Consider the following 144,179-nt stretch of genomic DNA (forward strand, 5'->3'; position numbering starts at 1 on the left):
CTTATTTCCATTGGGGTCCTTTTACCTTATTATTATAATATAAAGGTTATAATATTTTCTTATTATTCTACAATGAAGATAACATCTTATTATCACTGGACCTGGAGTTTACCTGGAGAGAGTTTTGGGGGTCAACGCCCCCACGGCCCGGTCTGTGACCAGGCCTCCTGGTGGATCAGCGCCTGATCAACCAGGCTGTTGCTGCTGGCTGCACGCAAACCAACGTACGAGCCACAGCCCGGCTGATCAGGAACTGACTTTAGGTGCTTGTCCAGTGCCAGCTTGAAGACTGCCAGGGGTCTGTTGGTAATCCCCCTTATGTGTGCTGGGAGGCAGTTGAACAGTCTCGGGCCCCTGACACTTATTGTATGGTCTCTTAACGTGCTAGTGACACCCCTGCTTTTCATTGGGGGGATGGTGCATCGTCTGCCAAGTCTTTTGCTTTTGTAGTGAGTGATTTTCGTGTGCAAGTTCGGTACTAGTCCCTCTAGGATTTTCCAGGTGTATATAATCATGTATCTCTCCCTCCTGCGTTCCAGGGAATACAGGTTTAGAAACCTCAAGCGCTCCCAGTAATTGAGGTGTTTTATCTCCGTTATGCACGCCGTGAAAGTTCTCTGTACATTTTCTAGGTCGGCAATTTCACCTGCCTTGAAAGGTGCTGTTAGTGTGCAGCAATATTCCAGCCTAGATAGAACAAGTGACCTGAAGAGTGTCATCATGGGCTTGGCCTCCCTAGTTTTGAAGGTTCTCATTATCCATCCTGTCATTTTTCTAGCAGATGCGATTGATACAATGTTATGGTCCTTGAAGGTGAGATCCTCCGACATAATCACTCCCAGGTCTTTGACGTTGGTGTTTCGCTCTATTTCGTGGCCAGAATTTGTTTTGTACTCTGATGAAGATTTAATTTCCTCATGTTTACCATATCTGAGTAATTGAAATTTCTCATCGTTGAACTTCATATTGTTTTCTGCAGCCCACTGAAAGATTTGGTTGATGTCCGCCTGGAGCCTTGCAGTGTCTGCAATGGAAGACACTGTCATGCAGATTCGGGTGTCATCTGCAAAGGAAGACACGGTGCTGTGGCTGACATCCTTGTCTATGTCGGACATGAGGATGAGGAACAAGATGGGAGCTAGTACTGTGCCTTGTGGAACAGAGCTTTTCACCGTAGCTGCCTCGGACTTTACTCTGTTGACGACTACTCTCTGTGTTCTGTTAGTGAGGAAATTATAGATCCATCGACCGACTTTTCCTGTTATTCCTTTAGCGCGCATTTTGTGCGCTATTACGCCATGGTCACACTTGTCGAAGGCTTTTGCAAAGTCTGTATATATTACATCTGCATTCTTTTTGTCTTCTAGTGCATTTAGGACCTTGTCGTAGTGATCCAGTAGCTGAGACAGACAGGAGCGACCTGTTCTAAACCCATGTTGCCCTGGGTTGTGTAACTGATGGGTTTCTAGATGGGTGGTGATCTTGCTTCTTAGGACCCTTTCAAAGATTTTTATGATATGGGATGTTAGTGCTATTGGTCTGTAGTTCTTTGCTGTTGCTTTACTGCCCCCTTTGTGACTATCTACTACACCAAGGTCATTAAGACTATCTACTACACAAGGGTCATTAAGACTATCTACAATACGAGGATCATTAAGACTATCTACTACACGAGGGTCATTAAGACTATCTACAATACGAGGATCATTAAGACTATCTACAATACGAGGGTCATTAAGACTATCTACTACACGAGGGTCATTAAGACTATCTACAATACGAGGGTCATTAAGACTATCTAAAATACGAGGATCATTAAGACTATCTACAATACGAGGATCATTAAGACTATCTACAATACGAGGGTCATTAAGACTATCTACTACACGAGGGTCATTAAGACTATCTACAATACGAGGGTCATTACTAGGAATAAGGTAAAATTTACACGTATGTTAGCTAAAAAATAGAAAATCATTCCCCTCCCTTTCTGTAGCTACATTCATCAGACACCTTTTGGCAGTCTTCTTGAACTGGTTCATGCTATGACTGGCTTTGACGTGTGCGGGCAGTCTGTTCCATTCCTTTATTGCCGTACAATAAAAGGTGTTTGAAGCCTGGCCAATGACTGTGGCTACTACAAAGTTGTGCTCTCTCCCCCTAGTACTATGATTGCTGCGGTTCCCAACCTTGACAAAATTGACAGCAAGATATTCTGGACACTGTTCGTGAGCAATTTTATAAACATGATTTAGCTTCAGTTGTTTTACTCTGTCTTCAACATTCAGCATATCCAACTGCTGTAATTCATCCTGGCCTACATGTTCTCTTGGTCCCAGCCCCAGGATGAATCTTACGATTTTGTTCTGGGTGATTTGCAGTCTATCTTTCAGTTTTTTTGTCAAGGCAGAGTACCAAGAAGAGCATCCGTAAGACATATGGCATTGTATAAGGGCTAGACATAGGGTCCTGCGAGCCTCAGTAGGTAGACACTGTGCTTGTCTATACAGGAACTTCAGCCTGGCATTCGCTTTCTTTACTACACTGTTCCCTATCAATTCTCCTGACATGCATGGGTCAAAGGGGATTCCCAGATATTTTACTGATGAAACCAAAGTGATGGGCTCCCCATTACATTGAACATTAAAATTATTTACCCTTCTCAGTTTATGTTTCGTTCCAAAGAGAATGGCTTCAGTTTTCCCTAGGTGTAATGATAGTTTGTTGTCTACTAACCATTTGCTGCAGGACTCCAGTTCCAGTGTTAAAACATTAGCAATATCTTGTGGGTCTTTACCTGACACTAACAGAGCACTGTCATCTGCATACAGTAGGAGTTTGCACTTGACACTGATAGGCATATCATTGACATAACATAAGAATAATAAGGGACCCAGAATACTACCTTGGGGAACTCCACATGTTATCGGCAGGGGTTCTGATTCTGTTTTGTTGATTTTGACTATTTGTCTCCTGTTGCTAAGGTAGGACTTAAACCAGTCTACAGAACCTATACCGATAGCTTGAAGTTTATTACATAATATATTGTGGTTGACAGTATCGAAGGCCTTTTGCAGGTCTAAGGTTACCATACCTATGAGGTTCCCCTTTGACATTTCAGTTCTCAGGTAATCCATCAGATTAATAAGGGAGGTGTCGGTTGAGTAGGATCTTCTAAAGCCCGATTGATAGCTATGGAGAATGTTGTTGTCATTAAGGTACTTAACTACTTGAGAATACACCGCCCTCTCTAGAATTTTAGATATTATACTGAGTATACTAACAGGCCTATAGTTGCTTACATCAGACCTATTTTTCTTGAAGATAGGAGTAACTCTGGCCTCCTTGAACCCCTCTGGTACGGTATTAGTGGTGATTGATAGATTTATTATGTGAGCAATGGGGATTGACAGTTCAGAAGCACCATCTTTTAGGAACTTAGACGGGATGTTATCAGGGCCTGTGCTCTTAGTTGGGTTTAACCTGCTTAGTTCTTTTTGAATAAAGTCATGAGATACACTTACTAGTTGACAACTGTTTGGGGTTACCCCTTTATTGGTATAGTATGTTTGAAACTTATCAGAGTCTGTGTTAAAGGTATTTGATGCAGCTGGTAGTTTACTTACTAGTGTTGATGCAACAGATGTGTAATATGAATTAAAGCAATTTGCCACCTTAGATGTTTCGTGGCATACCTCATTATCGATAGTGAGTACTATGTTAGACCTATCTACTGGCTTATGGCTATACCCCAACTGTTTTAGTTGTTGCCAGAGCTTTCTGGGGTTATAGTAATGGCATAGGATAATGGAGGGTCTTAGCTGCGATGCCTGCCGTGTCTCGTTTTTTGAGATGTTGTAGTGTGCATGTGAAGAGTGCCGAAAATGCGACCTTGGTGGTCGTGAAGTGGTCCAGTTGCAGTTACTTGAAAGAATGTAACCCGTTGGAGCAGTTTTCCACACCATAGAAGCCTAGAGAGGTTTGGCCCAATGGTTAACGTGCAAGGGTGACTAGCATTGGCTAGTGCATTTCTAGTAGAAGTAGGGAAGGCACTGGAGCCCGATATTTAGGTTTAAGGAGAAATGACGGGTAAGGAGGCTTTGCACCAGAGAGCAACTGTTATGCTGGCCAACTGCCAGGTGTACTGATTACGCTGCCTTGTGGTAGATGAGTATTATTATTATTATAATCAAAAAGAAGCGCTAAGCCACAAGGGCTATACAGCGCTGCGGTAGATGAGTAGGTTGAGGGAAATATATGTAGTTGAATAATTTTGTATTATGTTATGTATAATTTTGTCTTTGTACTGTAATAGATTTAAGGGGTTAGGATTAAAATAGTCTAATAACTTAGGACAAATTGTCCTAGTTCTCAGATATTTTAAATTGGGGGAGAAAGGGGGATGTGATGTAGTTCAGCTGGGCTTGTGAGGTCTCTGGGGAGACCTAATTTAACCAATTACATGGTCACACCTTGCCTTGGCAAACGTCTGTCAGCCACGCCCACATCTGAGGTCTTTTGTTCTTGACGGCGTCAGGTCATACACGTGGTTGTGGGGGGGGTGCTCTCGGGACAATATAAGCCCAAGGAACAGCTGAGCAGAGGAGATTCTGGCAGATTATTATTATTATTATTACAATCAAGGGGGAAGCGCTAAACCCGGAGGATTATACAGCGCCTGGGGGGGTATGTGGAAGGCATTCAGGCTTAATTTGGGGAACTGGAGCACAGATCCAATTCCCTAAATCAAGAGCCCCTCACCAACATCAAGGAACCTTCCTTGAGGGGAGATTCTGGCAGAGCTCTGGCCTGGGAGCAGAGCTGAGCTGGAGAGTCTCGGGAGGAGAGACTGTTGGAGACATTGGGCAGAGTACTGGCTTGGAGCAGTACTCGTGCTGTGTAGGTCTTGGGACCTGTGGCTTAGTTCCTGTAGTGAACTGTCCTCTGTACTATATTGTAAGTTATATTCATTTTCGTCAAGTTGATTGTGTTCCCTGTCTCACTGCTTATGTGTACCACCCCATTTATCTAAACCCCAATGATGTACTCCTGTTCCCAAATATATTATTGCACAAGGACTTAGTAATAAACTGTGTTTGAGTAGAATAGTAATATTCACTGTCCCCATTATTTGCTATTTTATTCATTATTTTATTTCATGTAGTGAGAGGGTGAGTAGTGTGGTGAGTAATGAGAGGTGAAGGTGTAGTCACCAGTGACCTCACATTACCTACCAACCTCCACACTCGTCCCTCCTACTGCCTCGCCTGTCCCCTACCTACTGACTCCCTCCTCTTACCCTCTTATTCCCCTAATCATTACCCCCTACATGACAAGAATGCCATGAAGCTTTTAATAAAGCCAAACTGCTACTTTGTATTGCACCCATTCTTCTGTCCCCGGATTTTTCAAAACCCTTTCTTTATATTACAGGTTGATGGACGAGTCTGGGGTTACCTGAAGGTTATTCCGGGGATCAATGCCCCCGCGGCCCGGTCCATGACCAGGCCTCCCTAGTTGATCAGGGCCTGATCAACTAGGCAGTTACTGCTGGCTGCACGCAGTCCAACGTATGAGCCACAGCCCGGCTGATCCGGCACTGACTTTAGGTATCTCTCCAGCTCTCTCTTGAAGGCAGCCAGGGGTTTATTGGCAATTCCCTAATGCTTGATGGGAGGCTGTTGAACAGTTTTGGGCCCTGGACACTTATGGTGTTTTCCCTTAGTGTACGAATGGTGCCCCTACTTTTTTGGGGGGCATTTTGCATCGCCTGCCCAGTCTTTTACTTTCGTAGGGAGTGATTTCTGTGTGCAGATTTGGGACCATTCCTTCCAGGATTTTCCAAGCGTAGATTACGAGATATCTATCCCTCCTGCGTTCCAATGAGTACAAGTCAAGTGTTTCCAAGCGTTCCCAGTAGTTAAGGTGCTTGACAGAACTTATATGTGCAGTAAAGGATCTCTGTACACTCTCTAGATCTGCGATTTCACCTGCTTTGAATGGAGATGTTAATGTACAGCAGTATTCCAGCCTAGAGAGAACAAGTGATTTGAAAAGGATCATCATTGGCTTGGCATCTCTCGTTTTGAGAGTTCTCATTATCCATCCTATCATTTTCTTTGCACGTGTGATCGTGGCACTGTTGTGATCCTTGAAAGTGAGATCCTCAGACATTACTACTCCCAGGTCCCTTACATTATTTTTCCGCTCTATTGTATGGCCGGAGTCAGTACTATACTCTGTTCTAGTTATCTCCTCCAGTTTTCCATAACGGAGTAGTTGGAATTTGTCTGGGGAAGAGTGCTTGCAGCCTGTGGCTTACTTCTCCGCCAAGTATCTAACTCACCAAAGGGCTTATGCCACCATTGAGAAAGAAACCCTCACTCTGATACAACAATCACAATCCACAGGTCTACCTCAACACCATGAATTACCACAAGTCTGATGAGATGGAGTCTCAGGCTGCAACCTTCCATTAACCCGTAAACGGTCCAAACGTATATATACGTTTTTTCAACATTTGAAAGTATGTAAAATAAGTAGATTTTTTTTTTTTTTACATTTGAAAATGTGTAAAAAAAACTTTGATCTGCTTTTTTTTTGTTATATTTGAAAATATGTAAAAAAAAAAAGGTAGATCTACTTTTGGAGCAGTACACATGAACGTAGATCTGCCTGGACCGTGCAGTACACATGAACGTAGATCTGCCTGGACCGTTTACAGGTTAAAACTGTACATATTGCCGGCAAGGAAAATAAGCCAATTCCCTCCCCGTGTTTAATTTACTTTACGATGTATTAAGGACCATATGGGTAGCTTAGCTTTTTTTTTTTCTTTTATAAATTTTTTTTTTTTTTTTTTTTTTTTTTTTTTTTAGTGAGCGGACATTCTGCTGGTGTCCGCAGGTGTCTTGAACCAATGTTAGCCCTACTGTCTGCTGCCTTACTATAGGATAGAGTGAGGCAGCAGACAGTTGAGCCCTATCTAATGAGTTGAATGGTTGAAAGGAAAGATGGTTCCTTTATTCAGTGCCATGGCAGCACACTGCCCATGGCACTGAATAAAGGACTAGGCTCTAATAGCCAAGACTAGGCTCTAATAGCCTAGTCCTGGCTATTAGAGGCCTTTTGGGGTGAGGGTGTGGCATGCAAAGAATATGTTGCAATTTATTCGGCGTAAGTACACACTCCCATGTAGGCTGCCTCCCAACCAGTAAACTGGGTGTTAAGGGTTTAATGATTATTAGGGTACCCATCATTAAATCAGTACCTTGGTTCATGTCCAATCACAGGCGAGCCCGCCAATTGCTGAGACAATGTGGTTCACTTGCAGTCAGCATTTGCCAGACTTGCCTACCAGCTAGTTGAATACAGTGCTCTCTGGTTTTTTCTTTTGCCATTCTGTTGCCGTGTGGTACACTGACTACTCCAATCTTTGTACACAGTGTACGTAAGTGTACATATTTGCATGTATCTTATGAAGGAAACACAAGTTATAGTTATCTGGTCACAAGCCATTCTTACCTGTGTTCATAGTACCTGGTGTAGTAGTACCTAGTGGTACATGGTGGAGTACCTGGTGTGGTATCTGGTGTAGTACCTGGTGTAGTACATGTAGTTCCTGGTGTAGTACCTGGTGTGGTATCTGGTGTAGTACCTGGTGTAGTACATGTAGTTCCTGGTGTAGTACCTGGTGCGGTATCTGGTGTAGTACCTGTTACTACACTATCCTCTCTTATATACACTGTCCTCTCCTATATACATTGTGGTTGTTTTAAGGAGAATAAAATATCAATGATATATATATATATTTTATTGATGGATCAAGTACTAGTGTAGTTGTCAGCCAGTGTGGCCACTATGTTGTACGGCCCACACACTGTATGGCCAATACACTGTATGGCCAAGACCCAGTGCAAATGTGACAATGAAACCTTAGCGATGGTGACAGTGCACCATCTTGTAGCCACAGTGGTGGTGCGATCTTCAACCACCAGTGCCACCATGGTAGTCACACTGCACTGGGTGCCATGCCACTACTCGCACCACTGTGCCAGTGGTGCTTCACGAGTACTTCCACCACCGTGGCAGTGGCACTGCACCACTATTTGTGCCACTGTGATAGTGGTGCCACACCACTAGCATCACTGTGGTAGTGGCACTGCACCACTACTCACATCACTGTGGTAATGGCACTGCACCACTACTTGCATCACAATGGAAGTGGTGCCACACCACTACTTGCATTACTGAGGTAGCAATGCCACACCACTAACACCATTGTGGTAGTGGTGCCATGCCACTACTAGTGCCACTGGATGCCAGTGAAGAAGGCATGGTCCTTGATCTCCTGTACACCACTAGCACCATTGTGGTAGCGGTGCCATGCCACTAGCGCCACTGGATGCCGGTGAAGAAGGCGTGATCCTTGATCTCCTGTGCACTGGCGGCGCCACCGCCCAGACGCTCCACCGGGTGTGCACACAACAACTGTAACAATGCAGACAAAGATGACAGCAGTTAGTACATAGAGTACTCTAAGTACACTTATAAAGTTTCTCTATATGTAGAGAGCTTCATAAGAGCACTGACTGTATATAGTGGACCACTATAAAGTGACCATGTGTGTAGTGTACTACATGGTGACCATGTGTGTAGTGTACTACATGGTGACCATGTGTGTAGTGTACTACATGGTGACCATGTGTGTAGTGTACTACATGGTGACCATGTGTGTAGTGTACTACATGGTGACCATGTGTGTAGTGTGCTACATGGTGACCATGTGTGTAGTGTACTACATGGTGACCATGTGTGTAGTGTACTACATGGTGACCATGTGTGTAGTGTGCTACATGGTGACCATGTGTGTAGTGTACTACATGGTGACCATGTGTGTAGTGTACTACATGGTGACCATGTGTGTAGTGTGCTACATGGTGACCATGTGTGTAGTGTGCTACATGGTGACCATGTGTGTAGTGTGCTACATGGTGACCATGTGTGTAGTGTGCTACATGGTGACCATGTGTGTAGTGTGCTACATGGTGACCATGTGTGTAGTGTGCTACATGGTGACCATGTGTGTAGTGTGCTACATGGTGACCATGTGTGTAGTGTGCTACATGGTGACCATGTGTGTAGTGTGCTACATGGTGACCATGTGTGTAGTGTGCTACATGGTGACCATGTGTGTAGTGTGCTACATGGTGACCATGTGTGTAGTGTGCTACATGGTGACCATGTGTGTAGTGTGCTACATGGTGACCATGTGTGTAGTGTGCTACATGGTGACCATGTGTGTAGTGTGCTACAAGGTGACCATGTGTGTAGTGTGCTACATGGTGACCATGTGTGTAGTGTGCTTCATGGTGACCATGTGTGTAGTGTGCTACATGGTGACCATGTGTGTAGTGTGCTACATGGTGACCATGTGTGTAGTGTGCTACATGGTGACCATGTGTGTAGTGTGCTACAAGGTGACCATGTGTGTAGTGTGCTACATGGTGACCATGTGTGTAGTGTGCTTCATGGTGACCATGTGTGTAGTGTGCTACATGGTGACCATGTGTGTAGTGTGCTACATGGTGACCATGTGTGTAGTGTGCTACATGGTGACCATGTGTGTAGTGTGCTACATGGTGACCATGTGTGTAGTGTACTACATGGTGACCATGTGTGTAGTGTACTACATGGTGACCATGTGTGTAGTGTGCTACATGGTGACCATGTGTGTAGTGTACTACATGGTGACCATGTGTGTAGTGTGCTACATGGTGACCATGTGTGTAGTGTGCTACATGGTGACCATGTGTGTAGTGTGCTTCATGGTGACCATGTGTGTAGTGTGCTACATGGTGACCATGTGTGTAGTGTACTACATGGTGACCATGTGTGTAGTGTGCTACATGGTGACCATGTGTGTAGTGTGCTACATGGTGACCATGTGTGTAGTGTGCTACATGGTGACCATGTGTGTAGTGTGCTACATGGTGACCATGTGTGTAGTGTACTACATGGTGACCATGTGTGTAGTGTGCTACATGGTGACCATGTGTGTAGTGTGCTACATGGTGACCATGTGTGTAGTGTGCTACATGGTGACCATGTGTGTAGTGTGCTACATGGTGACCATGTGTGTAGTGTGCTACATGGTGACCATGTGTGTAGTGTGCTACATGGTGACCATGTGTGTAGTGTGCTACATGGTGACCATGTGTGTAGTGTGCTACATGGTGACCATGTGTGTAGTGTGCTACATGGTGACCATGTGTGTAGTGTGCTACATGGTGACCATGTGTGTAGTGTGCTACATGGTGACCATGTGTGTAGTGTGCTTCATGGTGACCATGTGTGTAGTGTGCTTCATGGTGACCATGTGTGTAGTGTGCTACATGGTGACCATGTGTGTAGTGTACTACATGGTGACCATGTGTGTAGTGTGCTTCATGGTGACCATGTGTGTAGTGTGCTACATGGTGACCATGTGTGTAGTGTACTACATGGTGACCATGTGTGTAGTGTACTACATGGTGACCATGTGTGTAGTGTGCTACATGGTGACCATGTGTGTAGTGTACTACATGGTGACCATGTGTGTAGTGTGCTACATGGTGACCATGTGTGTAGTGTGCTACATGGTGACCATGTGTGTAGTGTGCTTCATGGTGACCATGTGTGTAGTGTGCTACATGGTGACCATGTGTGTAGTGTACTACATGGTGACCATGTGTGTAGTGTGCTACATGGTGACCATGTGTGTAGTGTGCTACATGGTGACCATGTGTGTAGTGTGCTACATGGTGACCATGTGTGTAGTGTGCTACATGGTGACCATGTGTGTAGTGTACTACATGGTGACCATGTGTGTAGTGTGCTACATGGTGACCATGTGTGTAGTGTGCTACATGGTGACCATGTGTGTAGTGTGCTACATGGTGACCATGTGTGTAGTGTGCTACATGGTGACCATGTGTGTAGTGTGCTACATGGTGACCATGTGTGTAGTGTGCTACATGGTGACCATGTGTGTAGTGTGCTACATGGTGACCATGTGTGTAGTGTGCTACATGGTGACCATGTGTGTAGTGTGCTACATGGTGACCATGTGTGTAGTGTGCTACATGGTGACCATGTGTGTAGTGTGCTACATGGTGACCATGTGTGTAGTGTGCTACAAGGTGACCATGTGTGTAGTGTGCTACATGGTGACCATGTGTGTAGTGTGCTACATGGTGACCATGTGTGTAGTGTGCTACAAGGTGACCATGTGTGTAGTGTGCTACATGGTGACCATGTGTGTAGTGTGCTACAAGGTGACCATGTGTGTAGTGTGCTACATGGTGACCATGTGTGTAGTGTGCTACATGGTGACCATGTGTGTAGTGTACTACATGGTGACCATGTGTGTAGTGTGCTACATGGTGACCATGTGTGTAGTGTACTACATGGTGACCATGTGTGTAGTGTGCTACATGGTGACCATGTGTGTAGTGTGCTACATGGTGACCATGTGTGTAGTGTGCTACAAGGTGACCATGTGTGTAGTGTGCTACATGGTGACCATGTGTGTAGTGTGCTACAAGGTGACCATGTGTGTAGTGTGCTACATGGTGACCATGTGTGTAGTGTGCTACATGGTGACCATGTGTGTAGTGTGCTACATGGTGACCATGTGTGTAGTGTGCTACATGGTGACCATGTGTGTAGTGTGCTACATGGTGACCATGTGTGTAGTGTGCTACAAGGTGACCATGTGTGTAGTGTGCTACATGGTGACCATGTGTGTAGTGTGCTACATGGTGACCATGTGTGTAGTGTGCTACAAGGTGACCATGTGTGTAGTGTGCTACATGGTGACCATGTGTGTAGTGTGCTACAAGGTGACCATGTGTGTAGTGTGCTACATGGTGACCATGTGTGTAGTGTGCTACATGGTGACCATGTGTGTAGTGTACTACATGGTGACCATGTGTGTAGTGTGCTACATGGTGACCATGTGTGTAGTGTACTACATGGTGACCATGTGTGTAGTGTGCTACATGGTGACCATGTGTGTAGTGTGCTACATGGTGACCATGTGTGTAGTGTGCTACAAGGTGACCATGTGTGTAGTGTGCTACATGGTGACCATGTGTGTAGTGTGCTACAAGGTGACCATGTGTGTAGTGTGCTACATGGTGACCATGTGTGTAGTGTGCTACATGGTGACCATGTGTGTAGTGTGCTACATGGTGACCATGTGTGTAGTGTGCTACATGGTGACCATGTGTGTAGTGTGCTACATGGTGACCATGTGTGTAGTGTGCTACATGGTGACCATGTGTGTAGTGTGCTACAAGGTGACCATGTGTGTAGTGTACTACATGGTGACCATGTGTGTAGTGTACTACATGGTGACCATGTGTGTAGTGTGCTACATGGTGACCATGTGTGTAGTGTGCTACAAGGTGACCATGTGTGTAGTGTGCTACATGGTGACCATGTGTGTAGTGTGCTACATGGTGACCATGTGTGTAGTGTACTACATGGTGACCATGTGTGTAGTGTGCTACATGGTGACCATGTGTGTAGTGTACTACATGGTGACCATGTGTGTAGTGTACTACATGGTGACCATGTGTGTAGTGTGCTACATGGTGACCATGTGTGTAGTGTGCTACATGGTGACCATGTGTGTAGTGTGCTACAAGGTGACCATGTGTGTAGTGTGCTACATGGTGACCATGTGTGTAGTGTGCTACATGGTGACCATGTGTGTAGTGTACTACATGGTGACCATGTGTGTAGTGTGCTACATGGTGACCATGTGTGTAGTGTGCTACATGGTGACCATGTGTGTAGTGTGCTACAAGGTGACCATGTGTGTAGTGTGCTACATGGTGACCATGTGTGTAGTGTGCTACATGGTGACCATGTGTGTAGTGTGCTACAAGGTGACCATGTGTGTAGTGTGCTACATGGTGACCATGTGTGTAGTGTGCTACATGGTGACCATGTGTGTAGTGTGCTACATGGTGACCATGTGTGTAGTGTGCTACAAGGTGACCATGTGTGTAGTGTACTACATGGTGACCATGTGTGTAGTGTGCTACATGGTGACCATGTGTGTAGTGTGCTACATGGTGACCATGTGTGTAGTGTACTACATGGTGACCATGTGTGTAGTGTACTACATGGTGACCATGTGTGTAGTGTACTACATGGTGACCATGTGTGTAGTGTGCTACAAGGTGACCATGTGTGTAGTGTACTACATGGTGACCATGTGTGTAGTGTACTACATGGTGACCATGTGTGTAGTGTACTACATGGTGACCATGTGTGTAGTGTACTACATGGTGACCATGTGTGTAGTGTGCTACATGGTGACCATGTGTGTAGTGTGCTACATGGTGACCATGTGTGTAGTGTGCTACATGGTGACCATGTGTGTAGTGTGCTACATGGTGACCATGTGTGTAGTGTGCTACAAGGTGACCATGTGTGTAGTGTGCTACATGGTGACCATGTGTGTATTGTGCTACAAGGTGACCATGTGTGTAGTGTGCTATGGTTTACCTGAGACAGGAGGGAAGCAGCTTCGGGTGACAGGTGTGATGGTAATAACAGTTCTGTGTGGGACGTGATGCCAGATGTATGTGCCGTACGTACACTCTGTAATGAACAACAAGAGCTATCATTATGAATGTTGTTTTGGTTTTATATATGCCGCAACGGGTTTTAGAAATACCAGTTGCCATCTTTTGAGTGGAATCATGGAACGAAGGGGGATCTAAATGGCATTCACCTGTCCGGTCAACATGTGGTAAATTAAGGCGCCAACGGACCACCAATCCGCCGCCTCCGTTGGCTGTGCCAGTGGTGAACGGAGCTCTGGCGCCAAGTAGCCAGCCTTGTGACACCCATCCGCCATACACCAGCCTCCCAGATGCTGCCAGCACTTTCCACTCCGCACATTCTGCTCAGCGGATGACCAACGACTCTCGTACGTCACCAGGATGCTTCCACCATCATCCAGCAGGACATTGTCACAGTTAAAGTCCCTGCAAAATGGGAATCCTCTGCACAAGTGAACAACAGCACCAAACCTGTATGGGTCAGCACCTGGTTAATAGATTCACCATCAATCCAAGGGATGGAATGCTCCAATCCCTCAGATCCAGAGCCAATATGCCAGTAATATTTAATTTCTATTTCCACCCTATGGTTGATACCAGGTCCTTACCTTGTAAGCCAAATTGATCAATTTAACAGACAAGCCAGTAGAACAATTTAACAGACAAGCCAGTAGAACAATTTAACAGACAAGCCAGTAGAACAATTTAACAAACAAGCCAGTAGAACAATTTAACAGACAAGCCAGTAGAACAATTTAACAGACAAGCCAGTAGAACAATTTAACAAACAAGCCAGTAGAACAATTTAACAGACAAGCCAGTAGAACAATTGATCTACCACAAGGTTGATGGAACAATCAACTTACCACAAAGTTGACTTACCCCCAAACAATACCAAGTTGATGTAGCGCCGCAATGGCAGTGACGACTTGTGACGACCACACCTTAACAATGCCTTCAGGTAGTCTCGGCTGAGAGTCTTGGCCACGATTGGCCGAGTACTTCTCCAGCAGGGCGGCCAATGAGCTTTCCATTGGGGCGCCATTGTCTGCTGAGCTCAACTGGCCATTTGTGCGATTTGTACGGAGCTCATGGGATGCATTGATGTCTTCATTCTGGTCAGCAGAGTGGTCATCATCGTCGCTACCAGACTGGCCAGAATGGAGGGTCATGTTTGAAATGGACAAGTCAGGAGAAGGGCGGATCGCACGAGTTGAACGACGCTCTTGTGACTTGACAGACAACTTGCGAGGACGGTGATTTTCAGCGGACAAAACAATGGAATGACTCTGGTTCTTTGGACTACCATCTTTTCGCTTCAGATTGATGACACTCACCTCTGACTGGCAGCCAGAGGGAGTCGAGTCTGGTGTTGGCAAAATCAGATAGGCCTGGCTCTCCTTTAGGTTTTTTCCACTTTCTATCATAAGCTGTTTTGCTTCCTCCTTGCCTACATGATTTAGGCCTAGTGTGTTATAATTTAGGCCTACAGTATCAGACTTCAGGCCTACAGTGTCAGAATTAAGGCCTACAGTGTCAGAAGAAAGGCCTACAATGTCAGAATTAAGGCCTACAGTGTCAGAATTAAGACCTACACTGCCATAATTAAGATCTACAGTGCCAGAATTAAGGCCTACAGTATCACTGTCATAAGGTAGTTGAGAATGTTGCAGTGAGGTGCTGTCATCAGTGTGCAATGTGGTCATTGCCTGTCCTTTACTCTGTTGCAAAGTGTGGTCAACATTCTGCAACAGTCGTTTAGAGTTTCTAATGAGGTCATTGACATCCAGCGATGCCAGCTCTGAGGCATCGCGTCTGCTCCACGAAAATGATGGCAGAGTCACGCTAGCGAAGGAGGTGTCCGTCATGCTGGCGTCGTCCATCCAGTCATTCCTGGTGTCATCCTTGTCATTCCTGGCACTGTCCCTCCAGTCATTCCTGGCATCGTCCATGGGTAAACAAGTGTCCCTTGTTCGCAAGAATAGCGCGTCTCTCACAGCATCATTCAGACTTGTCTCTTCATCGTTCATGGTGGGAGACTTCAGCGACTTGTTGTTGTCACACTTCAGTGACTCTCTGTTATCCTCACAAATTAGAAAATGTGATTTTTTATACAATGCCTCAAGTTCAGATCTGTTACTCACACTAACCAGAGGCTCACAAACACCAGTGTCATCTTCGTGTGCTCGAAAATGAGTTTCGTCAAGTTCAGATCTATTTCTCACACTAACCAGAGGCTCACAAACACCAGTGTCATCTCCATGTGCTCGAAAATGAGATTCGTCAAGTTCAGATCTATTTCTCACACTAACCAGAGGTTCACGAAAACCAGCATCATCTTCGTGAACTTGAAAATGAGGTCCATCATATTCAGATCTATTTCTCACACTACTCTGAGCTTCACAGACTCCAGTGTCATCTTCGTGAACTTGAAAATGAGACTCAACACTCCTCTGATCTACACAAATTCCTGTGTGAGGTTCATCAATACTTGTGAAGTGTGTGAAAGGTGGCGGGTCTGGCAGGAGGTTTGGCACGCACAGCGCCACAGAACAACTAAAATCATCGCTGACGCCTGAGAGTGTGTCGCTGCCAACGCTCACCTTGTCATCGTCGCTCAGTAAACTACCATTGGGCAGGACGCCAGTGTAGCGAACGTCATTATCAGTCAGTAAACTACTGCCATTGGACAGGATGCCAGTGCGGCGAATGTTGTCATCATCTTTACCTGATAGTGTTGCATTTTGGAGAACGCCGTGAATGTTGTCATTAGCAGAGAACACCGCATTTAGAGCGACTGAGTTAACATCCAGATGCCCGGCTGTGACGACCAGGGTTCCGGCGCTCAGGGACTTTGGCACAGAGGGTGTCACCACGCCGGCAGCGTCCAATGGAGGGATGGCAGCCATGGAGGCCGAGGACGGCAGACTGTGAGCGTAGTCGGAGTACACCCGGAGATATCCCTCGGAGGAGCATGGTGATGGTGCCTCCAAACACCCAGAGCGGCGGCCCGGGACCACCAGAAAGCCTCCAGTGGAGGATGGAGGTGGGGGAGACACTAGGGATGGCGCCTCGCATGGTGACAAGGCTTCCGAAGTTTCTTCAAGCAGACGGCGACCGGCATACGTGTTGCCAAAGGTGTCGTATGCCACGGCGCCACTGTTGCCACCCTCCAACACGTACTTACTGATATGGTTCCACAACTTTCCACCGCTGATGAGAGGATAAAAATAAATATTCAACTCACTTAAAACAAAGCAAATTATTATTATTGTTATTATTACATTATTATTATTATATTACAGTAACAAACTTCAAGATATATATAATTCTTTCTTATTCTTCAAGTATAATATTACTATTATACATCTAGGTAATATTAGCTTGTATTAAAGATGTTAATAATAGGTAACACAGTGGACCCCCAGTTTTCTTGAGCCTCGTCCTTTGTGAATCTCGACTTTCCGCAACTTTTTACGTCAAAATATAGCCTCGCGTTTTGTGTTTGGCCTCATGATTTGGCAACCATCTGGTACGTGTGTGAGCGGCATCCCAGTGTCAGCGTGCACACAAAGCCAGTCTCCTACACCATTCAGCATCAGTGTGTCATTGTTTATCGGCGAGTGATCATCATCGCACGCATTCATACGATACATTTTGTAATATTCCATTCTTTTTTGTGCTTGCAACTGTTAAATAAGCCACCATGGGCCCAAAGAAAGCTAGTGCCAGCCCTTTGGTAAAGAAAGTGAGAAACACGATCGCATTCAAGAAAGAAATCATTGAAAAATACGAAAGTGGAGTGCATGTGGCCGAGCTTGCCAGGTTGTATAACAAACCCCTTTCAACCATCACCTCTATCGTGTCTAAGAAAAAGGAAATCAAGGAAGCTGTTGTTGCAAAAGGGGTAGACATGCTCACAAAAAAGAGAGTGCAAATACTCGAAGAAGTGGAGAGGTTATTGTTGGTGTGGATTAGCCAAAAACAGTTAGCAGGAGATATTGTTTTGTAGTCGATAATTTGTGAAGAGACAAGACAGTTGCATGATGATCTCATGAATAAAATGCCTAGAACAAGTACTGCTGTTGGTGATCTTAGGGCCAGCAAAGGCTGATTTGAGAGATTTAAGAAGTGCAGTGGCATACACAGTGTGGTAAGGCATGGTGAGCCTGCCAGTTTTGACAAATATGTGGCTGAAAAATGTGTGTGTGAATTCAAGGACTATGAAGAGGCTGAAAAATTCCACCACCAACAAGTGTTCAACTGTGAAAAAACAGGCCTCTTTTGGAAGAAAATGCCAAAGAAGACCTACATCACACAGGAGGAAAAGGTAATGCCAGGACACAAGCCTATGAAAGACAGGCTAACTCTCATGTTTTGTTGTAATGCTAGTGGGGAGTGCAAAGTGAAGCCTTTACTGGTGTATCACTCTGAAAATCCCAGAGTGTTCAAGAAAAACAGTGTTGCCAAGAGTAACTTGTGTGTGATGTGGAAGACTAACAGTAAGGCATGAGTCACAAGGGAAATTTCCTTGATTGGTTTAATGAAGTGTTTGGCCCCAGTGTGAAGAAATACCTCCTGGAAAATAAACTGGAACTCAAGTGCCTCCTGGTAATGGACAATGCACCTGCTCATCCTCCAGACCTGGAAGACCAATTGTTGGAGGAGTTTAGTTTCATCACAGTAAAGTTCTTGTCCCCTAATACCACTCCTCTCCTCCAGCCCATGGACCAGCAGGTCATTTCAAACTTCAAAAAAAACTACACCAAAGCCATGTTTCAAAGGTGCTTTGATGTGACCTCAGACACTCACTTGACCCTAAGAGAGTTTTGGAAAGATCACTTTAGTATCCTCCACTGCATAAACCTTATAGGTAAGGCTTGGGAGGGAGTGACTACCAGGACTTTGAACTCTGCTTGGAGAAAATAATGGCAAGATTGTGTCCAAAAGAGGGATTTTGAAGGGTTTGGGGCTAACCCTGAGGACCCTATGCCAGTTGTGGAATCTACTGTGGCATTAAGGAATTCCATGGGGTTGGATGTGAGTAGCGAGGATGTGGAAGAGTTGGTGGAGGACCACAGGGAAGAGCTGCAAGACTTTCATCAGCAACAGCAACAGACAGCAGCTCAGGAAAATGCTTCGGAGGAGGAGGAAGAGAGAGGGAAGAAGTTCCTTCTTCAAAGATTAACCCTTTCAGGGTTTCCGACGTACTAGTATGGCTTATGCACCAGGGTTATTGATGTACTAGTATGCCTAAATTCTAGCGCCTTTAAATCTAGCAAGAGAAAGCTGGTAGGCCTACATATGAAGGAATGGGTCTATGTGGTCAGTGTGCACAGTATAAAAAAAAATCCTGCAGCACACAGTGCGTAATGAGAAAAAAAAAACTTTGATCGTGTTTTTGGTTTAAAACAACAACTTTGCACTGTATTTTCATATGGTATTTATGGCTGTATTCTAGTTTTCCTGATCTCATTTTATAGAATGGAAGACATATTACAGAGATTGAGATGATTTTGATTGGTTTCACAATGAAAAGTACCTTAAAATTGAGCTCAAAGTAGCAGAAATGTTCGATTTTTGCCAAAGTTCAAAAGTAAACAAATCATGCCACACGTCAACTGGTCAGCCTAATATTCTTTCACAAGTGCGCTGATATTATTTATACAATTTCGACACTAATGCAGTAGTCTACATAACAGTAAATCTTCTGTTTTTTGTGAGAATAAAAATTCAAAGTGGAAAGCAAAAGAATGTAAGAGGGGCCTGGGGAGGATGTGACTAATGAACAGAGGAAATGTTATTTTAGTGCCAGGAATGTCTTTCTTGTTTATTCTGAACCCTATTTGGAAATTGGCATCTTTAGAAATTTGTGTGAAATTGGCAAAATTGCTAATTTCTGACCACTTTATTGAATAGTTGAAATTGGTAAATGGGTGGTTTCTTGTACTCATTCAATAGAAAAAATAGAGTTCTAGCAAAATAGCTATGATTTTTGTCCACTAGTACATTGGAACTGGCCAAAAATAGGGCTCAAAGTGGACGAAATCGCTGATGCGTAAACACTGTCAAGACCGCTAACTTCACGCGAGCATAATTCCGTAAGTTTTTCATCAAATTTCATACTTTTGGGGTGTCTATCTTTCCATAAGAAAAAATAATTTTTTTTCCAAAAAATTTTCAACCCTAAGAACAAGTTTAGGAGAAGGCCTCTCGACCCTGAAAGGGTTAAGAAAATCTGTGCAATGTGGAGTAGGGTGCAAACATTTATGGAAGAACATCACCAGTATCTGCAACATGTTCAATGACAATCTCATGTCCCATTTTAGGGAAATTTTAAAGAGACGCCAGAAACAATTCTCTGGACGGATATTTAGTGCCACAGGTGTGCACTGACTCTCAAGCTGGTCCTAGTGGCTTTAAAAAAAAAAAGAAGGGAAGTAACCCCAGAAAAGGACTTGGTACCTGAAGTCTTTATGGAAGGGGATTCCCCTTCCAAACAATAGTGTAACTTCCTCCTCTCCCGTCCTCCAGGCTTCCAGACACCACAAACTCTTCAATAAAGGTAAGTGTAATGTTATTATTGTTTTAAACATATATGTACTTGATTTCTCATTGTTTTCTGTATGTAAATCTTTATTAATGTTAAGAAAATATATTTTTTTTAATACAGTGGTCCCTCGCTTTTCGTAGTTCTCGGCAATCGTAAATTTCGCAAATCATAGGGGTATTTTCATATAAACATGGACTCGCTTTTCATAGGTTGACTCGCGAATAGTAGTTCGTCCAGGACGCGTACGCACGGTGTGAGCCGGGGCGGCCTCCCTACCCAGCCAGTCTGGCATTGTTTACCAGTGAGTGAAGGTCCCCACAAGTGCTCCTACGAAATATTTCATAATATTTCACTCATTTTAGCGCTTCCAATTACTAAATAAGCTACCATGGCTCCAAAGAAATGTCCTAGTGCCAAGCCTGTGGTAAAGAAGGTGAGAAATATGTACAGTGACAAAGTCTTGGGCCATTTTCGGGAAGTGTTAAAGAGACGCCAGAAACAGAGCTCTCTCCACAGTTCCTTTGCGAGACAGGACTAGAGTGACTCTCAAGGTGGTCCTAGTGGCATTAAGAAACAGAGAAGAGAAGCAACCCCAGAGAAGCAATTGGTACCTGAGGTGTTGCTGGAAGGGGATTCCCCTTCCAAACTGTAAACAATCCAATCTCTCTCCTCCTCCAGTCTCCCATACACTAAGAAGAATCTCCAATAAAGGTAAGTGTTATGCTGTTAATGTTTCATTCATCATTTCCCATTGTATTGTTTATGTACTATATGTATATTTCATGGAAAATTATTTTTTTTTGTTTTAATACTTCTGGGTGTCAGGAACGGATTAATTGTATTTACATTATTTCTTATGGGGAAAATTGATTCGCAAATCGTAAATTTTGTTTATAGTAACGGCTCCAGGAACGGATTAATTACGAAAAACGAGGGACCACTGTACATGCATTTTTGGGTGTCTGGAACGGATTAATTAGATTTACATTATTTCTAATGGGGAAAATGGTTTTGCCATTCATGAATTTTGACTTTCAGCAGACTGTCTGGAACAGATTACTCACGAAACTCAGGGGTCCACTGTATTAGCTTCTACTAAAGATGTTAATATTAGGAAATATTAGCTTGTATTTAAGATGTTAATATTAGGTAATATTAACTTGTATTAGATGTTAATATTAGGTAATATTTTGAGGGAGTATGGGGGAGGTGAATGTATTCAGATATGTAGGAGTGGACATGTCAACAGATGGGTCTATGAAAGATGAGGTGAATCATAGAACTGATGAGGGGAAAAGGGTGAGTGGTGCACTTAGGAGTCTGTGGAGACAAAGAACTTTGTCCTTGGAGGCAAAGAGGGGAATGTATGAGAGTATAGTTTTACCAACGCTCTTATATGGGTGTGAAGCGTGGGTGATGAATGTTGCAGCGAGGAGAAGGCTGGAGGCAGTGGAGATGTCATGTCTGAGGGAAATGTGTGGTGTGAATATAATGCAGAGAATTCGTAGTTTGGAAATTAGGAGGAGGGCCATCCTGCCATGGTGGGAAACAGCTGATGTGTTAATAAAATAATAAATACTAATATTAGTTTGTATTAGAAGTTAATATTAGGTAAGATTTGTTTGTATTAGAGAGATTAGATAAAAATGATAGTAGGTATCACAAGTAAGCTCACTTCTGAACTTGAACACTAGCACAGTCTTCTTGGACACTGGTGGTGGCAACAAGGTCTTAGGAGCTAGAGCTCACAGCCAACCACGTGTCTTCAAAATACCCACCTGGAAATGGAGAGGCTTCATATAACTGTGGATACTGTCTCTTCCCAGGCCACCTTAGTATGATACTGAGGGAAATGAGGAGAATTTGAGCTAACCTGTAATCTAACTCCAACAGACGTTAGGTTAGGTGAGGTTCGTCAGGTAACAGGACAATTGTGCCCCGATGTGGGGCTTAGATAATCCGCCACTGGAGCTTTTGGTCATCCAACCGAGGTCTTCCACTGGCTTACCATTCTACCCCTTTAAGGGGGGCCATGAAGAGCCATATTAGCCCAGGGAAATGACTGAAAGGGATAGGCTTTTTGGAGAGAGAGTTGGAGCCCAGGAGCTGGAGCTTTTGACTGCTGTGTGTGTGTGTGTGTGTGTGTGTGTGTGTGTGTGTGTGTGTGTGCGCGCGCGCGTGTGTGTGTGTGTGTGTAGGGCAAAACATAGAGCGGAGCCCAGATTTATGCCCGAGGTGCCGGTGCCAGGGGAGGTATACAGTGAGGTACAGGGTATGCGAGACCTTGGCATTGCCAAGCTAGCGCCAGGAGAGGTACAGGGTACACAAGACTCTGGCATCATCATGCTGGTGCCAGGGGAGGTACAGGGTACACAATACTCTGGCATCACCATGCTGGTGCCAGGGGAGGTACAGGGTACACAAGACTCTGGCATCACCATGCTGGTGCCAGAGGAGGTACAGGGTACACAAGACTCTGGCATACCTGATAAACTTTAGCACCAGGTAGATGGCGGTGGATGTCTCATGGTAGCGGATGATTGGCACCATGAATGCCACTGATGCTGGAACTACAGTCTTGCTGCTGCCACCACCGCTGCCACCACTGCCGCCGCTGCCACCACCGCTCTTAACCACCACCTGACAACCACATCCACTGTTACTGGTAGTTTGTATTAGACAATACTTAATCTAAGTTAACCTGAACTTAAACCTAACTTATTCTGAACTTAACCTTTAACCTGAACTTAACCTAACTTAATCTAACTTAACCTAACTTAACCTGCTCTACATATTTACTATTATCATTATTATTACAGTAGGGCCTCACTTTACAGTGTTCTGCTAATGCGGACATTTCAGATTATGACCAAAACTTGTTATACAGCTTCCCCCTACCTGACTCTAATACAGCCACCGCACCCCAGTGTTGTTTACATTCTTTGTGAGCTCCGCATCTCTCCATCATGTCTGGAAACTTTCCAAAATTTCAAGTGTTTTAACCCTTTGACTGTTTTGGTCATATAAATATGTCTTACGTGCCACTGTTTCAGACATATTTATACGCGTAAATTCTAGCGGCTTCAAATCAAGCAGGAGAAAGCTGGTAAGCCCACATGTGAGAGAATGGGTCTGTGTGGTGAGTGTGCACCACATAAAAAAATCCTGCAGCACGCAATGCATAATGAGAAAAAAACTGACCATTTTTTTGGATTAAAACGCCGACTTTGAGGTGTATTTTTGTAAAGTATTTATCACTGTATTCTCGTTTTCATGGTCACATGATAAAATGGAAAACACATTACAGAAATAGAGATGATTTTGATTAGTTTCACGATGAAAACGACCTTGAAATTGAGCTCAAAGCAGCGGAAATGTTCGATTTTTACAAATGTTCAGGAGTAAGCAAATCACACCACACGTCCAATACACTTCAACTGGGAAGTCTAATATTCTTTCACTAGTGCACTGATATTATTTATACCATTTTTACAATAATGCAGTAGTCTGCATAACAGTAAATTTTGTATTTTTTGTATGAATAAAAAATCAAAATAGAAAGCAATAGTAATATAAGAGGGGCCTAGAGATGTGACTAATAAACAGAGGATATGTTATTTTAGTGCCAAGAATATCTACATTGTTTATTCTGGACCCTATTTTGAAATTGGCATCTTTTTAATTTGCGTGAAATTGGCCAAATTGCCAATTTCTGACCACTTTATTAGGTAGTTCAAATTGGTAAATGGGCAGTTTCTTGTACTCAACTGATAGAAAAAAATGGAGTTCTAAAGAAATAGCTATGAGTTTGGTCAACTGGAACAATGGAATTGGCCAAAAACAGGGCTCAAAGTCAGCGAAATCGCCAATGCGTATATGTCGCCAAGACCGCTAGCTTTGCGGGAGCGTAATTCCGTGAGTTTTTGACCAAATTTCGTACTTTTGGTGTCATTACCATCAGGAAAAGATTCTCTATCATTTCATAAGTAAAAAATAATTTTTTTTTTCCAAAAATTTTGTGACAGAATGACAGTTTCAGAAAGGGGCTTGCGACAGTCAAAGGGTTAAAGTTACTGCATATTTCATATGTACTCTGATAATTATACGTAAGTGTACCTGTACCTAAATAAACTTACACACTGTCTTATTAATCTTGATGCCATAGTCATAATAATAACACTAATATGTAATAATAATCACTATTGGGCACATTAACCCTCTGAGGTTCCGTCCCATAGTTCTATGGCTTTGAAGCCAGGGTCCAAGCCGTAGTACTACGCCATGAGCTCAGCTCACTCAGATAAGCTGTGAGCGGTAAATTTGGGCCTAGATATGAGAGAATGCATCTAGGTGGTAAGTGTGCACCATATAAAACAAATCCTGCAGCACATAGTGCATAATGAAGAAAAAAAACTGCAACCATATTTTTTAGATTGAAATAGTGACTTCACAGTGTTTTTTTCATATGTTTTTTTACAGCTGTATCCACGGTTTCTTGGTCTCATTTGATAGAATGGAAGATATATTACAGAATTAGAGATGATTTTGACTGATTTTAGTACTGAAAATAGCTTGAAACTGAGCTCAAAGTAGCAGAAATGTTCGATTTTTGCCAACGTTCAATAGTAAACAAATGACATCACGTGTACAATACATGTCAGCTGGTGGGTCTAATGTGCAGTCACGAATGCGCTTATATTATTTATACAATTATTACAATATTGCATAACAGTAAATCTTCTATTTTTTGGTTGGCACAAACCTACTATTATTATATTATGCTCCTCACTTAGCAATGAATTCGTTAACCAACAAGGTCTTAGGAACGGAACTCCATCGTTAAGTGAGAAGAGGCTGTATTACAAATGGTACATTTAGTAATGGGATTGGATTTGTCTTGGCATGATACACTGTTGGAAGAGTATCTTAGGCAAACTTAGGACTAACTTAAGATTTAATAGGCAAAAGCTATATTAGGAATTTTATGTATACAGTCATTTGGGTGAGTGTAAGTGCAAATTAGGGGAAATTACAGATAACCTGGGATAACCCAAAAACGTCAAAGTGACTTATTTCCATTGGCGTCCTTTTATGGGGTTTTTTATGTTGTCTGTGAAATTCATTGCATTCCTATCATTATTAATGCCGCTAAGTTAAGATATAAATGAATAACTTCTGTGATAATCAACGAAAAAGAGTGTATATCATAGTCAGCCCTGTACTACACTGGGTTTTCTCTTAACCCTTTCAGGGTCGAGAGGTTCTCTCCTAAACTAGTTCTCAGGGTCGAAAATTTTTAGGAAAAAAAAAAAATTTCTTATGAAAAGAAAGAGAATCTTTTCCCGATCATTATGACACCAAACATATGAAATTTTATAGAAAATTTATGGAATTATGCTCTCACAGAGTTAGCGGTCTCAACGATGTTTACGCATCGGCGATTTCGCCCACTTTGAACCCTATTTTCGGCCAATTCCAATGTACTAGTTGACAAAAATCATAACTATTCTGCTAGAAATCCATTTTTTTCTATTGAATGAGTACAAGAAACCACCCATTTACCAATTTCAACTATCCAATAAAGTGGTCAGAATTTAGCAATTTTGCCAATTTCACACAAATTTCTAAAGATGCCAATTTCCAAATAGGGTTCAGAATAAACAAGAAAGACATTCCTGGCACTAAAATAACATTTCCTCTGTTCATTAGTCACATCCTCCTCAGGCCCCTCTTACATTCTTTTGCTTTCCACTTTGAATTTTTGTTCTCACAAAAAACAGATTTACTGTTATGCAGACTACTGTATTAGTGTAGAAATGGTATAAATAATACCAGCGCACTTGTGAAAGAATATTAGACTCACCAGTTGACATGTATTGGATGCATGGCATAATTTGTTTACTTTTGAACTTTGGCAAAAATCGAACATTTCTGCTATTTTGAGCTCAATTTTAAGGTACTTTCATTGTGAAACCAATCAAAATCATCTCAATCTCTGTAATATGTCTTCCATTCTATAAAATGAGACCAGGAAAACTAGTATACAACCATAAATGCCATACGAAAATACAGTGCAAAGTTGCTGTTTTAAACCAAAAACATGGTCAAAGTTTTTTTTTTTTCTCATTACGCACTGTGTGCTGCAGGATTTTTTTTATACTGTGCACACTGACCACATAGACCCATTCCTTCATATGTAGGCCTACCAGCTTTCTCTTGCCAGATTTAAAGGCACTAGAATTTAGGCGTACTAGTACATCAATAACCCTGGTGCGTAAGCCATACTAGTACGTCGGAAACCCTGATACGGTGAATATAAGTCCCCAAGACAGGGATAGAAGGATGGTACTTTTATCCCATATCCTCTGTTATTATTATTACTATTATTCATTCTAGAGTATTAATATTTATATTGTTTATTATGTCATATTAGATCAATTATGATAGGTAAATAAGCTGTAGTGTTGATATTAGCATAATAATAAAGCATATTCCCCCACATCACGAGACTCAGGAGCGCGTGGCAACTGACAGTGGCTTCAAAGTCACCTTATATTTTATGGACAATATACTGCGTCGGTGCTTTACGCAATGAGAAGCATTTCTTTTATCCACTGGAACCATGGCGAGGGCTAAAAGTGAGCAGGTTATAACAATAAGTGGAGAAAAACAAACTGAAATGACTTATGCAGTAAGTAGCGCTACCAAACAGTAGCAGCAGGTTGGTGTGGCGACACTGGAAATTTGAAACTATGTTAGCCGAGATTACTGATGGAATCGCGTAACTGATTACCAGATTAGTGATGGCCGATCTGTATTTTGAAATCTGTGTTAAATTGGCCAAATTACCAATTTCCGATCATTTTGTTAGGTAGATGAAACAGTTGACTGGGCGATTTCTTGTGCCCAATCGATAAAATACAAGTAATATTAGTGAAAAAGCTAAGAATTTGGTTGACTGGAATAATGTAACTGGCCTAAAATGGAAGTCGAAGTCAGCAAAATCACTGATGCATAAATATCACTGACGCAGCAAAATTCACAATAGTGTAATTTCATTAATTTTCCATCAAATTTCATACTTTTGTTTTATTACTGTCAGAAAAAGATTCTCTACCATTTCATAAGAAAAAATAGCAAAAATTTTTTAAAATTCTTGGGCCCTGCAGACAAGTTGTAGATCTACAGCTTGGACACCTCAAAGGGTTAAATGTCTTATTTTACGTCAATATATTCATTTTTATTAATTCATCTACTGTAATTTCTTCAAAATTATATAAGAAATATATTACATAGCTTATAAACATGATACATACACCCACAGGACAATAAATTTCACATATGAGGTGAGGTAGCCGAGCGGAGGAAAAACATTACGTTCTCTCTGGTCCAGGACTAGAGAAAATGTGCATCAATGCTTGTTTAATGCATTCAGGTTTGTTTACAATTGTCAGCATGATTTCTCATCACTTCTCTGCCAGATATGATGCATATAAGGGTAGTTGTTAGAAATTATTAAACTCAGTGAACAAGGTACAGTGGTACCATGACTTGTGAGTGCCCCAACTTATGAGTTTTCCGAGTTACGAGCCATCGCTCAGTCGATTTTTTGCTTTGAGTTGTGAGCCAAAATCTGAGTCAGAAGCAAGCTTCAGATATGCTGCCACTAGTTGGCTGTATTTCTGATGTCAAATACAACTCTGTACCCAGAGGAATGTCAGGTACTTCGTCCATCCCACATGCTCTTCCAAGACATAACTGGAAGGATAATACTCCCACACGAATCCCAGATTGCAGTGAGGCACCTCACTCATATAAATACAGGGAAGGGGTGACCTATATTTCAACCACCAGAGTTTTTTCCAGAAACATTAAAGAAGGTCTCCGTGATATTTACCTGCCTCACAGAGGTTCCTTCGTTGTGTGAAGTAGTGATGGTGGTGGGTGGAGTAGTGATGGTGGTGGGTGGAGTAGTGATGGTGGTGGGTGGAGTAGTGATGGTGGTGGGTGGAGTAGTGATGGTGGTGGGTGGAGTAGTGATGATGGTGGGTGGAGTAGTGATGATGGTGGGTGGAGTAGTGATGATGGTGGGTGGAATAGTGATGCTGGTGGGTGGAGCAGTGATGGTGGTAGGTGGAGTAGTGATGGTGGTGGGTGGGGTAGTGATGGTGGTGGGTTGAGTAGTGATGGTGGTGGGTGAAGTAGTGATGGTGGTGGGTGGAGTAGTGGTGGTGGGTGGGGCAGTGATGGTGGTGGGTGGAGTAGTGATGGTGGTGGGTGGAGTAGTGATGGTGGTGGGTGGAGTAGTGATGGTGGTGGGTGGAGTAGTGATGGTGGTGGGTGGAGCAGTGATGGTGGTAGGTGGAGTAGTGATGGTGGTGGGTGGGGTAGTGATGGTGGTGGGTTGAGTAGTGATGGTGGTGGGTGAAGTAGTGATGGTGGTGGGTGGAGTAGTGATGGTGGTGGGTAGAGTAGTGATGGTGGTGGGTGGAGTAGTGATGGTGGTGGGTGGAGTAGTGATGATGGTGGGTGGAGTAGTGATGGTGGTGGGTGGAGTAGTGATGGTGGTGGGTGAAGTAGTGATGGTGGTGGGTAGTGACGGTGGTGGGAGGAGTAGTGATGGTGGTGGGTGGAGTAGTGATGGTGGTGGGTGGAGTAGTGATGGTGGTGGGTGGAGTAGTGATGGTGGTGGGTGGAGAAGTGACAGTGGTGGGTGGAGTAGTGATGGTGGTGGGTGGAGTAGTGATGGTGGTGGGTGGAGTAGTGACAGTGGTGGGTGGAGTAGTGATGGTGGTGAGTAGTGACAGTGGTGGGTGGAGTAGTGATGGTGGTGGGTGGAGTAGTGATAGTGGTGGGTGGAGTAGTGATGGTGATGGGTGGAGTAGTGATGGTGGTGGGTGGAGTAGTGATGGTGGTGGGTGGAGTAGTGATGGTGGTGGGTGGAGTAGTGATGGTGGTGGGTGGAGTAGTGATGGTGGTGGGTGGAGCAGTGATGGTGGTGGGTGTAGTAGTGATGGTCGTGTGTGGGGTAGTGATGGTGGTGGGTGGAGTAGTGATGGTGGTGGGTGGAGTAGTAATGGTGGGTGGAGTAGTGATGATGGTGGGTGGAGTAGTGATGATGGTGGGTGGAGTGGTGATGGTGGTGGGTGGAGTGGTGATGGTGGTGGGTGGAGTAGTGATGGTGGTGCATGGAGTAGTGATGGTGGGTGGAGTAGTGATGGTGGTGGGTGGAGTAGTGATGGTGGTGGGTGGAGTAGTGATGGTGGTGGGTGGAGCAGTGATGGTGGTGGGTGGAGCAGTGATGGCGGTGGGTAGAGCAGTGATGGTGGTGGGTGGAGTAGTGATGGTGGTGGGTGGAGTAGTTATGGTGGTGGGTGGAGTAGTGATGGTGTGATGTAGTTCAGCTGGGCTTGTGAGGTCTCTGGGGAGACCTAATTTAACCAATTATATGGTCACACCTTGCCTTGGCAAACGTCTGTCAGCCACGCCCACGTCTGAGGTCTTTTGTTCTTGACGGCGTCAGACCTAGGCATCAGGTCACACACGTGGTTGTGGGGGGTGTTCTCGGGACAATATAAGCCCAAGGAACAGCTGAGCAGAGGAGATTCGAGCGGAGCTCTGGCCTGGGAGCAGAGCTGAGCTGGAGAGTCTCGGGAGGAGAGACTGTTGGAGACATTGGGCAGAGTACTGGCTTGGTGCAGTACTCGTGCTGTGTAGGTCTTGGGACCTGTGGCTTAGTTCCTGTAGTGAACTGTCCTCTGTACTATATTGTAAGTTATACTCATTTTCGTCAAGCTTATTGTGTTCCCTGTCTCACTGCTTATGTGTACCACCCCATCTGTCTAAACCACAATAATGTTCTCCTGTTCCCAAATATATTATTGCACAAGGACTTAATAATAAACTGTTTGAGTAGAATAGTAATATTCACTGTCCCCATTATTTATTCTTATTTCCATTTATTTATGTTTAGTTAAAGTAGTGAGAGGGTGAGTAGTGTTGTGGGTAGAGTAATGAGAGGTGAAGGTGTAGTCACCAGTGACCTCACATTACCTACCAACCTCCACACTCGTCCCTCCTACTGCCTCACCTGTCACCTACCTACTGACTCCCTCCGCTTACCCCCATATTCCCCAATTATTCTTACGTTCCAATACCCCCCCTACATGACATGGTGGCAGCGGTGGGATTCTTATTATTTTTATAATAGGAATCAGTCCCATGTGCCTTTTTGACTGCTCGGTTATACTTATGTTATGCTACCATTTTTTTCCCTTGTGTGTGTAAAGCTGAAGTAAATATCTGTATGATATTATAATCCTAGTGACCTTAACTGACCTTTTTTTTACAAGGTGGGTCTGAGTAATTGTGTGGTTGTATTATTATATTTGGTGGAGTTGGTTGTTGGTTTGAGATAAATGGTGGAGAATATCAGAGTTTGGGTGAGACTTTTGGGGGAAGCAATTACTGGCCGAAATTGAATATTTACAGAGGAATGAGAAGTCACCCAGCCCGCCTTGGAAGACTCACCCACAACTGTCACCCATTGAAGAGTTGCCTATGATTGTTATCCACCTGATGTGCCCAGTCACCCAGCTGATGTGCCCCAGTAGATGTATTGCTGCCCTGGTCTGTCATCCAGTGTAGTGGGTGTCTGTCTGCGTCACCCAGCCTCTGTGACCATCACCTGCGGACCGCCAGTTACCTGCAGTTGCAAGGGATGGGTGACCGCACCTGCTGTTGATGATCTGAAGTGACCTCACCTCACCTCGAGCAACTGACCATAGCCTGCCACTGCTGATGTTGGCTGCTGTGATGCTGCTGAGATGCTGTAGCCGTGCTGCGATGCTGTGGCTGTGCTGAGATGCTGTAGCCGTGCTGCGATGCTGTGGTCATGCTGAGATGCTGTAGCCATGCTGCGATGCTGTGGCCGTGCTGAGATGCTGTAGCCATGCTGCGATGCTGTGGCCGTGCTGTGTGCTGCTGTGATATGGCCGTGCTGTGATGTTGAGATGCTGCGGCCGTGCTGTGATGTTGAGATACTGCAGCCGTGCTGTGATGCTGAGATGCTGGGACCGTGCTGTGATGCTGTAGCCATGCTGCGATGCTGTGGCCGGGCTGTGTGCTGCTGTGATACGGCTGTGCTGTGATGATGAATATGCTGTGGCCGTGCTGTGATGCTGCGATGCTACCTAGCTCAAGAGAAGGAGATGGCGGTGATATTGCAGTGGTGTGTGAGGGATTCTGGCTGGTGTGCCAAGGACAGGAGAATCTACTATGAAGGAGTTGCCATCCTCGGAGATGTGGAAGGACGTGAGCTGCGGAGATGGACTCCAGCTGCTGGGACCAGCCTGCTTTCAAGGGCGGTATGGAGGTGTATCCTGCCTTGCTGGTCGACCTGTACAACCAGTATGCGGGGATGTCCTGCCAGCCATGAGAGACAATTGAGAGTGTGAGATGTCCCCAGCCTACTTTGACTTGCCAGAAGTGTTAGTGTTACCTGTGTGAAATAAGGTGACCTTGAATACGGTCCAGTGATTATGGCCGCCTTGTTTTATGAGGCCAGTGAAACCTAGTAATGGCATAGGATAATAGAGGGTCTTAGCTGCGATGCCTGCCCTGTTTCGATTTTCAGATGTTGTAGTGTGCATGTGAAGTGTGCTGAAAATGCGACCTTGGTGGTCATGAAGTGGTCCAGTTGCAGTTACTTGAAAGAATGCAACCCGTTGGAGCAGTTTTCCATGCCAAAGAAGCCTAGAGAGGTTTGGCCCAATGGTTAACGTGCGAGGGTGACTAGCATTGGCTAGTGCATTTCTAGTAGAAGTAGGGAAGGCACTGGAGCCCGATATTTAGTTTTAAGGAGAAATGACGGGTAAGGAGGCTTTGCACCAGAGAGCAACTATTATGCTGGTCAACTGCCAGGTGTACTGATTACGCTGCCTTGTGGTAGATGAGAAGGTTGAGGGAAATATATGTAGTTGAATAATTTTGTATTATGTTATGTATAATTTTGTCTTTGTATTGTAATAGAATTAAGGGGTTAGGATTAAAATAGTCTAATAACTTAGGACAAATTGTCCTAGTTCTCAGATATTTTAAATTGAGGGAGAAAGGGGGATGTGATGTAGTTCAGCTGGGCTTGTGAGGTCTCTGAGGAGACCTAATTTAACCAATTATATGGTCACACCTTGCCTTGGCAAACGTCTGTCAGCCACACCCACGTCTGAGGTCTTTTGTTCTTGACGGCGTCAGACCTAGGCGTCAGGTCATACACGTGGTTGTGGGGGGTGCTCTCGGGACAATATAAGCCCAAGGAACAGCTGAGCAGAGGAGATTCGAGCGAAGCTCTGGCCTGTGAGCAGAGCTGAGCTGGAGAGTCTCGGGATGAGAGACTGTTGGAGACATTGGGCAGAGTACTGGCTTGGAGCAGTACTCGTGCTGTGTAGGTCTTGGGACCTGTGGCTTAGTTCCTGTAGTGAATTGTCCTCTGTACTATATTGTAAGTTACATTCATTTTCGTCAAGTTGATTGTGTTCCCTGTCTCACTGCTTATATGTACCCCCCGATTTGTCTAAACCACAATAATGTTCTCCTGTTCCCAAATATATTATTGTACAAAGACTTAATAATAAACTGTGTTTGAGTAGAATAGTAATATTCACTGTCCCCGTTATTTGCTATTTTATTCATTATTTTATTTCATGTAGTGAGAGGGTGAGTAGTGTGGTGAGTAATGAGAGGTGAAGGTGTAGTCACCAGTGACCTCACATTACCTACCAACCTCCACACTCGTCCCTCCTACTGCCTCGCCTGTCGCCTACCTACTGACTCCCTCTGCTTACCCCCATATTCCCCAATTATTCTTACGTTCCAATACCCCCCCCTACATGACAATGGTGGTGGGTGGAGCAGTGATGGTGGTGGGTGGAGTAGTGATGGTGTGTGGGGTAGTGATGGTGGTGGGTGGAGTAGTGATGGTGGTGGGTGGATTAGTAATGGTGGGTGGAGTAGTGATGGTGGGTGGAGTAGTGATGATGGTGGGTGTAGTAGTGATGGTGGTGGGTGGAGTAGTGATGGTGGTGGGTGGAGTAGTGATGGTGGTGGGTGGAGTAGTGATGGTGGTGGGTGGGGTAGTGATGGTGGTGGGTGGGGTAGTGATGGTGGTGGGTGGGGTAGTGATGGTGGTGGGTGGAGTAGTGATGGTGGTGGGTGGAGTAGTGATGGTGGTGGGTGGAGTAGTGATGGTGGTGGGTGGAGTAGTGATGGTGGTGGGTGGAGTAGTGATGGTGGTGGGTGGAGTAGTGATGGTGGTGGGTGTAGTGATGGTGGTGGGTGGAGTAGTGATGGTGGTGCTTGAAGTAGTGATGGTGGTGGGTGGAGTAGTGATGGTGGTGGGTGGCCTGCCGGTTTCCCTGAATCCCTTCATAAATGTTACCTTGCTCATACTCCAACAGCACGTCAAGTCCTAAAAACCACTTGTCTCCATTTCCTCCTGTCTAACGCGCTCATGCATGCTTGCTGGAAGTCCAAGTCCCTCGCACACAAAACCTCCTTTACCCCCTCCCTCCAGTCTTTCCTAGGCCGACCCCTGCTCTGCCTTCCCTCCACTACAGATTTATACACTCTTGAAGTCATTCTAACTCCTTCCACCCTCTCTACATGTCCAAAGCACCTCAACAACCTCAGTCCTCTGGATAATAGTTTTGGTAATCCCACACTTCCTCCTAATTTCCAAACTACAAAGTCTCTGCATTATATTCGCGCAACACATTGCCCTCAGACATGACATCTCCACTGCCTCCAGCCTTCTCCTTGTTGCAACATCCATCACCCATGCTTCACACCCATACAAAAGCCTTGGTATAACTATACTCTCAAACATTTCCCTCTCTGCTTCAATGGACAAAGTTCTCCACAGACTCCTCAGTGCACCGCTCACCCTTTTCCCCTCATCAATTCTATGACTCACTTCATCCTTCATAGACCCATCCGCTGACACATCCACTCCTAAATATCTAAATACATTCACCTCCTCCATACTCTCTCCCTCCAATCTGATATCCAATATTTTGTCACCTAATTTTTTTGTTTTCCTCATCACCTTACTCTTTCCTATATTTACTTTTAATTTTCTTCTTTACATACCTTACCAACCTCTGAAAGTTTGCTTCAGATTCTCCCAAGAGCACAGTGTCATCAGCAAAGAGCAACTGTGACAACTCCCACTTTGTGTTAGATTCTTTATTTTTTAACCCCACAACTCTTGCCAACACCCGAGCATTCACTTCTCTTACTACCCCATCAATAAATATATTGAATAACCACGGTGACATCACACATCCTTGTCTAAGGTCTACTTTTACTGGGAAATAATCTCCCTCTCTCCTACATACTCTAACCCGAGTCTCACTATCCTCATAAAAATTCTTCAATATTTTCAGTAACCTACCTCCTATTCCATACATTTGCAACATCTGCCACATTGCCCCCCTATCCACCCTGTCATACACCTTTTCCAAATCCATAAATGCCACAAAAACCTCTTTACCCTTATCTAAATACTGTTCACCTATATGTTTCACTGTAAACACCTGGTCCACACACCCCCTACCTTTCCTAAAGCCTCCTTGTTCATCTGCTATCCTATTCTCCGTCTTACTCTTAATTCTTTCAATTATAACTCTACCATACACTTTACCAGGTATACTCAACAGACTTATCCCCTATAATTTTTGCACTCTCTTTTATCCCCTTTGCCTTTATACAAAGGAACTATGCATGCTCTCTGCCAATCCCTAGGTACCTTACCCTCTTCCATACATTTATTAAATAATAGCCCAACCACTCCAAAACTATATCCCTACCTGCTTTTAACATTTCTATCTTTATCTCATCAATCCCAGCTGCCTTACCCCCTTTCATTCTACCCACTACCTCACGAACTTCCCCCACACTCACACTGCCTCACGAACTTCCCCCACACTCACAACTGGCTCTTCCTCACTCCTACAAGATGTTATTCCTCCTTGACTTATACGCGAAATCACAGCTTCCGTATTATTACTATTATTATTATTACTATTACTATTATTATTACTATGATTATCATTATTATTATTATTATTATTATTATTACTATTATTATTACTATTATTATTATTACTATTAATATTATTATTATTATTACTATTATTATTATTACAGTGTCATTGTTGACGACAACAACAGTGTGGCTGATGCACCTTGATGGCGACAGTGTCGCCATTGATGGTGTCAGTGGCGATGATGACGGACCCAGCAACGCCAGCGACACGATACCTGGACAGTTCTGCTGCTCCAGCCTTCAGGCTGCTGCCGCTGGGCTCCGGTTCAGGGTCCATCTTCACCTGGCGACAGAGAAATACACATTTGTCAGGGCTAGGGGCCCTTATTTCAGCATGATAGTGTACTCTGGAGTACAACAGTGGGTGTTCAGCATGATAGTGTACTCTGGAGTACAACACTGGGTGTTCAGCATGATAGTGTACTCTGGAGTACAACACTGCGTGTTCAGCATGATAGTGTACTCTGGAGTACAACAGTGCATGTTCAGTATGACACAATGTACTCTAGAGTACATTGGGTGTTCGTGCTGTAAGTCATGATGAAGATCATGTCCAGTAAACTTAAGATCAACTTAAGATCAATAAGACAATAACAGTGTAAGTAATTACGTGTATATATATATGGGCACATAGGTAAGTGGAATTTTGATGTGTAAATTTAGAAGTGTAATTTACAAGTTTACATTGAGTATAAGCATACTGAGTATTCTATTAGTTCATGCTATGTGGCTTTAACCCTGAAACTGTCCAAATGTAGATGTACGTTCATGTGTGCAATGCTCTGAACGTAGATCTACGTCCTTCTTATATTTGAAAGCATGTAAAATAATACGTACATCTATGTTCAGAGCGCTATGCACGTCAACGTACATCTACGTTTGGAGCGCTATGCACGTAAACGTACATCTACGTTTGGAGCGCTATGCATGCGAACGTACATCTACGTTTGGAGCGCTACGCATGCGAACGTACATCTACGTTTGGACAGTTTAAGGGTTAATAAGTTAGATAAATTACATATGTATTTATGATGGGCTGGGACAGGTTAAGGAGATAACATGTTTTTTAACTGTACAGCAGACCCCCGCCTTACGATATTAATCTGTTCCTGAGAGCTCATCGTAAGGCAAAATTATCATTAGCCAAATTAATTTTCCCCATAAGAAATAATGGAAATCAAATTAATCCGTTCCTGAAACCCCAAAGTATGAAAAAAAATTTTTTTACCACATGAAATATTAATTTTAATACACACAAACTGAAGAAGACATACACAATTACTACTCTACTAAGAATAGAATACATGACACTTACCTTTATTGAAGATCTGGTGATGAATGATGGGATGGGAGGAGGGGAGAGTGTGGAAGTTATTGTTTAGAAGGGGAATCCCCTTCCATTAGGACTTGAGGTAGCAAGTCCTTTTCCGGGGTTACTTCCCTTCTTCTTTTAATCCCACTAGGACCAGCTTGAGTCACTGGACCTCTGTCGCACAACACATCTGTCCATAGAGCTCTGTACCTCCCATTCCTGTAAGACTTTCCTAAAATAGGCTGTAACATTGTCATTGTACAGGTTGCCAACATGGCTTGCAGTAGCTGTGTCAGGGTGATTTTCATCCATAAAGGTTTGCAGTTCAACCCACTTTGCACAAAATTTCCTTAATCTCTTTTTTCAATTCCATACTAATTCTCGCCCTTTTTACCACAGGGATGGCACTAGAAGCTTTCTTGGGGTCCATGGTGACTTATTTTGCAGTTACAAGCACTAAAAACACAGGGATAATGTGAAATGTACCGAATGTATGAGTAGATGCGACCGCACTGGCTGGCTTGTAAACACTGGCGCTGAGGCCACACATGGGACGCGTCCCGGACGAATCACGTAAGGCAAGTTTTTTATCGTGAGGTGAGGCAAAATTTTTGAGTTCAAATGCTTCGTATGGCGGATTTAATGTAACGCAAAGCGTTCGTAAAGCGGGGGTCCACCGTAGTTTTAAAAATGCTGAGTCAGTGGTTCTAGAGATTTCTGGCAGACAGCTCCAGATTTTGGGCCCTTTTATGTACATTCAGATTTTGAACAGATTTAGTCTGACACGGGGAATATCATAGAGGTTTTTGTGCATAGTATTATGTCTAATGATGCCAGGGACCCTCACATAGATATGAGGGACCCTCATATACATCTACACTGATGCCAGGGACCCTCACATAGATATGAGGGACCCTCATATACATCTATACTGATGCCAGGGACCCTCACACAGATATGAGGGGACCCTCATATACATCTATACTGATGCCAGGGACCCTCACACAGATATGAGGGGACCCTCATATACATCTATACTGATGCCAGGGACCTTCACACAGATATGAGGGGACCCTCATATACATCTATACTGATGCCAGGGACCTTCACACAGATATGAGGGACCCTCATATACATCTATACTGATGCCAGGGACCTTCACATAGATATAAGGGACCCTCATATACATCTATACTGATGCCAGGGACCTTCACATAGATATGAGGGACCCTCATATACATCTTTACTAATGCCAAGGTCCTTCTATTTTAGTGTGAATAAATCTAGTGAGAAAGCTGGTAGGCCTACATATGAAAGAATGGGTCTATGTGGTCAGTGTGCGCAGTATAAAAAAAAATCCTGTAGCACACATTGCGTAATGAGAAAAAAAAAAACTTTGACCGTGTTTTTGGAATAAAACAGTGATTTTGTGCTGTATTTTCGTATGTTATTTATTGTTGTATTCTAGTTTTCTTGGTCTCATTTTATAGAATGGAAGACATATTACAGAAATTGAGATGATTTTGATTGATTTTACAAAGAAAAGTACCTTGAAATTGAGCGCAAAGTAGCAGAAATGTTCAATTTTTATCAAAGTTCAATAGTAAACAAATCATGCCAAGCGTCCAATACACGTCAACTGGTGAGTCTAATATTCTTTCACAAGTGCGCTGATATTATTTATACCATTTCTACACTAATGCAGTAGTCTGCATAACAGTAAATCTTCTATTTTTTGTAAGAATAAAAATTCAAAGTGGGAAGCCAAAGAAATATAAGAGGGACCTGGGAATGTGACTAACGAACAGAGAACTTGTTATTTTAGTTCCAGGAATGTCTTTTTTGTTTATTCTGGATCCTATTCGGAAATTGGCATCTTTTGAAATCTGTGTGAAATTGGCAAAATTGCTAAATTCTGACCACTTTATTAGATAGTTGAAATTGGTAAATGGGTGGTTTCTTGTAATCATTCGATAGAAAAAATGGAGTTCTAGCGAAATAGTTATGATTTTTGTCGACTAGTACATTAGAATTGGCCGAAAATAGGGCTCAAAGTGGGCAAAACCACCGATGTGTAAACATCGTCGAGATCGCTAACTTCGCAAGAGCATACTTCCATAAGTTTTCCATCAAATTTCATACTTCTGGTGTCATTATGATCAGGAAAAGATTCTCTATTTTTTCATAAGAAAAAATAATTTTTTTTTTTGAAATTTGACCGACCCTGAGAACGAGTCTCGGAGAGAGCCTGTCGACCCTCAAAGGGTTAAGGAGGCCTGGGGAGGCCTGAGGACATGACTAATGAACAGAGGAAATGCTATTTTAGTACCAATAATGTCTACACTCTTTACTATAGACCTTTCTTAAAATTTTGCCGATTTCTTGTACTCAATCAACAAAACGGAAGAAGCAACAATATAGTACTAAAATAGACCTCAAAGAGGGCAAAATCACTAACTTGTCCAAAATTTACCAAACTCCGACCACTTTATTGGATAGCTGATAACTGAGAAGGCGATTTCTTGTGCTCAATCCATAGAGCGGAAGCATTACCAGGGAAATAGCCAAGAATCCGGCAGAATTGAGTACCAGAATTGGCCTAAAATAGGCCTCGAAGTGGGCAAAATCGCTGGTTCCCAAGCCACGCTCCCAGATCACTAACTTTACACCAGTGTAATACTGCAAGTTTACAGTGACAGATAACAGTGAATGCTAACAGTGAATGCTAACAGCGATGGCTAACAGTGAAGGATACCAGTGAATGCTAACAGTGAAGGTTAACAGTGAATGCTAACAGTGAAGGTTAACAGTAAAAGTTAACAGTGAAGATTAACAGTGACAATAACAGAAATACTAACCTGCGGTGAAGACTTGCCCTTACGGGTCAACCTGGCGACCAGTTGCTCTGCTCGGTGAAGATACTGCGCTGTTTTGCGCTTCACTGCTTCCCTGCGACTCTTGTCACTGTCACCTGCAGTGAACAACCTCAATGTTACACAGTTGCTGATATTGTTACAAGACACTGTTACACTGCTGTTACAGTTACACTACTGCTACACTGCTGTTACTGTTACACTGTTGTTACTGTTACACTGCTGTTACTGTTACACTGCTGTTACTGTTACACTGCTGTCACTGTTACACTGCTGTTACTATTACACTGCTGCTACTGTTACACTGTTTCTACTGTTACACTGCTGCTACTGTTACACTGCTGCTACTGTTACACTGCTGCTACTATTACACTGTTGGTACAGTTACAATGTTGCTACTGTTATGCTGCTGCTGCTGTTACTCTCCTGCTGTTACACTGTTCCTACTGTTACACTGCTGCTACTATTACACTGCTGCTACTGTTACACTGTTGCTACTGTTACACTGTTGCTACTGTTATGCTGCTGCTACTGTTACACTGTTGTTACTGTTGCTACTGTTATGCTGCTGCTACTGTTACTCTGCTGCTACTGTTACACTGCTGCTGTTACACTGTTGCTATTGTTACACTGTTGCTGTTACACTGTTGCTACTATTGTTACTGTTACACTACTGCTACTGCTACACTGCTGTTACTGTTACAATGTTGTTACTGTTACACTTCTGTTACCATTACACTGTTGCTACTATTACACTGCTGCTACTGTTACACTGTTTCTACTGTTACTCTCCTGCTACTGTTACACTGTTGCTGTTACACTGTTCCTACTGTTACACTACTGCTACTGTTACACTGCTGCTGTTACACTGCTGCTACTGTTACACTGCTGCTAGTTACACTATTGCTACTGTTATGCTGCTGCTACTGTTACACTATTACTGTTGCTACTGTTACACTGCTGCTACTGCTACACTGTTGCTACTGTTATGCTGCTGCTACTGTTACACTGTTGTTACTGTTGCTACTGTTACACTGTTGCTACTGTTACACTGTTGCTACTGTTATGCTGCTGCTACTGTTACACTGTTGCTACTGTTACACTGTTGCTACTGTTACACAGCTGCTACTGCTACACTGTTGCTACTGTTATGCTGCTGCTACTGTTGCTCTGCTGCTACTGTTACACTGTTGCTATTGTTACACTGTTGCTGTTACACTGTTGCTACTATTACACTACTGTTACCATTACACTACTGCTACTGCTACACTGTTGTTACTGTTACACTGTTGTTACTGTTACACTTCTGTTACTATTACACTGTTGCTACTATTACACTGCTGCTGTTACACTGTTTCTACTGTTACTCTCCTGCTACTGTTACACTGTTGCTGTTACACTGTTCCTACTGTTACACTACTGCTACTGTTTCACTGCTGCTACTGTTACACTGTTGCTACTGTTACACTGTTGCTGTTACACTGCTGCTGTAGTTACACTGTTGCTACTGTTACACTGTTGCTATGGTTACACTGCTGCTACTGTTACACTGTTGCTACTGTTACACTACTGCTACTGTTATGCTGCTGCTACTCTTACACTGTTGCTACTGTTACACTGTTGGTACAGTTACAATGTTGCTACAGTGATAGTTAACACTGGCCAGTGTTAGTTAGCACTAGCTAGTGGTAGTTAACATCAGCTAGTGGCAGTTAACACTGGCCAGTGGCAGTTAACACTGGCCAGTGTTAGTTAACACTGGTGTTAGGTTAATTACCTTGTTTCAGCTGATCCTCTCGGCCATTGGCAGCTTAGTAACAAAGAAAATAGGCTGTGAAATTGTTAAAATAGGCTGAGGAATTAACAATAGGTACTGGAGGGTTGCTCCTGTTCCTTGGATCAAGAGGTCTTATGAATTATCATTATTATTAGTAGTAGTAGTAGTAGTATCCTAGGATAGGCCTAGCCTGCTCCTAGGCATACCTGTCAGTGGTCCCTGACAGCCTACCAGTGTCAGCATAGTTGCTGATCCACTGTGTATGTATATGTTATCTGAGTATCATAGTTAGTACCATCCATATGTTTTACATAGTTGACCCCTTTGCTAGGCTCAGTGGCTAGCATGTGTGACGTCACGTGATGCTGCATGTGAGCGTGAGATGCGCTGTCCCTTTCTCACTTCACGCGTAGACCTACAGGCAACAGGACAGGCTAGGCTGGGCTCCCCTCCTCACACTCTAATATAAGTTTTACCAACCAGCAAGTGTGCTTAACTCCAACCATCATATCTCCATGAACCCTCTCAACACCAGCTACACTGGCTGTTGTCCATGCAGGGGGTAGGCCTAACTTATTCCTTGATTAGTGAAGGCAGATCTGCCTTCACTAATCAATTTTTGGCCTTTCCATTGCCATATCTTGCATCTGTGTGGCAACCATGGCAACCACGATGCACGCGACTGATGCCACCAGTGGCAAGAGAAACTTAAAGCGATCGATTCGTGGCGTTATAGAGAAAATTGAGGCTTTGGACGAGCTGGAAAGTGGCGGCGCCAGACCTTAAAGAAGTGCCAGTTTTTCCCTTAAAAAGAATGAGGGAAATATACATTTCTGTGCAATGAACAACCCAGGTGTTCATTGTGATCTGACAAGAACAACACATGGATAACAACAGCCTGATCAAACTGTGCAATTATTGATTTGAACAAACCAGAATAGTGAACCATTTACTTGTACAGTGGACCCCCGCATAGCGATATTAATCCGTGCAAGAGAGCTCATTGTTATGCGAAATTATCGTTATGCGAATGAATTTTCCCCATAAGAAATAATGGAAATCAAATTAATCCGTGCAAGACACCCCAAAGTATGAAAAAAAAAAATTTTTACCACATGAAATATTAATTTTAATACACACAAACTGAAAAAGGCATGCACACTTACATGACACTTACTTTTATTGAAGATCTGGTGATGATTGATGGGATGGGAGGAGGAGTGTTAGTGTTTAGAAGGGGAATCCCCTTCCATTAAGACTTGAGGTGTCAAGTCCTTTTCTGGGGTTACTTCCCTTCTTCTTTTAATGCCACTAGGATCAGCTTCAGAGTCACTGGAGTTTTGTCGCACAACATATCTGTCCATAGTGGCCTGTACCTCTCGTTCCTTTATGACTTCCCTAAAGTGTTTCACAACATTGTCAGTGTACAGGTTGCCAACACGGCTTGCAATAGCTGTGTGAGGGTGATTTTCATCCATGAAGGTTTGCACTTCAAGCCACTTTGCACAGATTTCCTTAATCTTTGTAGTAGGCAATTTCTTCAATTTCTCTCTCCCCTCCTTCGAACCAGTTTCCTCAGGTCTGGCCTCTTGCTGTTGAAGCTGATCTATCAGCTCATCAGTGGTTAGTTCTTCATTGTCCTCCTCCAACAACTCTTCCACATCATCCCCACTAACCTCCAACCCCAAGGACTTTCCCAATGCCATAATGGATTCCTCAACTGGCATAGGATTCTCAGGGTTAGCCTGAAACCCTTCAAAATCCCTTTTGTCTACACATTCTGGCCACAGTTTCTTCCAAGCAGAGTTCAAGGTCCTCTTAGTCACTCCCTCCCAAGCCTTACCTATAAGGTTTACACAATTGAGGATATTAAAGTGATCTCTCCAAAACTCTCTTGGAGTCAGTTGAGTTTCTGAGGTCACTACAAAGCACCTTTCAAACAGAGCTTTTGTGTACAGTTTTTTTGAAGTTTGCAATAACCTGCTGGTCCATGGGCTGCAGGAGAGGAGTGGTATTAGGAGGCAAAAACTTCACCTTAATGAATTTCATGTCCCCATAAAGTCGCTCTGCCACGTCTGTAGGATGACCAGGGGCATTGTCTAACACCAGGAGGCACTTAAGTTCTAATTTCTTTTCAGTTAGGTAATCTTTCACATTGGGGGCAAATGCATGGTGTAACCAGTCATAGAAAAAGTCCCTAGTGACCCATGCCTTACTGTTTGCCCTCCACAGCACACACAAATTTTCCTTGAGGACATTCTTTTGCCTGAACGGTCTGGGAGTTTCCGAGTGATACACTAATAAAGGCTTCACTTTGCATTCACCACCAGCATTGGAACACATCAACAGAGTAAACCTGTCTTTCATAGGCTTATGTCCTGGGAGTGCCTTTTCCTCCTGAGTAATGTAGGTCCTGCTTGGCATTTTCTTCCAAAACAGGCCTGTTTCATCACAATTAAACACTTGTTCAGGTTTCAGTCCTTCAGTTTCTATGTACTCCTTGAATTCCTGCACATATTTTTCAGCTGCTTTGTGGTCCGAACTGGCAGCCTCACCATGCCTTATCACACTATGTATGCCACTATGCCTCTTAAATCTCTCAAACCAACCTTTGCTGGCCTTAAATTCACTCACATCATCACTAGTTGCAGGCATTTTTTTAATTAAATCCTCATGCAACTTCCTAGCCTTTTCACTTATGATCACTTGAGAGATGCTATCTCCTGCTATCTGTTTCTCATTTATCCACACCAATAACAGTCTCTCAACATCTTCCATCACTTGCGATCTCTGTTTCGAAAACACAGTTAAACCTTTGGCAAGAACAGCTTCCTTGATTGCCTTTTTGTTGCCCACAATAGTAGCGATGGTTGATTGGGGTTTACTATACAACCTGGCCAGCTCGGAGACATGCACTCCACTTTCATACTTATCAATGATCTCTTTCTTCATCTCTATAGTAATTCTCACCCTTATTCCTGTAGGGTTGGCACTAGAAGCTTTCTTGGGGCCCATGGTCACTTATTTTGCAGATAAAATCACCAGAAACACTGTAATAATACGAAATGTTCCGATTGTATGCTTGGATGTTACCGCGGAGGCTGGCTGGTAAACAATGCCACCGGCGGAACATGTGAGGCTGGCTAAGGGCGCACATTAGACGCGTCTTGGACGAACAGCATTGAGCGGGTTTTTTAGCGGTATGCGAGGCAAAATCTTGGCGATAAAATGTAGCGGTATGCGGATTTAACGTTATGTGATGCCAATGGTATGCGGGGGTCCACTGTATCTTAATAAGGTCAACAAGGTAAGTTCTGTAGACAAGAGAGAGAGAGAGAGAGAGAGAGTGTGTGAGTGAGTGAGAGAGTGAGTGGGAGAGTGAGTGTGAGAGTGAGTGTGAGGGTGTGTGTGTTGGGGGGGGGGGGGGAAGAAGGCAGGGGTTAGTGATCAAGTCATGTCTGCAATCCAGACTAGAATTATCATGGGGAGTGCTAAACCCAGAGGGATTATACAGTGCCTGTGGAGGGGATGGAAGGTATTCAGTTTCAATTCAGGGACCTGGAGCACAGATCCAATTCCCTAGATCAAGAGCCTCTCACCAGCATTAAGGAACCTCCCTGGAAGGTCCCTATATCAATGGCCTCTCACCAGCATCAAGGAACCTCCCTGGAGGGTCCCTAGATCAAGGGCCCCTCACCAGCATCAAGGAACCTCCCTGGAGAGGAATCCAGACTAGAAATCTGCTGCCTCATTCCTAGTTACCTGAATTTCCACAGCTGTATCACACACGGAGACAGCTGCACTGTAGATCTCTGGTGGAGGTAATAGGATAGACCCCTACACAAGGCCCCAAAGTACAAAGACTGTGCATTCAATAATACATTTGAGGTACTTAGGTAGTGTTGGGGGTTGCTGTGGGCCATGTAACCTGTGATACCTGTACAAGTCAGGTGTAATCACCTGACTTGTACAGGTGAGGTATCTGTCATGAACCAGGCAGCAACAACAACAGCTGCTCCTATATCTTTGCCATCCCCTGGGCCTATCCAAACTCCAGTGATGGCCTAATTGCAAGTACTGTTGCAGCAACATATAAAGAACTTATAGTGACAAGACAAGTGATGGTGACGACAGTGAAATGGACCAAATGTGACCAAAAAAGGACGACCAGCATTCAAGTACTAGACCTGCTACCAGACACACAACCCGACAAGCGACGTTTTCCACTACACTGAAGTAACTGACCTCTTTCATCTGCACCAGTGTTCAATGGGAAGACAACACAGGAGAAAACCTAACAACAAAACTCCAAGTAAACTGACAGGTCTGTAGTGACGGTTTTTTCCCTCAGTGCCAAATGAGGGAAGGAAGTGAACATTTTAACATGGCTGACTGACACTGAAACACCAGCTGCTACCAGACGTACAACTAGCAAGCGGCGTTCTCAACTATACTGACAGTAACTGACCATCATATCAGCTGCACCAGCGTTAATGGGAGGGAAACACAGGAAACATTGCCAAATCTACAAAACAAACTCCAAGGAAACTGTCGGGCTATAGCGGCGGTTCTTTCCCTCAGTGTCGAGTGCAGGAAGGATGTTTTCTCAACAGCTGACCTTCATAGTAACTGACCAGTGTACATTGAGAGGGAAACATAGGAGAAAATGCCAAATCTAATGATAAAACTCCAAGGAATCTGTCAGGTGGCAGTGGCCATTTTTTCCCTCAGTGCTTTTAACCCTTTGAGGGTCGACAGGCCCTCTCCGAAACTCGTTCTCAGGGTCGGCCAAATTTAAAAAAATAAAAAAATTATTTTCTCTTATGAAAAGATAGAGAATCTTTTTCCGATCATAACGACACCAAAAGTTTGAAATTTGATAGAAAACTTACGGAATTATGCTCTCGCAAAGTTAGCGGTCTCGGCGATGTTTACGCATCGGCGATTTTGCCCACTTTGAGCCCCATTTTCGGCGAATTTCACTGTACTAGTCGACAAAAAACATGAATATTTCGCTAGAACTCTATTTTTTCTATCGAATGCGTGCAAGAAACCACCCATTTATAAATTCAACTATCCAGTACAGTGGTCAGAATTTAGCAATTTTGCCAATTTCACACAATTTTCAAAAGATGCCAATTTCCGAATAGGGTCCAGAATAAACAAGATAGACATTCCTGGCACTAAAATGACATTTCCTCTAGTCATTAGTCACGTCTCAAGGCCCCTCTTATATTCTTTTGCTTTCCACTTTGAATTTTTATTCTCACAAAAAATATAAGATTTACTGTTATGCAGACTACTGCATTAGTGTAAAAAATGGTATAAATATTATTGGTGCACTTGTGAAAGAATATTAGACTCACCAGTTGACGTGTATTGCACGCTTGGCACGATTTGTTTACTTTTGAAGTTTGGTAAAAATCGAACATTTCTGCTACTTTGAGCTCAATTTCAAGGCACCTTTCATTGTAAAACCAGTCAAAATCATCTCAATTTCTGTAATATGTCTTCCATTCTATAAAATTAGACCAAGAAAACTACAATAGAACAATAAATACCATACGAAAATACACTGCAAAGTCGCTGATTTATTAAAAAAAAATGGTAAAAAAAAATTTTTTCTCATTATGCACTGTGCTGCAGGATTTTTTTTAGACTGTGCACACTGACCACATAGACCCATTCTTTCATATGAAGGCCAACCAGCTTTCTCCCACTAGATTTGAGGCCGCTAGAATTTATGAGTACTAGTACGTCAAAAACCCCTACTCGTAAGACGTACTAGTACGACGAAAACCCTCAAAGGGTTAAAAATGGCTGAAACATCACCTCTATAATCAGAACCAGTCAACAACACAACACAGACCTGCTAAATGGGAATGATGAGGCTTTGGATGGATAACACCATTGTTTAAAACTTTATCCTGCTAGAATGGGAATAAGCTAGAAGTTTGATAGGTGAAGCCGGTCTGTGAAGTGAGTAGTGAAGGGGGTTCGTGAAGTAAGATAACAGGAAATCTACTAGTAATTAGTAGTGATAGCTAGAGTAGCTACTAGGCCATTGCTAGGTGATTGATAGCAATCAGTGGTTTCTTTTATTTAAAAAAAAAAAGGGAAGAAAACTTTTTGTTGTGAAGTAATAAAAAGAATGGCTGGAGTTAGAGGGATACAGGCTGCCATAATTATATTTATCTTTATCCTGCAAGTTAGAGGGATACAGGCTGCCATAATTATATTTATCTTTATCCTGCGAGTTAGAGGGATACAGGCTGCCATAATTATATTTATCTTTATCCTGCGAGTTAGAGGGATACAGGCTGCCATAATTATATTTATCTTTATCCTGTGAGTTAGAGGGATACAGGCTGCCATAATTATATTTATCTTTATCCTGTGAGTTAGAGGGATACAGGCTGCCATAATTATATTTATCTTTATCCTGTGAGTTAGAGGGATACAGGCTGCCATAATTATATTTATCTTTATCCTGTGAGTTAGAGGGATACAGGCTGCCATAATTATATTTATCTTCATCCTGCAATTCTCTGAAGAGGGAAATAAGTCATGGGGACTGGAAAAGGCAAATGGGGTTATAGCAGCCTGGACAGTGAAAGCCCAACAGTTGCCATCCTACCAGTAAGGTAAATGTCACTATCGCCACAAGGTATGGCAACACCACATACCCAAACAAAAACAGTGGCGCACAGCTCTTACAGTGGTGCTACTAAGTGGTGATATCCAAACTAACCCAGGATCTCAAACTATGGTACAGGTGCAAAATAGGCAGGTGAGTGACAGTGATAATGACGGTCTAGTAAGTGACAGTGATAATGACGGTCTAGTAAGTGACAGTGATAATGACGGTCTAGTAAGTGACAGTGATAATGACAGTCTAGTAAGTGACAGTGATAATGACGGTCTAGTAAGTGACAGTGATAATGACAGTCTAGTAAGTGACAGTGATAATGACGGTCTAGTAAGTGACAGTCATAATGATGGTCTAGTAAGTGACAGTCATAATGACGGTCTAGTAAGTGACAGTGATAATGACGGTCTAGTAAGTGACAGTGATAATGACGGTCTAGTAAGTGACAGTGATAATGACGGTCTAGTAAGTGACAGTGATAATGACAGTCTAGTAAGTGACAGTGATAATGACGGTCTAGTAAGTGACAGTGATAATGACAGTCTAGTAAGTGACAGTGATAATGACGGTCTAGTAAGTGACAGTCATAATGATGGTCTAGTAAGTGACAGTCATAATGACGGTCTAGTAAGTGACAGTGATAATGACGGTCTAGTAAGTGACAGTGATAATGATGGTCTAGTAAGTGACAGTGATAATGATGGTCTAGTAAGTGACAGTGATAATGATGGTCTAGTAAGTGACAGTGATAATGACAGTCTAGTAAGTGACAGTGATAATGACAGTCTAGTAAGTGACAGTGATAATGACGGTCTAGTAACTAGGAATGATAACCTTAACTCTATATGTAATGCATACATAGGGCAACGTGAGACAATAAAACCATTCTTATTATCTCAGACACCACCAGACATATGTATACACTGTACTAAGGTATGAAAGAAGAACAGTAAATATTCTTTCTTCTTTCAACAAACCGGCCGTATCCCACCGAGGCGCGGCGGCCCAAAAAGAAAGACAAAAATTTCCCTTTTCAAGTTTAGTAATGTATACAGGAGAAGGGGTTACTAGCCCCTTGCTCCCGGCATTTTAGTCGCCTCTTACAACACGCATGGCTTACGGAGGAAGAATTGTTCCACTTTCCCATGGAGATAAGAGGAAATAAACAAGAACAAGAACCAGAAAGAAAATAGAAGAAAACCCAGAGGAGTGTGTATATATATGCTTGTACATGTACGTGTAGTGTGACCTAAGTGTAAGTAGAAGTAGCAAGACGTACCTGAAATCTTGCATGTTTATGAGACAAAAAAGGACACCAGCAATCCTACCATTATGTAAAACAATTACAGGTTTTCATTTTAGACTCACTTGGCAGGACGGTAGTACCTCCCTGGGCAGTTGCTGTTTACCAACCTACTACCTAAACAGTAAATATACCTTATGTAAAATGTGTAAGGGGTGAGTGCATAATGGATGTGTGTATGATTTCATTTTGTTTTTAACAAATGCACTTTGGCACAGTCACCCTTCAGCACTGATGACATTGATTTACCTAATTTTAATACAAATGACTCATTTGTATTAATAACATCTTGTAGGAGTGAGGAAGAGCCAGTTGTGAGTGTGGGGGAAGTTCGTGAGGCAGTAGGTAAAATGAAAGGGGGTAAGGCAGCCGGGATTGATGGGATAAAGATAGAAATGTTAAAAGCAGGTGGGGATATAGTTTTGGAGTGGTTGGTGCAATTATTTAATAAATGTATGGAAGAGGGTAAGGTACCTAGGGATTGGCAGAGAGCATGCATAGTTCCTTTGTATAAAGGCAAAGGGGATAAAAGAGAGTGCAAAAATTATAGGGGGATAAGTCTGTTGAGTGTACCTGGTAAAGTGTATGGTAGAGTTATAATTGAAAGAATTAAGAGTAAGACGGAGAATAGGATAGCAGATGAACAAGGAGGCTTTAGGAAAGGTAGGGGGTGTGTGGACCAGGTGTTTACAGTGAAACATATAAGTGAACAGTATTTAGATAAGGCTAAAGAGGTCTTTGTGGCATTTATGGATTTGGAAAAGGCGTATGACAGGGTGGATAGGGGGGCAATGTGGCAGATGTTGCAAGTGTATGGTGTAGGAGGTAGGTTACTGAAAGCAGTGAAGAGTTTTTACGAGGATAGTGAGGCTCAAGTTAGAGTATGTAGGAAAGAGGGAAATTTTTTCCCAGTAAAAGTAGGCCTTAGACAAGGATGTGTGATGTCACCGTGGTTGTTTAATATATTTATAGATGGGGTTGTAAGAGAAGTAAATGCGAGGGTTTTGGCAAGAGGCGTGGAGTTAAAAGATAAAGAATCACACACAAAGTGGGAGTTGTCACAGCTGCTCTTTGCTGATGACACTGTGCTCTTGGGAGATTCTGAAGAGAAGTTGCAGAGATTGGTGGATGAATTTGGTAGGGTGTGCAAAAGAAGAAAATTAAAGGTGAATACAGGAAAGAGTAAGGTTATGAGGATAACAAAAAGATTAGGTGATGAAAGATTGAATATCAGATTGGAGGGAGAGAGTATGGAGGAGGTGAACGTATTCAGATATTTGGGAGTGGACGTGTCAGCGGATGGGTCTATGAAAGATGAGGTGAATCATAGAATTGATGAGGGAAAAAGAGTGAGTGGTGCACTTAGGAGTCTGTGGAAACAAAGAACTTTGTCCTTGGAGGCAAAGAGGGGAATGTATGAGAGTATAGTTTTACCAACGCTCTTATATGGGTGTGAAGCGTGGGTGATGAATGTTGCAGCGAGGAGAAGGCTGGAGGCAGTGGAGATGTCATGTCTGAGGGCAATGTGTGGTGTGAATATAATGCAGAGAATTCGTAGTTTGGAAGTTAGGAGGAGGTGCAGGATTACCAAAACTGTTGTCCAGAGGGCTGAGGAAGGGTTGTTGAGGTGGTTCGGACATGTAGAGAGAATGGAGCGAAACAGAATGACTTCAAGAGTGTATCAGTCTGTAGTGGAAGGAAGGCGGGGTAGGGGTCGGCCTAGGAAGGGTTGGAGGGAGGGGGTAAAGGAGGTTTTGTGTGCGAGGGGCTTGGACTTCCAGCAGGCATGCGTGAGCGTGTTTGATAGGAGTGAATGGAGACAAATGGTTTTTAATACTTGACGTGCTGTTGGAGTGTGAGCAAAGTAACATTTATGAAGGGATTCAGGGAAACCGGCAGGCCGGACTTGAGTCCTGGAGATGGGAAGTACAGTGCCTGCACTCTGAAGGAGGGGTGTTAATGTTGCAGTTTAAAAACTGTAGTGTAAAGCACCCTTCTGGCAAGACAGTGATGGAGTGAATGATGGTGAAAGTTTTTCTTTTTCGGGCCACCCTGCCTTGGTGGGAATCGGCCGGTGTGATAATAAAAAAAATAATAATGACTCATTGCCATATACTGATGATTATGATTGTTTTATGAAAACAGGCCTTCACTTTATTCATGTCAACGCAAGATCACTTTTTCCAAAATTGGCAGAGATTAGGACTCTAGCTAACAGAACTGGGCAGCTGTTATATCCATCTCTGGATCCTGGTTGGATGATACAGTGGCTGACAATAAACTGAGAGATTCTATGGTTTGAAGTGTTGCTTCCCAATATCAAACCCATCTTAGTAGGAACTAGTTACCGCTCTCCCACCCAAGACCAGTTCTTAGAAGACTTTTCCAGAGTCTTGTCCGGACTTGAAAACAATTGCAAGACAGTAATACTCGGAGACTTCACTATCTGTTTTCAACCGCAAAATAACGGGCTATGTAAAAGGAATAAGCAAATTCTAGGTTTAAATATTACACTTAACTAATTAATACACAAACCCGGATCACACAGTTCTCAGCCACCCTAACTGACCACATACTTTGTAACCGCTCTGAGAACATTAGTCAGTCAGGCGTCATTACCACAGGTCTTAGTGATCATTTCATCATTTACTGCACCAGGAAAACCACTAGGGATAGGATAGGCCTACACAGGACAATAAAAATGAGGTCAACTAGAAACTACAGTAAAGAAACACTGGTAAATAGGCTACACAATTGTGACTGGACAGAGATAACAAGTTGCACGGACATAAACGATGCCTGGGAAAAATTCAAAACAATGTTCACTACCATCCTTGATAATATTGCACCAGTTAAAGAGGTTAGGATTAAACGAAGAGCTGAATCCTGGATGACTACTGAGATATTAGATAATATGAAATTCAGAGACCAGCTGCTAAAAAGATTTAAAGCAAACAGACAGGATATTGCAGCACTAAATGAATTCCAAAGGTGAGGAACAGAGTGCAGAGACTTATAAAAGGAGCAAAGGCAAAGCACTATTACTCAAAAATCAGAGTATAAGCATAACCCCAGATAGCTCTGGCAACAGCTAAAACAGTTGGGGCCTAACCATAAACCCATAGATAGATCTAACATAGTACTAAATATCAATAACGAGGTATGTCACAAAACAACTAAAGTGGCAAATTGTTTTAATTCCTACTACACATCTGTTGCATCAACACTAGTAAGTAAACTACCAGCTGCATCAAATACCTTTAACACAGACTCTGATAAGTTTCAAACATTATTTTTTTTTTTTTATTATCACACTGGCCGATTCCCACCAAGGCAGGGTGACCCACCAAGGCAGGGTGACCCACCAAGGCAGGGTGACCCACCAAGGCAGGGTGACCCACCAAGGCAGGGTGACCCACCAAGGCAGGGTGACCCACCAAGGCAGGGTGACCCACCAAGGCAGGGTGACCCACCAAGGCAGGGTGACCCACCAAGGCAGGGTGGCCCACCAAGGCAGGGTGGCCCACCAAGGCAGGGTGACCCACCAAGGCAGGGTGACCCACCAAGGCAGGGTGACCCACCAAGGCAGGGTGACCCACCAAGGCAGGGTGACCCACCAAGGCAGGGTGACCCACCAAGGCAGGGTGACCCACCAAGGCAGGGTGACCCACCAAGGCAGGGTGACCCACCAAGGCAGGGTGACCCACCAAGGCAGGGTGACCCACCAAGGCAGGGTGGTCCACCAAGGCAGGGTGACCCACCAAGGCAGGGTGGTCCACCAAGGCAGGGTGGTCCACCAAGGCAGGGTGGCCCGAAAAAGAAAAACTTTCACCATCATTCACTCCATCACTGTCTTGCCAGAAGGGTGCTTTACACTACAGTTTTTAAACTGCAACATTAACACCCCTCCTTCAGAGTGCAGGCACTGTACTTCCCATCTCCAGGACTCAAGTCCGGCCTGCCGGTTTCCCTGAATCCCTTCATAAATGTTACTTTGCTCACACTCCAACAGCACGTCAAGTATTAAAAACCATTTGTCTCCATTCACTCCTATCAAACACGCTCACGCATGCCTGCTGGAAGTCCAAGCCCCTCGCACACAAAACCTCCTTTACCCCCTCCCTCCAACCCTTCCTAGGCCGACCCCTACCCCGCCTTCCTTCCACTACAGACTGATACACTCTTGAAGTTATTCTGTTTCGCTCCATTCTCTCTACATGTCCGAACCACCTCAACAACCCTTCCTCAGCCCTCTGGACAACAGTTTTGGTAATCCCGCACCTCCTCCTAACTTCCAAACTACGAATTCTCTGCATTATATATATATATGCTAATGCTAATATTGTATTATATTATGTTTTGTTAGGCTTTAATATTGTTATTTTCATGTAGTGGAAAACCACTAGTTTAAGTGCCGGTTAGCAGTTCAGGTACTGACGTCTCCCTCAGTTACGTGACCAACCTGACGTCCACTTACCACTCAGTGGTACAGTCAATAGGTTCATAGCACTTGCTCTGAGTAGCTTCACCACACTTGCTCAGAGTAGGTTCTCTACACTCACTCTGACTAGCACTCTCACTTCCAGTCCGGGCTTGCATAGCCCAGGGAGCATACCTCACTCAGTTACTCATTGACCTCTCATAACAGTCTGTCAAATTCTCTCTGAGTCCTGGAAACAGGAAGTACAATGCCTGCACTCTAAAGGAGGGGTTCGGGATACTGACAGTTTGAAGGGATATGTTGTGTACCTTTATACGTATATGCTTCTAAGCTGTTGTCTTCTGAGCACCTCTGCAAAAACAGTGATTATGTGTGAGTGAGGTGAAAGAGTTGAATGATGATGAAAGTATTTTCTTTTCGGGGATTTTCTTTCTTTTTGGGTCACCCTGCTTCGGTGGGAGACGGCCGACTTGTTAAAAAAAAAAAAAAAAACTCGCTCGACCTTATGAGGATGATTTATTCATATCAATACAGTGGAACCCCGGTTCGCGAAGTCATCAGTAACCGATAAATCCGGTATCCGAAGCATTATATCGCAAAAAATTTGCCTCGGTTCCCGTATGCGATACGATTCGTACGAGACGTGTCCACATGTGGCCTGAACTGCCCCGTGTGTGCCAGTGTTTACAAGCCAGTCAGCGTGCACGCAGCTAAGGATACATTCGGTACATTCCATGTTATCCATATTATCACTGTTTTTGGTGCTTGTTTCTGCAAAATAAGTTACCATGGGCCCCAAGAAAGCTTCTAGTGCCAACCCATCGAGACCAAGGGTGCTAATGACTATTGAAATGAAGAAAGAGATAATTGCAAAGTATGAAAGTGGAGTGCGTGTGTCGGACCTGGCCAAGTTGTATAGTAAATCCCAATCAACCATCTCTACTATAGTGAGCAGGAAAACGGCAATCAAGGAAGCTGTTCTTGCAAAAGGTGCAACTGTGATTACAAAACAGCGATCGCAAGTGTTAGAAAATGTTGAGAGACTGTTATTGGTGTGGATAAATGAAAAACAGATAGCTGGAGATAGCATCTCTCAAGCGGTCATTTGTGAAAAGGCTAGGCAGTTGCATGATGATTTAATTAGAAAAATGCCTGCAACTAGTGGTGATGTGAGTGAATTTAAGGCCAGCAAAGGTTGGTTTGAAAGATTTAAGAATCATAGTGGCATACATAGTGTGATAAGGCATGGTGAGGCTGCCAGTTCAGACCAAAAAGCAGCTGAAAAATATGTGCATAAATTCAAGGAGTACATAGAGGCTGAAGAATTGAAACCTGAACAAGTGTTTAATTGTGACAAAACAGGCATGTTTTGGAAGAAATTGCCAAGCAGGACTTACATTGCTCAGGAGGAAAAGGCACTCCCAGGACATAAGCCTATGAAAGACAGGCTTACTCTGTTGATGTGTGCCAATGCTAGTGGTGATTGCAAAGTGAAGCCTTTATTGGTGTATCACTCAGAAACTCCCAGAGCGTTCAGGCAAAAGAATGTCCTCAAGGCTAATTTGTGTGTGCTGTGGAGGGCAAACAGTAAGGCATGGGTCACTAGGGACTTTTTCTATGACTGGTTACACCATGCATTTGCCCCCACTCTGAAAAATTACCTAATTGAAAAGAAATTAGACCTTAAGTGCCTCCTGGTGTTAGACAATGCCCCTGGTCATCCTACAGACTTGGCAGAGCGACTTTGTGGGGACATGAGCTTCATTAAGGTCAAGTTTTTGCCTCCTAATACCACTCCTCTCCTGCAGCCCATGGACCAGCAGGTTATCTCCAACTTCAAGAAACTGTACACAAAAGCTATGTTTCAAAAGTGCTTTGTAGTGACCACAGACACTCTATTGACTGTAAGAGAGTTTTGGAAGGATCACTTTAATATCCTCAATTGTGTAAACATTATAGGTAAGGCTTGGGAGGGAGTGACTAAGAAGACCTTGAACTCTGCTTGGAAGAAACTGTGGCCAGAATGTGTAGACAAAAGGGATTTTGAAGGGTTTGAGGCTAACCCTGGGAATCCTATGCCAGTTGAGGAATCCATTGTGGCATTGGAAAAGTCCTTGGGGTTGGAGGTTAGTGGGGAGGATGTGGAAGAGTTGGTGGAGGAGGACAATGACGAACTAACCACTGATGAGCTGCTAGATCATCTTCAACAGCAAGAGGCCAGACCTGAGGAAACTGCTTCGGAGGAGGGGATGGAGAAACTGAGGAAGTTGCCTACTACAAAGATTAAGGAAATGTGTGCAATGTGGCTTAAAGTGCAAAGCTTTATGGATGATAATCACCCTGACACAGCTACTGCAAGCCGTGTTGGCAACCTGTACACTGACAATGTTGTGAACCACTTTAGGAAAGTCATAAAGGAACGAGAGGTACAGGCCTCTATGGACAGATATGTTGTGTGACAAGTCCAGTGACTCTCAAGCTGGTCCTAGTGGCATTAAAAGAAGAAGGGAAGTAACCCCAGAAAAGGACTTGCTACCTCAAGTCCTAATGGAGGGGGATTCCCCTTCTAAACATTAAAAACTTCGACACTCTCCCCTCCTCCCATCCCATCAATCATCACAAGATCTTCATTAAAGGTAAGTGTCAATTATTCTATTGAGATTATTCTATTGTTATTATTGTTATTGTAATTATTCTATTGCATTAAACTTAATATTTCATGTGGTAAAAGTTTTTTTTTTTCATACTTTTGGGTGTCTTGCATGGATTAATTTGATTTCCATTATTTCTTATGGGGAAAATTGATTCACTTTCTGATAATTTTGCTTTACGATGAGCTCTCAGGAACGGATTAATAACGTGAACCGGGGGTCCACTATATACTGGTATGTACCAAGAGAAGTGTGAGATACTCCTTATTTTCTGTTAATCCTAACATTATATAATCATATATTAAGCTAAAATTCTACTAGTAAAGATTCTAAATTTTAGTTACTTGTTTTGTAATCTTGAATTATTAAGTTATTGTTACAAAACCGTAAACAGGCCATCTGCTTAGCAAGAATATGCTACCTTAACACTCTACCATACCACTGGAGAAGGTTAAGAAGACGTGTTTTGTAACAGCATAGGTTCCATAGACTGGTTTAAGTCCTATCTTAACAACAAGAAACAAATTGTCGAAATCAACAAAACAAAACTCCACGTGCCGATAGCATGTGGAGTTCCCCAAGGTAGTATTCTGGGTCCCTTATTATTCCTTTATTATGTAAACAACATGCCCATCAGTGTCAGGTGCAAACTTCTCCTGTATGCAGATGACAGTGCTGTCAGTGTCAGGTAAAGACCCACAAGATATAGCTAATGTATTAACACTGGAACTGGAGTCCTGCAGCATATGGCTAGTAGACAACAAACTATCATCGCACCTTGGAAAAACTGAAGCCACACTCTCTGGCATGAAACAAACCGAGAAGGGCAAATAATTTTAATGTCAGGCGTAATGGGGAGCCCATCACTTCAGTTTCCTCAGTAAAATATCTGGGAATCCCCTTTGACCCATGCATGTCAGAAGAATTGATAGCGAACAGTGTAGTAAAGAAAGCAAATGCCAGACTGAAGTTCGTCTACAGACAAGCACAGTGTCTACCTACTGAGGCTCGCAGGACCCTATGTCTAGCCCTTATACAATGTTATATGGACTACGCTTGCTCTTCATGGTACTCTGCCTTGACAAAAAAAATGAAAGATAGACTGCAAATCACCCAGAACAAAATCGTAAGATTCATCGTGGACCTGGGACCAAGAGAACATGTAGGACAGGATGAATTACAACAACTGGATATGCTGAATGTTGAAGACAGAGTAAAGCAACTTAAGTTAAATCAAGTTTATAAAATTGCTCACAAACAGTGTCCAGAATATTTTGCTGCTAATTTTGTCAAGGCTGGGAACCAAAGCAATCATAGTACAGTGGTCCCTCACTTTTCGTAGTTCTCGGCAATCGTAAATTTCGCCAATCATAGGGGTATTTCCGTATAAACATGAACTCGCTTTTCATAGGTTGACTCGCGTACCCACGGCTCACGCCCGTGGGTACGCGTCCGGGACGCGTACCCACGGGCGTGAGCCGTGGCGGCAGCCAGTCTGGCATTGTTTACCAGTGAGCGAAGGTCCCCTCACATGCTCCAGCAAAATATTTCATAATATTCCATTTATTTTAGTGCTTGCAAGTACTAAATAAGCTACCATGGCTCCAAAGAAAGCTCCTAGTGCCAAGCCTGTGGTAAAGAAGGTGAGAAATACGATTGAATTTAAGAAAACCATCATTGAACAATATGAAAGTGGTACAAGTGTGGCCGAACTGTCCAGGATGTATAAGAAACCCTACACAACCTTATGTTCCATAGTTGCCAAGAAAAAGGAAATCAAGGATGCTGTTGTTGCAAAGGGAGTAACTATGCTGACAAAAATGAGATCACCAGTACTGGAAGAGGTTGAGAAGTTATTATTGGTGTGGATAAATGAGAAACAATTAGCAGGAGATACTCTTATGACTTCGATTATTTGTGAAAAGGCTAGGCAGTTGCATGAAGATTTGGTAAAGAAACTGCCTGCAAATAGTGGTGATGTTAATGAATTTAAGGCCAGCAAAGGCTGGTTAGAGAGATTTAAGAACTGTACTGGCATACACAGTGTGCTAAGGCATGGTGAGGCTGCCAGTTCGGACCACAAGGCGGCTGAAAAATATGTGCATGAATTCCAGGAGTACATAAACAGTGAAGGACTGAAACCTGAACAAGTGTTCAATTGTGACGAAACAGGCCTCTTTTGGAAGAAAATGCCAAAGAGGACCTTCATTACACAAGAGGAAAAGGCAATGCCAGGACACAAGCCTATGAAAGACAGGCTGACGCTAATGTTCTGTGCTAATGCTAGTGGGGATTTCAAAGTGAAGCCGTTACTAGTGTACCATTCTGAAAATCCCAGAGTGTTCAGGAAAAACAATGTTATGAAGAGTAAATTGTGTGTGTTTTGGAAATCTAATAGTAAGGCATGGGTCACGAGGGAAATTTTCGTCGAGTGATTCAATGAAGTGTTTGGCCCTAGTGTGAAGGAGTATCTCCTGGAAAAGAAATTGAATCTCAAGTGCCTGCTAGTAATGGACAATGCACCTGCTCATCCTCCAAACTTGGATGACCTAATTTTCGAGGAGTTTGGGTTCATCACAGTAAAGTTCTTGCCCCCGAATACCACTCCTCTCCTCCAACCCATGGACCAGCAGGTTATTGCAAACTTTAAAAAACTCTACACAAAAGCAATGTTTCACAGGTGCTTGACTGTGACCACAGACACTCACTTGACCCTAAGGGAATTTTGGAGAGAACACTTCAGCATCCTCCATTGCATAACCCTTATAGGTATGGCTTGGGAGGGAGTGACTACCAGGACTTTGAACTCTGCCTGGAGAAAATTGTGGCCAGATTGTGTCAACAAGAGGGATTTTGAAGGGTTTGGGACTGACCCTGATTAGCCTATGTCTGTTGTAAAATCAATTGTGGCACTGGGGAGTTCCATGGGGTTGGATGTGAGTTTGGACGATGTGGAAGAATTGGTGGAAGACCACAACGAAGAGCTCACCACTGAGGAGCTGCAAGAGCTTCAGCAGGAATAGCAACACATCGCAGCTCAGAATCTTGCTGCAGAGGAGGAGGAAGAGAGATGGAAGGAGGTGCCTTCTTCAGAAATTATAGAGATTTTTACTATGTGGGGTAAGATGGAAAGCTTTATGGAGAAACATCACCCTAACAAGGTTGTTGCAAGCCAGGTTGGCAACATGTACAGTGACAAAGTCTTGGGCCATTTTAGGGAAGTGTTAGATGCCAGAAACAGAGCTCTCTCCACAGTTATTTTGTGAGACAGGACTCCATTGACTCTCAAGGTGGTCCTAGTGGCATTAAGAAACAGAGAAGAGAAGCAACCCCAGAAAAGCAATTGGTACCTGACGTGTTGATGGAAGGGGATTCCCCTTCCAAACTATAAACAATCCACTCTCTCTCCTCCTCCAGTCTCCCATACACTAAGAAGAATCTCCAATAAAGGTAAGTGTTATGCTGTTAATGTTTCATTCATCATTTCCCATTGTATTGTTTATGTACTACATGTATATTTTATGTAAAAAATTTTTTTGTTTTAATACTTCTGGGTGTCAGGAACGGATTAATTGTATTTACATTATTTCTCATGGGGAAAATTGATTCGTAAATCATAAATTTCGTTTATAGTAACAGCTCCAGGAACGGATTAATTACGAAAAACGAGGGACCACTGTACTAGGGGGGGAGAGCACAACTCTGCAGTACTGACAGTCAGTGGCCAGGCTTCAAACACCATTATTTGATCATCACTATATTTGTATTAGTCCCTTTTATATTGTCTCCTTTATTTTAGCTTAAAAAAAAAAAAAAAAAAAAAAAAAAACTACCTTAGCTCATTATTTTACATTTGTTAAATAATTCAGGTGCTATTTTTTAGCTTAAGACTATTTACTTTGTTTTATACTTAATTCTAACTATAGATTCACTACAAATCTTATGATTACAAGCATTGATCCTGATACCAATCTCTTATTTAATGACTTAAATGAATCAAACAGTTACTGTAATTACTACACTGCAGAACAATCAAAGGCACTTCTCAGTGCCAACAAGAACATAACTATCTTTAACTACAATATCAGATCTTTAAGCAAGCATTACGATGACCTCATAGCATTACTAAATTCCTTACATGCCAATATGTCCATCATTACACTAACTGAAACCTGGCTAAAGCCTGATAGTACAGATGTCTATGCCATTCCTGGTTACACAGCCATACACAACTGTAGGCCAGACCAACAAGGGGGTGGCACAGCCATATACTACTCAGACCAACTAGAATGTATCACTAATACTTGCACAAGGGATGAACATGGGGAATATATAATAGCCAAATTCAAATCCAAATACCTACAAAAACCTCTCACATTGATAAACATCTACGGAGTTCCACAGTCAAACATTAGCCAATTTAGTCAAAACCTAGGAAGTATGATAACTGATGCACGCATGAACAAAGATCACTTACTACTCTCAGGTGACTTCAATATAAATCTCCTGCAAGACCAGGACCCACACATTACTGAATTCACAAACACAATGAGTAACTGTATGTTGCTACCAACAGTAACAAAACCTACAAGAGTTACAGAGACTAGTGTTTCCCTACTTGACCACATCTGGACCAACACCATATCCCCTTTAAAATCAGGCATAATTACAGATAATACCACAGACCACTACCCGACTTTCCTCATAACAACTCTTGGTAAATTACCCCAAGACACTACTAAAGTCACCTTCAGACTTCACAATGAGGCAGCCATTAATAACTTCACAACAGCAGTAGCAAACATTGACTGGCACACTGAGCTAGAAATCTATACAGATATTGACGAATGTATTAATAATTTTCTAAAAAAGACCCAATACCTCTATAACAAGCACTGCCCTAAAAAAACTAAACAGATGACAGCTAAGAGACTGAACAGTCCCTGGCTAACACCCAGCATTCTCAAATCCATAAATACAAAACACCAATATGAAAAACAGTACAGAATGGGTCACATAACCAGAGACCAAACAAAACGTTACTCGTCAATCCTAACCAGCCTGATAAGAAGGGCAAAAAAATTGTATTATGAGAACAGATTATCCAACTTACGAGGTGATATAAAAAAGACCTGGAAAACCCTATCAGAAATTCTAGGAACAAAAAAGATATCACGAAATAGCGAAATAAAATTAGCAAAATCAGATGAACCCCAACTCCCACCAACAGAAACAGCAAACAGACTCAATGATTTCTTCTCCACTATAGGACAAAACCTTGCCAATAAAATCCCAAGCTCAGATACCCCACCAAATGACTACCTCACCGGCAACTACCCGAACACACTGTTCCTAGCTCCGACTAACCCATACGAAGTCTCCCTTATTATCAACACACTAAAAAACAAGGCAGGAGATTTAAATACCTTACCACCCTTTATATACAAAAAAGTGTCACAAGTGCTATCACCAATCATTGCAACACTCTTTAACAAATCCATTGAATCCTCCACCTTCCCTACAGTACTCAAAATAGCAAGGGTCACCCCGATCCACAAAGGAGGAGACCAAACAGAGTTGAATAACTATAGGCCAATATCCAACTTACACCCTCTCTCAAAAATCTTCGAAAAATTAATTCATAAACGAATCTACTCCTACCTTATCTCCCAAAACATACTCAACCCCTGCCAATTTGGATTCAGGCCTAATAAAAATACTAATGATGCTATTATACACATGCTAGAACATATATACACTGCAATAGAGAAAAAAGAAGTCCCACTGGGGATCTTCATTGACTTACGTAAAGCTTTTGATACAGTTGACCATGACTTGCTCCACGTAAAATTGTCACACTATGGTATAAGAGGGCACTCCCTCAACTACCTCAAGTCATACCTCAGCAACAGAAGCCAATATGTGTATGCAAATGGGGCAAACTCCTCTGCACAACCAATTACAGTTGGTGTCCCACAGGGAAGTGTCCTTGGCCCTCTTCTCTTTCTCCTATACATAAATGACCTACCAAATGCTTCGCAATTACTCAAACCCACACTATTTGCAGATGACACTACATACGTCTTCTCCCACCCGAGCCCAGTCACGCTAGCCAATACTGTAAATACCGAATTACAGAAAATATCTACCTGGATGAGAACTAACAAACTTACACTAAACATTGACAAAACCTACTTCATTCAGTTTGGTAACAGAGCTACAGATGTCCCTCTTAACATAATGATAAACGGATCACCTATCACAAAGCTAACAGAGGGAAAATTCTTAGGAATCCACCTTGATAATAGACTCAAATTTCATACACATATACAACAAATTTCTAAGAAAATTTCCAAGACTGTAGGCATACTATCGAAGATACGGTACTATGTTCCACAGTCAGCCCTCCTGGCCCTATATCACTCTCTTATTTACCCCTATCTCACCTATGGAATTTGTGCATGGGGCTCAACAACAAGTAACCATCTCAGACCACTAATTACCCAACAAAAGGCTGCAGTTAGAATGATAACAAATTCTCACTATAGGCAGCACACTCCACCAATATTCAATACACTAAACCTCCTCACCATACAAAACATCCATACTTACTACTGCACCTATTACATACATAGAACACTTAACTCTGATATTAACCCTCCCCTCAAACATCTCCTTGCCAACCTCAACAGAACACATGACCATAACACAAGGCACAGATCACTCTTTGATGTTCCTCGTGTCCATCTCACACTATGTAAAAACTCAATGCACATAAAAGGCCCTAAAATCTGGAATTCATTACCTGTAAATATAAAAGAAACACTACCTGTTTATAAATTCAAGTCTCTTCTCAAAGATCACTTACTCACCCAAAACCAAATAAATACTGAATAACTGAACCTTATAAATTGTATATCTTAAATGTTTCTCACAATTATATCACATAAATGTTAAACCTAAAACCCAATCTAACTTTATTATTTTTTAAATGCACTACCTAACAGAATACTCCATTCTACTGAATGTACAACAATGCATACAACCATATGACCTGTCTTTGTAATACTCACTTGTGCTTTATAGTAACCTGTTTACATTAATGTTTTATCACTGATTTCATCATTGCTTAGTTAATCTTAAGTTAATTTTAAGCCAGCCCGTAATGCTATGCATAGTATAAGTGGCTTTGGCATACTGCTCTTACCTGTTTTTGTTGTACCTCTGTATGTGTGCTCAAATTTTTAAATAAATAAATAAATAAATAAATTGTGTTGTTAGGTAAGACACATATGCAACAGTTAGGTATCTTTATTTCGAAATGTTTCGCCTACACAGTAGGCTTCTTCAGTCGAGTACAGAAAAGTTGACAGAAGCAGAAGAGACTTGAAGACGATGTTGGGAGGTCAGGTCCCTCTCAAATCCAGCCGTTCTCACTAGTAGAGGTTGTTCGACAACCTCTACTAGTGAGAACGGCTGGATTTGAGAGGGACCTGACCTCCCAACATCTGCGTTCTACTAGTGACCTACGTCTCACCTCCTGGCGCTATATAAGGCTCCATCCTGTCACTTCAACTCCATATTGTTTCAGACTATGGAACAATACTCTTCTCCAGACTGAGGGACTGACCACCTCAAAACTTTAAGGGTGATGGACTGATTACATCGTCTTCAAGTATCTTCTGCTTCTATCAACTTTTCTGTACTCAACTGAAGAAGCCTACTGTGTAGGCGAAATGTTTCGAAATAAAGATACCTAACTGTTGCATATGTGTCTTACCTAACAACCTGTCGGTATTTTATACCATTTTAATGTTCACCTTTTATTGTACAGCAATAAAGGAATGGAACAGATTACCTGCATGTCAAAGCCAGTCATAGCATGAGCCAGTTCAGGAAGAGTGCCAAAAGGTGCCTAGTGAATGAAGTGACAGAAAGGGAGGAGAATTTTTTATTTTTTTAGCTAACACTCATGTAAATATAAAAAACTTATTTTACCTTATTCCAAATATATCTCCTTTATAGTATAATAATAAGATATTATCTCCTTTATAGTATAATAATAAGATATTATCTCCTTTATAGTATAATAATAAGATATTATCTCCTTTATAGTATAATAATAAGGTATTAAAAGGACCCCAATGGAAATAAGTCACTCTGTCTGAATTTTTTGGGGTTATCCAAGATGGTTCTCTACACACACGCTGCTATGTATGATAATCTATGTAACTGTATTTGCGTATACCTGAATAAACTTACTTAGTAATCACGGGAAAATGTATCTAATTTGGGTTGCAATGTGTTACTGAAGGTTAGCGTACTTCACTGCACAGCTTTGTGTACTCACCATAGTGTTTTGTGTGTGACTGATGTGTAGGGCAGTGCTGTGTACCCCGTGGGCACTCATGGCAGGCTACAGTTATGCCTACACCCATAACTGTGTAGGCTGGGAGAAATGTTATAGTCACTGTGTGTAACTCTAACTTAGCTTAAATACGTACAAGTAGTGTATAATACATTAGCCTATGGAGGCTTCATTAATAAATTTATTAGTCTTATAAATTAAGAGTGTATGAAGAATGTGGCACATCCCCCTGAGTAGGCATAGGTGGGGCTGCTCATCCCCCTGAGTAGGCATAGGTGGGGCTGCTCATCCCCCTGAGTAGGCATAGGTGGGGCTGCTCATCCCCCTGAGTAGGCATAGGTGGGGCTGCTCATCCCCCTGAGTAGGCATAGGTGGGGCTGCTCATCCCCCTGAGTAGGCATAGGTGGGGCTGCTCATTCCCCTGAGTAGGCATAGGTGGGGCTGCTCATCCCCCTGAGTAGGCATAGGTAGGGCTGCTCATCCCCCTGAGTAGGCATAGGTGGGGCTGCTCATCCCCCCTCCTTCCCCCAACTTAGGGAGGTTTAACTGTCTGGAAGATTTGAAATTTTCAACAAGGAACCTAACCTTATTTTCCTCATAAGGTCTTCAGTTAATTTTTCACGATTTCATCACACTCAATTCTCAGGAATTACTACTACTAATAATGACAGGAATAATAATAATAATATTAGTAATAATCTCCATGGGTGAGTGGAACAGAATTCTTCTTCCGTAAGCCATGCGTATCGTAAGAGGCGACTAAAATGCCGGGAGCAAGGGGCTAGTAACCCCTTCTCCTGTATACATTATTAAATTTAAAAGGAGAAACTTTCATTTTTCCTTTTGGGCCACCCTGCCTCGGTGGGATACGGCCGATGTGTTGAAAGAAGAAGAAAGAATAGCAATAATAATAGCAATAATAATAATGGTAAAAACAGTAATAATAATAATGATAATCACCTTGTACGCCGTGTAGGAGGGTGCCGACACCTTCACGGTAGAGCTCTAGCGCCTGGTCGTAGTCCCGGTTGAGCTCGTGTTCCTGGGCCTGATTGATCTGACGTGCTGCTACGAATATGTAGCGTGTGGAGTGCGCCTCATGCACACTTGGTGCACGGTGCATGGGCAGCGCTGGGGTCACCGTCGTGCTCAGTGGGGTCAGCGGAGTCAGTGGCGCCGAGTTCTTGCGACTGATGGTGTCATGGGGGGTTATTTCCAGTGGGGGTGTTGGTCGGGTGGTGTGCCGTACCCGTGTGGGCAGCGGGCGGTTGTCTGTGCTGGGGCATGGTGCTTGTAGGGGTCCCACATTGTTTTTACCACTGGGAAACCACTGGGGGTCCTCACTGGGGTCGCCAGTCGAACTGGCAGCTTGACCGGCAACCCCACTGCTCCTGGCTTGACCGGTAACCCCGCTGCTCCTGTCTCCCCAGTTTCTAACCGGGTCAGTCGTCGCATCATCATCAATGATGCCATTCACCAGTGAGGCACCCAGGATGCCATCAATGTCTATTGGCGCTTCTACTGCTGCTCCATTGGCCGTTCTGTTGGCTGATCCATCGGGCAATGTACTATCGGGTGACGTTCTATTGGGGGAGGTACTGGACAATGTTCTAATGGGTGATGTTCTATTGGGAGATGTTCTACTGGGTGACGTTCTTCTGGGCGATCTACTGGGTGATGGTCTACTGGGCGATTCCCTATTGGGCGACGTTCTATTGGGAAATCTAATGGCGTCCTTCTCTGGGTAATGTTCATCAATGGCTGTTTCCTTGCGACCGCTGTCGAACTTTGCCGTTGATGCTTCCACTGAGCAACTGATGTCACAGGCACCCCAGGCTGGCGTCGACGAAGACAAGGCATCGACGCCACTGATGTCCCCAGCGTCGCTCAGCTGTGAATAGAGCGATGACGACTCTTGTATCCCCAGCGACGACGCCAGAGACTCAGACGCCTTGGATCTGAAGGAAATTGACAGCAATTTAATATTAGTCTACCACCACAACCTGGATGGCTGTTGTCTACCAGTCTACTACCACAACCTGGATGGTTGCTGTTGACCAGTCTACTAACCTGGATGGTTATCTACCAGTCTACTACTACAACCTGGATGGTTGTTGTCTACCAGTATACAAACCTGGATGTTTATTGTCTACCAGTCTACTACCACAACCTGGATGACTGTCTACCAGTCTACTACCACAACCTGGATGACTGTCTACCAGTCTACTAACCTGGATGATTGTTGTCTACCAGTCTACCACAACTTGGATGGTTGTCTACTAGTCTACTACTGCAACCTGGATGGTTATTGTCTACCAGTCTACTACCACAACCTGGATGACTGTTATCTACCAGTCTGCTAACACAACCAGGATGGTTGCTGTCTACCAGTCTGCTACCACAACCTGGATGGTTGTTGTCTACCAGTCTGCTACCACAACCTGGATGGTTGTTGTCTACCAGTCTGCTACCACAACCTCAATGGTTGTTGTCTACCAGTCTGCTACCACGCCCTCGATGGTTGTTGTCTACCAGTCTGCTACCACAACCTGGATATACCTTTGATGAGTTTTAAGAGTCTCACTATGGGAGCCCGGCCATGAGCCAGGCTCATCTGGTGCTTGCCTGGTCAATCAGGCTGGTGCTACTGTAGGCCCACTGCCCCACATATCCATCACAGCCTGGTTGATCTGCCACCTGGTGAAGATACTTGTCCAGTTTCCTCTTGAAGACTTGTACACTTGTTCCAGCAGTGTTTCTGATATCTTCTAGTAATGTGTTGAATAGTCTGGGCCCCCTGATGTTGATACAGTGCTCCCTTATTGTCCCCACCGCACCTCTGCTCCTCACTGGGTTTATTTTGTGTTTCCTCCCATATCTCTCTCTCCAGTATGTTGTTATGGCAGTGTGCAAATTTGGGTCCAAGCCCTCGAGTACTTTCCAGGTAGTATATATTATTATGTAAAAACTAAGAAACATGATAACTGACGTAGAGGTGAATAAACACCATCTGATACTCACAGATGACTTCGACATAAACATCATCCATAACCACAACCCACAAGTAACTGAATTCACAAACACTATGAGCAGCTGCTTACTTCTGCCAACAATAACAAAACATACAAGAATCTCCGAGACAAATGCCTCTTTATCAGACCATATCTGGACAAACACTGTATTATATCCCCATTAAAAGCAGGTATAACACAACTGACCACTATCCCACCTTTCTTATAACCAACTTATGTAAATTACCTCAGGAGACAACTAAGATCACCTTCCGACTACGTAACGAGTCATCTGTCAATGACTTTTCAGCTTTAAATAACATTGACTGGCAAAACGAGCTAGCAGTCAACCTCGATATTGATAAATGTGTTAATATTTTCTTACAAAAAACCCAAAATCTCTATAACAAGCATTGCCCAATAAAAAGTTAGCAGATCACAACTGAGACTAAACAGCGCCTGGCTTAAAAACAGCATCCTCAATTCTATTGATAAAAAACATCTATATGAAAAACAGTATAGAATGAATCCAATAACACATGATTTGGCAAAACTTTACTCGTCAATACTAATCTAATGAGGTGGTCAAAAAATCTGTATTACGAAAACAGATTCCAAGACATAAAAGGTGATATGAAAAAGACCTGGAAAACCTTATCTGAAATTCTAGGATCTAAAAAACTGTCACAAAACAGAATGATTAACTTAATGAAACCAGACGAACCTCTCCTTCAGCCAACCGATACTGCCAACAAACTTAATGTCTTTTTCTTGACCATAGGAACAAAGCTAACAAGCAAAATAACAAACTCAGACATTCAACCAAAAGACTACCTCACTGGCAACTACCCAAATACAGTGGACCCCCAGTTTACAATATTATTTCATTCCAGAAGTATGTTCAGGTGCCAGTACTGACCGAATTTGTTCCCATAAGGAATATTGTGAATTAGATTAGCCCATTTCAGACCCCCAAACATACACATACAAGCGTACTTACATAAATACACTTACATAATTGGTCGCATTGGGAGCTGATCATAAACTGGGGGTCCACTGTACTCTTATTTTTACCCCCAACAAACCCTACTGAAATCTCACTCATGTTCAAAACACTAAAGAACAAGGCAGCAGACCTAAATAACTTACCATCACTCATATATAAAAAAGCTTATCATGTGTTGTCACCAATTATCGCAACTCTTTTTAACAAATCCACTGAATCATCCACCTTCCCATCCATACTCAAGACAGCAAGAGTCACCCCGATCCTCAGAGGAGGTGATCCAAATGAATTGAACAATTATAGGCCTGTACAAGAATGGTATACAATACCGACAAGATGAAATTGAGACACATGTGCAACATCTGGGTATCTTTATTGTAGACGTTTTGCCATCCAGTGGCTTTATCAATACACGAAACGTCTACAATAAAGATACCCAGATGTTGCACATGTGTCTCAATTTCAACTATAGGCCTATATCAAACTTGCCCCTACTATCTAAAATCTTCAAAAAATTAATTCACAAACAAGTCTACTCGTACTTAGTATCCCACAACATACTTAACCTTGTCAGTTTGGGTTCAGACAGAAAAAAGGTATTAATGATGCAATTATATATATGCTTCAAGTAATATATTTTGCACTAGAAAAAATGAATTTTCCCTGCGACTTTTCATAGACTTACAAAAAGCTTTTTATACAGTTGACCTTGACCTGTTGCACCTAAAACTTGAACATTACGGGGTCAGAGGACACTCTCTCGATTACCTAAAATCTTATCTTAGCAACAGAACCCAGTATGTATACACAAATGGAGCTAACTCCACTACACAACCTGTTCTTGTTGGAGTCCCGCAGGGTAGTGTTCTTGTTGGAGTCCCGCAGGGTAGTGTTCTTGTTGGAGTCCCGCAGGGTAGTGTTCTTGTTGGAGTCCCGCAGGGTAGTGTTCTTGTTGGAGTCCCGCAGGGTAGTGTTCTTGTTGGAGTCCCGCAGGGTAGTGTTCTTGTTGGAGTCCCGCAGGGTAGTGTTCTTGTTGGAGTCCCGCAGGGTAGTGTTCTTGTTGGAGTCCCGCAGGGTAGTGTTCTTGTTGGAGTCCCGCAGGGTAGTGTTCTTGTTGGAGTCCCACAGGGTAGTGTTCTTGTTGGAGTCCCGCAGGGTAGTGTTCTTGTTGGAGTCCCGCAGGGTAGTGTTCTTGTTGGAGTCCCACAGGGTAGTGTTCTTGTTGGAGTCCCGCAGGGTAGTGTTCTTGTTGGAGTCCCGCAGGGTAGCGTTCTTGGCCCACTTCTCTTTCTCATTTACATCAATGACCTCCCAAATGCATCTAATCTCCTTAAACTCACTTTATTTGCAAATGGCACAACTTATGTCTTATCTCACCCAAACCCAACCATACTAACAGACACAGTAAATACTGAACTACTAATAATATCTACTCAGATGACTACCAACAAACTTACTCTCAATATAGACAAAACCTACTTCATGCTATTTGGACACAGAGCTTCAAGTGTACAGCTAAACATATTGATAAATGGTTCACCCATTTCTAAAAACACAGAAGGCAAATTTCTAGGTCTCCACCTTGACTGCAGCCTCAAGTTTCAGACATACAGCAAATATCCAAGAAAGTCTCCAAAACAATAGGCATACTATCAAAGACATGGTACTATGTATGCCAATCAGCTCTTCTTGCTCTGTACCACTCTCTCATCTACCTTTACCTCATCTATGGTATTTGCGCAAATCACCTTAAACGTTTAACAACCCAACAAAAAGCTGCAGTGTGAATGATTACCAACTCCTGCACTAGACAACACACTCCACAGCTTGTCAAGAGTCTTAACTTACTTAATATACAAAACATCCACACTTATTGTACCTACTACATACACAGAACATTACACTCAAATATAAACCCTCCTCTCAAACTCCTCCTTGATAACTATAACAACACATAACTATAATACAAGACACAAATCACTGTTTGATATCCCTCGTGTCCATCTCTCCCTACGCAAAAATGCTACGCACGTAAAGGGCCCGAAGATCTGGAATTCACTGCCATAACACTCTAAAGAACCTCTGTCTGCAAATCAGTTTAAGGTCCTACTTAGAAATCACCTCATTACCCAAAATTAACCAGACAAAGACTGCACTTAATACCTACCAGTGACTCAAAAGCTACTCAAAAAACTTCCAAATGATTCAAGATTGCTCAACTTCAAATTGTTTCAATTTCATGACTGAATATTGCGCCGAGGACTGAATATTGCGCCGAGGACTGAATATTGCGCCGAGGACTGAATATTGCGCCGAGGACTGAATATTGCGCCGAGGATTGCTCAACCATTCACTCATTACTTCAAAATAACGATGTTTCAATTTCATTATTTTAAATAATACTAAATTGCCATACTTCATATTGTAAATTATTTTAAATTGTTCTATTGTAATATTGTAATTTTTATAAACTAATTCAAAACTGTAATTATTCTGTACTGAACTTCTCTACTAGACTTATGAAAGTCATATAACATTACCTAATAATACACAATTTTCTTGCACTCACTGTAACTCATCTAATGACCATAAGAACTGTTATTGCCTTATTCATCTTACGTTAATTTTAAGTTTGCCCAAAATGCTCTGCATACAAGGTGGGTTTTGGCATGTATGCCCAACTGTTATATTCCTTTGGACAACTTGTATCAAGTCAAAATAAAATTAATATGATTATTATTATTATGATTATTATCTCTCCTCCAAGTGAGTGTAAAATGAAAACCTGTAATTGTTTTACATGATGGCAGGATTGCTGGTGTCCTTTTTTCTGTCTCATAAACATGCAAGACTTCAGGTATGTCTTGCTACTTCTACTTACACTTAGGTCACACTACACATACATGTACAAGCATATATATACACACCCCTCTGGGTTTTCTTCTATTTTCTTTCTTGTTCTCGTTTATTTCCTCTTATCTCCATGGGGAAGTGGAACAGAATTCTTCCTTCGTAAGCCATGCGTGTCGTAAGAGGCAACTAAAATGCCGGGAGCAAGGGGCTAGTAACCCCTTCTCCTGCATATATTACTAAATTTAAAAAGAGAAACTTTCGTTTTTTCTTTTGGGCCACCGCACCTCAGTGGGACATGGCTGGTACGTTGAAAGAAAGAAAGATCCCTCCTCCACTCCAGTGAGTACATGTTCAAGACTTTAAGGCATTCCTAGCAATTTAAATGCTTTATTGGCTCCATGCAGGTTGTAAACAATCTCTGTATTTGTTCCAGCTCTGATATTTCTCTTGCCTTGAATGGGGCCGTTAGCACTGAGCAATATTCTAAATGAGGGAGCACTAGCAATTTGAAGAGTATCACCATTGGCATTATTTCCCTTGTTTTGAAAATTCTCAATACCCACCCAGTCCAATTCTACAGGTAGTTCTTAGCTTGGATTTTGCGTAGAAATAGAAATATTTTGGGTTGCTTGCAATATCCTGTATGGCCCTTTGTTCCCTTTGTACTTCTGTGAGGTAAGACATCCTAAGTTTTTTGCTCTAATTCAGTGATCTCTCAGCTAAGTCTAGCTTTCCTCTGTTGTAGCATATTTGTGTTTTTAAGCAGTTCAGTAACCCATTTTCTTCTTTACCATCTCCTCTCTCTCTATACCTGATCTTCTTCTGGGTTTCCTCAATGGTACATGTATCATACATACTTTGTATGCTTCTATATTCAGCTTCTCTAGGCACTGGTGGGGATTTAGGTCGCTCATGTCTGATTCCCAGGGTATGTCTGATAGCTCTTGGTTTATTTTTTCCCAGTTAATTCTATGGCTGTTAAAATTAAACTTAGTGAACATCCCATCTCTAACTTTAGTGATGCAGTTCCTTAACCCTGAGTTAACCCTTTGACTGTCGAAGGGCCCAATCCTGAAGTGTCTCCTGGTGTCGCAAAATATTCGAAAAAAAAAAAATTATTGTTTCTTATGAAAATGTTAAGATTATTTTTCTGATTGTTTTAATCCCCCCCAAAAAAAATTCCCATGAGTACTTACCGAGATATAGAGTCCTGAAGTTTGCTGAAATTGATCTGCGAGCGGCAACAGCGGCGACTGCCAGTCACCTGGTAAACTTTGATTTACTTGTATTCGATGGTTTCTTGCTTTTTTCACTATTTTATTTTTCACATAACGTTTGTGGCCTGTGAGACCAAATTATTGTGCAATGTTCAAATATACACTCGTTGAATGTAACACAATTATAGCAAAAACACTCGTATCATTATAATGTTGCTAAAACTTGTTTACACAAACAAACAATGTAAACAAATGTTTATTACGATTGTTTTATAATATATATACATATGTACAATCACTGGACACTTTTCTAGAAGTGCTGCAGCTTGTGGAATTCTTTGAAACATGGGTATAAGCACAATGGTGTCTTACACTCCTCACACATAAAACGAGTGTCTCTGCGTTTTTGTGGGCGTTTTGTGGTATGTCCACAGACAAAACACCTCTTCTGAGCATTTTTCTTGGCAGTAGTAGCAGGCAGTGGTATGGGGTAGTAATCACCAGGCCTCAGACGAGAGGACATGTGTTGATAATTTCATGGGCGCTGGTGTATTGCAGGTGTTGTTTCTTGGTACTTGAATATTATTTGTCTGATGACTGACAAACAAAATTCACCATATTTGGGTTTGTTCTTGGTCTTCAACTTATACATATTATAAGCATTCAGCATGGAAATGTCAAGAAGATGGACAAACAGTTTTATATACCACTTATAACTCTTGCGAACACAGTCAGCAAACCCAATCTGCATGTCACATTTGTCCACTAAGCGCATATTGAGGTTGTAATCCATTACAGCTGCAGGTTTTACAATGGGTTCATTGGTCTCTCTATTCTGCTTGCCAGTGTCTACCATTTCGTGTCGGTGAACTGATGTCAGCAGTGTGACATCACGTTTGTCATGCCACCAAAATGCCATGATGTCATTGGCAGCAAACACCTGCACTTCACCTCTACGACTGCCAGCATCGAACCTAGGCATATGTTTACGATTTCTACGCACTGAGCCACACACATCTGTCATGTTCACTTGCAAGAAATCACTGAGTATAGGGCTTGTGTACCAGTTGTCAGTATATAAAATATGCCCCTTACCAAGATATGGCTCCATCATTGTTCTAACCACATCACCAGAGATACCCAGTAACTTCCTGGTATCTTCCATTGTTTTACCGCCAGTGTACACAATTATATCCAAAACCAGACCAGTTTTGCAATCACACAGAACAAATAACTTTATACCAAAGCATTTCCTCTTGCTTGGTATATACTGCTTGAATGAGAGTCTTCCTTTGAACAAAATCAAAGACTCGTCAATAAGAAGCTTCCTGAAGGGATAAAAATACATACAGCACTTTTGTTTCAGGTACATAAACACACGTCTGATCTTATATAACCTGTCGCTTCTGTCAGGCCTGGTTTTGTCTGAAAAGCGTAACATACGTAACAGTAACACAAATCTATTCACTGGTATAATGTCACTGAAAGCAGGGGTTGAAATCAGGCGGTCTGTCGCCCAGTATGTGCTGACACTATGCTTATACACATGTGGCATAAGCATTATTGTGGCAAAGAACAGATACATCTCTGCCACAGTTGTGTCCTTCCACTGGTGTAGGCGTGATCTTGGTGACAGAATAGTGTTTGCCATGGTGTTCTCATAGTATGTATTGCTTTCCCTGACAATAATGTCCATCAGGGGTTCATCGAAGAACAACTGAAAGCATTCCAGTTCAGGGGGATTGCTCCCAAGTGTACATGATGGCCGTATTCCACTTTGTCCTCCATCAAAGTCATGGGGATTGGGAACAAACTCGTCATCTTGCTGCCAATCCCAGATGCGGTCAGCTGGTGCGTTCTGGATATTGTAATGTGGTTGTGCAGGTTGTGGTTGTGGTTGTAGGAGTGTGGGGTCGGGAGAGGCTGGTTGTAGTTGTGCAGAGTCAGCAGTGCGGGTAGTAGCGTGGCTCGCTGCTGGTGTCACATGACTCATGCCACCATCACTATCACCACCACCGCCTGCTGCCTCACTCACATCATTTATACCCATCGTAACAATATCGTCATCTTCACTATCAGGTCGTGGTGTAGGGCCACGGGATGTGCTCTGAGATGTACTCCTTCCTCTTGGAAGAGCATATGGCACACTACCAGACTGCATGCGACGTCGTATATACTGCCGCTTCACTGGGGAATATTCACCCTCACTGTCACAACTAGAACTGCTTTCAATAACCTTGAAATCACTATCACTATCACTTGCACTGCTCACATCTGAGTCTTGTACACGTGCAAATAGTTTCCTCTTTCGTCCTGGTACAGGTGAACATGAACGAGCCGGCCCAGCACCAGAGGTGGATGGTTGTGGGTCATCTGGGTTTTCATCACTAATTATGTTATCCTGGGTAATTTTCTCGGTCACACCCGCTTCAAAACCAGGGAATTCACTTTCACTGACACTATCATCACTGTTTGAGCTATCACTTGGGAACAAAAGACCTCCAATCCGCTGAGGAGTGAGGAACTTCTTACTGCGAGGCATGGTGAAAATGGACTACCAACAAGGCGTTCCCACAATGCACCGCTGAGTCCCAGATTTTTTTCACAGGGTGCACACCGACCACTGAGACCCATTCTCTCTCGTTTAGGCCTACCAGCCCTCTCCCACTTGATTTGAAGCTGCTAGAATTTATGCGTATAGATACGTCAAACACGGTATCTCCCATGACGTATATATACGACCGCGACAGTCAAAGGGTTAATACTAGTTTGAACCTGTATGATGTTATGATCAGAGTATATTGTTTTTGTAACTGTTGTGTCTCTGATCAGTTCCTCGTTTTTTTGTGAATATCAAATCCAGGGTATTTTCATTTCTAGTGGGATCAATTACCTGTTGGTTTAACCCTTAACCCTTTCAGGGTCCAAGGCCCAAATCTGGAGTCACGCACCAGTGTCCAAGATATTTAAAAAAAAAAATTTGTTATTTTTTCTTATGAAATCGTAGAGAATCTTTTTGTGAAGGTAATAAAACAAAAAGTACGAAAATTGGTGGAAAATTGACGAAATTATGCTCTTGCTTATTTTGATGTGTCAGCGATATTTACGAATCGGCGATTTTGCCGACTTTGACTCCCATTTTAGGCCAATTACATTATTCCAATCAACCAAATTCTTAGCTATTTCACTAGTATTACTTCTATTCTATCGATTGAGCACAAGAAATCGCCAAGTCAACTGTTTCAACTACAAAATAAAGTGATCGGAAATTGTTAATTTGGCCAATTTAACACAAAGTTCAAAATATTCCAATTTCAAAATAGGGTCCAGAATGAACAATGTAGGCATTCCTGGCACTAAACTAACATTTCCTCTGTTCATTAGTTATGTTTTGAGGCTTTACAAATAAATTCCATTTTGATTTTTTATTCACATAATGAATTTTTATTCACACCAAAAAATAGAAGATTTACTGTTATGCAATACTGTAATAATTGTATAAATATCATCACCATATTTGTGAATGTATATTAGACCCACCAGCTGACGTGTATTAGACGTGTGAGGTCGTTTGTTTACTCTTGAATATCGGCAAAAATTTAACATTTCCGCTACTTTGAGCTCAGTTTCAAGCCATTTCCAGTGCTAAAACCAATCAAAATTATCTCTATTTCTGTAATATGTCTTCCATTCTATCAAATGAGACCAAGAAATCGCAAATACAGCTATAAAAAACATACGAAAAAACACTGCAAAGTTGTTGTTTTAATCGAAAAATCATGATTTCATTTTTTTTCTCTCATTATACACAGTGTGCTGCAGGATCTGTTTTATGTGGTGCACACATACCACATAGATGTATTCTCTCATATCTAGGCCCAAATGTACCACTCACAGTTTATCAGAGTGAGCTGAGCTCATGGCGTAGATCTACGGTTTGGACCCTGAACGTAAAGCCGTAGATCTACGGGACGGACCCTGAAAGGGTTAAACTGTCCAAACGTAGATCTACGTTTTTTCAACATTTGAAAGTATGTAAAAAAACGTAGATCTTCTTTTTGTTTTTTTTTACATTTGAAAACGTGTAAAAATAACTTTGATCTACGTTTTTTTTTGTTATACAGTGGACCCCCACATACCGTTGGCCTTACATAACGTTAAATCCGCATACCGATACATTTTATCGCTAAGATTTTGCCTCGCATACCGCTAAAAAACCCGCTCAACGCTGTTTATCCGAGACGCGTCTAATGTGCGGCTTGAGCCAGCCTCACATGTTCCGCCGGTGGCATTGTTTATAAGCCAGCCTCCGCGTTAACATCCAAGCACACAATCGTAACATTTCGTATTATTACAGTGTTTTTTGGTGATTTTATCTGCAAAATAAGTGACCACGGGCCCCAAGAAAGCTTCTAGTGCCAACCCTGTGGTAAAAAGGGTGAGAAATATTATCGAAATACTGTGGTACCATGGTCAACTGCTGATGCTGCTGCTGCTGTAGCACTGTCAGCTGCTGCTGCTGCTGTAGCACCGTCAGCAGCTACTGCTGCTGTACCACCGTCAGCTGCTGCTGCTGCTGTACCACCGTCAGCTGCTGCTGCTGCTGTAGTACCGTCTGCTGCTGCTGCTGCTGTAGCATCGTCTGCTGCTGCTGTAGCATCGTCTGCTGCTGCTGTAGCACTGTCAGCTGCTGCTGCTGCTGCACTGTCAGCTGCTGCTGTAGCACTGTCAGCTGCTGCAGCTGCTGCTGTAGCACTGTCAGCTGCTGCTGCTGCTGTACCACCGTCTGCTGCTGCTGTACTACCGTCAGCTGCTGCTGTAGCATTGTCAGCTGCTGCTGCTGCTGCTGTAGCACCGTTGTTGGTGTGGCTTATTGAGAATACCAAGAAACAATTAACCCCAGAGGGTTAGCCACCCAGGATAACCCAAAAAAGTGTGTCATCGAAGACTGTCTAACTTATTTCCATTGGGGTCCTTAATCTTGTCTCCCAGGATGCAACCCACACCAGTCGACTAACACCCAGGTGAACAGGGAAAAACGCCTGGAACTAGTGCTCATATTGGTGAATTTAAAGCCAGCAAAGGTTGGTTTGAGAGATTTAAGAATCGTAGTGGCATACACAGTGTGATAAGGCCTGTTCTGGAAGAAAATACCAAACAGGACCTACAGTACTCAGGAGGAAAAGGCACTCCCAGGACACAGTGTCTCATCAGTCATTGCTGCATCTTCAATAAAGGTAAGTGTCATTTATTCTTCATTTAGTAGAGTAGTACATGCACAATATATATTGTGCATGTACTACTCTACTGTTGTGCATGTATCCTTCTCTTTGTGTGTAGGAAAATGTATATTTCATGTGGTAATTTTTTTTTTTTCATACTTTTTGGGTGTCTTGCACGGATTAATTTGATTTCCATTATTTCTTATGGGGAAAATTCATTCGCATAACGATAATTTCGCATAACAATGAGCTCTTATGAACGGATTAATATCGTTATGCGAGGGTCCACTGTATTTGGAAATATGTAAAAAAACATAGATCTACTTTTGGAGCACTATGCATGTGAACAAAGATCTGTTTGGACAGTTTAAGGGTTAAAGAGTAATTTTCACAAAGCCTCATTGGTTCCCTGGTATGTACCTGTTGAGCCAGGGTGCTTCCCGGAGATATTTTTGGTATAACATTACGCTGTGCCATCTTCCATTTTACATGAGGGAGATTAAAATCTCTGAGGAGTAAAATATTTGGTGTAGGATTTTCTAGCCTATCCAGATAGCTATCTATCTTCCTTAACTGATCTGTGAATTCCTCAGCAGTTGCTGATGGTGGTTTGTACACTAGCTTAATTACCAAATTCCTATTTTCACCTTCAATGCCTACAATTTCTACTATATCATTCGTAGAATTCAGCACTTCTGTGTAACATAAAGTGTCCTTTACATAGATTCCTACTCCTCCCTGTGACCTATTGATTCTATCACATTTATACATATTGTAGTTATCTATTTTTCTCTCCATTAAAAACATGCTTGTACGTGTTGCTGTAAATGTGCCAAACATGACCTTCTGACAGCAGCCACTGAAATATTTGCAAATGTGAAGCAGGAATTACCATTTGTGATGTTTTGTTGTGTGTATAGTTAGTACCACTGGTGATGTACTACCTGGTATGGTCCCTGGTGTACATACCACTGGTAATGTACTACCTGGTATGGTCCCTGGTGTACATACCACTGGTGATGTACTACCTGGTATGGTCCCTGGTGTACATACCACTGGTGATGTACTACCTGGTATGGTCCCTGGTGTACATACCACTGGTGATGTACTACCTGGTATGGCCCCTGGTGTACATACCACTTGTGATGTACTACCTGGTATGGTCCCTGGTGTACATACCACTGGTGATGTACTACCTGGTATGGTCCCAGGTGTACATACCACTGGTGATGTACTAAGTGGTATGGTCCCTGGTGTACATACCACAGGTGATGTACTACCTGGTATAGTCCCTGGTGTACATTCCACTGGTGATGTACTACCTGGTATGGTCCCTGGTGTACATACCACTGGTGATGTACTACCTGGTATGGTCCCAGGTGTACATACCACTGGTGATGTACTAAGTGGTATGGTCCCTGGTGTACATACCACTGGTGATGCACTACCTGGTATGGTCCCTGGTGTACATACCACTTGTGATGTACTACCTCGTATGGCCCCTGGTGTACATACCACTGGTGATGTACTACCTGGTATAGTCCCAGGTGTACATACCACTGGTGATGTACTAAGTGGTATGGTCCCTGGTGTACATACCACAGGTGATGTACTACCTGGTATGGTGTCTGGTGTACATACCACTGGTGATGTACTACCTGGTATGGCCCCTGGTGTACATACCACTGGTGATGTACTACCTGGTATGGTCCCTGGTGTACATACCACTGGTGATGTACTACCTGGTATGGTCCCTGGTGTACATACCACTGGTGATGTACTACCTGGTATGGTCCCTGGTGTACATACCACTGGTGATGTACTACCTGGTATGGTCCCTGGTGTACATACCACTGGTGATGTACTACTTGGTATGGCCCCTGGTGTACATACCACTGGTGATGTACTACCTGGTATGGCCCCTAGTGTACATACCACTGGTGATGTACTACCTGGTATGGCCCCTGGTATACATACCACTTGTGATGTACTACCTGGTATGGCCCCTGGTGTACATACCACTGGTGATGTACTACTTGGTATGGCCCCTGGTGTACATACCACTGGTGATGTACTACCTGGTATGGCCCCTAGTGTACATACCACTGGTGATGTACTACCTGGTATGGCCCCTGGTATACATACCACTTGTGATGTACTACCTGGTATGGCCCCTGGTGTGGCATGCAAAGAGTACGTAACCTTTATTCGGCGCATGGACACACCCTCATTTACAGGCTATCTCCCCCAACCAGCGAACCAGGTTGCTAAGAGTTGGTGATGGGGCCCCATCGTTCAACTAGTGACCAGGTTCTAGCCAATAAGAAGGTGGGATTGGCAATCGCAGAGGTTATGTGGATACCGCTCTCCTGTCTGCCCTTGTCATTCCCATTCTAGAGCTGGTTGAGCACGGTCTGCTATCTTGTGGCTTCTATTTCTGCCTTGCTTACCGTGACGTGCACTATACTTATCACTGTACATAGTGTACATATTGCTGTTCTAAATTGGTGAAGGATAATATAAGTCTAAACTTTTTCTGCTGTGTTTCTTTTGCTCCCATTACACCTGGGATAACAGGCCTTTGAAATCCTAGGTTGTAATACCTGGTGTACATACCACTGGTGATGTACTACCTGGTATGGCCCCTGGTGTACATATCACTGGTGATGTACTACCTGGTATGGCTCCTGGTGTACATACCACTGGTGATGTACTACCTGGTATGGTCTCTGGTGTACATACCACTGGTGATGTACTACCTGGTATGGCCCCTGGTGTACATACCATTGGTGATGTACTACCTGGTATGGTCCCTGGTGTACATACCATTGATGTACTACCTGGTATGGTCCCTGGTGTTTACCTGGAGTTTACCTGGAGAGAGTTCCGGGGGTCAACACCCCCGCGGCCCGGTCTGTGACCAGGCCTCCTGGTGGATCAGAGCCTGATCAACCAGACTGTTACTGCTGGCTGCACACAATCCAACGTATGAGCCACAGCCCGGCTGGTCAGGTACCGACTTTAGGTGCTTGTCCAGTGCCTGCTTGAAGACAGCCAGGGGTCTATTGGTAATCCCCTTACTTATGCTGGGAGGCAGTTGAATAGTCTCGGGCCCCTGACACTTACTGTACTGTCTCTTAATGTGCTAGTGACACCCCTGCTTTTCATTGGGGGGATGTTGCATCGTCTGCCAAGTCTTTTGCTTTCGTTGCGAGTGATTTTCGTATGCAAATTCGGTACTAGTCCCTCTAGGATTTTCCAGGTGTATATAATCATGTATCTCTCCCGCCTGCATTCCAGGGAATACAGGTTCAGGAACTTCAAGCGCTCCCAGTAGTTGAGGTGTTTTATCTCCGTTATGCGCGCTGTGAAGGTTCTCTGTATATTTTCTAGGTCAGCAATTTCACCTGTATTGAAAGGTGCTGTTAGTGTGCAGCAATATTCCAGCCTAGATAGAACAAGTGACCTGAAGAGTGTCATCATGGGCTTGGCATCCCTAGTTTTTAAGGTTCTCATTATCGATCCTGTCATTTTTCTAGCAGCTGCAATTGTTATAATGTTATGGTCCTTGAAGGTGAGATCCTCCGACATGATCACTCCCAGGTCTTTGACATTTGTTTTTTGCTCTTTTTTGTGGCCGGAATTTGTTTCGTACTCTGACGAAGTTTTGATTTCCTTGTGTCACCCATATCGGAGTAATTGAAATCTCTCATCATTGAACTTCATATTGTTTTCTGCAGCCCACTGAAAGATTTGGTTGATGTCCGCCTGGAGCCTTGCAGTGTCTGCAATGGAAGACACTGTCATGCAGATTCGGGTATCATCTGCAAAGGAAGACACGGTGCTGTGGCTGACATCCTTGTCTATGTCAGATATAAGGATGAAAAACAAGATGGGAGCGAGTACTGTGCCTTGTGGAACAGAGCTTTTCACCGTAGCCACCTCAGACTTTACTCTGTTGACTACTACTCTTTGTGTTCTGTTTGTGAGGAAATTATAGATCCATCTACCAACTTTTCCTGTTATCCCTTTAGCACGAATTTTGTGCGCTATTACGCCATGGTCACACTTGTCGAAGGTTTCTGCAAAGTCTCTATATATTACATCTGCATTCTTTTTGTCTTCTAGTGCTTCTAGAACCTTGTCGTAGTGATCTAATAGTTGAGACAGACAGGAGCAACCTGCTGTAAATCCATGTTGCCCTGGGTTGTGTAATTGATGGGTTTCTAGATGGGTGGCAATCTTCCTTCTAAGGACCCTTTCAAAGATTTTTATGATATGGGATGTTAGTGCTATCGGTTTGTAGTTCTTTGCAATTGCTTTGTGGAGTGGGGCTATGTCTGTTGCTTTTATTAGCTGTGGGACGACCCCCGTGTCCATGCTCCCTCTCTATAGGATGGTAAAAGCTCGTGATAGGGGCTTCTTGCAGTTCTTGATGAACACGGAGTTCCATGAGTCTGGCCCTGGGGCAGAGTGCATGGCCATGTCATTTATCGCCTGTTCGAAGTCATTTGGCATCAGGATAACATCAGATAGGCTTGTGTTAACCAAATTCTGTGGCTCTCATAAAAAATTCATTTTGATCTTCGACTCTCAGTCTGGTTAGCAGCTTGCTAAAAACTGAGCCATACTGAGACTTGAGTAGCTCCTTATTTCCTTGCTGTCATCTGTGTAGGACCCATCTTGTTTAAGTAGGGGCCCAATACTGGACATTGTTCTCGACTTTGATTTGGCATAAGAAAAGAAATACTTTGGGTTTCTTTCGATTTCATTTATGGCTTTTAGTTCCAGCGATTCCTGACTCCTATAAGATTCCTTTAGCTTAAGTTCGACGTTTGCTATTTCTCTGACCAGTGACTCCCTACGCATTTCAGATATATTGGCCTCTTTTAGCCGCACTTATTCTTTTTCGTCGCCTGTAAAGGGAGCGCCTGTCTCTTTCTATACCACTTGTGATGTACTACCTGGTATAGTCCCTGGTGTACATACCACTGGTGATGTACTACCTGGTATGGTTCCTGGTGTACATACCACTGGTGATGTACTACCTGGTATGGTTCCTGGTGTACATACCACTGGTGATGTACTACCTGGTATGGTCCCTGGTGTGCATACCACTGGTGATGTACTACCTGGTATGGTCCCTGGTGTACATACCACTAGTGATGTACTACCTCGTATGGCCCCTGGTGTACATACCACTGGTGATGTACTACCTGGTATGGCCCCTGGTGTACATACCACTGGTAATGTACTACCTGGTATGGTCCCTGGTGTACATACCACTGGTGATGTACTACCTGGTATGGCCCCTGGTGTACATACCACTAGTGATGTACTACCTCATATGGCCCCTGGTGTACATACCACTGGTGATGTACTACCTGGTATGGCCCCTGGTGTACATACCACTGGTAATGTACTACCTGGTATGGTCCCTGGTGTACATACCACTGGTGATGTACTACCTGGTATGGTCCCTGGTGTACATACCACTGGTGATGTACTACCTCATATGGCCCCTGGTATACATACCACTGGTGATGTACTACCTGGTATGGCCCCTGGTGTACATACCACTGGTGATGTACTACCTGGTATGGTCCCTGGTGTACATACCACTGATGTTCTACCTGGTATGGCCCCTGGTGTACATACCACTGGTGACATAGTACTTAGTATGGCCCCTGGTGTACATACCACTGGTGATGTACAAGTTGGTATGGCCCCTGGTTTACATACCACTGGTGATGTACTACCTCGTATGGCCCCTCATGTACATACCAAGGGTGATGTACAACCTGGTATGGCCCCTAGTGTAGATACCACTGGTGATGTACCATTGGTATGGCCCCTAGTGTAGATACCACTGGTGATGTACCATTGGTATGGCCCCTGGTGTAGATACCACTGGTGATGTACCACTGGTATGACCCCTGGTGTAGATACAACTGGTGATGTACCATTGGTATGGTCCCTTGTGTACATACCACTGGTGATGTACCATTGGTATGGCCCCTGTTGTAGATACCACTGGTGATGTACCATTGGTATGGCCCCTGGTGTAGATACCACTGGTGATGCACCATTGGTATGGCCCCTGGTGTAGATACCACTGGTTCCTCCAGTACTGATATTGCATTTGATTGCATATTCATCGCTGATAGGTTGATGCCTGGCTTGGTATGTCCCAGTGTTGTGGCCATCTGTACCAGTTACACCTCTTTCTTTGGTCCAATTGCTTCTCTATGTCTAAAACAGATTGATGTTCATTTTCCATTTATCTGATTTCTCTGGATGGTTGTCTACCAGTCTACCACCCTGGATTGTTGTCTACCAGTCTACCAATACCCTGGATGGTTGTTGTCTACCAGTCTACTACCACAACCTGGATGGCTGTCTACCAGTCTACTACCACAACCTGGATGGCTGTCTACCAGTCTACTACCACAACCTGGATGGCTGTCTACCAGTCTACTACCACAACCTGGATGGCTGCTGTCTACCAGTCTACTACCACCCTGGATGGTTGTCTACCAGTCTATTACCACCCTAGAAGGTTGTTATTTACCAGTTAGCCACCCAGGATGATTATCTACCAGTCTATTACCACCCTGGATGGTTGTCTACCAATCTACTACCACACTGGATGGTTGTCTACCAGTCTATTACCACCCTAGATGGTTGTTATCTCCCAGTCTACTACCACCCTGGATGGTTGTCTACCCTGGATGGTTGTTGCCAGTCTACTACCAACCTGGATGATTTCTCTGGATGGTTGTCTACCAGTCTACTATCCTTGTTGGTTGTTGTCTACTGGTCTACTACCCTGGATGGTTGTTGTCTACCAATCTACTACCCTGGATGGTTATTGTCTATCAGTCTACTACCACCCTGGATGCTTGTCTACCAGTCTATTTCCACCCTAGATAGTTGTCATCTACCAGTCTACTACCACCCTGGATTGTTATCTACCAGTCTACTACCACCCTGGATGGTTGTCTACCAGTCTACTACCACAACCTGGATGGTTGTTGTCTACCAGTCTACTACCACCCTGGATGGTTGTCTACCAGTCTACTACCACAACCTGGATGGTTGTTGTCTACCAGTCTACTACCACCCTGGATGGTTGTCTACTATTCTATTACCACCCTAGATGGTTGCTATCTACCAGTCTACTACCACCCTAGATGGTTATCTACCAGTCTACTACCACCCTGGATGGTTGTCTACTAGTCTATTACCACCCTAGATGGTTGCTATCTACCAGTCTACTACCACCCTGGATGGTTGTCTACCAGTCTGCTACCACCTTGGATGGTTGTCTATCAGTCTATTACCACTAGAAGGTTGTTATCTACCAGTCTACTACCACCCTGGATGGTTGTCTACTAGTCTATTACCACCCTAGATGGTTGCTATCTACCAGTCTACTACCACCCTGGATGGTTGTTATCTACCAGTCTGCTACCACCCTGAATGGTTGTCTACCAGTCTATTACCACCCTAGATGGTTGTTATCTACCAGTCTGCTACCACCCTGGATGGTTGGTACTACCTGCTCCTGGTGAACCGCCGCTTCAAACGACCATCTGGTGTCGTTCCATCGCCTCCGCCCTCATTCGTCTCATTCTGTGGAACAACAAGCCATTTACACCTTATTGCCATGTTCTGTAAGGGTCAGGATGGAAAGCCACCAACTGAATGATGGTGAGGCTGCTTGTTTCTATCCTTATAACAATAATATTTGAAAAAGATATATCCAAAGAATGGTTGAAGGGGTTTCAATCCTATCTACACCATTAATGAAGTTTCAGGTCTATCTACCATACCATTAATGGGGTTTCAATCCTACCTACACCATTACCTGGAGTATACTTGGAGAGGGTTTCGGGGGGTCAACGCCCCCGTGGCTCAGTCTGAGACCAGGCCTCGTGGTGGATCAGGGTCTGACCAACCAGGCTGTTACTGCTGGCCCCACACTTATGCATGAACCAAAGCCCGGCTGGTCAGGTACTGACTTTAGGTGCTTGTCCAGTTCCTTCTTGAAGACAGCCAGGGGTCTATTGGTAATCCCCTTTATGTACGCTGGGAGGCAGTTGAACAGTCTTGGGCCCCTGACACTTGTGTTGTCTCTCAGTGTACTCGTGGCGCCCCTGCTTTTCATTGGGGGAATGTTGCACCTCCTGCTGAGTCTTGTGCTTTCATAGGGAGTGATTTTCATGTGCAGGTTGGGTACTAGTCCCTCTAGGATTTTCCAAGTGTATATTATCATGTATCTCTCCTGCCTGTGCTCCAGGGAATACAAATCAAGGTATTTCAACTGTTCCCAGTCATTTAGGGGCATTATCAATCCTAATGGGGTTTCAATCCTATCTACACCATTAATGGGGTTTCAATCCTATCTACACCATTAATGGAGTTTCAAGTCTGTCTATCACACCATTCACTGTCGAGACCCGTGCTCACAAACTTGCTCTCAGTGTCAAAGATTTTTTCAGCCAATTCCATTGTTCCAGTCAACCAAACTTATAGCTATTTCACTAGAAGTTCATTTGTTGTATCGACTGAGTACAAGAAACCATTTACCAATTTCAACTACCCAATAAAGTGGTAAGAAATTGGCAATTTGGCCAGTTTCACACAAATTTTAAATGATGCCAATTTCAAAACATTCCTGAATAAACAATGCACACATTCCTGGCACTAAAGTAACATTTTCTGTGTTCATCTGTCAAGTCTCTAGGCCCACTAAAGTAACATTTTCTGTGTTCATCTGTCAAGTCTCTAGGCCCACTAAAGTAACATTGTCTGTGTTCATCTGTCAAGTCTCTAGGCCCACTAAAGTAACATTTTCTGTGTTCATCTGTCAAGTCTCTAGGCCCACTAAAGTAACATTTTCTGTGTTCATCTGTCAAGTCTCTAGGCCCACTAAAGTAACATTTTCTGTGTTCATCTGTCAAGTCTCTAGGCCCACTAAAGTAACATTTTCTGTGTTCATCTGTCAAGTCTCTAGGCCCACTAAAGTAACCTGGAGTTTACCTGGAGAAGGTAAACTCCAGGTTACATTTTCTGTGTTCATCTGTCAAGTCTCTAGGCCCACTAAAGTAACATTTTCTGTGTTCATCTGTCAAGTCTCTAGGCCCACTAAAGTAACATTTTCTGTGTTCATCTGTCAAGTCTCTAGGCCCACTAAAGTAACATTGTCTGTGTTCATCTGTCAAGTCTCTAGGCCCACTAAAGTAACATTGTCTGTGTTCATCTGTCAAGTCTCTAGGCCCACTAAAGTAACATTTTCTGTGTTCATCTGTCAAGTCTCTAGGCCCACTAAAGTAACATTTTCTGTGTTCATCTGTCAAGTCTCTAGGCCCACTAAAGTAACATTTTCTCTGTTCATCTGTCAAGTCTCTAGGCCCACTAAAGTAACATTTTCTGTGTTCATCTGTCAAGTCTCTAGGCCCACTAAAGTAACATTTTTCTCTGTTCATCTGTCAAGTCTCTAGGCCCACTAAAGTAACATTTTCTGTGTTCATCTGTCAAGTCTCTAGGCCCACTAAAGTAACATTTTCTCTGTTCATCTGTCAAGTCTCTAGGCCCACTAAAGTAACATTTTCTCTGTTCATCTGTCAAGTCTCTAGGCCCACTAAAGTAACATTTTCTCTGTTCATCTGTCAAGTCTCTAGGCCCATCTTATATTACTCTTGCTTTCTATTTTGAAATTTTATTCACACAAAACAATAGAAGATTTACTGTTATGCAGACTATTGTATTATTGTAATATTGTTTATTATCACACTGGCCGATTCCCACCAAGGCAGGGTGACCCACTAAGGCAGGGTGACCCACCAAGGCAGGGTGACCCACCAAGGCAGGGTGACCCACCAAGGCAGGGTGACCCACCAAGGCAGGGTGACCCACCAAGGCAGGGTGACCCACCAAGGCAGGGTGACCCACCAAGGCAGGGTGACCCACCAAGGCAGGGTGACCCACCAAGGCAGGGTGACCCACCAAGGCAGGGTGACCCACCAAGGCAGGGTGACCCACCAAGGCAGGGTGACCCACCAAGGCAGGGTGACCCACCAAGGCAGGGTGACCCACCAAGGCAGGGTGACCCACCAAGGCAGGGTGACCCACCAAGGCAGGGTGACCCACCAAGGCAGGGTGACCCACCAAGGCAGGGTGACCCACCAAGGCAGGGTGACCCACCAAGGCAGGGTGACCCACCAAGGCAGGGTGACCCACCAAGGCAGGGTGACCCACCAAGGCAGGGTGACCCACCAAGGCAGGGTGGCCCGAAAAAGAAAAACTTTCACCATCATTCACTCCATCACTGTCTTGCCAGAAGGGTGCTTTACACTACAGTTTTTAAACTGCAACATTAACACCCCTCCTTCAGAGTGCAGGCACTGTACTTCCCATCTCCAGGACTCAAGTCCGGCCTGCCGGTTTCCCTGAACCCCTTCATAAATGTTACTTTGCTCACACTCCAACAGCACGTCAAGTATTAACCCTTTGAGGGTTTCAGACGTACTAGTACGGCTTATGACCCAGGGTTTTTGACGTACTAGTACACCTAAATTCTAGCGCCCTCAAATGTAGTGGGAGAAAGCTGGTAGGCCTTCATATGAAAGAATGGGTCTATGTGGTCAGTGTGCACAGTATAAAAAAAATCCTGCAGCACACAGTGCATAATGAGAAAAAAAAACTTTGACCATTTTTTTGGAATAAATCAGCGACTTTGCACTGTATTTTCGTATGGTATTTATTGTTGTACAGTATTCTAGTTTTCTTGGTCTCATTTTATAGAATGGAAGACATATTACAGAAATTGAGATGATTTTGACTGGTTTTACAAAGAAAGGTGCCTTGAAATTGAGCTCAAAGTAGCAGAAATGTTCGATTTTTACCAAACTTCAAAAGTAAACAAATCGTGCCAAGCGTGCAATACACGTCAACTGGTGAGTCTAATATTCTTTCACAAGTGCACCAATAATATTTATACCATTTTTTACACTTATGCAGTAGTCTGCATAACAGTAAATCTTCTATTTTTTGTGAGAATAAAAATTCAAAGTGGAAAGCAAAAGAATGTAAGAGGGGCCTTGAGACGTGACTAATGAGCAGAGGAAATGTCATTTTAGTGCCAGGAATGTCTTTCTTGTTTATTCTGGACCCTATTCGGAAATTGGCATCTTTTGAAATTTGTGTGAAATTGGCAAAATTGCTAAATTCTGACCACTGTACTGGATAGTTGAAATTCATAAATGGGTGGTTTCTTGCACTTATTCGATAGAAAAAATGGAGTTCTAGCGAAATATTCATGTTTTTTGTCGACTAGTACAGTGGAATTGGCCAAAAATGGGGCTCAAAGTGGATAAAATCGCCAATGCGTAAACATCGCCGAGACCGCTAACTTTGCGAGAGCGTAATTCCGTAAGTTTTCCATCAAATTTCAAACTTTTGGTGTCCTTATGATTGGGAAAAGATTCTCTATCTTTTCATAAGAGAAAATAATTTTTTTTTTTTTTAAATTTGGCCGACCCTGAGAACGAGTTTCGGAGAGGGCCTGTCGACCCTCAAAGGGTTAAACACCATTTGTCTCAATTCACTATCAAATATGCTCATGCACGCTTGATGGAAGTCCAAGCCCCTCACACACAAAACCTCCTTTACCCCCTCCCTCCAACCCTTCCTAGGCCGACCCCTAAACCGCCTTCCCTTCACTACAGATTGATACACTCTCAAAGTCATTCTGTTTTGTTCCATCCTCTCTACATGTCCAAACCACCTCAACAACCCTTCCTCAGCCCTCTGAATAATAGTTTTGGTAATCCCACACCTTCTCCTAATTTCCAAACAATGCCCTCAGACATGGTATCTCCACTGCCTCAGCCTTCTCCTTGTTGCATCATCCATCACACATGCTTCACACTCATACAAGAGTGTTGCTACAATTATACTCTCATACATTCCCCTCTCTGCTTCCACAGACAAAGTTCTTTGTCTCCACAGACTCCTAAGTGCACCACTCACCCTTTTCCCCTCATCAATTCTGTGATTCATCTCATCTTTCATAGACCCATCTGCTGACACGTCCACTCCTAAATATCTGAATACGTTCACCTCCTCCATACTCTCTCCCTCCAATCTGATATCCAATCTTACATCATCTAATCTTTTTGTTATCCTCATAACCTTACTCTTTCCTATATTCACTTTTAATTTTCTTATTTTACATACCCTACCAAATTCATCCACCAACCTCTGTAACTTCACTTCAGAATCTCCCAAGAGCACAGTGTCATCAGCAAAGAGCAGCTGTGACAACTCCCACTTTGTGTTTGATTCTTTATCTTTTAACTCCACACCTCTTGCCAAGACCTTAGCATTCAATTCTCTTACAACCCCATTTATAAATATATTGAACAACCACAGTGACATCACACATCCTTGTCTAAGGTCTACTTTTTACTGGGAAATAATTTCCCTCTTTCCTACATACTCTAACCTGAGCCTCACTATCCTCACAAAAATTCCTTACATCTTCGACCCCATTGTCTATACTGACACTAACCCATCTGTCCTCCAATAGTTGTTTATATCGTACCTTAACTTCCTCCTCTTCTAGTTCATAAAACTTCACCTCTCTTATTTGCTGCTTCTGTTTTCCTTGTATCCCATCTACCTTTTACTCTCAGTGTAGCTACAACCAGATAGTGATCTGATATATCTGTGGCCCCTCTATAAACATGTACATCCTGAAGTCTACTCAACAGTCTTTTATCTACCAATACACAGTCCAACAAACTACTGTCATTTCGCCCTACATCATATCTTGTATACTTATTTATCCTCTTTTTCTTAAAATATGTATTACCTATAACTAAACCCCTTTCTATACAAAGGTCAATCAAAGGGCTCCCATTATCATTTACACCTGGCACCCCAAACTTACCTACCACACCCTCTCTAAATGTAATAATTGTATAAATAATGTCAACTCATTCATGACTGCATATTACACTGGCCAGTTGGACATGTATTGGATGGTGACATCATTTGTTTACTCTTGAACATTGGCAAAATCGAACCTTTCTGCTAATTTGAGCTCAATTAGTACAGTGGACCCTCGGGTAACGAAGCCATCGGATAGCAATAAAATTATATATTGATGTGTCTTCGCGTAAAAATATTGGCTCGGCCAATGATGAAAAACTCGGTTAGATACATTCATCCCGAACACATCCGCATGGGGGCTTGGCCACCTGCAGCTGCCCAGCCACTATGTACAGCCAGTGTGCCATTGTTTACAAGCCAGGGCAGACAGTTCCATGCATACATGTGATACATTTTGTATTATTCCATTATTTTTAGTGCATGTAACTGCTAAATAAGCCACCATGGGTCTAAAGAAAGCTTCTAGTGCCAACCCTGCGATAAAAAGGGTGAGAAATACTATCGAATTGAAGAAAGAGATAATCGCAAAGTATGAAAGTGGAGTGTGTGCCTCTGAACTGGCCCGGTTGTATAACAAACCCCAAGCAACCATCGCTACTACCTTGGCCAACAGATTTAACCCTTTCAGGGTCCGTCCCGTTGATCAACGGCTTTACGTTGAGTGTCCAAACCATAGATCAATGCCAAAATTCTAGCGCCGTCAAATTTAGCGCGAAAACGCTCATAGGCCTACATGTGAGAGAACGGGTCTGCGTGGTGGGTGTGCGCCATAAACAAAAAATCTAGGCGCCCGCATAGCATTGTGGGAACGCCGGCTCAGTTACCCTTGTTCACCATGCCTCGTCGCAAGTCAGCTCTCACTCCCCGGAAAATTGGGACTCTCCTCTTCCTATCTGATAGTTCTGACACTGATGGAAGTGGAAATGAAGACGAATTCTACGGCTTTGATCAGTTAGTGACCGAAAAGAATGACCAGGATATCGATAATAGTGCAGAAAACCCTGACGATCCTCAACCTTCTACCTCTGGTGTGGGCACTCGTGACTCACGGTCGGTTGTTCCTCATCGCAAGAGAAAACTAATATTTTCGCGTGGCCAGGCCTCTGACTTCAGTAATGATGATGATAGTGACGTGGACTGTGATTTTATTGCGCTCGACGATCAATCGAGTAGTGATAGTGAGGAATCATATTCACCAGTGAAGCGTCGGTATGTTCGCCGCCGCATGCGCTCGGGTAGTGTACCCTATGCTGTGCCCAGGGGACGGAGTACATCCCGGAGTACATCCCGTGGCCCAACACCAGTTTTAGGTAGTGATAGTGAGGATGATGTGGCTACACTTGGCATGGATAGACCACAGGCATCAGTGGATGGTGTTAGTGGTGATGGTAGTGGCACCGCCATGCGTGACTCACGAGGCCACGCTGGGACCCACGCTGCTGACTCGTCAGTTCAAGGACAAAGCGGAGCGCCAGCCACCAGCCCACCACAACCACAACCACCCGCACAACCAGCCTATGATGTCCAGTATCCACCAGCAAACCGTATGTGGGATTGGCAGCAAAATCCCAATTTTGTTCCCAAGCCTCACCACTTTGATGATTCTCAAAGTGGAATTCTACCTACTTGTCCCCTTGGAACCACGGCCAATGAACTGGAATTCTTTGAATTATTCTTTGACCAGCCATTGATGGAAATTATTGTCAGGGAAAGTAATAAGTATTTTGAGTACACCATGGCAAATACGATCTTATCACCACAGTCAAGACTACACAGGTGGAAAGAGACGACTGTTGCAGAAATGTATTTGCTTTTTGCAACAATAATGCTTATGCCTCACGTCTATAAGCATAATATAAAAGCATACTGGTCCACAGATCGGCTAATTTCTACCCCGGTCTTCAGTGAAATCATACCAGTGAACAGGTTTATCTTACTCTTACGTATGTTGCACTTCTCTGACAAAACCAGGCCTGACAGAAGTGACAGGTTATACAAGATTAGAAATGTTTTCATGTATCTCAAACAAAAGTTCAGCATATACTTTTATCCATTCAAGAATCTTGTAATTGACGAGTCTTTGATTTTGTTCAAAGGTAGACTGTCATTCAAGCAGTATATACCGAGCAAGAGGAAACGCTTTGGTATAAAACTGTTTGTACTCTGTGATTGTGACAGTGGCCTGGTGTTGGATATTGTTGTATACACGGGTAGTAAAACATTGAAAGATACCAAGATGTTATTGGGTATCTCAGGTGACGTAGTGAGAAACATGATGGCACCTTATCTTGGTAAGGGGCATACATTATATACCGATAACTGGTACACAAGCCCATTACTCAGTGATTTCATGCGAGTGAACAAGACAGATGTGTGTGGCACAGTGCGTTCTAATCGTAAACATATGCCCAGGCTCAACGCAGGTGCTCGTGGTGATGACGTGCAGGTGTTTACTGCCAATGACATCATGGCATTACGGTGGCATGACAAACGAGATGTCACATTGTTGACAACCATTCACCGTAATGAAATGCAAGACAGTGGCAAAGTTGATCGAGTGACTAATGAACGTATTCGAAAACCAGTGTCAGTGATTGATTATACACAAAACATGCGCTTGGTTGACAAGTGTGACATGCAGATTGGTTTTGTTGACTGTGTTCGTAAGAGTTACAAGTGGTACATGAAACTTTTCTTCCATCTCATGGACATTTCAATGCTCAATGCATATAATATGTACCAAATAAAGACTGGCAACAGACCACCGTATGGTGAATTTTGTTTGTCTGTTGTCAGACAACTCATAATGAAGTACCAGGTAACAACACCTGCTATACAACATGGTCCTCGAATTCCTCAGGATATACCCAAGCGTTTGAGGAGAGAAGGTGATCATTTCATAATACAGCTTCCTTCAACTAAGAAGAAATTTGCTCAGAAGAGATGCATTGTCTGTGCACAAACAAAACGACGGCAACAAAGACGCAAAGACACTCGGTTTATGTGTGAGGAATGTAAGGTGCCTCTGTGCATGGTGCCTTGTTTCAAGGAGTTCCACAAGCTCCAGCAGTTCTAAAACCATGTCCAGTGATTGTAAATATGTAAATATATGATAGAACATTAGTATTATACAATATTTGTGCATGTTTATTGTAATAAACAACAGTGGTAAACAATAATATGATAATAACTTTAGTGCGGTTATTGTGTTCAATACAGTGAGTTTATATATATACATTATATACAGTATTGGTCTCTCAGGCCCCAAATGTTAGTAGGAATAGAAAAAAATTGGAAAAGAAAAGAAAAAACAACTAAAACCACAAAATAATGTAATGCGCGTATGTGGAATTCGTCGATGTTGCCGCCACCACATCATTTTTGACAAACTTCTTGGCACTGTATCTCGGTAAGTACTGATCAGATTTTTTTTTTTGTCTTATTACCTTCACAAAAATATGCTCTTTAATTCTGTAAGAAAAAATAATTTTTTTTTTTTTTTTTTTTCAAAATTTCTTGGACACTGGAGCACCACTTCAGATTTTGGCCTTGGACCCTGAAAGGGTTAAATTAAAACCCCAACAAGTGTTCAATTGTGACGAAACAGGCCTATTTTGGAAGAAAATGCCAAACAGGACCTACACTACTCAGAAGGAAAATGACTTGCTACCTAAAGTCCTTATGGAAGGGGATTCCCCTTCCAAACAATAATACACTTCCATTATCTCCTCCCATCTCATCACTCATCAATAAATCTTCAATAAAGGTAAGTGTCATTTAATCTTCATGTCTCATTGTTTTCTGTGTAGGAAAATGTACATTTCATGTGAAAAAAAAATTTAATACTTTTGGGTGTCTGGAAAGGATTAATTGGATTGCCATTATTTCTTATGGGGAAAATTAAATCGGATAACGATAAAATCGGTTAAGGACAAGCCCTCTGGAACGGATTAAAATCGTTACCCGAGGGTCCGCTGTACTTTTCAACATGAAACCAATCAAAACCATCTCTATTTCTGTAATGTATCTTCCATTCTATCAAATGAGACCAAGAAATCGAGAATACAATCATAAATACCATACGAAAATACACCTCCAAGTCGGCGTTTTAAACCAAAAACACAGTCAGAGTTTTTTCCTCTCATTATGCACCGAGTGCTGCAGGATATTTTTTATACTGCACAAACTCACCACACAGACCTATTCTCTCACATGTAGGTCTACCAGCTTTCTCTAGCTAGATTTTAAGCCACTAGAATTTTGGTGTAATACTACGGCATCATCGCTGGCTTGCGAGCTGTAGTACTACGGTACTGACAGTGAAAGGGTTAATGGGGTTTCAAGCCTAGCTACAGGTACTACACCCCCTGAATAGGGTCCAATGTTTATAGAGTATATATTTACCTTTTCACATAATTGTATATTGCCGATATTTTCATTTATAGCTAAAATGTCTTGCTTTATATTATTAAATTAGCTATGTATGTAGGTAGGATGTAACAATTATACTTCTCACTGTGCTCGCAGTTGAAGAGTTGTGATTGGCTGTCAGCCATCGCAAACTCTCTTGCTGACTACCACTGGCTTGTTGGTGTCAGGCTGTACCTTCCATCTCGTGACGGATTAGGTCAGGGGTTTCAAATAGAGTTAGAGCTAAAGAAGGAGTAGCAATAATGTTGTTGTAGCTACAGTTAGAGTAAGAGGTAGATGGGAGAAGAGGAAGGTGGCAACAAGTAAGAGGGAGGTGAAAGTGTATAAACTAAGGGAGGAGGAAGTTCGGGTGAGATATAAGCGACTATTGGCAGAAAGGTGGGCTAGTACAAAGATGAGTAGTGGGGGGGTTGAAGAGGGTTGGAATAGTTTTAAAAATGCAGTATTAGAATGTGGGGCAGAAGTTTGTGGTTATAGGAGGGTGGGGGCAGGAGGAAAGAGGAGTGATTGGTGGAATGATGAAGTAAAGGGTGTGATAAAAGAGAAAAAGGTAGCTTATGAGAGGTTTTTACAAAGCAGAAGTGTTATAAGAAGAGCAGAGTATATGGAGAGTAAAAGAAAGGTAGAGAGAGTGGTGAGAGAGTGCAAAAGGAGAGCAGATGATAGAGTGGGAGAGGCACTGTCAAGAAATTTTAATGAAAATAAGAAAAAATTTTGGAGTGAGTTAAACAAGTTAAGAAAGCCTAGGGAAAGTATGGATTTGTCAGTTAAAAACAGAGTAGGGGAGTTAGTAGATGGGGAGATGGAGGTATTAGGTAGATGGCGAGAATATTTTGAGGAACTTTTAAATGTTAAGGAAGAAACAGAGGCAGTAATTTCATGCACTGGTCAGGGAGGTATACCATCTTTTAGGAGTGAAGAAGAGCAGAATGTAAGTGTGGGGGAGGTACGTGAGGCATTACGTAGAATGAAAGGGGGTAAAGCAGCTGGAACTGATGGGATCATGACAGAAATGTTAAAAGCAGGGGGGGATATAGTGTTGGAGTGGTTGGTACTTTTGTTTAATAAATGTATGAAAGAGGGGAAGGTACCTAGGGATTGGCAGAGAGCATGTATAGTCCCTTTATATAAAGGGAAAGGGGACAAAAGAGACTGTAAAAATTATAGAGGAATAAGTTTACTGAGTATACCAGGAAAAGTGTACAGTAGGGTTATAATTGAAAGAATTAGAGGTAAGAGAGAATGTAGGATTGCGGATGAGCAAGGAGGTTTCAGAGTGGGTAGGGGATGTGTAGATCAAGTGTTTACATTGAAGCATATATGTGAACAGTATTTAGATAAAGGTAGGGAAGTTTTTATTGCATTTATGGATTTAGAAAAGGCATATGATAGAGTGGATAGAGGAGCAATGTGGCAGATGTTGCAAGTATATGGAATAGGTGGTAAGTTATTAAATGCTGTAAAGAGTTTTTATGAGGATAGTGAGGCTCAGGTTAGGGTGTGTAGAAGAGAGGGAGACTACTTCCCGGTAAAAGTAGGTCTTAGACAGGGATGTGTAATGTCACCATGGTTGTTTAATATATTTATAGATGGGGTTGTAAAGGAAGTAAATGCTAGGGTGTTCGGGAGAGGGGTGGGATTAAATTTTGGGGAATCAAATTCAAAATGGGAATTGACACAGTTACTTTTTGCTGATGATACTGTGCTTATGGGAGATTCTAAAGAAAAATTGCAAAGGTTAGTGGATGAGTTTGGGAATGTGTGTAAAGGTAGAAAGTTGAAAGTGAACATAGAAAAGAATAAGGTGATGAGGGTGTCAAATGATTTAGATAAAGAAAAATTGGATATCAAATTGGGGAGGAGTATGGAAGAAGTGAATGTTTTCAGATACTTGGGAGTTGACGTGTCGGTGGATGGATTTATGAAGAATGAGGTTAATCATAGAATTGATGAGGGAAAAAAGGTGAGTGGTGCGTTGAGGTATATGTGGAGTCAAAAAACGTTATCTATGGAGGCAAAGAAGGGAATATATGAAAGTATAGTACTACCAACACTCTTATATGGGTGTGAAGCTTGGGTGGTAAATGCAGCAGCGAGGAGACAGTTGGAGGCAGTGGAGATGTCCTGTTTAAGGGCAATGTGTGGTGTAAATATTATGCAGAAAATTCGGAGTGTGGAAATTAGGAAAAGGTGTGGAGTTAATAAAAGTATTAGTCAGAGGGCAGAAGAGGGGTTGTTGAGGTGGTTTGGTCATTTAGAGAGAATGGATCAAAGTAGAATGACATGGAAAGCATATAAATCTATAGGGGAAGGAAGGACGGGTAGGGGTCGTCCTCGAAAGGGTTGGAGAGAGGGGGTAAAGGAGGTTTTGTGGGCAAGGGGCTTGGACTTCCAGCAAGCGTGCATGAGCGTGCTAGATAGGAGTGAATGGAGACGAATGGTACTTGGGACCTGACGATCTGTTGGAGTGTGAGCAGGGTAATATTTAGTGAAGGGATTCAGGGAAACCGGTTATTTTCATATAGTCGGACTTGAGTCCTGGAAATGGGAAGTACAATGCCTGCACTTTAAAGGAGGGGTTTGGGATATTGGCAGTTTGGAGGGATATGTTGTGTATCTTTATATGTGTATGCTTCTAAACTGTTGTATTCTGAGCACCTCTGCAAAAACAGTGATAATGTGCGAGTGTGGTGAAAGTGTTGAATGATGATGAAAGTATTTTCTTTTTGGGGATTTTCTTTCTTTTTTGGGTCACCCTGCCTCGGTGGGAGACGGCCGACTTGTTGAAAAAAAAAAAAAATTATAATTAATGATAACGTACCAGACGGTACTTAAGAGTCAGACTGATATGAAAAGTGCCCTCAGCACTATATTACCATATGTATAATTTCTCTTTGCACTACAAAAGGAGTGTAGGAGCTTATATCCTAAACAATATCAAATTCATTTACTTTGATATCGTCCACCCAGACAACTTTGTTAATAAACATCTCAAATTTTATTTCATTTGGTCATTATCAATTAGTTGCAACCTCAAAAACTCTAACAATATTTCCTCAATACAAGGAATAACCAGACTTGATCTTAACCTGGCAACTTGTTAGAAAAACCCAGAAACAGTCTGAATGCTGGAGTGGGAAACCTTCCAGCATTCTCTGGAGACGTCTATACTTTATAGATATTGCCTTTTTGTAACAATAGGCCTACCTGGAAGAATCTGGTAAAAGGTTCAGAGGTGAAGAGTTGATTGTGTAGGCCTATGTAGTTGAGTAGGTCTAGGGCGGCCCGGCGCCGGAGTTCAACCACCTCACTCTCGAACCTGCAGTGATATAACACCTGTCAATACCTGTCAAAAACTGTTAATACTTGTCAACACCACTCAACACCTGTCAATACTTGCAACACCTGTCAATACCTATCAACATCTGTTAACACCTGTCAATACTTGTCAACACCTGCCAACCCCTTTCAACACCTGCAATACTAGTCAACACCTGCCATCAATTACACAGTGAATCATGAGCAATCATGGTTTCATGAAGGTGAAACCATAAACCTGGTAGGCCTATGGTCACATCTGTTAGGTAAGGAAGCCCTGGAAAAGGATGGTAGGCCTGTCACACCTGTTAAGCAGGGATAGGATGGTAGGCCTATGGTCACACCTGTTAACAAATGTTAAAGAAGCTCTGGGGAAGGATGGTAGGCCTACGGTCACACCTGTTAAGTAGGGAAGCCCTGGGGAAGGAGGGTAGGCTTGGTAGGCCTAATTTCTGCTGGAGGTCTTGGATAGCCTGGTGCAGTCTTCTCAGCTCTGAGTAGCGACGCCAGACTACCACAGATGTTGAGGCTTCAGGACTATCACGTGGGAACACCTGTAAGACAAAATAACACCTGTAACACAGTACAACACCTGTAACACATGAAAATTACACACATGTACAACATCTGGGTATTTTCACTGAAGATGTTTCACCATCCAGTGGCTTTATTAACCCGTAAACGGTCCAAACGTATATAGTACAGTGGACCCCCGGTTAACGATATTTTTTCACTCCAGAAGTATGTTCAGGTGCCAGTACTGACCGAATTTGTTCCCATAAGAAATATTATGAAGTAGATTAGTCCATTTCAGACCCCCAAACATACACGTACAAACGCACTTACTTAAATACACTTACATAATTGGTCGCATTCGGAGGTAAAACTGTATACGTTTTTTCAAAAAAGAATAGATCTTCTTTTTGTTTTTTTACATTTGAAAATGTGTAAAAAAAACTTTGATCTACCTTTTTTTTTGTTATATTTGAAAATATGTAAAAAAAAAAAACATAGATCTACTTTTGTAGCGCAACACATGTGAACGTAGATCTGCTTGGACCGTTTACGGGTTAATACAGATCCCAGGACATAACTTGAAGACAGTAGAACTATATACAGAAGATGACGTAATGAGTCCGTCAACCTTGGTGTTGCTGCCGACTACCTCGTCTACTGTATACGTATGGTATGGTTTGTTTGCAATCGTGTCATTACGATTTCGTGAGTCGAGTTATGTATAGTTCTACTGTCTTCGTGTCCTAGAATCTGTACTGATAAAGCCGCTGGATGGTGAAACGTCTACAATAAAGATACCCAGATGTTGCACGTGTCTAATTTTCATCTTGTTGGTATTTTAGACCATTCGTGTACAACCTGTAACACAGATGTTGAGGCTTCAGGACTGTCACCTGGGAACACCTGTAACACAGATGTTGAGGCTTCAGGACTGTCATGTGGGAAAACCTATATGACAAACACCTGTAACAGTATAGCACATGTAACAACATAACACTTGTAACACAGGATAACACCTGTGACAGAGGATTGACACAGGATAACACCTGTAACAGAGGATAACACCTATAACACAACATAACACCTATAACACAGTATAACCTGTAACACAAGATAACACCTATAACACAGGATAACACCTGTAACACAAGATAACACCTGTAACACAAGATAACACCTGTAACACAGGATAACACCTGTAACACAGGATAACACCTGTAACACAGGATAACACCTGTAACAGGGTAACACCTGTAACACAAGATAACACCTGTAACACAATACCTGTAACACAGGATAACACCTGTAACACACGATAACACCTGTAACACAGGATAACACCTGTAACACAAGATAACACACGTGACACAGGATAACACCTGTAACACAGTATAACACCTGTAACACAAGATAACACCTGTAACACAGGATAACACCTGTAACACAGGATAACACCTGTAACACAAGATAACACACGTGACACAGGATAACACCTGTAACACAATACCTGTAACACAGGATAACACCTGTAACACAGGATAACACCTGTAACACAGGATAACACCTGTAACACAGGATAACACACGTGACACAGGATAACACCTGTAACACAGGATAACACCTGTAACACAGGATAACACCTGTAACACAGGATAACACACGTGACACAGGATAACACCTGTAACACAGGATATGCATCATTATTAATTAGGCTCCTGGGTGTTTGTCACCTTACATCTGCTGGGTAATGACAGTAGGTGACTAACACCTAGGTACCTACCTACTACTAGGTGAACAGTGACAGTAGGTGACTAACACCTAGGTACCTACCTACTACTAGGTGAACAGTGACAGTAGGTGACTAACACCTAGGTACCTACCTACTACTAGGTGAACGGTGACAGTAGGTGACTAACACCTAGGTACCTACCTTCTACTAGGTGAACGGTGACAGTAGGTGACTAACACCCAGGTACCTACCTTCTACTAGGTGAACGGTGACAGTAGGTGACTAACACCCAGGTACCTACCTTCTACTAGGTGAACGGTGACAGTAGGTGACTAACACCTAGGTACCTACCTTCTACTAGGTGAACGGTGACAGTAGGTGACTAACACCCAGGTACCTACCTTCTACTAGGTGAACGGTGACAGTAGGTGACTAACACCCAGGTACCTACCTACTACTAGGTGAACAGTGACAGTAGGTGACTAACACCCAGGTACCTACCTACTACTAGGTGAACAGTGACAGTAGGTGACTAACACCCAGGTACCTACCTACTACTAGGTGAACAGTGACAGTAGGTGACTAACACCTAGGTACCTACCTACTACTAGGTGAACAGTGACAGTAGGTGACTAACACCTAGGTACCTACCTACTACTAGGTGAACAGTGACAGTAGGTGACTAACACCTAGGTACCTACCTACTACTAGGTGAACAGTGACAGTAGGTGACTAACACCCAGGTACCTAATTACCCGACATACTAGAGATTAGTCCCACCCACCACTGCCCCTCCCAGGCACCTAACGCCACCACCTACATAGGCACCTAGTCCAGGGGAGTAAACTCACGGTAGAGACGACTTTATAAAGTGTGTAGCCTTTGCTGTGTCGTCTGGTGTCTTCCACCTCGAAGATCCTCACCCACTGACACCTCCTTCCCGCCGCCATCTTTGTTTACATCGTCAACATTCTCAACCGAATTTTTGAGGCATTTGGAAAATATCTCACTAATTTTTGGTGGGTTTTCTTGCAATTTTTGGGCATTGTCATTAGTTTTTGAGCAGTATATATATATATATATATATATATATATATATATATATATATATATATATATATATATATATATAGATAGATAGATAGATAGATAGATAGATAAGATAAGATTTCGTTCGGATTTTTAACCCCGGAGGGTTAGCCACCCAGGATAACCCAAGAAAGTCAGTGCGTCATCGAGGACTGTCTAACTTATTTCCATTGTGGTCCTTAATCTTGTCCCCCAGGATGCGACCCACACCAGTCGACTAACACCCAGGTACCTATTTGCTGCTAGGTGAACAGGACAACAGGTGTAAGGAAACGTGTCGAAATGTTTCCACCCGCCGGGAATCGAACCCGGGCCCTCCGTGTGTGAAGCGGGAGCTTTAGCCACCAGGCCACCGGGCCACCCGATAGATAGATAGATAGATAGATGGGGTCCACCTCTGGTGTAAACTGTAGGACCCAGAGTCTCGGAGAAGTGGATAAAAAGGCTTCAAGGAAGAATATTTGGATTTCTTCCTGAAGCAGTTTGAATATTCCACTTCCCCTACCACCCAATCTTTTCATTCTTTTTTACCAATAGGTATATTTTATTACATAATATGGCACAAAGATGGCATATACAGCACATGAGGTGTGACAGATGCATGTCTAGTACATGTTGTTACGTGTTTATAACTGGTTATAAGGTGAAAATTTCATCCAGCTCCTCAGAGCTGGGGTGTGTGCCCAAAATACAGCAGACATTACCACTCTGAACAGCAGCACTGAGTCACTGAAACAGAAAACTAGCTGCCCTGGGATCCCTAGTTACCCTGATGAGTCTTTTGCCTAGCTCCTTAAGGAACTTAGATACACAGTTTCCCCATGAGCCAAGGGTCTCTGAGCCTATGGGAACAAACATATAATGATGGGCAAGTTCTCCATATTTTCTAGACTTTTGAGACTCTGAAGCTGACGGCTGCCCCTCCTTCCTCCCTGGTGTATTGGAGATAGGTATCAGCCAAGGTAAGATAAGATAAGATAGGATTTCGTTCGGATTTTTAACCCCGGAGGGTTAGCCACCCAGGATAACCCAAGAAAGTCAGTGCGTCATCGAGGACTGTCTAACTTATTTCCATTGGGGTCCTTAATCTTGTCCCCCAGGATGCGACCCACACCAGTCGACTAACACCCAGGTACCTATTTGCTGCTAGGTGAACAGGACAACAGGTGTAAGGAAACGTGTCGAAATGTTTCCACCCGCCGGGAATCGAACCCGGGCCCTCCGTGTGTGAAGCGGGAGCTTTAGCCACCAGACCACCGGGCCACCCAAGGTAGATGTACATGTGTAGTCCCACACCACCTGCTTCCTGTCTGTCCAGGCTTGAAGGGTGATACCATCTGGATACTTCTGGCTGCCATCAGATCTGCATAGTTGGGGTGGCTCCTTTACTGCTGGGCATCCGGCTGTTGTGAGGCTCCTCTTGATAATGTTATTAACCTCCTCATGTCTTGTACTCTGATGAAGATTTAATTTCCTCGTGTTTACCATATCTGAGTAATTGAAATTTCTCATCGTTGAACTTCATATTGTTTTCTGCAGCCCACTGAAAGATTTGGTTGATGTCCGCCTGGAACATTGCAGTGTCTGCAATGTCTGCCTGGAGCCTTGCAGTGTCTGCAATGTCTGCCTGGAGCCTTGCAGTGTCTGCAATGTCTGCCTGGAGCCTTGCAGTGTCTGCAATGTCTGCCTGGAGCCTTGCAGTGTCTGCAATGTCTGCCTGGAGCCTTGCAGTGTCTGCAATGTCTGCCTGGAGCCTTGCAGTGTCTGCAATGTCTGCCTGGAGCCTTGCAGTGTCTGCAATGTCTGCCTGGAGCCTTGCAGTGTCTGCAATGTCTGCCTGGAGCCTTGCAGTGTCTGCAATGTCTGCCTGGAGCCTTGCAGTGTCTGCAATGTCTGCCTGGAGCCTTGCAGTGTCTGCAATGTCTGCCTGGAGCCTTGCAGTGTCTGCAATGTCTGCCTGGAGCCTTGCAGTGTCTGCAATGTCTGCCTGAAGCCTTGCAGTGTCTGCAATGTCCTCCTGGAGCCTTGCAGTGTCTGCAATGGAAGACACTGTCATGCAGATTCGGGTGTCATCTGCAAAGGAAGACACGGTGCTGTGGCTGACATCCTTGTCTATGTCAGATATGAGGATGAGGAACAAGATGGGAGCGAGTACTGTGCCTTGTGGAACAGAGCTTTTCACCGTAGCTGCCTCGGACTTTACTCTGTTGACTACTACTCTCTGTGTTCTGTTAGTGAGGAAATTATAGATCCATCGACCGACTTTTCCTGTTATTCCTTTAGCACGCATTTTGTGCGCTATTACGCCATGGTCACACTTGTCGAAGGTATCTTATTTTCATTAATAAGATATCTTGACATGTCACATAGGTTATTATACTGTCTGTTTCTGTATTCCTCAATAAGTGGACAATTAAGTACATAGTGTTCAAGACAGTGACCATATGTCTGGTCACATAATTTACATTTAGTTTGACCATCATGTGTGTGTCTCCCAAACTGCCAGAAGTACTTGTAACCAAGCCTAAGCCTGGCCACTACAACATCAGTCAGTACTTGTAACCAAGCCTAAGTCTGGCCACTACAACATCAGTCAGTACATGTAACCAAGCCTAAGTCTGGCCACTACAACATCAGTCAGTACTTGTAACCAAGCCTAAGTCTGGCCACTACAACATCAGTCAGTACTTGTAACCAAGCCTAAGTCTGGCCACTACAACATCAGTCAGTACTTGTAACCAAGCCTAAGTCTGGCCACTACAACATCAGTCAGTACTTGTAACCAAGCCTAAGTCTGGCCACTACAACATCAGTCAGTACTTGTAACCAAGCCTAAGCCTGGCCACTACAACATCAGTCAGTCTGTTCACATTACACTTTGCACACAGAATAGGAGGAAAAAAATCCTGGGTAGAGGCATGGTTGACAAATAGGCAGCAGAGAATTTGCATAAATGGGGAGAAATCAGAATGGGGGCACGTCAAAAGTGGTGTTCCACAGGGGTCAGTGTTGGGCCCGTTGTTGTTCACAATTTACATAAACGACATAGATGAGGGAATAAATAGCGACATAAGCAAATTTGCTGATGACACCAAAATAGGCCATCTAATTCATTCTAATGAGGACACTAGAGCACTCCAGGATGATTTGAATAGACTGACACAATGGTCAGAGAAGTGCCAGATGCAGTTTAATATAGACAAATGCAAAGTTTTAAATGTTGGACAGGAAAATAACCATGCCACATATAAACTAAATAATGTAAATCTTAATATTAATGATTGCAAAAACGATTTAGGAGCTCTGGTTAGCAGTAATTTAAAACCAAAACAACAGTTCATTAGTGTTCGCAATAAAGCTAACAGAATTCTTGGCTTCATATCTAGAAGTATGAATAATAGAAGTCATCAGGTTGTTCCTCAACTCTATATATCCTTGGTTAGGCCTCATTTAGATTATGCTGCTCAGTTCTGGTCACCGTATTACAGAATGGTACTAGTACTGGTACTAGTAGTACTATGCTGCACAGTTCTGGTCACTGTATTACAGAATGGATATAAATGCTCTGGAAAACGTACAGAGGAGGATGACAAAGTTGATCCCATGTATCAGAAATCTTTCTTATGAGGATAGACTGAGGCCCTGAATCTGCACTATGAGGATAGACTGAGGCCCTGAATCTGCACTATGAGGATAGACTGAGGCCCTGAATCTGCACTATGAGGATAGACTGAGACCCTGAATCTGCACTCTCTAGAAAGACGTAGAATTAGGGGGATATGATCGAGGTGTATAAATGGAAAACAGGAATAAATAAAGGGAATGTAAATAGCATACTCAAAATATCTAGCCAAGACAGGACTCGCAGCAATGGTTTTAAGATGGAAAAATTCAGATTCAGTTCAATTCAATTCAATTCGTATTAGAATGTTGAGAAACGAACCAGACACTGTCACAGTGAATCTTACCAAGTGTTTAGAGGATTGTGAAAACGTGCAATTGCATTAAGTTTTATAACCTGCATGAACTGTATCACTGTAGGCAACAAGAGCATTTCACCCCTCCATGGAAGATGTGTTCATTTAATATCACATACCTACAAGTCCCTCCCAAGAAGCTCATTGCTAGTAATCCCTTCCTTAAATCTCTTGTTAGAGCAACTGCTCAAGAAGAAATTTTTCGCCTAGCTGGTAGTAATAAGTTATCACAAGTTATATACACTGATGGATCTAAACAGGAGTCTTCTGGCAGGGCTGCATCTGCTCTTGTTGCTACCTCCAGCAGAGTCTTCTGGCAGGGCTGCATCTGCTCTTGTTGCCACCTCCCTAGTTAAGAACCATAATAAATTTGTTGAGTTAGGCATAAGAATTAACAACTGGGCGTCTACACTGCAAACTGAATTGTTTGCAATCCTAATGGCGCTAAAGCTAACCTATGACACTGAGCTTGACTCTATCATCATTACTGATTCTATGTCATCACTGAAGGCTCTTGGCTCATATAATGACTCCAACAACATGCTCATTGGGGAAGCCAGGTATAGATACTCAAAAATTAGGGACAAAGGAATTAATGTACAATTGCTATGGATCCCATCACACATTGGATTACTCCTTCATGATAAAGTTGATATGTTAGCCAAGAAGAGTACCCAGAAGGAGAATGTTGAATATAACTTTGGTATAACTGGGTCTAGCATTAGGAATAATATTAGGAGAGAAGTAAATAATGAAGATGATTGTTATAGGAATGCAGTTAGAAGCCTGAGTAGATCTATAACCCACTATGATAACATGAACGTAGATAAGTATGTTTATGGAGCAACTTGCAATGTGAACACTGACTGATGTTGTAGTGGCCAGACTTAGGCTTGGTTACAAGTACTGACTGATGTTGTAGTGGCCAGACTTAGTCTTGGTTACAAGTACTGACTGATGTTGTAGTGGCCAGACTTAGGCTTGGTTACAAGTACTGACTGATGTTGTAGTGGCCAGACTTAGGCTTGGTTACAAGTACTGACTGATGTTGTAGTGGCCAGGCTTAGGCTTGGTTACAAGTACTGACTGATGTTGTAGTGGCCAGACTTAGTCTTGGTTACAAGTACTGACTGATGTTGTAGTGGCCAGACTTAGTCTTGGTTACAAGTACTGACTGATGTTGTAGTGGCCAGACTTAGGCTTGGTTACAAGTACTGACTGATGTTGTAGTGGCCAGACTTAGGCTTGGTTACAAGTACTGACTGATGTTGTAGTGGCCAGACTTAGGAGGGAAAGGGATTATATTTTTTTTTTTTTTGTTTTCAACCGATTTATTTTATTTTTGGTGTACTTTTAGAGGTGCATATATAGTTTAATGTGACAAAGTTTCAGTATGATTGGCCAACAAACAACATAGAAAAAAATATTAACATAATTTTGACATATGGCAGCATCCCCTGACAAATTGGCACTACGAGTGGCACTTCCGACATTCCCAACTGTTAGAATACAACTAGCACGAGTCTTTTACGTTGCCATTTCATCTAATATATCTTATTATCATGGTAAAAAAAAATACATTTGACAGAATTTTTGGCATTCACCAAAATATCTGCCTTTTACCCCCCACAAAATCAAAAATATTTGAGATATTCCAAAAAATCCAACATTAAAAATTAAAACACACTTTGTTTTATATTGTCTGTGAAAATCATTTCAATACAATCATTAATAATGGTTCAGGTCCGCGAAATAAGTGAATAAGTTACTTCCGAGACATAGGCCTAGAACGCCGGTAGGCCTACCGTCAAAAAAAAAATTTTCTTTTTTCGCGAAAATCGCGTTTGTTTCGGTGTATTTCTTAGTAAACTGATGTTCTAGTGCAGTTATCCTCTTCAAAACATCGTTTTCTCTCACTCACAGACCAAACAATACAACATGGAGATGAGGAGTAACTTTTTTATATCGAAATATTGCTGGTGGACTCTGGCTATATTATGGCCTATTTTATTCAGTCTAGAGTATATAACATGTTTGTTTGTTATTTACAGTGATTATTATATCATATTAGATCAATTCTGATAGATAAATAAGCCGTATAGTTAATATATAAGCTGATATAAGCGTAATAATGAAATGATTTCACCTGGCACTCTCTGGAGAGGGATCACTGCCGAGTGTACCCAGGTGCTTCCCGATAGGCTAGACGTCTATTGATAAGCTCCACCTACTCTTATATGATGCCAAATAATCAATTATTATATTAGAAAGAATAATGCAAAGAAAAAGCGATAAAAAACAAGGAAAAAATTCCAAAAAATACATAGGTTGAGAACAGACGCGCTACCTACATCGCCGCCACCATACCTGATATAAATGACTATAATTTCTTGTAGAAACGTTGTAGAACATTGATTCTTGTACCATTGTGTTGCCAAAGAGTTAAGCTATTTTTCTATATGAATAACTCATTTTCATAAATTTTCGAATTTTTCTTGAGAGCGCTGAAAAAAATCCCTCACTCCCCCCCTTAGGCTTGGTTACAAGTACTGACTGATGTTGTAGTGGCCAGACTTAGGCTTGGTTACAAGTACTGACTGATGTTGTAGTGGCCAGACTTAGGCTTGGTTACAAGTACTGACTGATGTTGTAGTGGCCAGGCTTAGGCTTGGTTACAAGTACTGACTGATGTTGTAGTGGCCAGACTTAGGCTTGGTTACAAGTACTGACTGATGTTGTAGTGGCCAGACTTAGGCTTGGTTACAAGTACTGACTGATGTTGTAGTGGCCAGACTTAGGCTTGGTTACAAGTACTGACTGATGTTGTAGTGGCCAGACTTAGGCTTGGTTACAAGTAATGACTGATGTTGTAGTGGCCAGACTTAGGCTTGGTTACAAGTACTGACTGATGTTGTAGTGGCCAGACTTAGTCTTGGTTACAAGTACTGACTGATGTTGTAGTGGCCAGACTTAGGCTTGGTTACAAGTACTGACTGATGTTGTAGTGGCCAGGCTTAGGCTTGGTTACAAGTACTGACTGATGTTGTAGTGGCCAGACTTAGTCTTGGTTACAAGTACTGACTGATGTTGTAGTGGCCAGACTTAGTCTTGGTTACAAGTACTGACTGATGTTGTAGTGGCCAGACTTAGGCTTGGTTACAAGTACTGACTGATGTTGTAGTGGCCAGACTTAGGCTTGGTTACAAGTACTGACTGATGTTGTAGTGGCCAGACTTAGGCTTGGTTACAAGTACTTCTGGCAGTTTGGGAGACACACAGATGATGATCAAACTAAATGTAAATTATGTGACCAGACATATGGTCACTGTCTTGAACACTATGTGCTTAATTGTCCACTTATTGAGGAATACAGAGACAGACAGTATAATAACCTATGTGACATGTCAAGATATCTTATTAATGAAAATAAGATACCAGATATACTAAGCAAATTTCCTAAATTTGCTTGTAACAGATAAGTGAACTATAGATATGTAGATATAAATCCATATGTATTCCTGTTAACCCTTTGGGGCCTAGTTCCTAGGCCTTTTGTGTATCCACATGCTCTCGTGCTACCGTCCACAGGATGGATATGGGGTGCACAATAAACTAGCCACTTCGGTGGCAAAATCTAAAAAAAAAAATCAATTCAATTCAAAGTTTATTCTCTATAAAGATTACAATGTTGAATTTACAGAATTTGGTTGTTGTGTGGTTTACATGTAGTTAAATAATGATTACAGAGTGTACCACTAGAACACCTAGCATGGCTAGGCATTTCGGGCAGACTTAGTTTAATTCTTTATTTTAAAATATTACAAATTATGAGGTAAGTTGGTATTATGGCTAAGTGACTAAATACTAGTTTGTGAGTTTAGCAATGTGAATGCTTTTGTTTTGGCACAGTACATAGTTTCAGTATTGGAGTATCACAGGATTCATTATTTTAAGATTGAGATTAATATTTCTGTTTATGGTCAAATGGGTGAGTGAGTGTAAGTGTGAACCACCAGGTGGTATTCGTGTAGTTAGTTGACGGGGTGTATCAGGGAGATAAGATGTTTTCTAATGGTAGTTTTGAAGGTGATGAATGTGTCTGCAGTTCTAGAGTTCTCAGGTAGGGTGTTCCAGATTTTAGGGCCTTTGACATACATTGAATTTTTGTAAAGGTTTAGTCGGAGACGGGGAATGTCGTAGAGATGTTTGCGTCTGGTGTTATGCCTGTGGGTTCTGTCACAACTATCAAGAAAGCGTTTTAGGTCAAGGTTGATATTGGAGTTTAAGGTCCTATAGATGTAGAGGCCTGGTCACAGACCGGGCCGCGGGGGCGTTGACCCCCGGAACTCTCTCCAGGTAAACTCCAGGTAACAGTAGTAAGTGTGGATGTACTGAACAGGGAGTAAGTTTAGATCTATGAAGAGGGGGGGGGGTGTTGCCAGGGATGTGATTTAGTGATTATTCTTACTGCAACTTTTTGTTGGGTTATTATTGGCTTTAGGTGTGTTGCTGCAGTTGATCCCCAAGCACAAATAGAATAGGTGAGGTATGGATAAATAAGTGAGTGGTATAGTGTGAGAAGAGCAGTTTGCGGCACGTAGTATCGTATCTTGGAGAGGATCCCAACCGTTTTGGATACTTTTTTGGTTATGTGTTGGATATGGGTGCTGAAATTCAGGTTGTTGTCAAGGTATAGGTCTAGGAATTTGCCCTCATTATGTCTGGTAATTCAGGAAGGATATAGGAAAGTACTGGTTTGGTAATACCTGGAGTTTACCTGGAGAGAGTTTCGGGGGTCAACGCCCCCGCGGCCCGGTCTGTGACCAGGCCTCCTGGTGGATCAGCGCCTGATCAACCAGGCTGTTGCTGCTGGCTGCACGCAAACCAACGTACGAGCCACAGCCCGGCTGATCAGGAACTGACTTTAGGTGCTTGTCCAGTGCCAGCTTGAAGACTGCCAGGGGTCTGTTGGTAATCCCCCTTATGTGTGCTGGGAGGCAGTTGAACAGTCTCGGTCCCCTGACACTTATTGTATGGTCTCTTAACGTGCTAGTGACACCCCTGCTTTTCATTGGGGGGATGGTGCATCGTCTGCCAAGTCTTTTGCTTTCGTAGTGAGTGATTTTCGTGTGCAAGTTCGGTACTAGTCCCTCTAGGATTTTCCAGGTGTATATAATCATGTATCTCTCCCTCCTGCGTTCCAGGGAATACAGGTTTAGAAACCTCAAGCGCTCCCAGTAATTGAGGTGTTTTATCTCCGTTATGCGCGCCGTGAAAGTTCTCTGTACATTTTCTAGGTCGGCAATTTCACCTGCCTTGAAAGGTGCTGTTAGAGTGCAGCAATATTCCAGCCTAGATAGAACAAGTGACCTGAAGAGTGTCATCATGGGCTTGGCCTCCCTAGTTTTGAAGGTTCTCATTATCCATCCTGTCATTTTTCTAGCAGATGCGATTGATACAATGTTATGGTCCTTGAAGGTGAGATCCTCCGACATAATCACTCCCAGGTCTTTGACGTTGGTGTTTCGCTCTATTTTGTGGCCAGAATTTGTTTTGTACTCTGATGAAGATTTAATTTCCTCATGTTTACCATATCTGAGTAATTGAAATTTCTCATCGTTGAACTTCATATTGTTTTCTGCAGCCCACTGAAAGATTTGGTTGATGTCCGCCTGGAGCCTTGCAGTGTCTGCAATGGAAGACACTGTCATGCAGATTCGGGTGTCATCTGCAAAGGAAGACACGGTGCTGTGGCTGACATCCTTGTCTATGTCGGATATGAGGATGAGGAACAAGATGGGAGCTAGTACTGTGCCTTGTGGAACAGAGCTTTTCACCGTAGCTGCCTCGGACTTTACTCTGTTGACGACTACTCTCTGTGTTCTGTTAGTGAGGAAATTATAGATCCATCGACCAACTTTTCCTGTTATTCCTTTAGCGCGCATTTTGTGCGCTATTACGCCATGGTCACACTTGTCGAAGGCTTTTGCAAAGTCTGTATATATTACATCTGCATTCTTTTTGTCTTCTAGTGCATTTAGGACCTTGTCGTAGTGATCCAGTAGTTGAGACAGACAGGAGCGACCTGTTCTAAACCCATGTTGCCCTGGGTTGTGTAACTGATGGGTTTCTAGATGGGTGGTGATCTTGCTTCTTAGGACCCTTTCAAAGATTTTTATGATATGGGATGTTAGTGCTATTGGTCTGTAGTTCTTTGCTGTTGCTTTACTGCCCCCTTTGTGGAGTGGGGCTATGTCTGTTGTTTTTAGTAACTGAGGGACGACCCCCGTGTCCATGCTCCCTCTCCATAGGATGGAAAAGGCTCGTGATAGGGGCTTCTTGCAGTTCTTGATGAACACAGAGTTCCATGAGTCTGGCCCTGGGGCAGAGTGCATGGGCATGTCATTTATCGCCTGTTCGAAGTCATTTGGCGTCAGGATAACATCGGATAGGCTTGTGTTAATCAAATTTTGTGGCTCTCTCATAAAAAATTCATTTTGATCTTCGACTCTCAGTCTGGTTAGCGGCTTGCTAAAAACTGAGTCATATTGGGACTTGAGTAGCTCACTCATTTCCTTGCTGTCATCTGTGTAGGACCCATCTTGTTTAAGTAGGGGCCCAATACTGGACGTTGTTCTCGATTTTGATTTGGCATAGGAGAAGAAATACTTTGGGTTTCTTTCGATTTCATTTATGGCTTTTAGTTCTTCCCGCGATTCCTGACTCCTAAAGGATTCTTTTAGCTTAAGTTCGATGCTTGCTATTTCTCTGACCAGTGTCTCCCTGCGCATTTCTGATATATTGACCTCTTTTAGCCGCTCTGTTATTCTTTTCCGTCGCCTGTAAAGGGAGCGCCTGTCTCTTTCTATTTTACATCTACTCCTCCTTTTTCTTAGAGGAATAAGCCTTGTGCATACATCGAGTGCCACCGAGTTAATCTGTTCTAGGCATAAGTTTGGGTCTGTGTTGCTTAGTATATCTTCCCAGCTTATATCGGTTAGGACTTGGTTTACTTGGTCCCACTTTATGTTTTTGTTATTGAAGTTGAATTTGGTGAATGCTCCCTCGTGACTAGTCTCATTTTGTCGGTCTGGGGCTCCACGCATACATGTCTGAACCTCAATTATGTTGTGATCTGAGTATATTGTTTTTGATATGGTGACATTTCTTATCAGATCATCATTGTTAGTGAAGATGAGGTCTAGTGTATTCTCCAGTCTAGTAGGCTCTATTATTTGCTGGTTTAAATTGAATTTTGTGCAGAGATTTAAAAGCTCGTGTGAGTGTGAGTTTTCATCAGAGCTGCCTCCTGGTGTTATTACTGCAACAATATTATTTGCTATATTCCTCCATTTTAGGTGCCTTAAGTTGAAATCCCCCAGGAGCAAGATGTTGGGTGCAGGAGCTGGAAGATTTTCCAGACAGTGGTCAATTTTTAACAGCTGTTCCTGGAATTGCTGGGATGTTGCATCCGGAGGCTTGTAGACTACCACAATGACTAGGTTTTGGTTCTCGACCTTTACTGCTAAAACTTCCACTACGTCATTTGAGGCATTAAGCAGTTCTGTGCAAACAAGTGACTCTGCAATGTACAGGCCAACCCCCCCCTTTTGCCTGTTCACTCTGTCACATCTGTATAGGTTGTAACCTGGGATCCATATTTCGTTGTCCAAGTGATCCTTTATGTGGGTCTCAGTGAAAGCCGCGAACATTGCCTTTGCCTCTGCAAGCAGTCCACGGATGAAAGGTATTTTGTTGTTTATTGCTGGCTTTAGACCCTGTATATTTGCAAAGAAGAATGTTATCGGACTGGTGGTATTGTTGGTACTGGGGGGGGATTTTTTTTCCGGCATTAGTATCTGTATCTGTTGGTTTGGAGTGGAGGCCATCGACTGTGGTTCCACTCCAGGAATGACTGGATTTGGTGTACGATTTCTGCCATTTCCTGCCAGTTTTTTTTCCTTCCTGGTACTAAAAAACCTCTCCCTCTTGAGTGGCTGTGGCTACCCAGGTTTTCCCATGGCCTGGATGTTTTGTATCTTTTTGTCCCCTTTAGATGGTATGCCTGGCAATTTAAGTTATAGCACAGTCTTTCCTGTACTGAAGAGGTACACATTTCAGGGTGAAAAAGCTTACAGGAAGGGAGTTTGCATTTTCCTGTTGTCATATGGGCATGACATTTTCTAGGGTGGTCATAGTTGCATGTCCCATCTGTTTTTCCAGATTTCCCATGCCAGCAGATACCAAGTGCATAGTATGTGCACAGGCTTGGTTTCCGTTTGCCTTGGGTTTCTGTGACTGTATTCCCTGTTGGTGCATGTTTCCCTGTCTTATTCCTATCCTCCTTAGCACCAACAATGGAGCTCCCACCAGTTGTTTTTGGTAATTTATCCTCACTATTGCTATTGGAGTCCTCTTGTTTGCTATTTCCTGCGGTATTTCTGGTTTGCAATATTGGTTTTATCTTATCTTTGACTACACTTGTTTCCCTACTATGGCTCCTGTCCTCTATGAGGTCATTTATATGTATTCCTTCCTGCGTATAATTCCCGACTACCTGGACAAAATCTCCAGCTTCACCATTACTGTCTCCCAGGACAATATCTCCAACTTCACCATTTCTGTCTCCCAGGACAGCACCTCCAGCTTCACCATTACTGTCTCCCAGGACAGCACTATCAGCCCCACATTTACTGACTACCAGGACATCACCTCCAGCCTTACAGTTTGTGACTACATGGCCAGTATCAAGGGCAGTACCATTCAGCCCAGACTTTTTATGTTCCCATCTGTTGTAGAAAGCTTCCAGGTTTTCTATGAAAGCAGCTTTGATGTTATCCTCTTTTAATACCCTTGTGATTTTAGTCCACAGATTTTCCTCATTTGGGCATACCCAAAAACACTTCTCTGTTTTAATACTGCTTGTAGCTAGTTCTGGGATATCTGCACAAGGGGCGTGACACCAATTTCCACAAAAATGACAATTTATCCATGTGGAAGCCTGTTTGTTTGACTGACCACAGACTACACACAGCTTCATAATGATTTGAATGGTTGATTTACTGTAATTCTACTAGCAACCTCTTGAATATTATATTAATAACCTTAAATGAAGCTCTAGCTATTTGTATTTCTGTTTCTAACTCTTTTTGTATATTGGACAGCTTACCGTCACGTTCCTGATTTTTAATGTTTGTGTTTATAAGGGCGCCTACAAACCCATCCGTTTACAGTCTGCTTTATTGTCCAACGAAACTGTTTGAAACCAGTCAAGGGTTCGGACCAGTCAAGGGTTCGGACCAGTCAAGGGTTCGGACCAGTCAAGGGTTCGGACCAGTCAAGGGTTCGGACCAGTCGATCTGCTCTGATCAGTGGGTCACTTATTTAAAACATACTGGTCGGTGATTTGAGCTAACACATGAAGGATCTACTGGAAATTATCTACCCGAGTAATATGTGATTTGACTGATACAAAAGTATAACTTGCGTGTTGAAGAGCCGGTGATATCTGGCAGCTCCTACAATGACGTACAGTCGACCTCTTTGTTTATCAATCGCTGTATCTGGCTTTTCTATTTTTGTTTTTCCGTCTCCACCACAATAAATGCTATATTATCACTATAGTTGACTGGTGCAAATTTTGGAGGAAGGACGCTTTTTCTGTAGTAATAATTGCTTCTCGTTGTGTATATTGCGACCGCTGGTAACTACAGGTTATATGAAATTCACAGTAACGTCTCGTATTTCAAGAAAAAGAAACTAATGAAAGTCACTCCACTCCACTAAGTACCATTATAATACTGGTTAGTTGCTACTACAACACTGTATTCTGCTATTCACTGGTATCACTAGATTATATGCGAGTACACTAGCAGGCCAGGAAGATTATTAAAAACAGCTGACCTGTGGTAAGTTTCTGGCGACTTCTGGCACCTGCCTCTATAGGCTTATCACTTCATTTACAAATTCACCTGTTTTCAAATGACACTTTAGCCTTTATCATCAATATACTAGGGAGCCACTGTAGTATACACTATACACTATGTATACTCAATGCTTTCAGGGAGACTTTCTTTCCTCTGACACAACGTTCAATTATTATTATTTTTTCACACGGGAAACAGGCCTATGATTCCCCTCTGGCAGTAAACTCTGCTAGGTAATGCACACTAATTCTCCTTTTTTGACTCAGTATATAATGTTTTCCGCCCAAGATTGGTTCCAGGCGCTAGAGGGATGTATCGTATAGGATTGATGACACAAATTAAAGTTCTAGCACGTAAGAGCGACCGTGAAAACACCAGAAAGCCGGGAGCACAACGAGGCACGCTGACGGTAACTATGTTGTGGATGAGTGGAACAAACTCCCAAGTACAGTTATTGAGGCTAAAACCTTGTGTAGTTTTAAAAATAGGTTAGATAAATACATGAGTGGGTGTGGGTGGGTGTGAGTTGGACCTGACTAGCTTGTGCTGCTGGGTCTGGTGCCGTGCTCCTTCCTGACCTGACTACGTTACGGCGTTGGATTAAGCCAGTAGGAAAACTGGACCTGCCTCGCATGGGCCAATAGGGCTACTACAGTGTTCCTTCTTGCTTATGTTTTAAAATTTTCTAGGTCAGCAATTTCACCTGCCATGAAAGGTGGTGTTAGTGTGCAGCAATATTCCAGCCTAGATAGAACAAGTGACCTGAAGAGTGTCATCATGGGCTTGGCCTCCCTAGTTTTAAAGGTTCTCATTATCCATCCTGTCATTTTTCTAGCAGATGCGATTGATACAATGTTATGGTCCTTGAAGGTGAGATCCTCCGACATAATCACTCCCAGGTCTTTAATATTAATTTTTCGCTCAATTGTGTAGTTAGAATTTGTTTTGTCTCCAATGTCGTTTTAATTTCCTCACGTTTACCATGTCGTAGTAATTGAAATTTCTCATCATTAAACTTCATATTGTTTTGTGCTGGCCATTTAAATATTTGGTTGATGACCACCTGGAGTCTTGCACTCTCATGCAGATTTCGGTGTCATCTGCAAAGGAAGACACTGCGGTGTGGGTTATATCCCTGTCTGTGTCAGATATGAGGATGAGGAACAAGATGGGAGCGAGTACTCTACCTTGTGGAACACTGGGAGCGAGTACTGTGTCTTGTGGAACACTGGGAGCGAGTACTGTGTCTTGTGGAACACTGGGAGCCAGTACTGTGCCTTGTGGAACACTGGGAGCCAGTACTGTGCCTTGTGGAACACTGGGAGCCAGTACTGTGCCTTGTGGAACACTGGGAGCCAGTACTGTACCTTGTGGAACACTGGGAGCCAGTACTGTGCCTTGTGGAACACTGGGAGCGAGTACTGTGTCTTGTGGAACACTGGGAGCCAGTACTGTGCCTTGTGGAACACTGGGAGCGAGTACTGTACCTTGTGGAACACTGGGAGCGAGTACTGTACCTTGTGGAACACTGGGAGCGAGTACTGTACCTTGTGGAACACTGGGAGCCAGTACTGTACCTTGTGGAACACTGGGAGCCAGTACTGTACCTTGTGGAACACTGGGAGCCAGTACTGTACCTTGTGGAACACTGGGAGCGAGTACTGTACCTTGTGGAACACTGGGAGCCAGTACTGTGCCTTGTGGAACACTGGGAGCGAGTACTGTACCTTGTGGAACACTGGGAGCGAGTACTGTACCTTGTGGAACACTGGGAGCGAGTACTGTACCTTGTGGAACACTGGGAGCCAGTACTGTACCTTGTGGAACACTGGGAGCCAGTACTGTACCTTGTGGAACACTGGGAGCCAGTACTGTACCTTGTGGAACACTGGGAGCGAGTACTGTACCTTGTGGAACACTGGGAGCCAGTACTGTGCCTTGTGGAACACTGGGAGCGAGTACTGTACCTTGTGGAACACTGGGAGCCAGTACTGTGCCTTGTGGAACACTGGGAGCGAGTACTGTACCTTGTGGAACACTGGGAGCCAGTACTGTACCTTGTGGAACACTGGGAGCGAGTACTGTACCTTGTGGAACACTGGGAGCCAGTACTGTACCTTGTGGAACACTGGGAGCGAGTACTGTACCTTGTGGAACACTGGGAGCCAGTACTGTGCCTTGTGGAACACTGGGAGCGAGTACTGTACCTTGTGGAACACTGGGAGCCAGTACTGTGCCTTGTGGAACACTGGGAGCGAGTACTGTACCTTGTGGAACACTGGGAGCCAGTACTGTACCTTGTGGAACACTGGGAGCGAGTACTGTACCTTGTGGAACACTGGGAGCCAGTACTGTGCCTTGTGGAACACTGGGAGCGAGTACTGTACCTTGTGGAACACTGGGAGCCAGTACTGTGCCTTGTGGAACACTGGGAGCGAGTACTGTACCTTGTGGAACACTGGGAGCCAGTACTGTACCTTGTGGAACACTGGGAGCGAGTACTGTACCTTGTGGAACACTGGGAGCCAGTACTGTACCTTGTGGAACACTGGGAGCCAGTACTGTGCCTTGTGGAACACTGGGAGCGAGTACTGTACCTTGTGGAACACTGGGAGCCAGTACTGTACCTTGTGGAACACTGGGAGCGAGTACTGTACCTTGTGGAACACTGGGAGCCAGTACTGTACCTTGTGGAACACTGGGAGCCAGTACTGTGCCTTGTGGAACACTGGGAGCGAGTACTGTACCTTGTGGAACACTGGGAGCCAGTACTGTACCTTGTGGAACACTGGGAGCGAGTACTGTACCTTGTGGAACACTGGGAGCCAGTACTGTACCTTGTGGAACACTGGGAGCGAGTACTGTACCTTGTGGAACACTGGGAGCCAGTACTGTGCCTTGTGGAACACTGGGAGCGAGTACTGTACCTTGTGGAACACTGGGAGCCAGTACTGTGCCTTGTGGAACACTGGGAGCGAGTACTGTACCTTGTGGAACACTGGGAGCCAGTACTGTACCTTGTGGAACACTGGGAGCGAGTACTGTACCTTGTGGAACACTGGGAGCCAGTACTGTGCCTTGTGGAACACTGGGAGCGAGTACTGTGCCTTGTGGAACACTGGGAGCGAGTACTGTACCTTGTGGAACACTGGGAGCCAGTACTGTACCTTGTGGAACACTGGGAGCGAGTACTGTACCTTGTGGAACACTGGGAGCCAGTTCTGTGCCTTGTGGAACACTGGGAGCGAGTACTGTGCCTTGTGGAACACTGGGAGCGAGTACTGTGCCTTGTGGAACACTGGGAGCGAGTACTGTGCCTTGTGGAACACTGGGAGCCAGTACTGTACCTTGTGGAACACTGGAAGCGAGTACTGTACCTTGTGGAACACTGGGAGCGAGTACTGTGCCTTGTGGAACACTGGGAGCCAGTACTGTGCCTTGTGGAACACTGGGAGCCAGTACTGTACCTTGTGGAACACTGGGAGCGAGTACTGTGCCTTGTGGAACACTAGGAGCCAGTACTGTACCTTGTGGAACACTGGGAGCCAGTACTGTGCCTTGTGGAACACTGGGAGCCAGTACTGTGCCTTGTGGAACACTGGGAGCCAGTACTGTGCCTTGTGGAACACTGGGAGCCAGTACTGTGCCTTGTGGAACACTGGGAGCCAGTACTGTGCCTTGTGGAACACTGGGAGCCAGTACTGTGCCTTGTGGAACACTGGGAGCCAGTACTGTGCCTTGTGGAACACTGGGAGCGAGTACTGTACCATGTGGAACACTGGAAGCGAGTACTGTGCCTTGTGGAACACTGGGAGCGAGTACTGTGCCTTGTGGAACACTGGGAGCGAGTACTGTACCTTGTGGAATACTGGGAGCGAGTACTGTGCCTTGTGGAACACTGGGAGCGAGTACTGTGCCTTGTGGAACACTGGGAGCCAGTACTGTACCTTGTGGAACACTGGGAGCGAGTACTGTACCTTGTGGAACACTGGGAGCGAGTACTGTGCCTTGTGGAACACTGGGAGCCAGTACTGTGCCTTGTGGAGCACTGGGAGCCAGTACTGTACCTTGTGGAACACTGGGAGCCAGTACTGTGCCTTGTGGAACACTGGGAGCCAGTACTGTACCTTGTGGAACACTGGGAGCCAGTACTGGGCCTTGTGGAACAATGGGAGCCAGTACTGTGCCTTGTGGAACACTGGGAGCCAGTACTGTGCCTTGTGGAACACTGGGAGCCAGTACTGTGCCTTGTGGAACACTGGGAGCCAGTACTGTGCCTTGTGGAACACTGGGAGCCAGTACTGTACCTTGTGGAACACTGGGAGCGAGTACTGTGCCTTGTGGAACACTGGGAGCGAGTACTGTGCCTTGTGGAACACTGGGAGCGAGTACTGTGCCTTGTGGAACACTGGGAGCGAGTACTGTGCCTTGTGGAACACTGGGAGCGAGTACTGTGCCTTGTGGAACACTGGGAGCCAGTACTGTACCTTGTGGAACACTGGGAGCGAGTACTGTACCTTGTGGAACACTTGGAGCGAGTACTGTGCCTTGTGGAACACTGGGAGCCAGTACTGTGCCTTGTGGAACACTGGGGGCCAGTACTGTACCTTGTGGAACACTGGGAGCCAGTACTGTGCCTTGTGGAACACTGGAAGCCAGTACTGTACCTTGTGGAACACTGGGAGCCAGTACTGTGCCTTGTGGAACACTGGGAGCCAGTACTGTGCCTTGTGGAACACTGGAAGCCAGTACTGTACCTTGTGGAACACTGGGAGCCAGTACTGTGCCTTGTGGAACACTGGGAGCCAGTACTGTGCCTTGTGGAACACTGGAAGCCAGTACTGTACCTTGTGGAACACTGGGAGCGAGTACTGTGCCTTGTGGAACACTGGGAGCCAGTACTGTGCCTTGTGGAACACTGGAAGCCAGTACTGTACCTTGTGGAACACTGGGAGCGAGTACTGTACCTTGTGGAACACTGGGAGCCAGTACTGTGCCTTGTGGAACACTGGGAGCCAGTACTGTGCCTTGTGGAACACTGGGAGCGAGTACTGTGCCTTGTGGAACACTGGGAGCGAGTACTGTGCCTTGTGGAACACTGGGAGCGAGTACTGTGCCTTGTGGAACACTGGAAGCCAGTAATGTACCTTGTGGAACACTGGGAGCGAGTACTGTACCTTGTGGAACACTGGGAGCCAGTACTGTGCCTTGTGGAACACTGGGAGCCAGTACTGTGCCTTGTGGAACACTGGGAGCGAGTACTGTGCCTTGTGGAACACTGGGAGCGAGTACTGTGCCTTGTGGAACACTGGGAGCGAGTACTGTGCCTTGTGGAACACTGGGAGCGAGTACTGTGCCTTGTGGAACACTGGGAGCCAGTACTGTGCCTTGGCAGTAAAGCAACAGCAAAGAACTACAGACCAATAACACTAACATCCCATATCATAAAAATCTTTGAAAGGGTCCTAAGAAGCATGATCACCACCCATCTAGAAACCCATCAGTTACACAACCCAGGGCAACATGGGTTTAGAACAGGTCGCTCTTGTCTGTCTCAACTATTGGACCACTACGACAAGGTCCTAAATGCACTAGAAGACAAAAAGAATGCAGATGTAATATATACAGACTTTGCAAAAGCCTTCAACAAGTGTGACCATGGTGTAATAGCGCACAAAATGCGTGCTAAAGGAATAACAGGAAAAGTCGGTCGATGGATCTATAATTTCCTCACTAACAGAACACAGAGAGTAGTCGTCAACAGAGTAAAGTCCGAGGCAGCTACGGTGAAAAGCTCTGTTCCACAAGGCACAGTACTCGCTCCCATCTTGTTCCTCATCCTTATATCCGACATAGACAAGGATGTCAGCCACAGCACCGTGTCTTCCTTTGCAGATGACACCCGAATCTGCATGACAGTGTCTTCCATTGCAGACACTGCAAAACTCCAGGCAGACATCAACCAAATCTTTCAGTGGGCTGCAGAAAACAATATGAAGTTCAACGATGAGAAATTTCAATTACTCAGATATGGTAAACATGAGGAAATTAAATCTTCATCAGAGTACAAAACAAATTCTGGCCATAAAATAGAGCGAAACACCAACGTCAAAGACCTGGGAGTGATCATGTTGGAGGATCTCACCTTCAAGGACCATAACACTGTATCAATCGCATCTGCTAGAAAAATGACAGGATGGATAATGAGAACCTTCAAAACTAGGGAGGCCAAGCCCATGATGACACTCTTCAGGTCACTTGTTCTATCTAGGCTGGAATATTGCTGCACACTAACAGCACCTTTCGAGGCAGGTGAAATTGCCGACCTAGAAAATGTACAGAGAACTTTCACGGCGCGCATAACGGCGATAAAACACCTCAATTATTGGGAGCGCTTGAGGTTCCTAAACCTGTATTCCCTGGAACGCAGGAGGGAGAGATACATGATTATATACACCTGGAAAATCCTAGAGGGACTAGTACCGAACTTGCACACGAAAATCACTTACTACGAAAGCAAAAGACTTGGCAGACGATGCACCATCCCCCCAATGAAAAGCAGGGGTGTCACTAGCACGTTAAGAGACCATACAATAAGTGTCAGGGGCCCGAGACTGTTCAACTGCCTCCCAGCACACATAAGGGGGATTACCAACAGACCCCTGGCAGTCTTCAAGCTGGCACTGGACAAGCACCTAAAGTCAGTTCCGGATCAGCCGGGCTGTGGCTCGTATGTTGGTTTGCGTGCAGCCAGCAGCAACAGCCTGGTTGATCAGGCTCTGATCCACCAGGAGGCCTGGTCTCAGACCGGGCCGCGGGGGCGTTGACCCCCGGAACTCTCTCCAGGTAAACTCCAGGTGTGGAACACTGGGAGCCAGTACTGTACCTTGTGGAACACTGGGAGCCAGTACTGTGTCTTGTGGAACACTGGGAGCGAGTACTGTACCTTGTGGAACACTGGGATCCAGTACTGTACCTTGTGGAACACTGGGAGCGAGTACTGTGCCTTGTGGAACACTGGGAGCGAGTACTGTGCCATGTGGAACACTGGGAGCGAGTACTGTGCCTTGTGGAACACTGGGAGCCAGTACTGTACCTTGTGGAACACTGGGAGCCAGTACTGTACCTTGTGGAACACTGGGAGACAGTACTGTACCTTGTGGAACACTGGGAGCCAGTACTGTACCTTGTGGAACACTGGGAGCGAGTACTGTGCCATGTGGAACACTGGGAGCGAGTACTGTGCCTTGTGGAACACTGGGAGCCAGTACTGTACCTTGTGGAACACTGGGAGCCAGTACTGTGCCTTGTGGAACACTGGGAGCGAGTACTGTACCTTGTGGAACACTGGGATCCAGTACTGTACCTTGTGGAACACTGGGAGCGAGTACTGTGCCTTGTGGAACACTGGGAGCGAGTACTGTACCTTGTGGAACACTGGGAGCGAGTACTGTGCCTTGTGGAACACTGGGAGCCAGTACTGTACCTTGTGGAACACTGGGAGCGAGTACTGTACCTTGTGGAACACTGGGAGCGAGTACTGTGCCTTGTGGAACACTGGGAGCCAGTACTGTGCCTTGTGGAACACTAGGGGCCAGTACTGTACCTTGTGGAACACTGGGAGCCAGTACTGTGCCTTGTGGAACACTGGAAGCCAGTACTGTACCTTGTGGAACACTGGGAGCCAGTACTGTGCCTTGTGGAACACTGGGAGCCAGTACTGTGCCTTGTGGAACACTGGGAGCCAGTACTGTACCTTGTGGAACACTGGGAGCGAGTACTGTGCCTTGTGGAACACTGGGAGCCAGTACTGTACCTTGTGGAACACTGGGAGCGAGTACTGTACCTTGTGGAACACTGGGAGCGAGTACTGTGCCTTGTGGAACACTGGGAGCGAGTACTGTGCCTTGTGGAACACTGGGAGCGAGTACTGTGCCTTGTGGAACACTGGGAGCCAGTACTGTACCTTGTGGAACACTGGGAGCCAGTACTGTGTCTTGTGGAACACTGGGAGCGAGTACTGTACCTTGTGGAACACTGGGATCCAGTACTGTACCTTGTGGAACACTGGGAGCGAGTACTGTGCCTTGTGGAACACTGGGAGCCAGTACTGTGCCATGTGGAACACTGGGAGCGAGTACTGTACCTTGTGGAACACTAGGAGCCAGTACTGTGCCTTGTGGAACACTGGGAGCCAGTACTGTGCCTTGTGGAACACTGGGAGCCAGTACTGTGCGTTGTGGAACACTGGGAGCCAGTACTGTGCCTTGTGGAACACTGGGAGCCAGTACTGTGCCTTGTGGAACACTGGGAGCCAGTACTGTACCTTGTGGAACACTGGGAGCGAGTACTGTACCTTGTGGAACACTGGGAGCGAGTACTGTGCCTTGTGGAACACTGGGAGCGAGTACTGTGCCTTGTGGAACACTGGGAGCCAGTACTGTACCTTGTGGAACACTGGGAGCCAGTACTGTGCCTTGTGGAACACTGGGAGCGAGTACTGTACCTTGTGGAACACTGGGATCCAGTACTGTACCTTGTGGAACACTGGGAGCGAGTACTGTGCCTTGTGGAACTCTGGGAGCGAGTACTGTACCTTGTGGAACACTGGGAGCGAGTACTGTGCCTTGTGGAACACTGGGAGCCAGTACTGTGCCTTGTGGAACACTAGGGGCCAGTACTGTACCTTGTGGAACACTGGGAGCCAGTACTGTGCCTTGTGGAACACTGGAAGCCAGTACTGTACCTTGTGGAACACTGGGAGCCAGTACTGTGCCTTGTGGAACACTGGGAGCCAGTACTGTGCCTTGTGGAACACCGGGAGCCAGTACTGTACCTTGTGGAACACTGGGAGCGAGTACTGTGCCTTGTGGAACACTGGGAGCCAGTACTTTACCTTGTGGAACACTGGGAGCGAGTACTGTACCTTGTGGAACACTGGGAGCGAGTACTGTGCCTTGTGGAACACTGGGAGCGAGTACTGTGCCTTGTGGAACACTGGGAGCGAGTACTGTGCCTTGTGGAACACTGGGAGCCAGTACTGTACCTTGTGGAACACTGGGAGCCAGTACTGTGTCTTGTGGAACACTGGGAGCGAGTACTGTACCTTGTGGAACACTGGGATCCAGTACTGTACCTTGTGGAACACTGGGAGCGAGTACTGTGCCTTGTGGAACACTGGGAGCCAGTACTGTGCCATGTGGAACACTGGGAGCGAGTACTGTACCTTGTGGAACACTAGGAGCCAGTACTGTGCCTTGTGGAACACTGGGAGCCAGTACTGTGCCTTGTGGAACACTGGGAGCCAGTACTGTGCCTTGTGGAACACTGGGAGCCAGTACTGTGCCTTTTGGAACACTGGGAGCCAGTACTGTGCCTTGTGGCACACTGGGAGCCAGTACTGTACCTTGTGGAACACTGGGAGCGAGTACTGTACCTTGTGGAACACTGGGAGCGAGTACTGTGCCTTGTGGAACACTGGGAGCGAGTACTGTGCCTTGTGGAACACTGGGAGCGAGTACTGTGCCTTGTGGAACACTGGGAGCCAGTACTGTGCCTTGTGGAACACTGGGAGCCAGTACTGTGCCTTGTGGAACACTGGGAGCCAGTACTGTACCTTGTGTAACACTGGCAGTGAGTACTGTGCCTTGTGGAACACTGGGAGCCAGTACTGTACCTTGTGGAACACTGGGAGCGAGTACTGTACCTTGTGGAACACTGGGAGCGAGTACTGTGCCTTGTGGAACACTGGGTGCGAGTACTGTGCCTTGTGGAACACTGGGAGCGAGTACTGTGCCTTGTGGAACACTGGGAGCCAGTACTATACCTTGTGGAACACTGGGAGCGAGTACTGTGCCTTGTGGAACACTGGAAGCGAGTACTGTACCTTGTGGAACACTGGGATCCAGTACTGTACCTTGTGGAACACTGGGAGCGAGTACTGTGCCTTGTGGAACACTGGGAGCCAGTACTGTGCCATGTGGAACACTGGGAGCGAGTACTGTACCTTGTGGAACACTGGGAGCCAGTACTGTACCTTGTGGAACACTGGGAGCGAGTACTGTACCTTGTGGAACACTGGGAGCGAGTACTGTGCCTTGTGGAACACTGGGAGCGAGTACTGTGCCTTGTGGAACACTGGGAGCGAGTACTGTGCCTTGTGGAACACTGGGAGCGAGTACTGTACCTTGTGGAACACTGGGAGCCAGTACTGTGCCTTGTGGAACACTGGGAGCGAGTACTGTGCCTTGTGGAACACTGGGAGCGAGTACTGTACCTTGTGGAACACTGGGAGCGAGTACTGTGCCTTGTGGAACACTGGGAGCCAGTACTGTACCTTGTGGAACACTGGGAGCCAGTACTGTACCTTGTGGAACACTGGGAGCCAGTACTGTGCCTTGTGGAACACTGGAAGCCAGTACTGTACCTTGTGGAACACTGGGAGCCAGTACTGTACCTTGTGGAACACTGGGAGCCAGTACTGTATCTTGTGGAACAGAGCTTTTCAGCGTAGCCGCCTTAATCAGGCTTTATTCTGTTTACTAATCTCTTTGTGTTCTGTTTGTTAGGAATTTACAGATCCATATACAAACTTTTCCTGTTATTCCTTTATATCGCATTTTGTGCGCTATTACACCATGGTCACACTTGTCGAAGGCTTTTGCAAAGTCTGTGTATATTACATCTGCATTTTGTTTATCCTCTACAGCATCCAGGACCTTGTCGTAGTGATCCAGTAGTTGGGACAGACAGGAGCGACCTGTTCTAAACCCATGTTGCCCTGGGTTGTGTAACTGATGGGTTTCTAGATGGGTGGTGATCTTGCTTCTTAGGACCCTTTCAAAGATTTTTATGATATGGGATGTTAGTGCTATCTGTCTGTAGTTCTTTGCTGTTGCTTTACTGCCACCTTTGTGGAGTGGGGCTATGTCTGTTGTTTTTAGTAACTGAGGGACGACCCCCGTGTCCATGCTCCCTCTCCATAGGATGGTAAAAGCTCGTGATAGGGGCTTCTTGCAGACTTAGCAAAAGCCTTCGACAAGTGTGACCATGGTGTAATAGTGCCAAAACTTCTCTTCAAATCGCTTGTTCTCTCAAGGCTGGGATACTACGGTACATTAACTGCCTCTTTCAAGGAACGAGAAATTGCTGACCTAGAGAGTGTACAAATAGCTTTCACGGCACACATAAGTACGATAAGGCACATAAACTACTGTGAACGGTTGAAGGCCTTTGATCTGTATTCCCTGGAGCACAGGCGAGAGAGATACATGATAATATACACTTGGAAAATCCTAGAGGGATTAGTACCCAATTTACACACGAAAATCACTCCCTATGAAAGCACAAGACTCAGCAGGAGGTGCAACATTCCCCCAATGAAAAGCAGCAGTGCCACGAGTACACTGAGAGACAACACAACAAGTGTCTGGGGCCCAAGACTGTTCAACTGCCTCCCAGCATACATAAGGGGAATTACCAGTAGACCCCTGGCTGTCTTCAAGAGGGCACTGGACAGGCACCTAAAGTCAGTACCTAACCAACCAGGCTGTGGTTTGTACATCAGTCTGCATGCGGTCAACAGTAACAGCTTGGTTGATCAGACCCTGATCCACCACGAGGCCTGGTCTCAGACCGAGCCGCGGGGGCGTTGAGCCCCGTGACCCTCTCCAGGTAAACATCATCTGAGGTGTTTAGTAGTTCTAAGCAAATGAGCGACTGTGACGTAAAGGCCAACTGCCCTTGTTACCTGTTTAGTCTGTCGCATCAGAATAGGTTATAACCTGGGATCCACATTTCGTTGTCAAAATTATCCCTTGTGTTGGTCTCTGTGAATGCTACAAACATTGCATTTGATTCCGTGAGCAGTCCCTTGATGTAGAGGATTTTGTTGTTTGTTGACGGCTTTAGACCCTGAATGCTTTCACAGATAAATGTCGTTGTATTGGCAGAATTTAGGGGGATTTTATTTGCTGGCCCTAATATCTGTTGTCCTGGAGTGTAGGTCAATGTCCGTGCCTCTGCTCCAGAAGTGTTTTCAGTTGGTGTAAGATTTCTGTCATATCTTGTCAGTCTTATTTCCCTCCTGGTCCTAAAAAACCTCTAACTTTGGGGGCCCAGTCCCTGGACCCATTACGTACCTCTGTAATCTGTAAATACCTTTGTAACTTGTCATGATTGTGACCAGACTTACCTGGAGTTCATTACCTTTGTAAATTGTGAGTTCATTACCTTTGTAAATTGTGAGTTCATTACCTTTGTAAATTGTGAGTTCATTACCTTTGTAAATTGTGAGTTCATTACCTCTGTAACTTGCTCAGCTATCAAAACTTTGGAGTCCAGTCCCTGGACCAATTATGTACCTCTGTAATCTTTTGACTACCGCCCACAGGATGGGTATGGGGTGACTACCGCCCACAGGATGGGTATGGGGTGACTACCGCCCACAGGATGGGTATGGGGTGACTACCGCCCACAGGATGGGTATGGGGTGACTACCGCCCACAGGATGGGTATGGGGTGACTACCGCCCACAGGATGGGTATGGGGTGCATAATAAAGATATTAAACTAACTAACTAACCCTGGAGAGGTTGTGGCTCCTCTTTTTTGCTTCCCATAGTCTGGCTGATCTGTGTCTTCTTGTCCTCTTCAGGTGATGTGCCTGCCAGAATGTGTTGTAACACTGTCTTTCCTGGAGTGACGAGTCACACATTTCTGGGTGGAATAAGTTACAAGAAGGGAAGTTGCACTCTCCTGTTGTCATGTGGGTGCGGCATTTTTTGAGATGGTCAAAGGTGCATGTCCCAACTGTTGTACCAGATATACCCTGCCTGTAGATACCCAGGGCATAGAATTTGCATACACTGGAGTTCTGTTTCCTAGCATTGCATTTTGTTTCTGTTTCCCCTCTACCTACAACCCCTGTATGGACATCAGTGCTTCCAGCAGGTGTTGCTGGTAGTGTCAACACTGTAGACATTATCCTCGTTCCTTCCATCTCTAGTGGTATTGCCACTTTGTACCACTGGATATTGAATAACGTTGTCGTTACTTCTTTCATCACCAGGGCCACTGTCTCCTTATGTCTCACTGTTCTCCAGGACAACTATACTACCCTCAGGTACTGGAGGTAGTAGTGGTGGTAGTAGTGGTGGTAGTAGTAGTGGTAGTACTTCTTTCATCACCAGGGCCACTGTCTCCTTACGTCTCACTGTTGTCCAGGACAACTATACTACCCTCAGGTACTGGAGGTAGTAGTGGTAGTAGTAGTGGTGGTAGTAGTGGTGGTGGTAGTAGTGGTAGTACTTCTTTCATCACCAGGGCCACTGTCTCCTTACGTCTCACTGTTGTCCAGGACAACTATACTACCCTCAGGTACTGGAGGTAGTAGTGGTAGTAGTAGTGGTGGTAGTAGTGGTGGTGGTAGTAGTGGTAGTACTTCTTTCATCACCAGGGCCACTGTCTCCTTACGTCTCACTGTTGTCCAGGACAACTATACTACCCTCAGGTACTGGAGGTAGTAGTGGTAGTAGTAGTGGTGGTAGTAGTGGTGGTAGTAGTGGTGGTAGTAGTGGTAGTAGTAGTGGTGGTAGTGGTGGTGGTAGTAGTGGTGGTAGTAGTGGTAGTAGTAGTGGTGGTAGTAGTGGTAGTAGAGGCAGGTGGTGGTAGGTAGTGGTGGTGAGTAGTGGTAGGTAGTAGTGGTAGTAGGTGGTAGTGGTGGCAGGCAGTAGTGGCAGTGGTGGAGTAGGTGGTGGTGGAGGTAGTGGTGGTCAGTGGAGGTGGTCAGTAGGTGGTATGGTGGTGGTAGTGGTAGGTCAGGTGTAGGTGAGTGGAGGTAGTAGTAGGTGGTAGTGGTAGTAGTAGGTGGTGGAGGTGGTGGTGGTAGGTGGTAGGTAGTGGTGGTAGGTGGTAGCAGGTAGCAGGTAGGTGGTAGGTGGTAGGTAGGTAGTGGTAGGTAGGTTGTGGCAGGTGGTAGGTAGTGGTGGTGGAGGTAGGTGGCAGTGGTGGTAGGTAGTATGGTGGTAGCAGGTGGTAGGCAGGTTGCAGGTAGTAGTGGTAGGTAGTGGTGGTAGTAGCGGTGGTGGAGTAGGTAGTGGTAGTAGGTAGTGGTGGTAGTAGTGGTGGGGTAGTAGTGGTAGTAGTGGTAGGTGGAGTGGTGGTAGTGGTGGTAGTGGCAGTGGGGTGGCAGTGGTAGGGTGGTAGTAGGTGGCAGGTAGGTAGTGGCAGGTAGGTGGTAGTAGTGGTGGTATGGTGGTGGGGTGGTAGTGGTGGTGGTGGAGGTGGTGAGTGGTGGCAGTGGTAGTAGAGTGGTAGTGGTGGTGAGTGGTGGCAGGTGGCAGTGGTAGTGGTGGAGGTGGTAGTAGTGGTAGGGGTATTGTGGCAGGTAGGTGGTGGAGGTAGGTGGTGGTAGTGGTGGAGTGGTAGTAGGTGGTGGTGGTAGTGGCTTGGTGGTGGTAGTAGGTGGTAGGTGGAGGTAGGTAGGTGGTAGGTAGTGGGGTGGTATGTGGCAGGTAGTGGTGGTGGTGAGGTGGCAGGTAGTGCAGGTGGCTGTAGGTGGTGGTAGTGGATGGGGTGGTAGTAGTGGTGGTGGTAGTGGTAGGTAGTGGGGTGGAGTAGTGGTGGTAGTGGTGGTAGTGGTGTAGGTGGTGGTAGGTGGTGGTAGTGTGGTGGTGGTGAGGTAGTGGTGGTGGTAGGTGAGTGGAGTGGTAGTGGCAGGTGGTGGTAGGTGGTAGTGGCAGTGTGGTAGTCAGGTGAGTGGTGGCAGTGGAGGTGGTAGTGGCAGTGGAGTGGTAGTAGGTGGAGGTAGTGGTGGTGGTGGTAGGTGGTGGTAGTGGTGGTAGTGGGGTGGTGAGGTGGTGGTGGAGGATGGTGGTAGTGGTGGTAGTGGAGGTGGCGAGGTAGTGGTGGTGGAGTGGTGGTGTGGTAGTAGTGGTGGTAGTGGTGGCAGGGTGGCAGTGGTGGAGGTGGTGGTGGTGGAGGTGGTGAGGTAGGTGGTAGGTGGTAGTAGTGGTGGAGTGGTGGCAGGTAGGTGGTGGTGGTAGTGGTGGTAGTGGTGGTAGTGGCAGGCAGTGGCAGTGGTGGTCAGTAGGTGGTAGTGGTAGGTGGGGAGGTGGTGGTGAGTGGTGGTAGGTGGAGGTAGGTGGTAGGTGGCAGGTGGTGGTGGTAGTGGTGGTGGAGGTGGTGGTGGAGGTGGAGGTAGTGGTGGAGTGGAGTGGTGGTAGTGGGAGGTAGGTGGTAGTGGTGGTAGGTAGGTGGTGGTAGTGGTGGCAGTGGTGGAGTGGTAGGTAGTGGTAGGTAGGTGGTGGTGGTGGTGGTGGTAGGTGGCAGGTAGTAGTGGTGGTAGGGTGGTAGTGGTAGAGTGGTGGAGTGGTGGTAGTGGTAGTGGTAGTGGGGTGGTAGTGGTAGTGGGGTGGAGTGGTAGTGGTGGTAGGTGGTAGTGGTGGTAGGTGGTGGTAGGTGGTAGTGGTGGTGGTAGTGGTAGTAATGGTGGTGAGTGGTGGTAGGTGGTGGTGGTAGTGGTGGTAGTGGTGGTAGTGGTGGTAGTGGTGGTATGGTACAGGTAGTGGTGGTGAGTGGTAGGTGGTGGTGGTAGTGGTAGTGGTAGGTGGTGGTAGTGGTGGTAGTGGTGGTAGTGGTAGTGGTGGTAGTGGTAGTGGTGGTAGTAGTGGTGGTAGTGGTAGTGGTGGTAGTGGTGGTAGTGGTGGTAGTGGTAGTGGTGGCAGTGGTGGTAGTAGTGGTAGTAGTGGTGGTAGTGGTAGTAATGGTGGTAGTGGTGGTAGTAGTGGTGGTAGTGGTGGTAGTGGTGGTAGTGGTGGTAGTGGTGGTAGTGGTAGTGGTGGTAGTGGTGGTAGTGGTAGTGGTGGTAGTAGTAGTGGTGGTAGTGGTGGTAGTAGTGGTAGTAGTGGTGGTAGTGGTAGTAGTGGTAGTAGTGGTGGTAGTGGTGGTAGTGGTGGTAGTGGTAGTGGTGGTAGTGGTAGTTGTAGTGGTAATAGTGGTAGTAGTAGTGGTAGTTGTAGTGGTAATAGTGGTAGTAGTAGTGGTAGTGGTAGTAATGGTGGTAGTGGTAGTGGTGGTAGTGGTGGTAGTGGTGGTAGTAGTAGTGGTGGTAGTGGTGGTAGTGGTAGTGGTGGTAGTGGTAGTGGTGGTAGTGGTGGTAGTAGTGGTGGTAGTGGTGGTGGTAGTGGTGGTAGTGGTAGTAGTGGTAGTGGTAGTAGTGGTAGTGGTGGTAGTGGTGGTAGTAGTGGTGGTAGTAGTGGTGGTAGTGGTGGTGGTAGTGGTGGTGGTAGTGGTGGTAGTGGTAGTAGTGGTAGTGGTAGTAGTGGTGGTAGTGGTGGTAGTGGTGGTAGTGGTGGTAGTGGTGGTAGTAGTGGTGGTAGTGGTGGTAGTAGTGGTGGTAGTAGTGGTGGTAGTAGTGGTAGTGGTGGTGGTAGTGGTAGTAGTAGTGGTAGTAGTGCTGGTAGTAGTGGTGGTGGTAGTGGTAGTGGTAGTAGTAGTGGTAGTGGTAGTAGTGGTAGTGGTGGTATTAGTGGTAGTGGTAGTGGTGGTAGTGGTGGTAGTAGTGGTGGTAGTAGTGGTGGTAGTGGTGGTGGTAGTAGTGGTGGTAGTGGTAGTAGTAGTGGTAGTAGTGCTGGTAGTAGTGGTGGTGGTAGTGGTAGTAGTAGTAGTGGTAGTGGTGGTAGTGGTGGTAGTAGTGGTGGTAGTAGTGGTGGTAGTGGTGGTAGTAGTGGTGGTAGTAGTGGTAGTAGTGGTAGTAGTGGTGGTAGTAGTGGTGGTAGTAGTGGTGGTAGTAGTGGTAGTGGTGGTAGTAGTGGTAATATTGGTAGTAGTGGTAGTGGTGGTAGTGGTGGTAGTAGTGGTAGTGGTGGTAGTAGTGGTAGTGGTGGTAGTTGTGGTAGTAGTGGTGGTAGTAGTGGTGGTGGTAGTGGTGGTAGTGGTGGTGGTAGTGGTAGTAGTAGTAGTAGTGGTGGTAGTGGTGGTAGTGGTGGTATTGGTGGTAGTGGTGGTAGTGGTAGTAGTGGTAGTGGTAGTAGTGGTGGTAGTGGTGGTAGTGGTGGTAGTAGTGGTGGTAGTAGTGGTGGTAGTGGTAGTGGTGGTAGTGGTGGTAGTAGTGGTGGTAGTAGTGGTGGTAGTAGTGGTGGTAGTAGTGGTGGTAGTAGTGGTGGTAGTGGTGGTAGTTGTGGTAGTTGTGGTAGTGGTGGTAGTGGTAGTAGTGGTGGTAGTAGTGGTGGTAGTAGTGGTGGTAGTAGTGGTGGTAGTGGTGGTAGTTGTGGTAGTTGTGGTAGTGGTGGTAGTGGTAGTAGTGGTGGTAGTAGTGGTGGTAGTAGTGGTGGTAGTAGTGGTGGTAGTGGTGGTAGTGGTGGTAGTAGTGGTAGTAGTGGTAGTAGTGGTGGTAGTAGTGGTGGTGGTAGTGGTGGTAGTGGTAGTGGTGGTAGTGGTGGTAGTAGTGGTGGTAGTAGTGGTGGTAGTAGTGGTGGTAGTAGTGATGGTAGTAGTGGTGGTAGTGGTGGTAGTAGTGGTGGTAGTAGTGGTGGTAGTAGTGGTGGTAGTAGTTGTGGTAGTGGTGGTAGTAGTGGTGGTAGTGGTGGTAGTAGTGGTGGTAGTGGTGGTAGTTGTGGTAGTTGTGGTAGTGGTGGTAGTGGTGGTAGTGGTGGTAGTAGTGGTGGTAGTGGTGGTAGTTGTGGTAGCTGTGGTAGTGGTAGTGGTGGTAGTGGTGGTAGTAGTGGTGGTAGTAGTGGTGGTAGTGGTAGTGGTGGTAGTGGTAGTGGCGGTAGTGGTGGTAGTAGTGGTGGTAGTGGTGGTAGTTGTGGTAGTTGTGGTAGTGGTGGTAGTGGTGGTAGTGGTGGTAGTGGTGGTAGTAGTGGTGGTAGTAGTGGTGGTAGTGGTAGTGGTGGTAGTGGTGGTAGTAGTGGTGGTAGTGGTTGTAGTAGTGGTGGTAGTAGTGGTGGTAGTGGTAGTAGTGGTGGTGGTAGTGCTGGTAGTAGTGGTGGTGGTAGTGGTGGTAGTAGTGGTGGTAGTAGTGGTGGTAGTGGTAGTGGTGGTAGTGGTGGTAGTAGTGGTAGTAGTGGTGGTAGTGGTTGTAGTAGTGGTGGTAGTAGTGGTGGTAGTGGTAGTAGTGGTGGTGGTAGTGCTGGTAGTAGTGGTGGTGGTAGTGGTGGTAGTAGTGGTGGTAGTGGTAGTGGTGGTAGTGGTGGTAGTAGTGGTAGTGGTGGTAGTAGTGGTGGTAGTGGTGGTAGTAGTGGTGGTAGTAGTGGTGGTAGTGGTGGTAGTAGTGGTGGTAATAGTGGTAGTAGTGGTGGTAGTGGTGGTAGTAGTGGTGGTAGTAGTGGTGGTAGTGGTGGTAGTGGTGGTAGTGGTGGTAGTAGTGGTAGTGGTGGTAGTGGTGGTAGTAGTGGTAGTGGTGGTAGTGGTGGTAGTGGTGGTAGTAGTGGTGGTAGTGGTGGTAGTGGTGGTAGTAGTGGTGGTAGTGGTGGTAGTGGTGGTAGTGGTGGTAGTGGTGGTAGTGGTGGTAGTAGTGGTAGTGGTGGTAGTAGTGGTGGTAGTAGTGGTGGTAGTAGTGGTAGTGGTAGTGGTGGTAATGGTAGTGGTAGTGGTGGTAGTAGTGGTAGTGGTGGTAGTGGTGGTAGTGGTGGTAGTAGTGGTAGTGGTGGTAGTGGTGGTAGTGGTGGTAGTGGTGGTAGTGGTGGTAGTAGTGGTGGTAGTAGTGGTAGTGGTGGTAGTGGTGGTAGTAGTGGTGGTAGTAGTGGTAGTGGTGGTAGTGGTGGTAGTAGTGGTGGTAGTAGTGGTGGTGGTAGTGCTGGTAGTAGTGGTGGTGGTAGTGATGGTAGTAGTGGTGGTAGTAGTGGTGGTGGTAGTGCTGGTAGTAGTGGTGGTGGTAGTGGTGGTAGTAGTGGTGGTAGTAGTGGTGGTAGTAGTGGTGGTGGTAGTGCTGGTAGTAGTGGTGGTGGTAGTGGTGGTAGTAGTGGTGGTAGTGGTGGTAGTAGTGGTGGTAGTGATGGTAGTAGTGGTGGTAGTAGTAGTGGTGGTAGTGATGGTAGTAGTGCTGGTAGTAGTGGTGGTGGTAGTGGTGGTGGTAGTGGTGGTAGTAGTGGTAGTAGTTGTGGTAGTAGTTGTGGTAGTGGTAGTAGTGGTGGTAGTAGATATAAGGACCAACAGATGGCAGTGAACCTTCAGTCTTGTCACTACCGTCGCGGTGTAAGGATGTACGCGCACTTCTCCTGCACTCACAGCTGAACTCTGATGGTCAGTGCACTCTAGTGCACTCCTGAGTGTACCACACACCTACCTCCCCCACCCAAAACCCTCCCTAGGCCTACCGGAACCCTAAAATAGGCCTAGAATGCGGAGAACTAAGGATGAGGAGGAGTGTCGTCTGCTAGGCCGCTCAGCTGATAATGGCGTCGCTGCCTCACATTGTTTACGTCCTGGAAATCAACAAATTTTTCCTATTTCTAGGGGAAATTGAGCGATCAATATTGTATATTGTGCAATATTGATCCACGGTGGGCGCCCCTACCCGCAGGGGCACCTGGATGGTGGGGGAGGGTGACGGTGAGGGGTTAGGAGGGGAGGGATGGTTGGGGGGGGGTTGTTCATTGATGTTTTTGACATGTTTCTTCCCCTCTACCCCACGTTTCACCCCTCTCCCCTCTCTCTCCCCTCCCCCCGTGGTCACTGATGCTTCCCCTCTCTCCTCTATAGGTGGGGGTGGGGGGCTTCCCTCCCCCGTTGTAAGAGATAGTGATCGATATACGCTACTATAACACTCCCCCTTTCTATCACCCCCCTACCTGCCCCTGTCACCCCCTCCCTCGGTCACCCCCTACCTGCCCCTGTCTCCCCCTCCCTCGGTCATCCCCCTACCTGCCCCTGTCTCCCCCTCCCTCGGTCATCCCCCTTCCTGCCCCTGTCACCCCCTCCCTCGGTCACCCCCTACCTGCCCCTGTCTCCCCCTCGGTCACCCCCTACCTGCCCCTGTCTCCCCCTCCCTCGGTCATCCCCCTACCTGCCCCTGTCTCCCCCTCCCTCGGTCACCCCCTCCCTCGGTCACCCCCTCCCTCGGTCACCCCCTCCCTCGGTCACCCCCTCCCTCGGTCACCCCCTCCCTGGGTCATCCCCCTACCTGCCCCTGTCACCCCCTCCCTCGGTCACCCCCTTCCTGCCCCTGTCACCCCCTTCCTGCCCCTGTCACCCCCTTCCTGCCCCTGTCACCCCCTCCCTCGGTCATCCCCCTACCTGCCCCTGTCTCCCCCTCCATCGGTCATCCCCCTTCCTGCCCCTGTCACCCCCTCCCTCGGTCACCCCCTACCTGCCCTTGTCACCCCTTCCCTCGGTCATCCCCCTACCTGCCCCTGTCTCCCCCTCCCTCGGTCATCCCCCTACCTGCCCCTGTCACCCCCTCCCTCGGTCACCCCTTACCTGCCCCTGTCACCCCCTCCCTCGGTCACCCCCTACCTGCCCCTGTCACCCCCTCCCTCGGTCATCCCCCTACCTGCCCCTGTCACCCCCTCCCTCGGTCACCCCCCTACCTGCCCCTGTCTCCCCCTCCCTCGGTCATCCCTTTACCTGCCCCTGTCACCCCCTCCCTCGGTCACCCCCTACCTACCCCTGCCACCCCCTCCCTCGGTCATCCCCCTCCCTGCCCCTGTCACCCCCTCCGTCGGTCACCCCCTTCGTACCCCTGTCTCCCCCTCCCTCGGTCATCCCCCTACCTGCCCCTGTCACCCCCTCCCTCGGTCATCCCCCTACCTGCCCCCGTCACCCCCTCCCTCGGTCATCCCCCTACCTGCCCCTATCACCCCCTCCCTCGGTCATCCCTCTACCTTCCCCTGTCACCCCCTCCCTCGGTCACCCCCCTACCTGCCCCTGTCACCCCCCTCCCTCGGTCATCCCCCTACCTACCCCTGTCACCCCCTCCCTCGGTCACCCCCCTACCTGCCCCTGTCACCCCCTCCCTCGGTCACCCCCCTACCTGCCCCTGTCACCCCCTCCCTCGGTCACCCCCTACCTGCTCCTGTCACCCCCTCCCTCGGTCACCCCCATACCTGCCCCTGTCACCCCCTCCCTCGGTCATCCCCCTACCTGCCCCTGTCACCCCCTCCCTCGGTCACCCCCCTACCTGCCCCTGTCACCCCCTCCCTCGGTCACCCCCCTACCTGCCCCTGTCATCCCCTCCCTCGGTCACCACCCTACCTACCCCTGTCACCCCCTACCTGCCCCTGTCACCCCCTCCCTCGGTCATCCCCCATACCTGCCCCTGTCACCCTTTCCCTCGGTCACTCCCTACCTGCCCGTCCCCCCCTCGGTCACCCCCCTACCTACCCCTGTCACCCCCTCCCTCTGTCACCCCCTCCCTCGGTCATCCCCCCTACCTTCTCTTGTCACCCCCCTCCCTCGGTCACCCCCTACCTACCCCTGTCACCCCTTCCCTCGGTCACCCCCCTACCTACCCCTCTCACCCCCTCCCTCGGTCATCCCCCCTACCTACGCCTGTCACCCCTTCCCTCGGTCACCCCCCTACCTACCCCTGTCAACCCCCTCCCTCGGTCATCCCCCCTATGTATCCCTGTCACCCTCCCTCGGTCACCCCCTACCTACCCCTGTCACCCCCTCGGTCAACCCTTTACCTACCCCTGTCACCCCCTCCCTCGGTCACCCCCTACCTACCCCTGTCACCCCCTCCCTCGGTCACCCCCCTACCTACCCCTGTCACCCCCTCCCTCGGTCACCCCCCTACCTACCCCTGTCACCCCCTCCCTCGGTCACCCCCTACCTACCCCTGTCACCCCCTCCCTCGGCCACCCCCCTACTTACCTCTGTCACCCCCTCCCTCGGTCATTCCCCCTACCTACAACTGTCACACCCTCCCTCGGTCATCCTCCTTTCCTACCCCTGTCACCCCCTCCCTCGGTCATCCCCCTACCAACAACTGTCACCCCCCCTCCCTCGGTCATCCTCCCTACCTACAACTGTCACCTCCCTCCCTCGGTCATCCTCCCTACCTACAACTGTCACCCTCCCTCCCTCGGTCATCCTCCCTACCTACAACTGTCACCCCCCCTCCCTCGGTCAACCCCCTCCCTCGGTCATCCTCCCTACCTGCATCTGTCACCCCCCTCCCTCGGTCATCCTCCCTACCTGCATCTGTCACCCCCCTCCCTCGGTCATCCTCCCTACCTGCAACTGTCACCCCCCTCCCTCGGTCATCCCTCCTACCTACAACTGTCACCCCCCTCCCTCGGTCATCCCCCTACCTACCCCTGTCACCCCCCACCCTCGGTCATCCCCCCTTCCTACACCTGTCACCCCCTCCCTCGGTCACCTCCCCCTCTACCCACTATCAACACAAACATTATCATTACTGGTGTCATCTCCACCCCACACCTTATTACCAGCCTTTACTACCACCATTATCAACCTTTACTACCACCATTATCAACCTTTACTACCACCATTATCAACCTTTACTACCACCATTATCAACCTTTACTACCACCATTATCAACCTTTACTACCACCATTATCACCCTTTACTACCACCATTATCACTCTTTACTACCACCATTATCACTCTTTACTACCACCATTATCACTTTACTACCACCATTATCACTTTACTACCACCATTATCAACCTTTACTACCACCATTATCATTCTTTACTACCACCATTATCACTCTTTACTACCACCATTATCACCCTTTACTACCACCATTATCACTCTACTACCACCATTATCACTCTACTACCACCATTATCACTCTTTACTACCACCATTATCACTCTACTACCACCATTATCACTCTACTACCACCATTATCACTCTTTACTACCACCATTATCACTCTTTACTACCACCATTATCACTCTACTACCACCATTATCACTCTTTACTACCACCATTATCACTCTACTACCACCATTATCACTTTACTACCACCATTATCACTCTTTACTACCACCATTATCACTCTTTACTACCACCATTATCACTCTTTACTACCACCATTATCACTCTACTACCACCATTATCACTCTTTACTACCACCATTATCACTCTTTACTACCACCATTATCACTACTACCACCATTACCACCATTTACTACCATTATCACCCTTTACTACCACCATTATCACCCTTTATTGCCACCATTATCACTCTTTACTACCACCATTATCACCCTTTATTACCACCATTATCACTACTACCACCATTATCACTCTACTACCACCATTATCACTCAACTACCACCATTATCACTCTTTACTACCACCATTATCTCTACTACCACCATTATCACCATTTACTACCATTATCTCCCTTTACTACCACCATTATCACCCTTTACTACCACCGTTATCACCCTTTAATACCAGTATCACCCTTTACTACCACCATTATCACCCTACCACCATGACTCTTTACTACCATTATCACCTTTTACTACCATTATTATCACCCTTTACCACCATTATCACCCCTACCACCACCCTTTCCTACCATTATCACCGTTTACTACCACCATTATCACCCTTTACCACTATTACCACCCTTAACTACCACCATTGTTACTACTACCACCATTATCACCCTTTACTATCACCATTATCACCCTTTGTTACCATTATCAACCTTTACTACCACTACTGCCACCTCCACTACCATTGCTACTGCCATTGTCACTGCTACCACTATATTCACTACAACCATCACTACTACCAATACTACTACTACTGCCACCAATATCAACTGTTCCTTTACTAGTTTATTACCACCTCCAGCTACCACCATTACAACCCCTACAACCATTACCACCCTTGCTAAAACCATTACCCTGTCAAATACCATCCTTACTACCATTTAATACCAGCACCATTAAAACATCTACCACCCTTACTATCACCATTACCACCCCTTCGCCATTATCACTATCCCACTACCATTATTAGACCTCTACTATCACCAAAATCACATCTACCACAATGACAACTACCACCACTATTGAAACCATCACTCACCCTTGGCCCGGTGGCCTGGTGGCCCGGTGGCCTGGTGGCTAAAGCTCCCGCTTCACACACGGAGGGCCCGGGTTCGATTCCCGGCGGGTGGAAACATTCGATACGTTTCCTTACACCTGTTGTCCTGTTCACCTAGCAGCAAATAGGTACCTGGGTGTTAGTCGACTGGTGTGGGTGGCATCCTGGGGGACAAGATTAAGGACCACAATGGAAATAAGTTAGACAGTCCTCGATGACGCACTGACTTTCTTGGGTTATCCTGGGTGGCTAACCCTCCGGGGTTAAAAATCCGAACGAAATCTTATCTTATCTCAACACATGTTCAACACACTGGTGGCCTGGTGGCTAACACTCTCGCTTCACACGGCGAGGGTCTGGGTTCGGTTCTCAGCCAGAGTACAAACATTGGGCGTGTTTCTTTCCATTTGTTGTCTATGTTCGCCATCAGTAAAATGGGTACCTGGGTGTTAGTGGACTGGTGTGGGTCGCATCCTGGGTGTTAGTGGACTGGTGTGGGTCGCATCCTGGGTGTTAGTGGACTGGTGTGGGTCGCATTCTGGGTGTTAGTGGACTGGTGTGGGTCGCATCCTGGGTGTTAGTGGACTGATGTGGGTAGCATCCTGGATGTCAGTGGGCTGATGTGGGTAGCATCCTGGGTGTTAGTGGACTGGTGTGGGTCACATCCTGGGTGTTAGTGGACTGGTGTGGGTCACATCCTGGGTGTTAGTGGACTGGTGTGGGTCACATCCTGGATGTCAGTGGGCTGATGTGGGTAGCATCCTGGGTGTTAGTGGACTGGTGTGGGTCACATCCTGGGTGTCAGTGGGCTGATGTGGGTAGCATCCTGGGTATTAGTGGACTGGTGTGGGTCACATCCTGGGTGTTAGTGGACTGGTGTGGGTCGCATCGTGGGTGTTAGTGGACTGGTGTGGGTCGCATCGTGGGTGTTAGTGGACTGGTGTGGGTCGCATCGTGGGTGTTAGTGGACTGGTGTGGGTCACATCGTGGGTGTTAGTGGACTGGTGTGGGTCACATCGTGGGTGTTAGTGGACTGGTGTGGGTCACATCGTGGGTGTTAGTGGACTGGTGTGGGTCACATCGTGGGTGTTAGTGGACTGGTGTGGGTCACATCGTGGGTGTTAGTGGACTGGTGTGGGTCACATCGTGGGTGTTAGTGGACTGGTGTGGGTCACATCGTGGGTGTTAGTGGACTGGTGTGGGTCACATCCTGGGTGTTAGTGGACTGGTGTGGGTCACATCGTGGGTGTTAGTGGACTGGTGTGGGTCACATCGTGGGTGTTAGTGGACTGGTGTGGGTCACATCCTGGGTGTTAGTGGACTGGTGTGGGTCACATCCTGGGACACTGACCTAATTTGCCCGACATGCGGAGCATAACGAGGGACTTTCTATATAGTAGTATGTCACTGATGTCAGCTATGGTCTGTCTACCTTGTACATGTACTGGTAGTAAATAAAGATTTTATTCTTATTATTATTATTATTATTATTCAACACACTGTATACGTGTGTTCAACATACTGTATACGTGTGTTCAACACTGTATACGTGTGTTCAACACTGTATACGTGTGTTCAACACTGTATACGTGTGTTCAACACACTGTATACCTGTGTTCAACACACTGTATACCTGTGTTCAACATACTGTATACGTGTGTTCAACACACTGTATACGTGTGTTCAGCATACTGTATACGTGTGTTTAACACACTGTATACGTGTGTTCAACACACACTATACGTGTTCAACACACACTGTATACGTGTTCAACATACACTGTATACGTGTGTTCAACACACACTGTATACGTGTGTTCAACACACACTGTATACGTGTGTTCAACATACTGTATACGTGTGTTCAACACACTGTATACGTGTTCAACACACACTGTATATGTGTGTTCGACACACTGTATACGTGTGTTCAACACACACTGTATACGTGTTCAACACACTGAATACGTGTGTTCAACACTGTATACGTGTGTTCAACACACTGTATAGGTGTTCAACACACACTGTATACGTGTGTTCAACACACTGTATACGTGTTCAACACACTGTATACGTGTGTTCAACATACTGTATACGTGTGTTCAACACTGTATACGTGTTCAACACACACTGTATACGTGTGTTCAACACACTGTATACGTGTGTTCAACACACTGTATACGTGTGTTCAACACACTGTATACGTGTGTTCAACACTGTATACGTGTGTTCAACACTGTATACGTGTGTTCAACATACTGTATACGTGTGTTCAACACACACTGTATACGTGTTCAACACACAGTATACGTGTGTTCAACACACTGTATACGTGTTCAACACTGTATAAATGTGTTCAACACACTGTATACGTGTGTTCAACACACGTATACAGTGTGTGTTGAACACGTATACAGTGTGTGTTGAACACGTATACAGTGTGTGTTGAACACACGTATGCAGTGTGTGTTGAACACACGTATGCAGTGTGTGTTGAACACACGTATGCAGTGTGTGTTGAACACGTATGCAGTGTGTGTTGAACACGTATACAGTGTGTGTTGAACACGTATACAGTGTGTGTTGAACACGTATGCAGTGTGTGTTGAACACACGTATGCAGTGTGTGTTGAACACACGTATGCAGTGTGTGTTGAACACACGTATGCAGTGTGTGTTGAACACACGTATGCAGTGTGTGTTGAACACGTATGCAGTGTGTGTTGAACACACGTATACAGTGTGTTTTGAACACACGTATACAGCGTGTGTTGAACACGTATACAGTGTTTACCTGGAGTTTACCTGGAGAGAGTTTCGGGGGTCAACGCCCCCGCGGCCCGGTCTGTGACCAGGCCTCCTGGTGGATCCGCGCCTGATCAACCAGGCTGTTGCTGCTGTTTGCGTGCAGCCAGCAGCAACAGCCTGTTCTTCAACACTGTATCACTACATGTGTTCTTCAACACAGTATCACTACATGTGTTCTTCACAGTATCACTACATGTGTTCTTCACAGTATCACTACATGTGTTCTTCAACACAGTATCACTACATGTGTTCTTCACAGTATCACTACATGTGTTCTTCAACACAGTATCACTACATGTGTTCTTCACAGTATCACTACATGTGTTCTTCAACACAGTATCACTACATGTGTTCTTCAACACAGTATCACTACATGTGTTCTTCAACACTGTATCACTACATGTGTTCTTCAACACAGTATCACTACATGTGTTCTTCAACACAGTATCACTACATGTGTTCTTCACAGTATCACTACATGTGTTCTTCAACACAGTATCACTACATGTGTTCTTCACAATATCACTACATGTGTTCTTCAACACAGTATCACTACATGTGTTCTTCAACACTGTATCACTACACGTGTTCTTCAACACTCACTACATGTGTTCAACACAGTATCACTACATGTGTTCTTCAACACAGTATCACTACATGTGTTCTTCAACACTCACTACATGTGTTCTTCAACACTGTATCACATGTGTTCTTCAACACTCACTACATGTGTTCTTCAACACAGTATCACTACATGTGTTCTTCAACACAGTATCACTACATGTGTTCTTCAACACAGTATCACTACATGTGTTCTTCAACACAGTATCACTACATGTGTTCTTCAACACAGTATCACTACATGTGTTCTTCAACACAGTATCACTACATGTGTTCTTCAACACAGTATCACTACATGTGTTCTTCAACACAGTATCACTACATGTGTTCTTCAACACTGTATCACTACATGTGTTCTTCAACACAGTATCACTACATGTGTTCTTCAACACTATCACTACATGTGTTTTTCAACACAGTATCACTACATGTGTTCTTCAACACTGTATCACTACATGTGTTCTTCAACACAGTATCACTACATGTGTTCTTCAACACTATCACTACATGTGTTTTTCAACACAGTATCACTACATGTGTTCTTCAACACAGTATCACTACATGTGTTCTTCAACACAGTATCACTACATGTGTTCTTCAACACTCACTACGTGTGTTCTTCAACACTCACTACATGTGTTCTTCAACACAGTATCACTACATGTGTTCTTCAGCACAGTATCACTACATGTGTTCTTCAACACTCACTACATGTGTTCTTCAACACAGTATCACTACATGTGTTCTTCAGCACAGTATCACTACATGTGTTCTTCAACACTCACTACATGTGTTCTTCACAGTATCACTA

At 44.5% G+C, this 144,179-nt stretch overlaps 1 protein-coding gene across 3 annotated transcripts; it reads right to left on the reverse strand.

Moving 5' to 3' along the window:
* Positions 1-7,797: 7,797 nt before the first annotated feature.
* On the reverse strand, positions 7,798-101,864 carry LOC128701053 (ribosomal protein S6 kinase delta-1). 3 transcript variants are annotated; one of them, XM_070080436.1, is made up of 13 exons: positions 101,764-101,864; positions 99,067-99,221; positions 98,557-98,668; positions 85,520-85,593; positions 65,610-66,607; positions 41,238-41,270; positions 39,446-39,558; positions 35,415-35,558; positions 22,658-22,812; positions 14,502-16,832; positions 13,790-14,045; positions 13,561-13,656; positions 7,798-8,490 (listed from the first exon to the last, which is right to left on the reverse strand). In XM_070080436.1, exons 1-13 carry the CDS (start codon positions 101,860-101,862, stop codon positions 8,392-8,394), a joined length of 4,665 nt encoding a protein of 1,554 aa, XP_069936537.1. In that variant the 5' UTR covers positions 101,863-101,864; the 3' UTR covers positions 7,798-8,391. The 3 variants fall into 3 exon arrangements, with proteins under 3 accessions (XP_069936537.1, XP_069936536.1, XP_069936539.1); XM_070080435.1 differs by lacking the exon at positions 41,238-41,270 and adding an exon at positions 64,632-64,730; XM_070080438.1 differs by lacking the exon at positions 41,238-41,270.
* Between the last annotated feature and the right edge of the window lie 42,315 nt (positions 101,865-144,179).

Source organism: Cherax quadricarinatus, unplaced genomic scaffold, assembly GCF_038502225.1.
Source record: "Cherax quadricarinatus isolate ZL_2023a unplaced genomic scaffold, ASM3850222v1 Contig446, whole genome shotgun sequence".
Lineage (NCBI taxonomy): Eukaryota > Metazoa > Arthropoda > Malacostraca > Decapoda > Parastacidae > Cherax > Cherax quadricarinatus.

Excerpts from the sequence above, each read along its gene's own strand:
- LOC128701053 (XM_070080435.1), bottom strand. The coding sequence starts at position 101,862 with ATGGCGGCGGGAAGGAGGTGTCAGTGGGTGAGGATCTTCGAGGTGGAA. Across the intron at positions 99,222-101,763 it reads TTTATAAAGTCGTCTCTACC|GTGTTCCCACGTGATAGTCC; the intron begins GTGAGTTTACTC and ends TTTGTCTTACAG. Across the intron at positions 39,559-64,631 it reads GTCACACACAAAACACTATG|GTGACAGTGACAAGAGTCGC; the intron begins GTGAGTACACAA and ends TGTTCACTGCAG.